Source organism: Engystomops pustulosus, chromosome 2 (assembly GCF_040894005.1).
Source record: "Engystomops pustulosus chromosome 2, aEngPut4.maternal, whole genome shotgun sequence".
Taxonomy (NCBI): domain Eukaryota; kingdom Metazoa; phylum Chordata; class Amphibia; order Anura; family Leptodactylidae; genus Engystomops; species Engystomops pustulosus.
This window is the reverse complement of record NC_092412.1, coordinates 251,038,836-251,183,014: the sequence shown is the minus strand read 5'-3', so window position 1 is coordinate 251,183,014 and position 144,179 is coordinate 251,038,836. Positions and strand designations below refer to the sequence as shown.

The window sequence follows — 144,179 nt, the reverse complement described above, 5'->3', positions numbered from 1 at the left end:
GTGACAAATGGGGGGGGCTATCCTGGTCAGGGTGGGAAACATCACCTAACACAGAGCCGAGGATTGCTACTGTGTCCTACTGGACCCCCAAGAGAAAGCAACATTACAAGCTGAGGGTCACCAGACTATGAACACCAACCAGGCCAGAAGAGTCCAGACCTCCTCCAACGCAATGACCAGGCCTAAGTGACCTCACAGATATAAATGTGCATCATATCTGTGAATTCGGAAGAGAGACACATTTCGTGACATGATGTTTCTTGTAAAGAGCGCCCTCCTGTGGAGAAACACCTGTACAAGGTCTAAATTGAGGTGTTTTTGTGTCTCCTAACTTTTTGCCTCCGTCCACATTACCCCAAAACCGGACTTCAAAAAGGACTCAGACGTCAGACGTCACACAGAGCACATCCTCACATAATTACGCTAATAGACACCAGACCTAAATATTAATTCAGATACCCAAATTAAATTCAGATTTGGGTCCACCCCTCCCCCCTTCCGCCTTAGTAAATTGAGTTTCTAAATTTATATAAACCCAAGACGAAAAACCCAAATTCTGGCCATTTACCATAACCTTTTATCCATATTGTACCAGGGGTGGGATTCATTTATGCGCCATTTTCTGGCGCACGGCAAAGTTCGGCACTTAGTGGTTCTGAGCCCCTGCGCCTTATCTGACATAGTGAGTGCGTCCAATACAGATGTTTGCTCGGGATCTATCACTAATTTGCGCCTAAAAAGATGCAAAAAAAAGGCGCAAAAATGCCCCTACTCTGAGCAGCTGCACTTCCAAAAAACTTCCCTTTTCATTACTAAAAACATAAATTTTAGGTTCCCAAATGAAGAATTCCCTCCATGCAACATGGAAAATACTTCGGAGCAGTTTTAAAATGTAAAATTTCTCCAGTAACGACTTCATCATTGTCTATGGGATCATCTCTGGGAGTGATTATTGTCTATGGGATCATCTCTGGGAGTGATTATTGTCTTATTGTACAGATCGGAGAATATTATCGGACTCCATTTACTGTACATTATAATAAAAATTTCAGCAAGAATTTTTTTATTTTTTTTTCCATCTCTGTAACTTTTAGTCCCTGCAGTTACATCACAATGATCGGTTTTGTGCAGAGATGACGCCCTGAACGTTCTGTCACATTTTCTCAGTCTCCTTTCATTATTGCTCACAAATGAGATCAAACAATTTGAGACAAATTTGGCGCTAATTTAGGCGCAAATGAATCGGACATGAGACAATTCCAAAGTGCATTTACTAAGGCAGAACCAGATCCATCATAGATCAGGAGCCAAAAAGAAGAGCAAACCAGGCGCAAAAACAGGCGAACATGAGACCCCCTATGATTAATGTCCCCCATAAACCATAATTCCATCTTGATATTATGTTACGGTTATGATCTTATAGCCTAGAATTTAAAATCTAGGTAAATTATATACTGCCCGCCCAAATCCTCCTCTCCCATAACTTGCCCCAAATATGAGGGTTTAAAGGAAACCTACCACCACGGGTCTACCTATTAAGGTAGATCCGGTGGTAGGTGCATCTAACGTATGTAAGGATAGCGCTTTTTAGGGCTATTCCTTTCCTCCCCTCTAACTTTTTTAATCTTTAATCAGGGCAATATGCAAATTTTCTAAAGAGGCTACTGGGGCGTGGAGTAGGCGGAGCTGAGGCTAAACAGCACGGCAACTCCCCGCCCCAGTAGCCTCTTTGATCCTCCTATGCAGACATCTTCAGTGCGCAGCTACAAGGAGCTTACTTACAACCAACTTACTTATAAAATTAACCCATGCTCAGTGCATAAATACAGCACCAGAACCAAGCTTAATTGCACAGGCAGACTTCCTCAAAAGGACAGAACAGTCGCCCAAGAAATAATAGGGAAACCTCTACTTCCTTTTAAGGCTGTCCGGCAAATCAGATGCCTTCAGAAATTTAAGGAAATATACCGGACATCCGTTGCATAGCGCTATTCTACACCAACGGAACAACAGAAGTAATCAATATCTCCAGGTGCCAGACTACAAGATATCACAGGTGATTAATTCCTAAAATAAATAAATTATACAACAAGATGGCCAAAACAGAGCCCTGAACCGGTACACCCCCCCCCCCCCCCCCACACACACATCCTTACACCTCCGGTTCATACTTGTACCTAACACACGCTGGGGCTCATTTACTTACCCGGTCCATTCGCAATCCCGCGGTGCGTTTTCCGACGCTGATTCGGAGCTTGCCGGGATTCACTAAGGTCGTGCGCCCGATATCCAGCAGGTGCCGCTGCTGCACCGACGTCCGCCAAAGTTCACCTTCTTCGTCCCGCTGTATGTGAGTGTTATTCTTGCGACACAATTTTTAAAAAAAAATCTGCTTTTTTTTCCGAATCCGTCGGGTTTTCCCTGTTGCGTGAAAGCTGGAGCAATTGCACCAAAATACGATTGCGTGCGCCAAAATCCCAGCAGCATTCGGCGCAAAATGGAAAAATTTGGGAAACCTGGCGAAAGTGCGGCGTTCGGACTCTTAATAAATGAGTCCCATTGTTCTAGTCATTTATTTTCTGTGTTAATAATTTGCCTGGAGTCATGATGATGTACAAACAATTTCCCACCGGAATTAATAAAGTTTTATTCTATTCTATAGTAGGTCATAAATACAGCACCAGAAACAGACTCAGTGGGGCAGATTTACTTACCCGGTCCATTCGCGATCCAGTTCTATGTTCTCTGCGGTGGATTTGGGTCCGGCCGGGATTCATTAAGGTAGATCCTCCGCCGTCCACCAGGTAGCGCTGCTGCGCTGAAAAGCATCGGAACGCACTGGAGTTCACCGAGCCGGGCTGAGTGAAGGTAAGCGCAAGCTCCGCGAATCCATCGGGTTTTCGTTCGGCTACGCCCCCCGATTTCCGTCGCGTGCAAATAGGAAATATTCGGGTAACACGTCGGGAAAACGCAAATCGGGCCCTTAGTAAATGACCTTCAGTATGTAAATACAATGCCTGAACTAGGTTCAGTACCTAAATACAACAACAGAACCAGGTTCAGTACATAAATACACCAACAGAACCAGGTTCAGTACATAAATACAGTCCTGGAACCAAGCTCAGTACAATATACAGCAGAAGAACCAGGCTCAGTATATAAATATAGTCCAGTGTAATGCTGCTGGTTGGGAACGGATTTTAAGATTTTATAAACAATCAGAAAGCAGGATTCTTTCATTTTAGATTGGAATCATATTGAGACACAACTATTTTCTATTCGAGAGGACCTATATCACCAAGTGTCCGGAACCGCCATGGGGGAACGTTGTGCGCCTTCCTACGCAAACCCCTTTCTAAGGTGTGGGAAAGAGACACATGCACCCATCTTAAAGATTCTAAGAAGAAATAGTATTGTATTTTAGACAACATTGTTTCTCTGACAAGGCCCAGAAAGAGAATGGATGGACCTTAGGGAACTGTACACCAGTACCTTTTTTTTTAAAAGAATTTATTTTTGCAATTTTGAAATTTTATACAATTAAAATAAACAAAATCGAAGAACAAGATTGTCTGTCACATATTTCTTTCCCCCCATTACAGGATTATTAAGCAACAACCATGGTAACAATCAGGTTCTTACTGCGTTTCAAAACTAACCGAGGGATATTACAGTAAATGACAGCAGGATACTACAGCCAGACATCCTGATACAACACAAATAACTATTGACACATAGACAATCAGTCACACACACACACACACACACCAGCACGCTCAGTCTCCTTCATCATGGAGAGGAGTATATATCACACGTGATTATAAGGCAGTATGGGGAGTCGCGCACCATCTGGACCAGATGCGATCAAACTTCTGGGGACACTTCCTGTTGGTATACAGGGACCGGTAGTGGGGAATGACGCTGTTAATAAGTAGTATCCATCTTTTTAATGGAGGGGGCTCCTGGTCCTTCCAGGTCATCACCACCACTTTTCGGGCGTAGTATAATACAAACCTAAAGAAAATTTTGTCATAGTGGCCATTGATAACTTCATTTATGATACCGAGGAGACACACAGAGGGAGACAGTAATCGTGGGAAATCAAAGTGTACATTTAGGAACTCCAGCACTTCGGACCAGAAGACATGGACCCTAGGGCAGGACCAGACACAATGCAGGAAGGATCCGACTTCAGCCTGACAGCGAAAGCAAAGATCATTGGGCATTGCTCCCATGCGGAATAGTCTAGCAGGGGTGAAGTATACTCGATGGAGGAATTTAGATTGGATCAGGAAGTCCCTCGCGCTCACTACAGATGTGAAGTAGGACAGTTCGACCTCCCTCCAGTCATCATCTGACAGGTCAGGGATATCCTGTCTCCAGCGTTCACGGGCTCTATCAAATGGTCTGGACTTTTGCTCTTGCAGGAGAGCATAGCACTGAGTGAGTGGCTTAGGGAGGTCCGGGGTACTCATCAGAGTCTCTAGTTTGGAGAATTTCACTGTCAGGCTGAAGGAGCCGAATTGGGCTTTGAATGCATGTCGCAGTTGCGTGTAATGGAAGCTGGCCGTAGTGGGTACAGTATGTCTCTCCCTTATTTCGTTAAAGCTGAGTAATTCTGCTTCCGGAGATAATAGCTGGCCTACAAATTTCACCCCCGCCGCCCCCCACATTGTCCAGCCCGGGAGGGAGAGGAAGTGAGAAAGCCACGGATTGAGCCACAATGGAGTCCTGGGCGAGAGAGGGGGAGAGCTGCTCGGTTCTACCAGGGATTGCGCCCTACGCCAGCACACCGCTACCGTACGTAGGGGAAGTGGGGTATCAGATGGGGACTTGTATCTGTACAGCAAGTTTGTAAGGGCCTCGTAGGAACCTACCAGGGCACCAGCCAGTGCAGTAGCTGCATTACCCATGTCTATATCTATCCACCACTGGGCATATACTAGCTGGGAAGCCAGGTAATAAAGATACAGATCCGGGGCAGCCAGTCCACCCCTAGACTTGGGAGCCTGAAGCAGCGCTAAACTGAATCGTGGGGCACTACACTGCCAGTAAAAGGACCTGAGAATGCCGTCTATGCGTTTAAACAGGCTCTTTGGAAGCAGTATAGGACAGGCGTGAAAAAGGTATAAGAATTTTGGAAGAAAAATCATTTTAAATATGTTAATACGCCCGTACAGAGACAAGGGGAGAGTGGACCAGGCTTTTAGACGCGATTCAGTTGCAGTTATCAGGGGTGTAATGTTTAACTCTGTAAATGCCTGGACCTTGCGTGACACCTGGACTCCCAGATATTTAAAGGTGGACACCACCTGGACTGGGACGGGGAGGGAGTGTACCCCTACATCAGATAAGGGAAAGAGGGCTGATTTGTCCCAGTTAACCTGAAGGCCTGAGAACCCCCCATAGCGTTCTATCAAGGACAGAAGGGATTCCAGAGAGGGGCCCACATCCCCAAGATATACAAGTGTATCATCAGCATAGAGAGATACCTTCTCAATAATAGTACCTCTAGTTATGCCCTTAATGCCCTCAGAGTGGCGGATCGCCACAGCAAGGGGTTCAATGGCGAGTGCGAAGAGGAGGGGAGATAGTGGGCAACCCTGTCTAGTGCCCCTGGCCATAGGGAGAGTAGGTGAGATGTTAAGATTAGTCCGTACCCTAGCCTTGGGATCATTATACAGTAGTTTAACTAATGCTGTAAATCGAGGGCCAAAACCCATTCTAGGCAGGAGGGTCCATAAATATGTCCACTCTACTGAGTCAAACGCCTTACAATTGTCTAAGGATAATATAAACCCAGGGTCTGGATGATAATGATAATATTACTTTGTTAAGCCTTGTCGCCAGAATTTTTGCTAGTATCTTAACATCTGAGTTTAGGAGGGAAATTGGACGGTATGAGTCGGGAAGCAGAGGGTCCTTGCCAGGCTTGGGAAGAACTACAATAAGGGCCTCTCGCATGGAGTCGGGGAGGGAACCGCTGTCAAACGCATCGGAGTACAGGCTAAGGAGAAGGGGGACCAGAGTCTCACAGTTATCCCTATACCACTCACCTCCCAGCCCATCAAGTCCAGGAGTCTTACCGGGGGGCAACGATTGGATGGCCAGTTCCACCTCCTCCGCCGAGAGCGGGGCATCAAGCTCCGAAGACTGTGCCGGTGTGAGCCTCCATAGTGGAAGACTGTCAAGGAATCTGGAAATCTCGACGGAAGAGGCGGACAATCTGGAGCTGTAAAGAGAGGAATAGAATTCATAAAATACCATGTTAATGGCCCGGGGTTCTGTAATCAAGGCTCCGTTACCATCAATAATAGAGGGAACGGAAGCACAAGGACGTTCAGCCCGCGAGAGATACGCAAGCAGCTTCCCGTTTTTATCTCCGAATTCAAAGATGGACGCTTCCCTGGCTTGCAGGCGCTTGCTGGTGCGCTCCTTCGCTACAGCTAAATGGTTCCTCTGCGCCTGAGCCCAAGTCTTTTTATTCCCTGGAGTAGGTTTATCTAGATATTCCTTTTCTGCGGTCACCAGTGCAGCGGTCAACCTCTCCTCCTGCGCATTTAAGGACTTCCTATGGCCAGCTACCCCCGACATGAATGCTCCCCGCACCGAGGACTTGTACGAGTCCCAGACTAGAAGAGGATCAGGATGAGTTGAGTGTACGTCCCAGAACTCGCTGTGCGCTGCCCTAACAGTACTCTGGACCGCTGGGGATAGGAGCCAAGCCGGGTGCAGGCGCCATAAGCGGGAGTCGCTGGGGGGGCCTATAAGGAGACTGATGAACAAGGCGGAGTGGTCTGATGCACTGCGCGGGCAATAGGATACCTGATCAACGTGCGGCAACATATCTGGGGAAACAAAGGCCAGATCAATCCGAGAGAAGCTCTTATGAACAGAGGAATAAAATGAATATTCTCTCTCTTGAGGGTGTTTACTACGCCAAACATCGGCGAGGTCTAGAGAAGTGAGCCACTCATTCAGACGGACCGAGCCTGTGTCCAGACCACTTGTACGATCTAAGGAGGGATTAGGGACAGCATTGAAGTCACCAATGCAGAGTATCGGACTTGGAGGCATAGCAGCAAGTTTACTGGATATTAGGTGCAATACAGCTGGATCAAAGGGAGGTGGGACATAAATAGACGCTACAGTAAAGGTAAAGCCCCACAAGGCACAATGTACGATCACAAAACGGCCAAAGTGATCCGGTGCTACCTGTATGACTTCTATGGGAAGCGCTTTGGATATGAGTATGGATACTCCCCTGGCGTAGACAGAGTAAGAGGAATGATAACCTCTAGCCACCCATGCCCGCTTCAGGGAGAGGACCTTCTGACCCGTAAGGTGTGTCTCTTGGATACATACAATATGGGGGGCCTGACGCTTAATGACATCTAACATCAGAGCCCTCTTGAATTTGGAGTTAAGTCCCCTCACATTCCAGCTCATTACCTTAAGTGAAGACATCTTAGCGGAAGGGAAAGGGGTGTGGGGAAGGAGACGTGAGCAACCAAGCATTCATCCTTTCATACCACAGAGACATAGACAGACAGACAACAGTGAGCATAACAAATATAACCAGAACTGTACTAACAATCCCAAGAATATAAACCCCCTGTCTAACACCCTAACAGCAGTAGTGTAGACCTAGACCCACTAACAGTCAAATAGCAGAACAGTGGTCCCTAACTTAAGACAAACCTACACCATTTGTCCCGGGACCTTCAACCCTTAATGTATATGTGATCAGGAGGTTATTAGGCAGCCATATTTTGCGAGAACCAAAGAGGAGATAGGGGAGGGGGGAGAGAAAGGAGGGAGACGTAGGGAGGTAGTGGTAACAGGAAAGGGGGGGAGGAGGGAGAGGGAGGAGGGCGGAGGGAGAGGAGGAGGGAGAGGGAAAAGTGCCATGTGTGGCGCACTGGTCGATATGACCAAAAAATAGAACGCAATCAGTCACAGGGTACATTTTGTGAGGCACGTAGTATGTAAACAGATAGTAAAAACCTATAATAGTGATCTGGGACCCCTAGATATCTAATCAGGACTAAGTCCAGCATTGTCATTGCATATCAGATAAAAGGATATGTGAGTCCAGTCACTCAGGAGGTGCGGGCCTTCCAGCTGGGGCCCGTGGAGCTGCATCAGCCCAGTGAAGTGCTTCGGTTGGGCAGGTGAAGAAACGAGTCTTCGGTCCGTCCACAATTCGGAGCTTGGAAGGATACATCATGGAGTATTTATACCCCTTGTCACGGAGACGGGCACGGACCTCAGTAAATTGTGCTCGCTGTTTCCTGACGGATGCAGAGAAATCAGGGTAGAAGGACACTCTGCTGTTGGCATAGAGGATTTCTCCCTTGGTACGGACAGCCCTGAGGATAGAGTCCCTGTCCCTAAAGTGCAGCAGCCGGGCCAGGAAGGGTCTTGGATTGCCCCCTGGAGGGCCAGGGCGGGATGGCACACGATGGGCCCTCTCCACTGTGAAGAACGGGGAAAAGGTATCTGCAGGCAGCATATTTTTGAGCCAATTTTCAAAAAAGGATACCGGGTCAGACCCCTCCACTTTTTCGGGGAGGCCAACCACTCTGACGTTGTTCCGTCGCAGGCGGTTTTCGAGGTCGTCAGCTCTGTCGATGGATGCAGACATTTGGCGCTGAAGCTCTCTGATCTGTGTCGGCATAGGCCTCTGGACATCCTCCACCTCAGATATTCTGCGTTCAGTTTCGGTGATTCGCTCTTTGGCTTTGTGGACATCGTGTCTTAAAAGAACAAAATCCTGTCGCAGCTCATCCACCTTGGTAACCAGTTTGGATTGGCATCCGTTAATGGCCGCCAGCACCTCTGCAAATTTTCGATCCAGCTCCGTGGCCGCGTCAGGCGGATCATCGCCCTCTTCATAACTTACAAGCTGCGGCGGGCTCTGGGAGCCTTCAAAGAGGGAGGGAGAGGAGTTTGGGGACCCCTGAGGAGAGCAGGGCTGTGTGCGGGAGAATCTCCCCAACTTTTTAGCAGCATTCGACTGTATCTGCGCAAGAACTGCTTGGGATGTGGAGCAATCCTGCGCGTCCAGGGGTTCCAGGGACTGGAATGGAGGATCTTCATGGACGGATTCATCATCCGATGGAGGCGCAGACGCTGCTTTGAGCATTTTAGCCGTTCTCCTCCGGTTACCCATGGCGTCTGGGCAGGGGGGGGCCAGTGATAAACAATCGCGGAGCCTAGCGTCCAGTAATTAGCAGAGATACAGTACAAACCCACGTGGAGTATTGCAGCGGCACTGCGAGGGTTAATATAAAGCAGAACCCAGGAGCAGGGGATCACTGGGAGTATGGAGGACTCAGTGCTGGGCTGCACAACTAGGGGTCCCCAGGGCAGAGGTGGGCAGCAACAGGGGAATTACTTCCCTACCTGGTCCCGGCTCAGTCTGGCAGTGTCAGGGTTAACCCTGCGCGCCTAGGCCTCAGGCAGCGCAGGGGAGTCCCACAAGATGGCGCCTCCAGCAGGATGCAGTGCTGGCTGGAGCTGTCACGGTGCCTCCGGTGGTGGGAGCGTTGTTCCGGGCTGCAGGGGAGGAGGATGATATCCCCGGTGATCAGCAGCGCTGTGTACCTGCCGCGGGACCGGGCGGCTAGGATCGGGCCGCCGCGCTGGTCACGTGGCCGGCTGCAGGGGAATGCCGGGGAGCGGTGCGGAGTCCACAGCCGCCTCAAGATCGGTGCCGGTGGACAGCGGCAGGTGCGCGGGGCACAGCGGAGCAGGAGAGAGGTGGCACAGGTGAGGGATGGCTGCCTGGGAAGGGAGATAGGGTGTCGGGTCCCGGGAGCTCCGCGGCGCACGTCCGCTCAGTCCGGCATCAGGCCACGCCCCCAACTCTGTACACCAGTACCTTAAACAATACACCCACAACAAAGGCAAGGAAATAGCAACTGACAATTTGCTACATTTAAAGAAAGGAATAGGATATGGACATTTCTTTAGGTTATAAAAGAGACTGCAGTAATCCATAGGTGTTCACGATGGGCAAGAGATAACACAAGAAAACGATTTCCAGAGAATATATGAGAGTCAAAGAATAAAATGGAATAGATGTTACTAAAACCTATGCCTAAAATCCAAAACAAACTAGCAGGGGGGGGGGGGGGGGGGGTAGTGAGTAAAGAAACTATGGGGCAGATTTACTTACCCGGTCCATTCGCGATCCAGCGGTGCGTTCTCTGCGGTGGATTCGGGTCCGGCCGGGATTCACTAAGGCAGTTCCTCCAACGTCCACCAGATGTCGCTGCTGCGCTGAAGAGCATCGGCACGCACTGGAGTTCACCGAGCCATCCTGGATGAAGGTAAGCGCGTGTCGAGTGACACTTTTTTTAAAAAAATGCGGCGGGTTTTCCGAATCTGTCGGTTTTTTTTATGGCCACGCCCCCCAATTTCCGTCGCGTGCATGCCGGCGCCGATGCGCCACAATCCGATCCCGAGGCAATACAGGGAAAATCGGCGCAGAACGGAAAAATTCGGGTAACCCGTCGCAAAAACGCGAATCGGGCCCTTAGTAAATGACCCCCTATCTGTCCATCACAGATAGCTTAACCGTCTGCAGCACAGACAAAGTCAACAGGTAATAGATAGAGATGAGCGAGCACTAAAATGCTCGGGTGCTCGTTATTCGTGACAAACTTTTCCCGATGCTCGAGTGCTCGTCTCGAATAACGAGCCCCATTGAAGTCAATGGGAGACCTGAGCATTTTTTGCTAAAACAGAACAGTAAAAGAACACAGTGCTTAATAAAATATTCCAGATGTTTCCTGATGTTTTGCTTGTTAGAACACATTGAAATAACACTATTCCTCACTTTGCAGGTGTGCGCGCGTGTCTCCGAACCTATCAGAAGACACACGCGCACATCTGCAAAGTGAAGAATAGAATTAAAACATTAAAAACAGTGACTACAGGAGCATTTAAGTGCAGAACACATTGAAAGAACACTATTCTTCACATTCCAGATGTTCCGAACATCTCCGAACCTAGCGGGAGACACGCGCGCACACCTGCAAAGTGAGGAATAGTGTTATTTCAATGTGTTCTTACAAGCAAAACATCAGGAAACATCTGGAATATTTTATTAAACAATAAAAATACTGTTCTTCACTTAATTTAATGCTCGATCTCGAGCAGGGGAAATACTCGTCCGAGTAACGAGCCGGTCCGAGTATGCTAATACTCCACCCAGCAGTATACTCGGACAAGTATACTCGCTCATCTCTAGTAATAGATGAAATAAGGAATGAAATAAGGTAGTGTTCGGAGTAGTGCAGTACAGAATGCAAATTATGTACAAAATTACAGTCAGCAGTTGATCTTGTGCTGTATTTTACAGGTAGAGTATGATGCTGAAGGCTAAACAGTTGTTACATTTAACTTAATTTTGGTGCTTCTGATTGATTAATAATAGAATCATAAATTATTGTGTACTGTGGCTGTAGCTCCATGTATGGCTGTGTACTGTGGCTGTAGCTCCATGTATGGCTGTGTACGGTGGCTGTAGCTCCATGTATGGCTGTGTACTGCGGCTGTAGCTCCCTGTATTACTGTGTACTGTGGCTGTATCTCCATGTATGGCTGTGTACTGTGGCTGTATCTCCATGTATGGCTGTGTACTGTGGCTGTAGCTCCATGTATGGCTGTGTACTGCGGCTGTAGCTCCATGTATGGCTGTGTACTGTGGCTGTAGCTCCATGTATGGCTGTGTACTGTGGCTGTAGCTCCATGTATGGCTGTGTACTGCCCCTGTAGCTCCATGTATGGCTGTGTACTGTGGCTGTAGCTCCATGTATGGCTGTGTACTGTGGCTGTAGCTCCATGTATGGCTGTGTACTGTGGCTGTAGCTCCATGTATGGCTGTGTACTGTGGCTGTATCTCCATGTATGGCTGTGTACTGTGGCTGTAGCTACATGTATGGCTGTGTACTGTGGCTGTAGCTCCATGTATGGCTGTGTACTGTGGCTGTAGCTCCATGTATGGCTGTGTACTGTGGCAGTAGCTCCATGTATGGCTGTGTACTGTGGCTGTAACTCCATGTATGGCTGTGTACTGTGGCTGTAGCACCATGTATGGCTGTGTACTGCGGCTGTAGCTCCATATATGACTGTGTACTGTGGCTGTAGCACCATGTATGGCTGTGTACTGTGGCTGTAACTCCATGTATGGCTGTGTACTGTGGCTGTAGCTCCATGTTTGGCTGTGTACTGCGTCTGTAGCTCCATGTTTGGCTGTGTACTGTGGCTGTAGCTCCATGTATGGCGGTGTACTGTGGCTGTAGCTCCATGTATGGCGGTGTACTGCGGCTGTAGCTCCATGTATGGCTGTGTACTGCATCTGTAACTCAATGTATGGCTGTGTACTGCAGCTGTAGCTCCATGTATGGCTGTGTACTGCATCTGTAGCTCCATGTATGGCTGTGTACTGTGTCTGTAGCTCCATGTATGGCTGTGTACTGCGCCTGTAGCTCCATGTGTGGCTGTGTACTGGAGCTGTAGCTCCATGTATGGCTGTGTACTGTGCCTGTAGCTCCATGTATGGCTGTGTACTGCAGCTGTAGCTCCATGTATGGCTGTGTACTGTGTCTGTAGCTCCATGTGTGGCTGTGTACTGCAGCTGTAGCTCCATGTATGGCTGTGTACTGTGGCTGTAGCTCCATGTATGGCTGTGTACTGTGCCTGTAGCTCCATGTATGGCTGTGTACTGTGCCTGTAGCTCCATGTATGGCTGTGTACTGCGGCTGTAGCTCCATGTATGGCTGTGTACTGTGGCTGTAGCTCCATGTGTGGCTGTGTACTGTGGCTGTAGCTCCATGTATGGCTGTGTACTGTGGCTGTAGCTCCATGTATAGCTGTGTACTGGAGCTGTAGCTCCATGTATGGCTCTGTATTGCGGCTGTAGCACCATGTATGGCTGTGTACTGCGGCTGTAGCTCCATGTATGGCTGTGTACTGTGGCTCTAGCTACATGTATGGCTGTGTACTGCGGCTGTAGCTCCATGTATGACTTTGTACTGCGGCTGTAGCTCCATGTATGGCTGTGTACTGTGGCTGTAGCTCTATGTATGGCTGTGTACTGCGTCTGTAGCTCCATGTATGGTTGTTTACTGTGGCAGTAGCTCCATGTACAGCTGTGTACTGCAGCTGTAGCTACATGTATGGCTGTGTACTGCGGCTGTAGCTACATGTATGACTGTGTACTGCAGCTGTAGCTCCATGAATGGCTGTGTATTATGGCTGTAGCTTCATGAATGGCTGTACACTGCTGCTGTAGCTCCATGCATGCCATCTTGAAACGGAGAGATTTTCTTTAATTTTCTTCTCCATCTGGCCCAGGCCATCATCTTTTCTCAACTACAACACGCCTCAGCAAATGTAACATATAAATATTTTAAGGTCCTTGATTGATCATTATCTCCATCTCCAGTGTCAGGCTTCGAGGTTGTGGATCCTGTGGACCACTGCGGATGATGACACAAGCCACAAGCCACAACCGGAGTCTAAGTGGTACCCAGTTTTCACCAGAGTCCGCCACAAAGCAGGATGGTCTTGCTGCGGCGTGGTACCACCAGGTCGTTCCACAGGCGTGACTTATCCGCAATGGCAGCCAAGGTCGAGGTACAGAAACGGCAGGAAATACCGTAGTCGGGGACAGGCAGGAGGTCAGGACAGGCAGCACAGGATCGGAGTCAGAGACGTAGGACAAAGGAGCAAAGTCAAAGGCAGAACCAGGGTCACAACAGAAATACACAGAAACAGCACACGGCATAAACAAAGCTTTCTCTAGGGTTCTAGGCACAAAGATCCGGCAGGGATCACAGGAAGAGGCAGGATTAAATAGATTTACCTGGAATGTCCAGCGCCAATTAGTGGTGCACTGTCGCTTTAAATCTGCAGAAGCCGGTGCGCGCGCGCCCTAGGAGTTGGGGACGCGCGCGCATGGCCGAAGACGATGGAGCAGCCGCGGCGGGGACCGCAGAAGCCAGGGCAGGAGCCGGGACCAGTGAGTCGCACTTGCGGAGCGCTGGCGAGGGGCGAGAGGCACGGGACCACCCGTGACAGCCCCCCCCCCCCCTTCGGCCTCCCCCTCTTCCTGGGCTGAAGGAATCTCTGCAAGAGGTCCTGGTCCAGGATATTATCCTCGGGTTCACAAGATCTCTCCTCCAGCCCGGACCCCTTCCAGTCAACCAAGAAGAACCAAGGGTCGGCCACAGGAGCAGGAGGGGAGAGTTGTCGGGAGAAGCGGTTCAAGATGACAGGCTTAAGAAGGGAAACATGGAAGGAGTTTGGGATGCAAATGGTGGGAGGAAGGCGCAGCTTGTAGGAGACTAGATTGATGCAATTCCTCACCTCGAAGGGACCCAGGAAACAAGGACCAAGCTTGTAGCCAGGAATCTTAAGTCGGACATACTTGGAGGACAACCAGACCTTGTCACCAGGGTTGAAGACAGGGGGAGGTCTGCGTCTTTTATCGGCCTGAGGCTTGGTTCGAGCCGAAGCCTGTAGTAAGGAAAGACAAGTCTGTTTCCAAATGGTCTTAAAGTCCCGTACCAATTCCTCAATAGCAGGGACTTCCGATGGCACGGGCATGGGTAGAGGAGGGCGGGGATGCAATCCATAATTAACAAAAAATGGGGCGGAACCCGCGGATGTAGAGTCCAAGGAGTTATAAGAGAACTCTTCCCATGGTAACAGAGTGGACCAATCGTCTTGACGGGCAAAAACAAAATGGCGTAGATAGCAGCCCAGGGACTGATTAACTCTTTCCACTTGTCCATTAGACTGGGGTTGATAAGCGAAAGAGAAGTCCAATTTCACCTGAAGTTGGTGGCAGAGAGAACACCAGAATTTAGAGACGAACTGAACCCCACGGTCCGAGACGATGTGCTGGGGAAGTCCATGGAGTCTGAAGATGTGATGGAAGAACTGGCTGGCAAGACGTGGAGCAGATGGTAAACCGGGCAGGGGGACAAAATGGGACATCTTCAAAAAATAGTCAGTCACCACCCAGATGACAGTATTGCCCGATGAAGGCAGTAGGTCTGTAATGAAGTCCATAGCAATATGAGTCCAAGGACAGCTGGATATCGGCAACGGCAGAAGAAGACCAGCAGGCTTGAGATGTGACGGCTTATTCCGGGCACAGGAAGCACAGGAACCCACAAAGTCCTGAACGTCCTTGGCCAGATCTGGCCACCAGTAGAACCGGGAAATGAGGGCGACAGAACGCTGCACCCCAGGATGCCCAGCTACACGTGAGCAATGTCCCCAAGACAGAATCCTCCTCCGTAGAGCAGGTTGTACGTATGTCTTGCCATGAGGTAGTTGACAAAGATCCACAGGTGCAGCCAGTACCAGTTGGTCAGGAGGAATGACATGCCGAGGAGCCGGTTCCTCCCCAATGACATCCGAGGCACGAGAAAGGGCGTCAGCCGGAAACCGAGCTCCCTCCAGGAGGTAACGCCACTCTTCTAAGGCGAACTTAATCGCCAACAGTTCTCTGTCTCCTACAGAATAATTCCTCTCTGCGGAGGAGAAAGTTTTGGAAAAAAATCCACAGGTGACAGTTTGACCTTTGGAACCCTTCTGCGTGAGCACAGCACTGGCCCCTACCGAGGAGGCATCTACTTCCAGATGGATAGGCCTCTCTGTGTCGGAACGTACCAGTACTGGGGCTGAAGCGAACTTGGACTTTTTTGGTCAGCCTCTTCAGCTGACGAAGGCCAGAGTCGGGGGTTAGCACCCTTCTTGGTGAGTGCCACAATAGGAGACACCAGCGAGGAGAAGTGTGGGATGAACTGCTGGTAGTAATTCGCGAAGCTCAGAAACTGCTGTATAGCGTGTAGTCCTACTGGACGGGGCCACTGAAGAACCGAAGACAGCTTTGCAGGATCCATCTGGAGGCCCCTGTCAGAGATGATATAACCAAGAAATGGAATACTCTGCTGATGGAATTGACACTTTTCAAGTTTGGCGTAGAGGCGATTGGCCCTTAAACGACTGAGGACTTGCCGTATGTCTACCTGGTGGGTCTCAAGGTCCGGAGAGAATACCAGGATATCGTCCAAATAGACCACAACACAGACATAAAGCAAGTCTCTAAAAATGTCGTTAACGAATTCCTGGAAGACGGCCGGTGCATTACAAAGTCCAAACGGCATTACCAGATACTTAAAGTGTCCATCACGGGTATTAAAAGCGGTCTTCCACTCATCCCCCTGGGGCATGCGAATGAGACTGTAGGCCCCTTGAAGTTCCAATTTGGAGAAGATCTTGGCTCCATGAAAACGGTCAAACAACTCCGTGATCAGCGGTAATGGATAGCGGTTCTTAACTGTGACCTTGTTAAGACCGCGATAGTCTATGCATGGATGGAGTGACCCGTCTTTCTTGGACTTGCATATGAATCCCTTCTGCAAGTTTTCCTTGATATAGTCAGACATGGCTGCAGTTTCAGGTACCGAGAGCGGGTACACAGAAGAAGAAACCAGGACTGGTACATGACGAGACATCTTCATACAGCAAGACTGACAATCAGGTCCCCACCGAAGGATCTCCCCCGTCTTCCAGTCAAGAACGGGTGCGTGAAGCTGCAACCATGGTAGACCCAACAGGATGAAGGACGTGGACCGCGGAAGTACATAAAAAGACAAACTTTCCCTGTGCAGCACACCGACTTGTATGGACAGAGGCTTGGTGCAGTACTGGACCGGGTCAGAGAGGATTTGGCCACTGACAGACGGGATGACCAAAGGTTTTTCAAGACGATCCACGGAGATGTGATGCTGGGAGACCAGGGCGGCATCCATGAAGTTCCCTCCAAGCTGAAACCTGGATCTGGGTGCAGGTACCAACACTGAGAAGAACAGGAATCATCAGACGTGGAGGAGGTTTGCTTACACCTAGGGACTAGAGATGAGCGAGCACTAAAATGCTCGAGTGCTCGTTATTCGAGACAAACTTTTCCCGATGTTAGAGTGTTCGTCTTTAATATCGAGCCCCACTGAAGTCAATGGGAGACTCAAGCATTTTTCACTGAAAGAACAGATTGAACGAACACTAAAGAAGAACACATTGCAGATGTTTGCAGATGTTTTCACTCAAAGAACACATTGAAAGAACACAGTGAAGAACACATTGCAGGTGTTACGTACATCTGCTAACTGATCGGAAGACACGCGTGCAGAACGATGTTCTTCACAATAGTATATGAAGAACAATATGTGTGAAGAACACATTGCAGATGTTTCCATACATCTGCAATGTGTTCTGCACACATATTGTTCTTCACATACTATTGTGAAGAACACCCTTGGCACGCGTGTCTTCCAATAAGTTAGCAGATGTTCGGAACATCTGCAATCTGTTCTTCACTATGTTCTTTCTGTGCTGTTGGTCCTGCTCCAGCCCCGCTCCGCTCCAGCCTCCGCTTCAGCCCTCACTCCGATCCTCCATGCCCGCTCCAGCCCCGCTCCGCCTGCTCTGCTCCGTGATGCCTGCTCCTCCATGCCCGCTCCGATCCTCCATGCCCGCTCCTGCCCCGCTCTGCTCCTCCATGCCCACTCCAGCCCCGCTTCGATCCTTCATGCCCGCTCCATGCCCGCTCCGATCCTCCATGCCCGCTCCAGCCACCGCTCGGTGATGCCCGCTCCGCTCCTCCTTGCCCGCTCCAGCCCAGCTCCGCTCCACTTCAGCCTCCGCTCCTGCATGCCTGATCCAGCGTCGGCGCTCGTGTCTTCGGCTAAGTGAGCAGATGTTCGGAACATCTGCAATGTGTTCTTCACTGTGTTCTTCACTGTGTTCTTCACTTAAATGATCCTGTGTTCACTGTGTTCACTGTTTTAATTGTATTCTTCACTGTTCTTCACTGTCTTTTCTTAATTAAATGCTCGATCTCGAGCAGGGGAAATACTCGTCCGAGCAACGAGCCCGGACGAGTATACTCGCTCATCTCTACTAGGGATGCTTCTCCCAAGAACCCTAGACGGTGGGGACGGATGGGACAAGCCCCAAGGAAGTGCTCAGGGCTGGCACAATACAGGCAGAGGTTGCCCTGACGTCTTCTAATACGTTCCTGAGAAGAGAGTCTGGCCCTGTCCACTTCCATGAGCTCCTCTGCAGATGGTGTTATAGGAGGCTGGAGCGGCCTGTGGAAAGTAGGTGCCAGGCCGGGAAGACGTCGTGGGCGGACTTGGGGTTGTTCGAGACGTAACTCTTCGGCACGCTCCCTAAATCGCACATCAATTCGGGTGGCCAAGGTGATGAGACCACTCAGGGTAGGCGGCAGATCCCAAGCGGCCAGAGCGTCCTTAACGTGAGAGGAGAGTCCCTTTTTAAAATCTGCGGACAGGGCCGCATCATTCCAGGAAAGTTCCGAAACCAGGGTACGGAACTGGATAGCGTATTCTCCCACGGAAGAGTTCCCCTGGCGTAGATTCAACAGTGCCGTCTCAGCAGAAGAGGCCCGTGCTGGTTCTTCAAAGACGGACCGGAACTCCGCCAGAAATCAGATCAGCCGTGACCGGGTCGTCTCTGTCCCAAAGATGGGTAGCCCAGGCCAAGGCTTTCCCGGAGAGGAGGCTGATGAAGAATGCCACCTTGGATCGCTCTGTGATGAATTGAGATGGCATGAATTTTATGTGCAGGGAGCACTGGGTTATAAAGCTCCTGCACATCTTAGGATCGCCATCATACTTGCCAGGCATAGACAACCGTAGCCTGGGTTCAACAGCGGGAAGGCTAGCCAGGGTAGCGGAAGCCACGGGAGCAGCCACAGGAACCTGTTGTTGTTGCAACCTTACCGCCGTGTGCTGGAGAGGAGGAGGAGGTGGCCCCTCCTCCCTCCATAGAGAATAGCGGCGCACGGCCGCACACACGGCAAAAGATAGAGCATGCTCTATCTTTTTGCGGTGTGCGGCCCGGATCGGTGACGGCCATGTGAATGAGCCCTAATTCTGCACAGTATCCTCCTCAAACACCAGTGTGATCATCCTGCTAAACGGGGGACACTTCAATGTAGTATCTGAAAAATCCTGCAAACTTCTCTCCTCTCCTGCTCTGAGCTGAGGCTTCTGCGGATTGTTTAGTAAATAGAAGGTCATGAACTGTAAAGAGAGGCTGCAGTGTCTGTATTATCTGTACTAGTGTCTGCTGAGCTCTGCTGCTGAGTGTTGCTTCTCAGTTTACGTCACCTTCGGGCTGGAGTGTTTTTGCGCCCGTTTTTTTGCGCCTGAATGAAAAGCCGCAAATGATGAATATCATTAGGAGCAGCAAAACATGTGGATTGGCATGATAAATGAGGGAAACATGGTTATTTTTGTCGTGCAGCTAGTTTGGTGTTTAGTCACAAAAATGGTGTAAAAACAACAGAAAAAAACGAGTTATACATCTGGCCCCTTGTTTCTAGAAAATCCAAGAAGGCAAATGTGTTTATACAGCAACAGTAGCTGGAAGCACAATTTGCAAATTTACAAACAACGACCATAAGCCGTGGCGGCCATCTTGGTGTAGGGAAAACGTAGTTACTTATTATACTTATTACTAGAGATGAGCGAGCACTAAAATGCTCGGGTGCTCGTTATTCGAGAAGAACTTTTCCCGATGCTCGAGTGCTCGTCTCGAATAACGAGCCCCATTGAAGTCAATGGGAGACTCGAGCATTTTTCAAGGGGACCGAAAAATCCGACAGATGGGCCGAGTTCCATTATGTATCTGTTGAAACACCTGAAAATTCTGCCTGACACAGCTCGTTTGATAAGGGGATGATGTGCTGCATATCCTCTCGTGCTCCAGCGTCTGGGGTATAGAAAGTTGAAATGAGACATTGGTGGACGCTGTGGAGGATCGTGGAGGCGAAATGGACAGGAAACAGCAGGGGCAGCATGCATGGATGCCTCTGAGGCTGCCTAATCTTGGGATGGAGCTGGCGGTCCGCTGCCAGGCGAACTTTCGCCTGTCCAAGCCCCTGTCTCTCGGCTCCTCCCCACCCAAAATGGGCCTGGGGCCAGAAGCGTTTACTTTGAAAAAATTATTATTTTCAAAGCAGGCGGGGGCTACAAACAGCACTTCTAAGAACCTTTTGTATAAGATCAAGTGTAGTAGTGTTCTTATAAGTAATTGGCTTGGTTATGGCGGGTGAGGGGAATGTAAACAGATGCGCAAGAAGCGCTGAAATAATATCGGTAAATGATAAAAGTTTGGCAGTATATTTTGTGGATAACACAGCAGGGTGGCGAGTTAACAAGTTTGATGTGGAAGCCATGAAAACAACCCAAAATTCTGCCTGACACAGCTCGTTTGCTAAGGGGACGATGTATAGAGGCAGCTATATGGACGACTTTGGGAGGCAGCTATGGAGATGATGTGTGGAGGTAGCAATGGAGACAACGTGTGGAGGCAGCTATGGAGACAATTAAATTTGGATAGTGCCTGTATGTGGCAGTCCAAAAAAGTTTTCAAACCAGAGGAGCAGGTAGGTGGTCCTCCAGAAAAATTAAATAGATTGAGGGCCTGTATGTGGCACTCCCAAAAATTGTTTAAAACAGAGGACCGGGTAGGTGGCCCTCCAGAAAAATTAAAAACATAGAGTACTATAGCTAGAGCCAGTTGGCCCTGGCAAAAAATAGCCAGTTTCCTCTGCTTTAGTGTACAAAGAGGAGGAGAAGGAGGAAAATGAGGAGGAGGAGTGCATACATTATTCAGGTTGAGCTTCTTTCACCTGGTGGAGAATGGAAATCCTGAGAAATCCAGGCTTTATTCATCTTGATAAGCGTCAGCCTGTCAGCGCTGTCAGTCGACAGGCGTGTACACTTATTGGTGATGATGCCACCAGCTGCACTGAAAACCCGCTAGTTGTAGGGAGCTGTGTGATCATTTAGGACGATGGTATGGTCAGCTACGTACTCCCTCACCATCTTTCTGTAAAGATCAGCCCTACTCTGCTGAGACTGGGGACAGGTGACAGTGTCTTGCTGGGGTGACATAAAGCTGGCAAAGGCCTTGTAAAGCGTACCCTTGCCAGTGCTGGACAAGCTGCCTGCTCGCCTACTCTCCCTTGCTACTTGTCCCGCAGAAGTACGCCCTCTGCCGCTAGCGCTGTCAGAAGGGAAATACTGTTTCAGCTTGTGCACCAGGGCCTGCTGGTATTCATGCATTCTCACACTCCTTTCCTCTGCAGGGATGAGAGTGGAAAGATTTTGCTTGTACCGTGGGTCCAGGAGAGTGAATACCCAGTAATCGGTGCTGGAATAAATTCTTTGAACGCGAGGGTGACGGGATAGGCAGCCTAGCATGAAATCTGCCATATGCGCCAGAGTCCCAACGCGTAAGAATTCACTCCCCTCACTGGCCTGACTGTCCATTTCCTCCTCCTCCAACTCCTCCAACTCCTCTTCTTCTGCCCATACACGCTGAACAGTGAAGGACTGAACAATGGTCCCCTCTTCTGTCTCGCCAACATTCTCCTCCTCTTCCTCCTCATCCTCCTCCACCTCCTCCGATATGCGCTGAGAAACAGACCTAAGGGTGCTTTGGCTATCAACAAGGGAATTTTCTTCCCCCGTCTCTTGTGACGAGCGCAAAGCTTCCGACTTCATGCTGATCAGAGAGTTTTTCAACAGGCCAAGCAGCGGGATGGTGAGGCTGATGATGGCGGCATCGCCACTGACCATCTGTGTTGACTCCTCAAAGTTACTCAGCACCTGACAGATATCAGACATCCACGTCCACTCCTCATTGTAGACTTGAGGAAGCTGACTGACCTGACTACCAGTTCTGGTGGAAGTTGACATCTGGCAGTCTACAATCGCTCTGCGCTGCTGGTAAACTCTGGATAACATGGTCAGTGTTGAATTCCACCTCGTGGGCACGTCGCACAACAGTCGGTGAGCGGGCAGTTGGAGGCGGCGCTGCGCTGCCCTGAGAGTGGCAGCATCTGTGCTGGACTTCCTGAAATGCGCACAGATGCGGCGCACCTTCGTGAGCAAATCAGACAGATTGGGGTATGTCTTGAGGAAACGCTGAACTATGAGATTTAACACATGGGCCAGGCATGGCACATGTGTCAGTCTGCCGAGTTGCAGAGCCGCCACCAGGTTATGACCGTTGTCACACATAACCATGCCTGGCTTCAGGTTCAGCGGTGCCAGCCACAGATCAGTCTGCACCGTGATGCCCTGTAATAGCTCTTGGGCGGTGTGCCTTTTATCGCCTAGGCTCAGCAGTTTGAGCACCGCCTGCTGTCGCTTAGCGATGGCACTGCTGCTGTGCCTAGAGCTAGCGACTGATGGCGCCATGCCCACGGATGGTAATTTGAGGGAGGAGGTGGAGGAGGGGTGGGAGGAGGAGGAGGCATAGTAGGCCTTAGAGACTTGGACCGAGGTAGGCCCCGCAATCCTCGGCGTCGGCAGTATATGAGCAGCCCCAGGGACAGACTCGGTCCCAGCCTCCACCAAGATAACCCAATGTGCCGTCAGCGATATATAGTGGCCCTGCCCGGCAGCACTCGTCCACGTGTCCGTGGTCAGGTGGACCTTGTCAGAAACGGCGTTGGTCAGGGCACGGGTGATGTTGTCTGACACGTCCTGGTGCAGGGCTGGGACGGCACATCGGGAAAAGTAGTGGCGGCTGGGAACCGAATACTGAGGGGCGGCCGCCGCCATGAGGTTGCGAAAGGCGTTGGTCTCTACCAGCCTATAGGGCAGCATCTCCAGGCTGAGTAATTTGGAGATGTGGACGTTAAAGGCTTGGGCGTGTGGGTGGGTTGCACTGTACTTCCTCTTGCGCTCCAGCGTCTGGGGTATGGAGAGCTGGACGCTGCGCAAGGAGACATTGGTGGATGCTGTGGAGGATCGTGGAGGCGAAGATGTGATTTTCGCCCGGGAGGTGTTTGGGCTGGGGTCCTGGGCAGAAGACACAGGGGAAGGAGCAGTGGTGGACCCGGCCGGAGGTGAACAGCCTTGGTTCCTTTGAGTGGGGTGTTTAGCATTCATATGCCTGCGCATACTGGTGGTAGTTAAGCTAGTAGTGGTGGAACCCCTGCTCATCCTGGTGTGGCACAGGTTGCACACCACAGTCCTTCGGTCATCCGGTGTTTCTTTAAAGAACCTCCAGACTTCAGAAAATCTAGCCCTTGCCACGGGAGCTTGACTACGTGAAACATTTGGCGCTGGTGCACCAGCTCTGGCCTTGCCTCTCCATCTGGCCCCACCACTGCCTCTTCCAACCTGTTCTGGTCGAGGACTCTCCTCCGTCTCAGAAGCACTGTGTTCACCCGGCCTATCAACCCAGCTTGGGTCTGTCACCTCATCATCCTCCGATCCCTCAGTCTGCTCCCCCCTCGGACTTCCTGCCCTGACAACAACTTCACCACTTTCTGACAACCGTGTCTCCTCATCATCCGACACCTCTTTACACACTTCTTCCACTACGTCAAGAAGGTCATCATCACCCACAGACTGCGACTAGTGGAAAACCTGGGCATCGGGAAAGAGCTCAGCAGCAACCGGACAAGTGGTTTGTGACTGTGGGAAGGGTCCAGAAAACAGTTCCTCAGAGTATGCCGGTTCAAATGCCAAATTTTCCTGGGAGGGGGCAGACTGGGGGGAAGGAGGTTGAGGTGGAGGAGCTTGAAGAGTGCTCACTTGGGTAACATGGGTGGACTGCGTGGAAGACTGACTGGTGGACAAATGGCTAGAAGCATTGTCCGCAATCCACGACATCACCTGTTCGCACTGTTCTGGCCTCAACAGTGCTCTACCACGAGTCCCAGTAACTTGAGACATGAAGCTAGGGAGTGTAGCTCTGCGGCGTTCCCCTGCTCCCTCATCAGCAGGTGGTGTCTCACCCCGCCCAGGACCACGGCCTCTGACCCCTGCAGTAGTTGGACGCCCACGTCCTCGTCCTCTACCCCTAGCCCTCGGGTTCAACAATTTCAAAATTAAAGTCTATTATATAGACAAAACAGAAATATAAACTGTAAATTTTTATTTATTTTTTTTTTTTTTGTGTTTTTTTGTGTTTTTTAATTTTTTTATAGAACAAATTGTGCAGAAGAAATCACACAGCAACCACAGAAGATGGTTAGGTGTTTGAGATGGAAATGTGTGTCACTAAGAGCTATACAGAACGTTCGCAAGACTCCCTGCAAATTCCTCACAATATGGTACTAGCTGCACTACTATTGGCAGCAAGGCCAGCCACAAGCAAAGAAAAAAAAAATATATAGAATGCTATTGTAGGCCTAAGAAGGGCTGTTGGGTTCTTGGAGAATCACTCCTGCCTAACAGTAAGCTAATAGAACACCCTAACGCTTTCCCTGACCAGCAGCAGCTCTCTCCCTAGCGGCATCCAGACACAGAATGATCCGAGCAGCGCGGGCAGCGGCTAGTCTATCCCAGGGTCACCTGATCTGGCCAGCCAACCACTGCTATCGACGTGTAAGGGTACCACGTCATGCTGGGTGGAGTGCAGAGTCTCCTGGCTTGTGATTGGCTCTGTTTCTGGCCGCCAAAAATCTAAACGCCGCGAGATGCCATTTTCTCGAGCTGGCGAAATACTCGTCCGAGCAACGAGCAGTTGCGAGTATGCTAATACTCGAATGAGCAGCAAGCTCGGACGAGTATGTTCGCTCATCTCTAAAGGTAAAGGTAAATTTGTGTCACACGCGACCCTTTTATGTTGCGGCTGCACTATTCTTCATGTGACACAAATTAGGGGGCGTTCCGGTGCTCAGTCGGACCATGCTCCATATTTATCATGCAAAGTCCAACAGAAGGTGCACCAGAAAATGAAAGCGGTACACTCTGTTGGTGCAGTGCACGTGGCGCCAAATTCCTTAAGAATGGGGGCGCCAGACATCATGAATCTGTTGCCCCCTGCATTATACACAGGCAAACTGCATTTAGTGTAGTTTGTACCACTTATAGTAAATGCACCATAGATCTCCAGAACTGAACCAATTGAAAGATCATATTTTCCCAGAATCCCCCTACGGACTACATAGTGACCTTAAATGGCAGTCACCGTAAGGACAACTCTTACTTCCCGACCCTAGTCACAAGCCTCTCACTGAGCAAAACCAGTTCCCTACGCTGTACTAAGGAGACCCAATCAGGTCGAAACATTTCACAGCGCTGTCTACAGTTGGGAGTCTGTTCCTTCCAGAATAGATCTACTGGTTTTATTTTAATCCAGCATCATTTCATAAGGCTTCCTGAAAGTCATGCTTGATGTCAAGGGAGCTGCCTTACAAGGAGCTTAAAGAGGTGTGGCTTTCCTTATCCCATCCTCCAAAACTTTGCATATTTTCCCAATTGAAAGAAGCAGAGCACCAAAATATCTGATGGACACAGCAGAATAAAACGGGACACGTGTATAAAGAAGGGGTGCTGCTACGATGACTCCAAACCTGGTTTCATCTCATGTTTTACCTCCTGTAAGTTGTAAAATGCCCTGTTTGCAATTATATCCAGTCCTGCATTATAAAATCTCTGTCTCATATCCAATAGTAATTTATATTTTGTATCTATACCTGAAGCTCAGTTCTTCTGACCTCTAGCAGTATAATATTAGCTGCCTCCAGCCACCAGTAGGGGGAGCTCTATGCATAAGATTTTATAAATGTGTGTACAGTGATCTCCACCTAGTGGTGGGTGAAAGAAGGCACTAAGACAGTGTTATTAAGTCAAGGAGAAGGCTACCTCCCACCATGGACTGCACAGTAGACTTTGGTAGGTACACCAGGACTATCACTGTACAATAAGTTTGCTTTTCTCTTTTAAAGCCCCAAAGTGTAACCCAGGCGAACCCAAATCCAGAGTAGACTGCAGTATCGATGTAATCTCAGAGAATTCCGAGAAGGAATGCACAGACAGAGGATGCTGCTTTGACACAAGCGTTCCCAATGTCCCATTGTGTTATCATCCCGGAATAATAGCAGGTAACGCATATCTCCAGTCTGTTAAACTTTTACACGTGGAACACTGGTGCACATTTCCTTTAGAACTCTCCAATTTTCAGAATATGGAAAACTATAAGGAGGGGCTTAGCCAGGGGGTGGAGCTTAGGGCTTCTGTTCTCCAAATGCTGACAGATCTGGGGGTTTCCCACTGCAGTCAGGTGTCAGACAGACATTTTAGAGAGAAAGGTGGAAAAATGTATAGTATCCAAAAATAAAAGAGCCAACATGAGCAAAAAGGGAACCTGTTACCTGCTTTTATATCCCACTAAACTAGCAACCCCCTCAGGTAGGGTATGAAATGTCTATAGCACCTAGAAATAAGGTATTGGTATCATTCTAAAGATAAGAATCTCTTCTTTCAGATGGTTCTATGAGCAACAGATACGGAGATACAGGCAGTTATAGAAATAGGTGGGAATTTTATCTGCAGCTCATGTCTTTACATGTCTGTTTACCAGTCTCTTCACTCGCAGAACCACAACAAAGATGAGGCCAGCACCACATTTCTAGGTACTATAGAACAAAGAATAGATAGAGGGATAGAGTAAGTTGCAAGTTCCCTTTAAATTATCATCAGTTTATTATAACTTTTATTGTTTTTTTCTGTTGACGTGTGGAGCAAATGTACTTTATCGCCATTATTATTACTCCCTCTTAGTATATTCCATGTCCCGGAGGGTTTAGGCCTCGATGACCACAATGTAGGATCTCGCAGATATGTATTATTTGTGTGGTGATAGGTATTAAAGAGTAACCGTCATTTCAGATGATTTTTGTGTTATACAGGATTGTAGATGGGTCTCTTTCTCTTCTTGTTTGTTACACAGCTGTGAGTGTTAACCCTTTCTGTTCTTTCTTCCTGGCTGTAGTATGCTATGTGCACTGTATACAAAAATCAAGCTGAAAGTAAAGGGGGTTATTCCTCCCTTCTCACAGCTGTTTAACCAAACACACACATGGAGATTAGATGTAAGATGATGCAGTATCCTTAGATATACACTACACAGGCTGGAATACACATCTCTATGGGAGGGAGGAGCTTGAATTTATTTTCCAAACTAAGCAGAATATGTCCATGGACACAATATAAAACCTTACCTTAAATGAAGGCTACACTTCAAAGGGGAAACTCTATAGTTCATTTAGTTTTCTCTTTCAGTGAAAAATTCCTGCTGGACCATTGACCCCAAGAAGAGGGTAAGCTGCGGACCCCCGTACGTGGCTAAGGAGAAATGCATGTCTGGATGCTGCTACGACAACACAAAGCAAGGGGCTCCCTTCTGCTTCATGACTCAGGATATGATGGGTAGCCGCTCCTCTTCACACTATTTACAAGATTTCTTTTAAATTTTTATTGAACAGTAAGCATGCTTGTGTACAACGCAATCTTGAGGATAGCAACAATGGGGCATAGTTATCACGGCCCCTGCACCACGTCAGTGTCCTAGAGGCCCTGAAACAATCGCTTATCGCTAGCACTTGCGATTATTTTGCCTTCTCCGCCACTTTCACGCCTGTGGGGTATGAGGGGGGGAGTCATGCGGCCGGCCGTGCGTTACAGTCCCCGCGCCGGCGCACTCACTGCTGCTGGAGAATTTTCACATATGGCTGTGGTTTTTTCTAAGAAAGGCCCTGACGCTGCGCAGCCGCCTGCCCCGATACATAAAGAGGCCTCTCGAAGTATGCCACTGCGAAAATGTAGCGGTGGGGCAATCATATACTAGCGCATGAGCGCCAGCGCATGATAAATATGATAAATATGCACATCCTCTTGTAGTATATAGTGCAGTGCAGTATTACTAACAAAATCAAGGAGTCAAATTTCAGGCCACAAGTCCCATGGAGAAAGGCATTCTGGGTCTTAGCCGGTTGACTCTGTATGGAAACAAAATCGGTCCACTACAACCTCCCCACAGGACCCCAGATAAACCATGCAACAAATAAACACCAAAGACATTCAGAATAATAATAATTCTTTATTTATATAGCGCACACAGATTACGCAGCGCTGCACAGAGCACAAATCGGCCCCTGTCCCCAATGTTGCTCACCACTTAAACAACCTACCAGTATGTTTTGGAGTGTGGGAGGAAACCGGAGGACCCGGAGAAACCCGCGCAAACGTGGAGAGAACATACAAACTCTTTGCAGATGTTGACCTGGATGGGACTTGAACCCAGGACTCCAACTCTGCAAGGCTGTAGTGCTGACCACTGAAGATCAGACAATAAAACAAGATGGAACACGGGAGGGAGGGAACAGGAAAAAAAACAAGGGACAGGGGATCCCACCATCTCCCATAATCAAATGAAGGAGGTCTGGGTAACAGCTAAGGAGAATATGGATGCAAAATGGTGGAAACGCTTATTAAACAGAGTAGACCATAATTAGACTATAGTCTCATAGTACTGGTACTCATAGGCGCTCACTTACTAAGGATCCGAACCGCGGGTTTCCCGATGATTTCCGATTTGCGCCGAATTGCCCTGGGATTTTGGCGCACGCAATCAGATTTTGGCACATCGGCGCCGGCTTTCACGCAACAGAAATCAGGGGGTGTGGCCGTCGGACAACCCGACGGATTCAGAAAAAACGTGGAATTTAAAAATAATTGTGTCGCAAGATCAGCACTTACATGCACTGGGACGAAGAAGGTGAACTCCGGCAGACTTTGGGGCAGCAGCGACACCTGCTGGATATCGGACGCACGACCTTAGTGAATTCTGCCAGACCCGAATCCTCGTCAGAGAGCGCGCCGCTGGGTCGCGACTGGACCGGGTAAGTAAATATGCCCCACAGTCTCTTTAACGGCTCACAATTCAACAAGGCAGCATATAAGAGGCTGTAACATTCCGGTGGCATTGGTTGGCTGTGGATCCAAAGTTTAGAAGTAAACCTCAGCCCTGGTCCAGCACTTAGGAGCTGGTTAGTAGAAGGGCTCAGCTCATGACTAAGGACTCCACAATTTAGTCCGAAACGCGTAGATCGTGTATCAGTGGTCACACTGGATATGGCTGCACGCTTTTAATATGAAGAATAAAATGCTATGATTTTAGAAGACATGGAGTGCTGGAATATTTCGCTATCCTTCTACAGAAGGGCTCAGCTGCTTGGCCTGAAATCTTGATGCAGTTTGCGGTATTAGCTCACAGGTATGCTGAGCTGAGACAACCAATAGGCGCTTGGGAACTGCAAAAACAATTACAAAAATTGCAACATTCCATAACAACATCACAGATATTAACCCTCTAGTTCACAGGCAAAGGATATTGCAGGTGTAATACCATACTACGACATTAGGTGGCAGAAAAAGATAGCAAATCAAGGGCAGTGTTACAGAGGTATGTTTCCTAAAGCCTAGAAAGAGGAATCTGGCTACACTTCCTCCAAACAACTAGAAAAGTCGTGCCCACTGCATGGCACCACCCCATCCCCACCCAACGGGCAAAGAGGGGGAGAAGTCACCGAGAATTGTGACCAAATCGTAATTTGTGATGATAGGTGATAAATGTGGTCAAAAGTCTCTTCCCCTGAACAAAGGGATTAAGGAATCATCAAGTCTTGTGGGAGACCTAACAATGTTTATGGGGGAATCTTAGGTTACCTTTTGGTAGTCAAATGCTTTCTTAACGATCTGGTACCTGATTACGGCGTCTGATGTTGAAGCCATATTGTCTGTTCCCATGTGAATAGGGAAGCCCAACTATAATGAATGTCCCTTTTCTGCAAACAATGAAGAAAGGCCATGAGTTTCTTGAGTCTGATAATAGTCCCCGGTGCTATATAGGAAAAACATCTCCACCTCATGTCCAGGTATTTTAAGTGGAAAGGACCGGATCTGTCTTTGGCCATCTTCATCACGCTTTCCGTAGTGGAATAAAAATGGGGCTTTGCCGCTATATATCACAAGGTGGATAATCCTCAATGTCAGGAACCAGGGTTTTAATTAGGTCCGTTACCACCTAGGGGGTGTCCACTAGAGATTCATGGTCAGAGTTTTGGCTCACCCTGTATATTATTGTAGCAAACTTCTGTTCCAGAGAGTCCAACCTTCTGCTGATTCTAAAATTTAGCAAAGTAGTGATGTTAGTGGATGTCTAAGACAGCTCAGATGTCAGTAGTTCTCTAAAGCGTAAGACTGTGTCCGGAGAATTTGGGTTAACTTGAAGGGACAGTTGTTCAGGCGATGGAGCTGACTGGCTGAATTATACTGCAGAAGAGGAGTCATCTTCTGTCAAAGATTGGAGGTCTGTGAGGCTGGAGGTAAGTGTTTGGGGTCCATAGAGCTTGGCATCGCGTGGCCGCCGTCATGAACTGCACTTCTGTTCCCCCCCCCCCCCTTTACAGGATTTCTTTTTGATTAATCTGATTAAAAATATATTTACATGAAGACCACATCCATATGCAAATTTAAAGGGGATGCTAAAAATTACATAAACATGGATTGCAAGATTCCTTTAGCGGCCTATCTTTGTACTACAACTCCCAGCAAGCCACTTGTTAGATGATATGATATCTATTCCCTCCTACAGATATGTTCCAGTGTGTTGTGCCAGCCAAACAGAGAAGGACTTGTGGCTACGAAGGCATCAGCTCGAAAATATGCAACAGAATTGGGTGTTGCTATGACTCTAGTGAACCTGACAGTCCATTCTGTTTCTCCCCTTCCCTCACTGAATGTAATTATTATGTTATGTAGATGAAATTCCCCTTTTAGAAATTGGAAGGGGGGGGGAGTGCTGGGAAGGATGTTGTGGAACTATTTTATATACATTATAATGTAAATTTGCTTCATTAGTCGATATTGGTAGTGGATATGCAGCAGATGGGAGTAATAGTGGAGTAAAACTGCGGGGAATGACTATTTCTTACATGATAATAACACATCTTTGTCTCTTATTACCAGAAATCATCATTGAGTAAGAAGATTTTGCACAGTCACTGCTGACCCCCTGGACTCCACCTCGGATAATGTTCTCCATTCTGTATCAGCAGTGCAGTGTGTACATCTCTCATAAACAATACAATACAATTCTGAGTTTTTTTGGTTTTCTTTATTTTTTTCCTACCGTATTATGAAATAATAGGTAATATATCAGTAGATATGACCCACATTGCTTTCAGCTCTCACATATTTCTGAAAAAGTTATGAGAAATTGCTGTAAAATGGAACCAGAAGCCTGGGAGTATTGTAGTGCCTGCACCAAAGTGCGCTTGTACTCCCTCTAGTACTCATACTCTTGAATCCAGCAGGGTCGGCAGACAAGTGCTGTTGAGTATCTGTAAAACTCGAGTGTCAGTAGCGGCTCATGTGGGCAAGGCTGTCCAGAGGCATGGACAAGCTGTCCTCAGAGGGAGGTGTCTCCTCCTCATGCTCCAAAACACTTTTCCGTGGCTGGACAGTGCAGTAACAGACCACCGATCTGGGAACCCACCCTGTAAGCCTTGTGTGGACTGGTCCGGCTCTTGTCCCTCCTCTTCTTCCTTGTCTTCATTATGTGGCAAATGGTGATGAAAGAAGGAGAATATAAATACTTGGAACATAGCTGAACTTTCAAAATTTTAAAATGTTACAAATAGTAATAGTTGATTAAAGAACAAACTGTTTTTAGTGTTTCCTTCTTTCCATTTATCGCTGTAATTCTGCAGACAGATAAGGAGAAGTAGCTGAAGTTCACAATGCCTTAACTACTTACAGACCAAGATGACATTTAAAAAGTTATATGCTTACAGAGCAGAATCATCCAGTGAAATATCATCCAGGTTTGTAAGAAGTTAAATTCTTAGAACCTTTAGTCCCTGCTCTTTGTGTATGGACTTCACCTGACTGTGTGCAGGTACAAGGCGACCTGCACACAGAGGTCTGTCCGTGCCACGTCACATCAGCCTTCGCAGGCGTCTTCTTCATCCTCCTCTTCTGAGCTTCAGTCACAAGCTTCATATATATCACTGCCAATAAAGCCAACAGAGCGTAGATATAAGGAGATCCCAACACTGCAAGAGAGAAGAGCAATGGGACGTCTCACCGTCTGCTGGGTGGTCGCCATCCTCATGCTGGGGGCAGACGCCTACTTACCTGTCAACTGTAAGTGTCACCTATACATAAAGGGCAGAAAACATTAACCAATAAGATTTTATGTGCAGAGATTGATTTGACATAATCTCAGTGTAAATTGTGTAATACCTTATGTGTCCTCTAGGGGCGCAGCTAGAACATTTCTGAACTGCTGCCCAGTTACTCTGCACAATACATCTGATGCCTGGGGGGTCGTGCAGTGTGACCCCATGTTATATATGTGTAGCCTGAGAGCATCGGAAATGTGTATAATGTGATGTATAACAAGGTTCTTCCTCTCCTTTAACACAGATAAATGTGGGGTGCAGCCCAAATACAGGAAAGATTGTGGGTTCAAAGGAATTACGAGAGACGAGTGTGTGAAGAAGGGCTGCTGCTATGATGACTTGAAACCTGACAGCATCAGGTGTTACACTCCATGGAAATTTGATGGTGATGTATTATCTATCTATCTCATATCTATCTATCTATCTATCTATCTATCTATCTATCTATCTATCTATCTCATATCTATCTATCTATCTATCTATCTATCTATCTCATATCTATCTATCTATCTATCTATCTATCTATCTATCTATCTATCTATCTCATATCTATCAATCTCATATCTATCTATCTATCTATCTCATATCTATCTATCTATCTATCTATCTATCTATCTATCTATCTCATATCTATCTCATATCTATCTATCTATCTATCTATCTATCTATCTATCTATCTATCTATCTCATATCTATCTATCTCATATCTATCTATCTTATATCTATCTATCTATCTATCTATCTATCTCATATCTATCTCATATCTATCTATCTATCTATCTCATATCTATCTATCTATCTATCTATCTATCCATCTATCTATCTATCTATCTATCTATCTATCTCATATCTATCTATCTATCTATCTATCTATCTATCTATCTATCTATCTCATATCTATCTATCTATCTCCTATCTATCTATCTATCTATCTATCTATCTATCTATCTATCTATCTCCTATCTATCTATCTATCTATCTATCTATCTATCTATATATCTCATATCTATCTATCTATCTCATATCTATGTATCAAATCTATCTATGTCTATTAAAAAAATGTATCACTCGTTTTTTCTATTGTTTTTGCGCCTTTTCGTACTGGCGCACCATTTTTTTGTGATTAAACGCCAAACTAGCCGCACAGCAAAAATAACCAGGTTTCCCTCATTTATCTTACCAATCCAGATGTTTTGTTGCACCTGATAATATTCATCATTTGGGACTTTTCATTCAGGCGCAAAAACAGGCGTAAAAACACTCCAGCCCGAAGGTGGCGTTAACTGAGAAGTAAGCACTGAGCCCCTGTGCAGAGCAGCTCAGCCCAGCAGCAGAGCTCAGCCAGACACTAGATAACAGATAACATAGACATTGCAGACACTAGAACATATAATACAGACATTACATACACTGCAGACACTAGTACAGATAATACAGACATTATATACACTGCAGACACTAGTACAGATAATACAGACACTACATACACTGCAGACACTAGTACAGATAATACAGACATTACATACACTGCAGACACTAGAACAGATAATACAGACATTACATACACTGCAGACACTAGTACAGATAATACAGACATTACATACACTGCAGACACTAGTATAGATCATACAGACATTACATACACTGCAGACACTAGTACAGATAATACAGACATTACATACACTGCAGACACTAGTACAGATAATACAGACATTACATACACTGCAGACACTAGTACAGATAATACAGACATTACATACACTGCAGACACTAGTACAGATACTACAGACATTACATACACTGCAGACACTAGTACAGATAATACAGACATTACATACACTGCAGACACTAGTACAGATAATACAGACACTACATACACTGCAGACACTAGTACAGATAATACAGACATTACAGACACTGCAGACACTAGTTCAGATCATACAGACATTACATACACTGCAGACACTAGTACAGATAATACAGACATTACAGACACTGCAGACACTAGTTCAGATCATACAGACATTACATACACTGCAGACACTAGTACAGATAATACAGACACTACATACACTGCATACACTAGTTCAGATCATACAGACATTATATACACTGCAGACACTAGTACAGATAATACAGACATTACATACACTGCAGACACTAGTACAGATAATACAGACACTACATACACTGCAGACACTAGTACAGATAATACAGACATTACATACACTGCAGACACTAGTACAGATAATACAGACATTACATACACTGCAGACACTAGTATAGATCATACAGACATTACATACACTGCAGACACTAGTACATATAATACAGGCATTACATACACTGCAGACACTAGTACATATAATACAGACATTACACACACTGCAGACACTAGTACAGATAATACAGACATTACATACACTGCAGACACTAGTACAGATAATACACACACTACATACACTGCAGACACTAGTACAGATAATACAGACATTACATACACTGCAGACACTAGTACAGATAGTACAGACATTACATACACTTCAGACACTAGTAAAGATAATACAGACATTACATACACTGCAGACACTAGTACAGATAATACAGACATTACATACACTGCAGACACTAGTACATATAATACAGACATTACATACACTGCAGACACTGGTACAGATAATACAGACACTACATACACTGCAGACACTAGTACAGATAATACAGACACTACATACACTGCAGACACTAGTACAGATAATAGATACATTACATACACTGCAGACACTAGTACAGATAATACAGACATTACATACACTGCAGGCACTAGTACAGATAATACAGACATTACATACTCTGCAGACACTAGTACAGATAATACAGACATTACAGACACTGCAGACACTAGTACAGATAATACAGACATTACACACACTGCAGACACTAGTACAGATAATACAGACATTACATACACTGCAGACACTAGTATAGATACTACACACAACAGACACTACAGAGACTAGTACAGATAATACAGACACTGAGCCCCTGTGCAGAGCAGCTCATCCCTAGCAGCAGAGCTCAGCAGACACTGGTACAGAAATTACACACAGACACTACAGACAGGAGCTGCAGACTCTATTTACAGGTCATCACCTTCTATTTACAAAACAATCTGCAAAATCCTGAGCTCAGAGCAGTTTGCAGAATTTTGCAGATACTACAGAGAAGTGTCCCCAGTGTAGAAGGATGACCACACTGGTGTCTGAGGGAAATACTGTGCAGAATTACAGGGGTGCAGCAGGAGACCAGCACTGGGGGATCTCCTCCAGGAGAAGCCACTGCTGAGGAGGTCACTGGGTGCTGGGTGTCACACACCTGGGTGCTGCTGAGGAGGTCACTGGGTGCTGGGTGTCACACACCTGGGTGCTGCTGTCAGTGTTAACTTGATTCTGGGCTGTGGGAGAAGCAGAGAGGAGCTTGTAGCAGGATCACATGTAACTGCCTGAATCTAAGGGCACATTCACATGGCCGTCTGCGGGGACGTACATGCGGCCGCAAATTTGCGGCCGCATGTACGTCCCCATAGACGGCAATAGTGGCGCGGCGCAGATGCGGTGCCACACATGTGTGGCACCGATCCGGCCCGCACACCGCAAAAAGATAGAGCATGCTCTATCTTTTGGCGTGTGTGCGGCCGTGCGCCGCTATTCTCTATGGAGGGAGGAGGGGCTGCCTCCTCCTCCTCTCCAGCACACGGCGGTATGCCCGCACGGCGGGCATACCGCTGTGTGAATGTACCCTAACATTGCGCCTAAACTGTGTTAAAATAAAGTGATTAATAAGGGGCAGGAACTTAACTTATGGTTGTAGCTTGTGCTAATTCTGGCGCAACAATGCGCCAGAATATATCCTGTTAAAGGATTAAATTGCTGCCCATCTATCGATGTCTTCCTCACTCAGTGTCAGCCCGGTGATGTGTACTGCACTGCTATTAGTAAATTATATATTATATCTGTCCTTGAGGTTTATCAGACTTCTAGCGGTATAATATTAGTTACCTGCAGTCACCAGCAGGGGGAGCTCACTGCATATGTAATTATAAATGTGTATACATTGAGCTCCACCTTGTGGTGCTATGATGGTGTTATGAGGTCTATGAAGAGGAAACCTTCCACCGTGAACCTACGGTAGGTACCCCAGCACTGGGATTATACACTTACCTTGCGTTTCTCTTATCAAAGCCCCGAAGTGTAATCCAGACAACCCTAAAGCCAGAGTAGACTGCGGTTATTACGGAATGACACAGAAGGAGTGCACAAACAGAGGATGCTGCTATGACTCAAGTGCTCCCCAGGGCCCTTGGTGTTATCACCCCGGAATACCAGCAGGTAAGTCCAGCAGTAACATACAGATCCCAGGAACTACAGCTCCGCAGCCACTTTATGAAGCCGTGCACCCGGATATCTGATAATGATAATATGTAGGGATCTGATCACTTCTTCGTGAATTTGAGAGAAGCTTCTGCCTCTCCCCTTCCGCAGATAAGTGCACGGTACAGTTCAGGGACACTTGTGGATACAAAGGAATTCCAAGAGACGAGTGTATAACAAAGGGGTGCTGCTTCGACAACTCCAAATCCGGCTCCTCCTCCTGGTGTTTTTTCCCATGTAAGTTTATATAGAGTAATATCCAGTCCATTGTTCTAAATTATAATCTCCATCTAATTTATATCTATGAAAAATCATTCAATGTAAAATCTTTCTATCATCTATCTATCCATCTTTGTATATCTGTATAATATCAATCTACCAAACAGTAATTTATGTCTTTTATCTGTACATGGAGTTCAGTTCTCCTGACATTTTTCAGTAAATTCTTAGCAGTTTGCAGCCACCAGTAGGGGGAGCTCTTTGCATATGCTTTTATAAATGTGTATACAGAGAGCTCCACCTAGTGGAGACAGTGTTATTGGGTCTAGGAGATGGCCTACAGCAGGACTAGGAATGTACACTAAGTATATATTTTTCTCTTAGCCTTCAAATGTAACCCAGCCGAACCCAAAGCCAGAGTAGACTGCGGTTATATAGGAATTTCGGAGATGGAATGCATAGACAGAGGATGTTGCTTCAACTCAAGTGCTCCCGAGGTCCCGTGGTGTTATCATCCTGGAATACAAGCAGGTAACACTTACCCCCCATGTGTATTACTCTTATACAGAGAAGACGGAAGTCGATTTCCTCTAGAACCCTCCCATTTTTATAAGAGGCGGGGCATCTCTAGTGGGTGGAGCTTAGCACTTCTGATCTACTATGACTGACAGATCTGTGGGGGAGAGCTCCTGATGCAGTCAGGTGCCAGACAAGAAAAAACTGACGGGGACGTGTTCACATTTCTTTATATCATCCAAAAAAAAACAAAATTCTGACAATAAGGGTCTCAACTTGAGTGATTGTTTACAATTTCTTACCTATTATTGTAGATTTAGGCCTCAGTGACCACTATGTAGGTGCACACAGCGATGTATTACTGAGCTGATGAGAGGAATTAAAGGACATCTACCATCAGGATTAGGTATTGTAAAGCAAACACACTTACATGCAGGTTTGCGCCCCCTATGGTAGGATCCACTTTGTTTTAGATTTTTTTTTTGCCCTAGATTTTACAAAAATAGTCTTTAAAATTATGCAAATGAGCCTGAGGGGCTCTAAGCTCAATAGCTGTTAACTGAGTCCGGAGCCCCTAAGGCCTATTTGCATAATTTGTAAAGCAATTTTTTTGTAAAAACAAGGGCATAAGGAGCTGAAAGAAGAGCAGATCCTGTGGGAGGGGACACACACCAGTATGTCAGTGTGCTTGGTTTACAATCCGTCATCCTGGTGGTAGATTTCCTTTAAAGGGGTGAACTCTAGAGTTAATATCGTTTTCCGTTTCAGTGCAAAATGAATGTGGCGGCATAGACCCCAAGACAAGAACCTCTTGCGGACCGTCCGGGGTAACTCCAGAGCAGTGTAGACAGAATGGATGCTGCTTCGACAACAGTGTGATCCGGGTGCCCTGGTGCTTCAAGTCTCTTATTAGGAAAGGTACCGGCTCCTCCATGTTTTACTGGATTTTTTCAAATTATCAAAATTTTATGGAAATCTCCCATCAAAATCCATCAGGATAAACCAGGGACCGTGACTGTGGGAATCGTCATATATTTGTCATTCAGGGCCTCCATCCTTCTATAAATTAACTTTAAAAATTATGCTAAAGAGCCACAAGGGCTCTGAGGGTGTTTTATCAGAGCCCATCTGTCCTGTAGCTTCACAGACTATTACACTGTGCAGAAGCACTTCTCCCCTCCCACTGTATCAGAATACATCAGACAGAGGTGGCTGAGGGTGCAGAGTCAGTGTAACAGCCAGTGAATCTATAGTAAGATGGGCTCTGGTAACACCCCCAGAGTCCTTGTGGCTTATTAGTATATTTTTCTAAGTTGGTTTTAGAAGGAAGGAGGCCATGGAAACCAAATATAAGAAGATTGTCACTAGACAGAGTACCTGGATATGGTAAGTGTTCCTGGGTCATCATGATGGATTTTGATGGTAGATTTCCTTTAAATAAGATGGTTATTATTAGATTGCAGTCTGATCAAACTCACATTGTACTACAACTCCCAGCAAGTCACTAGTTACATGACATGATATCCCTTCCCTCTTAAAGAGACCATCCAGTGCGCTGTGATGTCTACACGGAGAGTGGACTGTGGGTTCTTTGGCATCAACAAAGAACAATGTTACCTGAAGGGCTGCTGCTATGATTCTAGTTACCCAAATGCCCCCTGGTGTTTCTACCCGGACATTACTGAGGGTAATTTATATATTTTATTCTGTTGAAGGAATTCTCCTTAAAGAGATTGGGAAGGAGCAATGCCGACAGGGATGTTATGTCACTTTATATATATTACAATAGTCATGGGCTGCAAAAAAACTAGGTTAATGGGAGTGGATTTGCAGCAGATGAGAATTAAAGTGGAGTAAAACTGCAGGGAATGACTATTTCTTACCTGATTATAACACATCTTTCTCTCTTTTTACCAGTGACCATCATTGAGTAACAAGATTTGGTGCAGTCACTGCTAACCCCATGACTGACCCCGGACTCCACCTCTGACAATGTTCTCCATTCTGTATCAGCAGTGCAGTGTATATATCTCTCATACACAATACAAGTCACATTCAGTCTGCTGCGTTGTCTTGTGTTTTTATTTTTATTTTCTTCATGTAATGAAATCAAAGGTATCAGCAGGTGTAACCCTACAGACTGCAGCCAGTGCTATGTATTGTCCTTGTAGAGACGTGTATTCAGACCAGTGTGGATGTTGTGAGTAGCAGCCGTGTAATTTTTGGCATAATGGGTCATGATTAGCCCTGATTAGTATTCTGGTTGGTTATAGGGGTCTGACCAGCGCTCCCATGCCACCTGTAAACTACTGTCACCTTTTAGGTATGTATTCCATCCTTCTTGCCATTAGGGAATTCATTTAATATTTATTTAACATTGAAACACTTGTTATCTCCCAGCAGAAGCCCAAGCTGTGATTGGTTTGCAGCTCTTGGAATGAGCCCTGCAAGAATCTATAAATAGGAGCTCATTCCAAGGTTCTGGGTTCTTTGTTCTTGTATTTGTCATTGTGATGGTCATTGTCTTAGGACAATTGGATTTCCTACATCTCTGTTACTGCTACAGAGATAGCTTTGGTGCTGCTGATGCAGCAGAGCCCACCTGGCTCCCCTGAATATAACTGTCAGTCTCATGAACACTGGCTTAAGGCTGAAATACTCTCAAATTCCTGTGAATCATCTCCACCGCCAACCAATCCACCTCCTTGTGTGCCTGCAGTCATCAGCCTGTTAGTTGCTGCTGTTACACCAGTAGTATATAGCCAGCCAGCTCCCAGTAGTATACAGCCAGCCACCTTTAGTATATAGCCTGCCAGCCCCTGTAGTATATAGCCAGTCAGCCCTCTTTAATATATAGCCTTCCCCCTGTAGTATACATCCAGCCCCATTTCATATACAGCTACCCCCAGTAGTATATAGCCAGCCCCCTGCAGTATATAGCCAGCCCCATGCCGTATACAGCCAGCCTCCTGAATATAACTGTCAGTCTTATGAACACTGGCTTAAGGCTGAAATACTCTCAAATTCCTGTGAATCATCTCCACAGCCAACCAATCCACCTCCTTGTGTGCCTGCAGTCATCAGCCTGTTAGTTGCTGCTGTTACACCAATACCAATAGATATATAACACAAGACATAGAATCAGCCAGATAGCAAAAGTAAATGTCCTCTCAGTATTTCACTGCTGAAAGACATGAGATTGAGTGTGTGTAAACCCAAACAGGGAGAGAGGTGAGTATCAGCTGTTTATTATTTTTTAAAGCCCCCCCTGCCATATATGAAACTTGAAATATACCTGACCAACCCTTTAAGTCGGGGACTGCCTGTATATTGTTTTAAAATTGTGGGGACATCTAGATGTTAAATCCTTTTCGACATTGGACGAAACATTCTTGGAACCGCTTGGTGAACGGTGTAAAAACAAAACCTGAAATGTTTGTCAAAAATGTACATTTTTCATAATATCCATTCACAAAAATGTTCCAAAAAGTGATCAAAAAAAGTTATGTGCGCCAAAATGGTAGCAGTGAAAAGGTCAACTCAACACGTAAAAAATAAGGCCTAAACGAGCTCTGTCAACCAAAAGATGGCGATACGAAAATAAATTAGATTTTCCCTATATTAGGTTTTCTTCAGTAAAATTGTAAAAATATATTAAAAAACTATATAAATGAGGTATCACTGTAATCATAGTAATTCATGGAATAAAGATAATACGTTCTTTTTATGGCCCCCAAAAAATACAAGAAGAAAGGAAACCAGAATTTACAATTTTCTTACCCTACATACAGTTAATAAAGAGTTAATAAAATCTCATCAATAAGCTAATAACCAACTAAAATGAAGTATTTCTGAATTGCATCTCATGTTGCTACAAATACCATATGCTCGTGTATAAGCCGACCCGAGTATAAGCCAAGGCCCTTTATTTTACCACCAAAAACTGGGAAAATTTATTAACTCTAGTATAATCCGAGGGTGGGAAATGCATTGCTCACAGCCCCCCCTCCAGTTTATAGCCAGCAAGCCCCCAGTAGTATATAGCCAGCCAGCTCCCAGTAGTATACAGCCAGCCACCTTTAGTATATAGCCTGCCAGCCCCTGTAGTATATAGCCAGTCAGCCCTCTTTAATATATAGCCTCCCCCTGTAGTATACATCCAGCCCCATTTCATATACAGCTACCCCCAGTAGTATATAGCCAGCCCCCTGCAGTATATAGCCAGCCCCATGCCGTATACAGCCAGCCTCCTGTAGTATACAGACAGCCTCCTGTAGTATACAGCCAGCCTGCCCTGAGTAATATACAGCCAGCCCCATTTAGTATACAGCCAGCCTGCCCCATGTAGTATACAACCAGCCCCATGTAGTATACAGCAAGCCTTCCCCCTGTAGTATACAGCCAGCCTGCACCCTGTAGTACACAGCCAGCCTACCCCCATTTACTATACAGACAACCAGCCCCCATGTAGTATACAGCCTGCCAGCCCTCATGTACTATACAGATACACAGCCTCCTGTAGTATACAGCCAGCCAGTCCCCATGTAGTATACAGCCGGCCCCATGTAGCGTACGTCCTCCCAGCCCCCATGTACTATACAGCCAGCCTGCTCCCTGTAGTACAAAGCCAGCCTGCCCCCAGTAGTATACAGCCAGCCTGCCCCCAGTAGTATACAGCCAGCCTGCCCCATGTAGTATACAGCCAGCCCCCTGTAGTATACAGCCAGCCATCCCCCAGTAGTATGCAGCCAGCCCCATGTAGTATACAGCCAGCCGCATGTAGTATACAGCCAGCCCCATGTAGCGTACGTCCTTCCAGCCCCCATGTACTATACAGCCAGCCTGCTCCCTGTAGTACAAAGCCAGCCTGCCCCATGTAGTATACAGCCAGCCATCCCCCTGTAGTATACAGCCAGCCCACCCAGCAATTAAAAAAAATAAACTTCCATACTCACCATACATACTCTTCTATCTTCTCTGGAATGCTCCGGCACCTGCAGCTCCTCTTCTTTTTTCTTTCTTCTGTAACAGCCGGCATAGACACGGCAATGTTATCTGCAGGTTGGTGCATTTTATGATGACATGATGGCATTTTTTGTGCTGAAAAACTTGGCTTATACACGAGTATATATACGGTAAGCCCTTATTTGTCCAAATTGCCCAAAAAATAAAGATTGTATAGCCATTAAAAAGGGACGATGCATAATCTGCTCTAAATGGCGCAACTTCCCTTCAATGCCCTGGCGTGTGCCCATACAGCAGGTTACCACCACATATGGGGTATTGTTACACTCAGGAGAAATTGGGGATCAAACTTTGTGAAGCATTTTGGTATTTTATCCACTCAGAATCTGTGCGTGTTCATTTAGCCCAAAAAAAATTAAAATTTCAAAACTGCACACGATTTTGTTTTATCCCTAGTAAAACAATTAAAGGGTTAACAAACTTCATGAAAGTTGTTTTACATACATTAAGGGATGTAGTTTCTATAATGGGGTAATTTATGGGGTTTTACTATAATTTAGGCCTCTTAAAATGATTTGAAACCTGAGCAGGTCCCTCCTGATTTTGTGTTTTTTATGAAAAATGTGAAAAATCGCACCTAAAGTTCAAAGCCCCATAACCTCCTGCAAAAATGAGAGAATGCATAAAAAACCATGGATACATAAAGCAGACAGTGGGGCAGATTTACTTACCCGGTCCATTCGCGATCCAGCGGCGCGTTCTCTGCGGTGGATTCGGGTCCGGCCTGGATTCACTAAGGTAGTTCCTCCGCCGTCCACCAGGTGGCGCTGCTGCGCTGAAGTTCCCCGAGGCGCGCTGGAATGGCCTGAAATTCACCGGCCTATACCTGGTGAAGGTAAGTGTAATTTTCACGACACATATTTTTAAAAAAATGCGGCGGTTTTACCGAATCCGTCGGGTTTTTCGTTTGGCCACGCCCCCTGATTTCCGTCACGTGCAAAATCCGATCGCGTGCGCCAAAATCCCGGGGCAATACAGGGAAAATTTGCGCAAAACGGAAAAATAGTCGGGAAACGCGAATCGGGCCCTTTGTAAATGACCCCCATTCAGTTAATGTTAGTTATCAAGTTTTTTTGCTGTTATGACTCATGTGTGGAAAAAGTAGAACATTTTGATTTTTGAAAATCGAGAATTTTTCAAAATTTTCACCAAAAATTTTCACCAAAAAACATACCAAAAAAATGTTCCAACTAACATGAAGTACAAAGTGTCACGAGAAAACAATTTCAAAATCACTTGGATATGTTAAAGCTTCCGAAGTTAGAACCACTTATAGTGACACAGGGCAGATTTGAAAAAAATGGGCCGTGTCAGGAAGGTGAAAAGTGGCCTCGGCGCTAAGGGGTTAATATAACCAACAAAAATAAGGACCGGATGGAGTCAGAGGCAGGGGATCATTCTACACACAGCTCACAGATATGAAGTATCTGAGTGTTATATCTATATGAAGTTTGGAAGATCACAGTGGCTCAGTGGTCATCAAGGTGTACGTCTGCAAAGACTTTGCATGTTCTCTCCGGGTTTGTGTGAGTTTCCCCTGGGTCCTCCGGTTTCCTCCCACACTCCAAAACATACTGGTAGGTTGTTTAGATTGTGAGCCCCATTGGGGACAGGGACTGATGTGACAAGCTCTGTGCAGCGCTGCGTCATCTGTGTGCGCTATATACATAAAGGAATTATTACTATTATAAATAAAGGAATTATTAAACTGCAAACTTTCCAAACTTTCTCTGTGTCTGTTTACAGAGGTTGCATAATGGGAACAGCTCTCTTCTGTTTGGATGGGGGTGTAAGGAATACAGAGGGGAGTGGTGAAAGCTATTGTGCAGTCCCTACAAAGTAGATAAGAAGCAGAAGCTAAAGCTTAACTCCTTACACACCTAGATATTTCATCAGATCAGCTCTGGATATAACTTGTTAGATTTAGTCCCTGGATAAACGTCACAAGAAATTTAGTTAACTTCTTATCTAACGGCTTCCTATGTGAGTTTGGAGGGAAAGCTGATTCATACACAAGGCTAAGGATGAAAATTTCAAAGTTTTCTAATTTGCACTATTTGACTGAAAAGTGGAGCAGACACAGGACAGAAGATGGCCGCTGGTCACATGTCCACATTACACGTCCTGCACCTGGCTGGGAAGGTCATGTGATCACCGCTATGTTTGGTTGTAGTCGTTGGTTGCAGGGCACCCAGTATGGCCAGTGTTGTGGTGAGGTGTCAGTTGCATATCTGCAACATCCCCCACTAGGGCCTAGCCTTTTCTTGGGGCCTGGAGGCAGCCAGGGCCCAGAATACTGGAGTGGCTGGCGGTTGCGGCCTAGGCACGGTGATGTCATGGTGCTTTGTATGGGGACCGGAGGGCTGTCCTACAGCCTGGCGGGTCTCCAGCAGGTGGTGTGTGCAAGAAGTTAGATGAGGGAGAGGCTGATGAACTGGTTCTCCCTGGGGCAACCCCTGAGTGTCTGTAATATATGTCCCTGGGTAATGGATGGGGGAGCCCGTGGTGGTAACAGCCATATCCAGGGATCAGACGGAGGCAAACGTTGTGCAAATCAACTCACGGTTCTTTATTGAACAACAGGTAGCAGGAAATGGACCTAAACGGTCAACAGCAGATTCTGGTACTGGAGTGGTCGTGGAGAGAGTCCTCAGGCACCAGGCTGGTAGTAGATGCAGGCTGGGAGAATTTGGATGGAGCTGTGTCCAAAAGCTGCAGCTCTGGATTAGAGTCTCCTGACTCTGGTCCTGGGATTGGGTTTTGTGTCAGTACTGAAGGTGCGCTGTGCACTGTTTCTCTCTTCACTCAGTCCATATGCTGAGAGGCCCGGTGGTAAAGAGCATGTGCTCACAAGACCAGCTAGGACTGGAATCAGGTCATGTGCTCCCCCTGCACAGGGGTTTTATACTCCCCCTTGTCAGGTGGTAGCACCTCTCCAATCACACTCCAGTTTACAATACAGCCAAATTATTGGATAACATTTTACACCAATTTAACTATTGCCTGTTCAGGCAGAGGCTACAGCTGCAATTACATAATGACCAGTGCTAGAAACTTACTAGAGGGTTCATGACTCCCTCTGACAGCTCCTAACCTGGAGAGGGCGCTATTTGCAACTACCAGCCTGCCTATGTGTTGGCAGGGGTGTTGCATACCCTCAAGGTAATTGAAAGAGCTGCCCACGGCTCGGCAGTGGACCGGATGGGAAGGAAAACCAAAGCTGGCCAGCAGCGTATGGCCTCCAGATGGTCCAGGCACAATACAGCATGTAGGGGTGCAAGTAGTAAAGGGCACTTTAGAGTAAATTCTGGCTATGTGCAGTGTAGGGGAGACAAACCGCCCTTGGTTCTGGATACAGGCACTGGGGTTGGTGTCGGACTGGGTACATGAAAATGAGGACTGCACAGTTGGTAGCTAATGGGAAAGGTGTGGTGTCATGTCATGTCCTGTAATCCATTCTTTGCTCCAAGGAAAGTCCGAAGACACACCTCCTAGGTTGGCATCATCACTAACATAAATGGTACGTATAGTACATACAGTATACCTTCCTATGTGTTGGCAGGGGTGTTGCACATCATTACTATGGTAACAGAGTAAGAAAGTCTGTTAGATCATCACTGGGAGCAGAGAATAAGAGGGAGGAGCTGTTACTGAGAACTAAAGGATCATGGGACTTGTAGTTTCCAGTGGCGAACATCTTGGTGATAACCCCGCTTACTTTACAGAAGCCATAAAATGTTGTGAATCATAAAATCAAACTATTTAAGCTCCATTTTGTGACTAATGACATTGTTTTGTTGTATTAATTTATTTATAGAATTATGGGTTTTTGTATCAAACGTTCATATTCCGGAACACCCCTTTAAGGATGGACAGATCCATGTGACGAGGACACAGAGACCTGTACATGGGGACACACAATACAGCGGAGTCTCAGAGTCCTAAATCTAAGGGACTGACGCCTCATCTACAGGAACTAATACTGGTCATAAGAGAGGGGCTAATACTGGTCATAAGGGAGGAGCTAATACTGGTCAAAAGGGAGGGGTGAATACTGGTCATAAGGGAGGGGCTAATACTGGTCATAAGGGAGGAGCTAATACTAGTCAAAAGGGAGGGGCTAATACTGGTCAAAAGGGAGGGGCTAATACTGATCAAAAGGGAGGGGCTAATACTGGTCATAAGGGAGGGGCTAATACTGGTCATAAGGGAGGGGCTAATACTGGTCATAAGGGAGGGGCTAATACTGGTCATAAGGGAGGGGCAGGAGAAAAATAAGAATAGACACGGTTTAACCCCAAAAAGAAGAACCTTTGTCAATAATTGTATCCCCTGGGAAATATAACAGTGTCACATCAGCACATTATTACCTCTAATTTAATTGTACACATATTTTTGGGTCCGTCCCTGGTGGTAGCAGTTATGTCTATCGGTGTTTCCAGACACAGGGAGATAATTCCAGCAGATATTAGTCGGATGTGTCTCATCTCTAGGAAAGTACAAGGCGACCTGCACACAGAGGTCTGTCCGTGCCACGTCACATCAGCCTTCGCAGGCGTCTTCTTCATCCTCCTCTTCTGAGCTTCAGTCACAAGCTTCATATATATCACTGCCAATAAAGCCAACAGAGCGTAGATATAAGGAGATCCCAACACTGCAAGAGAGAAGAGCAATGGGAGGTTTCACCGTCTGCTGGGTGGTCTCCATCCTCATCCTGGGGGCAGACGCCTACTTACCTGTCAGCTGTAAGTGTCACATATACATAGAAGGCAGAAAACATTTACCAATAAGAAGAAAGGGGTCGGTTACATGTTATGTTTGTTCTCTTCGTGTTTGCGTGGGTTTCCTCCGGGTACTCCGGTTTCCTCCCACACTCTAAAGTATACCGTTAGGTTGTTTAGATTGTGAGCCCCATGAGAACAGAGATCAAATTGTCAAGCTTTGTGCAGCGCTGCGTAATCTGTAGGAGCTATATAAATAAAGAATTATTATTATTATGTGCAGAGATTGATCGGAGATATAATTTCAATGTAAATTGTGTAATACTTTATGTGTCCTCTTGGGGCGCTGCTAGAACATTTCTGATCCACTGCTAAGACACTCTGCAAATTCCATCTGATGCCTGGGGGGGTCGTGCAGTGTGACCCCATGTTATATATGTGTAGCCTGAGAGTAATGGAAATGTGTATAATCTATAAGAAGGTTCTTCCTCTTCTCCAACACAGATAAATGTGGGGTGCAGCCCAAATACAGGAAAGATTGTGGATACATCGGAATAACAAGAGAACAGTGTGTGAGGAGGGGCTGCTGCTTTGATGATTTGAAACCTGACAGCTTTAATTGTTACACTCCATGGAAATTTGATGGTGATGTATCTATCTATCTATCTATCTATCTATCTATCTATCTATCTATCTCATATCTATCTATCTATCTATCTCCTATCTATCTATCTCATATCTATCTATCTCCTATCTATCTATCTATCTATCTCATATCTATCTATCTCCTATCTATCTATCTATCTATCTCATATCTATCTATCTATCTATCTATCTATCTATCTATCTATCTATCTCATATCTATCTATCTCCTATCTATCTATCTATCTCCTATCTATCTATCTATCTATCTATCTATCTATCTATCTCATATCTATCTATCTATCTATCTATCTATCTATCTATCTATCTATCTATCTATCTCATATCTATCTTCTATCTATCTATCTATCTATCTATCTATCTATCTATCTCATATCTATCTATCTATCTATCTATCTATCTATCTATCTATATATCTCCTATCTATCTATCTATCTATCTCCTATCTATCTATCTATCTATCTATCTATCTCATATCTATCTATCTATCTATCTATCTCATATCTATCTATCTATCTATCTATCTATCTATCTATCTATCTCATATCTATCTATCTATCTATCTCATATCTATCTATCTATCTATCTATCTATCTATATCCTATCTATCTATCTATCTATCTATCTATCTATCTCATATTTATCTCATATTTATCTCATATCTATCTAATATCTATCTATCTATCTATCTATCTCCTATCTATCTATCTATCTCATATCTATCTATCTATCTATCTATCTATCTATCTATCTATCTATCTATCTATCTATCTATCATCTATCTATCTATCTATCTATCTATCTATCTCATATCTATCTATCTATCTATCTATCTCATATCTATCTATCTATCATCTATCCTACTCAAGTCAAATCTTTCTATGTCTATTAAAACAAATAGTTTTAGTTTTATTTAAAGGATTGAAATGCTGCACATCTATCCATGTCTTCCTCGGGGATGTGTACTGTATCTGTCCTTGGAGTTTATCAGACTTCTAGCTGTATAATTTTAGTTGCCTTCAGCCACCAGTAGGGGGAGCTCACTACATATGTAATTATACATGTGTATACATTGTATACGTTGAGCTCCACCTGGTGTTACGAGGTCTTTGAAGAGGCAACCTTCCACCATGGACCACATAGTAGACTACGGTAGGTACACCAGCACTGTGATTATACACTTACCTTGCTTTTCTCTTATCAAAGCCCCGAAGTGTAATCCAGACAACCCTAAAGCCAGAGTAGACTGCGGTTATTACAGAATCACACAGAAGGAGTGCACAGACAGAGGATGCTGCTATGACTCAAGTGCTCCCGAGGGCCCTTGGTGTTATCACCCCGGAATACCAGCAGGTAAGTGCAGCAGTAACATACAGATCCCAGGAACTACAGCTCCGCAGCCACTTTATGAAGCCGTGCACCCGGATATCTGATAATGATATTATGTGGGGATCTGATCACTTCCTGGTGAATTTGAGAGAAGCTTCTGCCTCTCCCCTTGTACAGATAAGTGCGCGGTACAGTTCAGGGATACTTGTGGATACAACGGAATTCCAAGAGACGAGTGTATAACGAAGGGGTGCTGCTTCGACAACTCCAAACCCGGCTCCTCCTCCTGGTGTTTTTATCCAAGTAAGTTTTAAGATGCCATATAGAGAGTAATATCCAGTCCTTAGTCACTAAGATATAATATCTATCTGTAACCCATTGAAAACAGGAGTATTATCATTAGAGATGGGCAAATTTTCCAAAAATTAGATTTGTCGAGTTCACAGAATTTTCGGTTGAAATTTGATTTGTCCCAAATTAAGTTAAAAAACAGGTATTTCCTGGCTGCAGAGCGCCTGTAGGGTGTTGTAGAAGGTTGTGTTATGATTAAATATGCATAGGGAGCGTGGTTTGGTCTTTAAACAATGCTGTGTTTTAGTGTGACACGCACATGACAGCCGCGGCTCTTAGAATCGCTTCACTCTTCACTTCCATGGAAAGCCCCCAAAAAGATGTCGGCAGTAATTTTGCATTGACGTCACTGATCCTTTTTCCTTCTTTTCATGTGTCAGTGTCCTCTTTCAATCGGTCAATAATCCATCAGTATTGCTAAAGCCAAAAACAAACAGGAGTGGATCCAAAACAAAGATGAGCAGCAAATGGGATACTTGCATGTCCTCTGTGTTCTGTATCCACTCCTGCTTTTGACTATCAATCCTGAAGCTTTTCATCCTTCTGACAGATGAAATGAAGGGGAAAACCAAACATAGTGGCAATGTCATGGAGTGGTGGAGGGTGAAAACAGCATTATGGAAATCACAGGGTGTTCCAGGGAGACAGCGGTCAGTTGGCAGCAGCATGAGTAGGCCGCAGAGTGGCACAATGACAAACTACGTGTGGAGGTGGCGGCAGCAGCATCATGAGGTCATAGAGTGGCACAATAACAAATTCTGGAGCTGGCAGCAACATGGTAGGCCACAGTGTGGCACAATGACAGTGTATGGAGGCGGTGGCAGTAGCATGAGGTCAAAGAGTGGCACAATAACAAATTCTGGAGCTGGCAGCAACATGGTAGGCCACAGTGTGGCACAATGACAGTGTATGGAGGCGGTGGCAGTAGCATGAGGTCAAAGAGTGGCACAATAACAAATTCTGGAGCTGGCAGCAACATGGTAGGCCACAGTGTGGCACAATGACAGTGTATGGAGGTGGTGGCAGTAGCATGAGGTCAGAGAGTGGCACAATGACAAATTCTGGACCTGGCAGCAACATGGTAGGCTACAGTGTGGCACAATGACAGAGTGTGGAGGTGGCGGCAGCAGGAGGTCAGAGAGTGGCACAATCACAGTGTGTGTAGGTGGGTGGTAGCAGTAGCAGCAGCCTGAGGCCAGAGCACAATGACAAATTCTTGTTGTTTCAGCAACATGGCAGGCCGCAGTGTGGCACAATGACAGAGTGTGGAGGTGCCGGCAGGCGTCATGGCTGATCTAATCTGATGCATTAGGCATTGGTGAGTTGAAATCCTGGCCGATCCAAGCCTGATTCATCTTGACAAAGGTAAGCCTCTCCAGATTACGGGTTGACAAGCGGGTTCTCCTTGGGGTAACAATGGCCCCCGCCACACTGAACACCCGCTCTGATGCCACAACTTTGGCCGGGCAGGACAGCTTCTCTACTGCAAGTTGCGGCCAGTTCATGCGATCCTCTACCTGAGGTGGTAAAGTGCTGTCCAAGTAGGCCACCACCTGCTGGTGCAGGATCTGCTCCATGTCCTGCTGCTGCTAGTGGAGGCTACCCTCCTCACTAGGCGGGGGCAGGAAGCTCAAAAAGGAATCCAGACTTAAGCTGCTGCTGATGGAGCTGCTAATGCTCCTACCCCCCATCTCCCCACAGCAGCCGTGGCAGTAGTACATGAGCAATGACTGGCAGGAATCCCCCGGTCAGACCTGACAGAGGATGGACAATGGCGCACATAGGCAGCGGCCAACTGTCTGCACAGTATTTCTCTATAGTCGCTAGTTGTTCCTCCCTTGATATCTTGATATCTACTTTCTTGATATCTACTTTAGTAACAAAAAATAATTGAAATTTGGGGAATACAGAACCTCAAAGACGGACACCCTGGACTTTGAGCAAAAATCACTCCATCACCTACTGAGTACAAGCAGTCGGACCCTAGAGACAGCACATGCAGTGTGAAATGACGGGATTGCTTGTGGCCGCCTGTTTTTATAGGGCTGTGACATCACATAAGCCTGCCGGTCCCTGATTGGCTTACAGGTCTGCACATGTGATTGGGGGTGTTCCTTCCTTCTTCCCAGAGTTCTCTGCTCCATGTAACACAAAAATAAATACGTTCCCATGAATCAACATAAACTTCGGATTCGTGCCGAACCGAAGTTTTCCTGAAATTCGAAACGAATTCCACTTTGTTAGTATCAATTCGCCCATCTCTAATTATAATATCTAAATCCCTGCTTCACAAACACTACTAAAGTGTGCTCATACACATGTTCACACTACAACACAGCAGCTATAGAGGTAAGTGACCAGAGCTGCTGCACTCAGTGACATCACACTATAGTACAGCAGCTATAGAGGTAAGTGACCAGAGCTGCTGCACTCAGTGACATCACACTACAGCACAGCAGTTATAGAGGTAAGTACCCAGAGCTGCTGCACTCAGTGACATCACACTACAACACAGCAGCTATAGAGGTGAGTACCCAGAGCTGCTGCACTCAGTGACATCACACTACAGCACAGCAGCTATAGAGGTAAGTACCCAGAGCTGCTGTACTCAGTGACATCACACTACAACACAGCAGCTATAGAGGTAAGTACCCAGAGCTGCTGCACTCAGTGACATCACACTATAGTACAGCAGCTATAGAGGTAAGTACCCAGAGCTGCTGCACTCAGTGACATCACACTACAGCACAGCAGCTATAGAGGTAAGTACCCAGAGCTGCTGTACTCAGTGACATCACACTACAACACAGCAGCTATAGAGGTAAGTACCCAGAGCTGCTGCACTCAGTGACATCACACTACAGCACAGCAGCTATAGAGGTAAGTGACCAGAGCTGCTGCACTCAGTGACATCACACTACAACACAGCAGCTATAGAGGTAAGTGACCAGAGCTGCTGCACTCAGTGACATCGCACTACAACACAGCAGCTATAGAGGTAAGTACCCAGAGCTGCTGCACTCAGTGACATCACACTACAGCACAGCAGCTATAGAGGTAAGTACCCAGAGCTGCTGCACTCAGTGACATCACCTTAGACCAGTACAGACCAGGTCCAGTGTCTGAGTTGTGCAGCAGAAAACACTAGTGATGGGAATACCGGCTCTTCTTAGTGAGCTGGATCATTAGGCTTCACTCACTAAGATGAGCCGGCTCTTCTGTCTCCTGAACGACTCCCAATTAAACATATAACAGGGAGCCGCAGGCCAGTTAGATGCCCTACACCAATCCACTATTAACCCGATATTATCGGGTTAAAGTGGGTGTGGTGATCTGGCTAGGGGCGGGGTTTAGTGAGCCAGCTCACGCTGTTCACGGGTTTGCATTGCTGAGAATAAACCGTTCATAGAGACTGTGGAATATGTGATATCTATCTGGGCCTTATATCCCGTAACTACACACCCTGAGTATCCTAAAAGAACTCGCCCCTGCTGGCCCAGCGTGGTCTGCCGTGTGGGGCTGTTACATATCTCGTAACTATCTAAGTAAAATCAGTCAATGTAAAATCTTTCTATCATCTATCTACATATTTACCTCTGTATATCTATAAAATATCAAAATCTCTCAAATCTAACAGTAGTTTATATATTATTTCTGTACATGGAGTTCAGTTCTCCTGACAAGTAAAATCTTAGCCATTTGCAGCCACCAGTAGGGGGAGCTCTCTGTATATACTTTTATAAATGTGCATACAGAGAGCTCCACCTAGTGGAGACAGTGTTATTAGGTGTAGGAGCAGAACTGCAGAGCAGCCTACAGTCGTTACACCAGGACTAGGACTGTACACTAAATTTGTTTTTCTCTTAGCCTCAAATTGTAACCCAGCCGAACCCCAAGCCAGAGTAGACTGCGGTTTTATAGGAATTTCGAGGAAGGAATGCGCAGACAGAGGATGCTGCTTCAGCTCAAGTGCTCCTGGAGCCCCACAGTGTTATCACCCCGGAATACAAGCAGGTAACACTTACCCCCCCATGTGTATTACTCTTATACAGAGGAGACGGAAGTCAATTTCCTCTAGCACCCTCCCATTTTTAGAAGAGGCGGGGCATTGGAAATGGGTGGAGCTTAGCACTTCTAAACTCCTATGACTGACTGATATTTGCGGGGGAGCTCCTGATGCAGACAGGTGCCAGACAGAAGTTTCAGAGAAAAGGGTAGAAAAAAACTGTCTGGGACGTGTTCACACTTATATCATCTAAAAAAAGGCAACACAATCCGGACAGTAAAGGTCTCACTTTAACACCACAAAGGGGGTGTCCCCATTTCATCAAATTAATGTCATTTTTTGGATTATAAAATGTTATTACGTTTCCTATATAACTTCTGTATCAATTCCTTAATATTTCCTTCCAGTGGACAAAAATCTGAGCATGGTCAGACAGGTGCATGGCTCGTTATATCACACAGGTGCACGGCACTTTATATCACACAGGTGCACGGCTCGTTGTTAAATAATATACTAATCTTTAAAATACTAATCATATAGATTGAGTGAAAGATCAGGACCATATATGGCCAGTACTTGAGTTGTATGAACATTCTTGATGTATACAATGGAAGGAAACAACCCCCAACCACATCCATATGACAAGTTAGCCTTTACCATATAAGGGTCTCTGTAGGTCCACTGGTCTTAGAGTAAGGGTCCTAGGAATGTTACCATATATGGTTGTGAACAAGGCCAATGGATGAATTTGACTTACAATGCAAGTCTATGGGAGTTTAGGGTTTAAAAAGGGTCCTATTCAAGGGGTCTGGGGGGAGCTTTACCTTGCACACACTGAGCTCTCTTCACACATCACACACACATTTTTGTATTTTGGGAAACTATTTTATTTTGCTTTTGAATTTTCTTATTGTCTCTTATTTTTGCTGTGTTATTTTATCCCTTTAAATACTTTGTAATATTTTTTTCTCTTTTGGTGCTAATTAAATCATTTTTATTCAACTTAAACTCTTATATTTTATCTGAGCTCACTCTCTGCATTTCTTGTCAAATCAAGAATTGCTAAGGACATTCAACACTCGTTATATCACACAGGTGCACGGCTCATTATATCACACAGATTCACAACTCGTTATATCACACAGGTGCACGGCTCATTATATCACACAGGTGCACGACTTGTTATATCACACAGCTGCACGGCTCGTTATATCACACTGGTGCACAGCTTGTTATATAACACAGTTGCGCGGCTCGTTATATCACACAGGTGCACGGCTCATTATATCACACAGTTGCATGGCTCGTTATATCACACAGTTGCATGGCTCGTTATATCACACAGGTGCACGGCTCGTTATATCACACAGGTGCACGGCTCGTTATATCACACTGGTGCGCGGCTCGTTATATCACACAGGTGCACGGCTCGTTATATCACACAGGTGCACGGCTCGTTATATCACACAGGTGCGCGGCTCGTTATATCACACTGGTGCACGGATTGTTATATCACACAGGTGCACGGCTTGTTATATCACACAGTTGCGCGGCTCGTTATATAACACAGGTGCACGGCTCGTTATATCACACAGGTGCACGGCTCGTTATATCACACAGGTGCACGGCTCGTTATATCACACAGGTGCACAACTTGTTATATCACACAGCTGCATGGCACGTTATATCACACAGGTGCACCTGTGTGACCATGGACAGATTGGAGCACATTTACTTACCAGTCCCTGGCGCGTTCCCTGATCCGGAATGTCCTACTGGAATGCATTGTGCGGAGATTGTGCGCCCGATATCCTGCATGTGTCCCTTCCCCGCTCAGGTCCCTGGAGTTCACCTTCTTCTTCCTGGTGCATGTAAGTGCATTGTCCGTGTATAATGCGCTGTGCAGGGAGTCACTAAGATCGTGCGCCCGATATCCTGCATGTGTCACTTCCTCGCTCAGGTCACGGAGTTCACCTTCTTCTTCCTGGTGCATGTAAGTGCTTGGCTAGCAACTCAATTTGAAACTTAAATCCCGCGCTCAGTCCGAATCCGTCGGATCGTCCTAGGGTCACCTCCCCTGATTTCTGTTGCATGGAAGCAGCGCCTATGCGCCACAATCTGATCGCGTGCGAAACAATCCCCTGCTAAATCCCTCTCCCAGCCATGCGAAACCCAATAAGCGGGACCTTAATAAATAAGCCCCATTCTGTCCACTGGAAGAATGACAGCAAGCAGAGATCTACAGAACAGTGAGGAATCGATACAGAAAGTATATTGGAAAATTGTATATGTTTTTATAATGCAACAATAATATTAATTTGATGAAATTGGAATATCCCTTTAAGTTTACAATTTATTATAATTTTTGTTCTATTTCCTATCAGGGGATGGACCAGATCTACCTATTATCCTAGATACAGGCCTCAGTGACCAGCATGTAGGTGCACACAGCGATGTATTACTGAGCGCTAGAGTAAATTTTGTTTTCCGTTTCAGTGCGAAATGATTGTGACAGCGTTTACCCCTTGTCAAGACCCCATTGTGGACCCCCCGGAGTGACCGCAGACCAGTGCAAACAGATTGGATGCTGCTTCGACAACACTGTAGAGCGGATGCCCTGGTGCTTCCAGCCTCTCATTAGGAAAGGTACCGGCTCCTCCTCACACGAGTTACTGGATTTCTATATAAATCTGATTAACGATATCTATTTCCAAGGAGACCACACCCACTTGTCCTATTGCTTATCCAATTTGGTAAACGAGAAAAAAATTTAATGGAAATCTCCCCATGATAAACCAGGGGCACTTACTCATTTATCCAGCACCAGGACTGTGGTATCAGCTTATATTTCTTATCCATGGCCTCCGCCCCTTCTAAAATCAACTTAATGAATTGTACTAATGAGCCACAAGGGCCCATCCATCCTGTAGCTTCACAGACTATTACACTGTGCAGGAGCACTTCTCCCCTCCCACTGTATGAGAATACATCAGACAGAAGTGACTGAGTCAGTGTAACAGCCAGTGAAGCTATAGTAAGATGGGCTCTGGTAACACCCCCAGAGTCCGTGTGGCTTATTAGTATCATTTTCTAAGTTGGTTCTAGAAGGAATTATGCCATGGAAACCAAATATAAGAAGATTGTCACTAGACAGAGTACCTGGATATGGTAAGTGTTCCTGGGTTACCATAATGGATTTTTGATGGTAGATTTCCTTTAAATAAGATGGTTATTATTAGATTGCAGTCTGATCCGCCTCACATTGTACTACAACTCCCAGCAAGTCACTTGCTCCATGACATGATATCCCTTCCCTCTTACAGAGACCATCCAGTGCGCTGTGATGTCTACACGGAGAGTGGACTGTGGGTTCTTTGGCATCAACAAAGAGCAATGTTACCTGAAGGGCTGCTGCTACGACTCTAGTTACCCAAATGCCCCCTGGTGTTTCTACCCGGACATTACTGATGGTAATTTATATATTTTATTTTGTTGAAGCAATTCTCCTTAAAGAGATTGGGAAGGAGCAATGCCGACACCGATGTTAAGTCACTTTCACTATATCACAATAGTCCTGGGGCCACATTTATCACTTGTTTTTTCTGTTGTTTTTGCGCCTTTTCGTTTAGGCGCACCGTTTTTGCGCCATTTTTGCGATTAAACGTCAAATTAGCCGCGCAGCTAAAATAACCACCTTTCCCTCATCTATCGTTCAATTCCAGATGTTTTGCTGCGCCTAATGATATTCATCACGTGCGACTTTTGCATTTAGGCACAAAAACGGGTGCAAAAACACTCCAGCCCGAAGGTGGCGTTATCTGAGAAGAAAGCACTGAGCCCCTTTGCAGAAGAGCTCATTTCTAGCAGCAGAGCTCAGCCAGACACTGGAATATATAATAGATACATTACAGACACTGCAGACACTGGAACATATAATAGATACATTACAGACACTGCAGACACTGGAACATATAATAGATACATTAAATACACTGCAGACACTGGAACATATAATAGATACATTAGATACATTAGATACACTGCAGACACTAGAACATATAATAGATACATTAGATACATTACAGACACTGGAACATATAATAGATACATGAGATACTCTGCAGACACTGGAACATATAATAGATACATTAGATACATTACAGACACTGGAACATATAATAGATACATTAGATACATTACAGACAGGAGCTGCAGCCTCTATTTACAGTTCATCACCTTCTATTTACAAAACATTCTGCAAAACCTGAGCTCACAGCAAGAGCAAGAGAAGTTTGCACAAGTTTGCAGATACTACAGACAAGTGTCCCCCATGTAATTCTGCACAGTGTCTGAGGGGGATACTGTGCAGAATTACAGGGGGGCAGCAGGAGACCAGCACTGGGGGATCCCCTCCAGGAGAAGCCCCTGCTGAGGAGGTCACTGGGTGCTGGGTGTCACACACCTGGGTGCTGCTGAGGAGGTCACTGGGTGCAGGGTGTCACACACCTGGGTGCTGCTGTGAGTGTTATCTTCATTCTGGGCTGTGGGAGAAGCAGAGAGGAGCTTGTAGCAGGATCACATGTAAGTGCCCGAATCTAACATTGCGCCTAAACTGTGTTAAAGTAAAGTGATTAATAAGAGGCAGAAAATATACTTATCACAGATGGTTGTAGCTTGTGATAATTCTGGCAAAACAGTGCGCCCGAATTTAGGCGCAACTACTACACTTAGGCGCACAGAAGTGATAAATGTGGCCCCTGGGCTGCAAAAAAACCAAGATGATGGGAGTGGATTTGCAGCATTTGGGAGTAATAGAGGATGATGGGAGTGGATATATAGAAGATGGAAGTAGTAGTGGATGAATGAAGTGGAGCAGTTGGGATTTGTAGTGGAGTAAAACTGCTGGGAATGACTATTTTTTACCTGATTAGAACACATCTTTCTCTCTTGTTACCAGTGACCATTCTGTAAGAAGATTTGGCGCAGTCACTGTTGACCCCATGACTGACCCCGGACTCCACCTCTGATAATGTTCTCCATTCTGTATTTACAGTGGAGTGTGTATATCCCTCATAAATAATGCAATAAATAATAAATAGTAAACAATACAATATACATTCAGTCTGTAGTATTGTCTTGATTTTTTTAAACATTTTATGAAATCAAAGTTGTCAGCAGGTGTGACCATAGAGACTGCAGCAAGTGTTACCGTTTGTGTTATCCCTGGAGATGTGTACTCAGACCTGTATGGATGTTGTGAGTAGCAGCCGTGTAATTTCCGGCATAATGGGTCATTACTAAATTCAGCCCTGATTAGTATTCTGGTTGGTTATAGGGGCCTGACCAGCGCTCCCATGCCACCTGTAAACTACTGTCACCTTTTACACATGTATTCCATCCTGTCTGTCACTAGGGAATTAATTTAACCCGTTAAGGCCCTTTCCCGTTTTTTCATTTCCATTTTTCACTCCCCACCTTCAAAAATCTATAACTTTTTTATTTTTACACGTAAAAAGCTATGTGACGGCTCGTTTTTTGCGTAATAAATTGCACTTCATAGTGATCGCATTGAATATTCCATGCCATGTACTGGGAAGCAGGAAAAAAATTCCAAATGCAGTGAAAATGGTGAAAAAACGCATTTGTGTCGTATTCTTGTGGGCTTGGATATTACGTCTTTCACTTCACGCCACAAATGACATGTCTAATTTATTCTTTGGGTCAGTACGATTACAGGGATACCAAATTTGTATAGGTTTTATAATGTTTTCATACGTTTACAAAAATTAAAACCTCATGAACAAAATTTTTTTTTTATTTTGCCGTCTTCTTGTGCTTATAACTTTTCCATACTTCGTTGTATGGAGTTGAGGGTGGTGTCATCTTTTGCGACTTTTGATGATGTTTTCAATGATATTATTTTTAGGACTTTGCGACCTTTTGATCACTTTTTATAGAATTTTTTATTTTTTTTTAAATGGCAAAAAAGTGCCAGTTTTGACTTTGGACGCGATTTTCCGTTACGGGATTAAACGCAGTGAAAAACCGTTATTATATTTTGATAGATCGGGCATTTTCGGACGCGGCAATACCTAATGTGTTTATGATTTTTACTGTTTATTTATATTTATATCAGTTCTAGGGAAAGGGGGGTGATTTGAATTTTTAGGTTTTTTTATTATATTTTTTTTATTTTTATTTTTACTATTTTTCAGACTCCCTAGGGTACTTTAACCCTAGGTTGTCTGATCGATCCTACTATATACTGCCATACTACAGTATGGCAGTATATGGGGATTTTACTCCTCATACATTACAATGTGCTGATAGCACATTGTAATGAATGGGTTAACCCGAAGTAGCTTCGGGTCTTCGTGAGACCCGAAGCTACTATGGCGACGGATCGCCGCTCTCCGATGACGTCACGGGGAGCAGCGATCCTCGGAAAGCTTTGCCGGCGGCGATCAGCAAGAAAACACCCGTGATCGGTGCCGGCACCAATCGCGGGTGTTACCGGTAAGCCTTTGCTGCAATATGCAGCAGAGACTTACTGGCTATGGAGAGGGCTCGGCCCGCGATACACGGCTGGCGGTTGTGAACCGGTTAATATTTATTTTACGTTGAAACACTTGTTATCTCCCAGCAGAAGCCCAAGCTGTGATTTGTTTGCAGCTCTTGGAATGAGCCCTGCAAGAATCTTTAAATAGGAGCTCATTCCAACTTTCTGGGTTTTTGGTTTGTCTTGGATCGCAGGCACACCCGTGTCCCTCCGTGTGCCCCTGCAGCTGCCGGAGATCAGGACTCACCTGTCCCGCCTTCTGCTCTCCTCAGACTGCGCGCACCGGCTGTCAGAAATTTAAAGGGACAGCTCCACCTCTAATAATCAGCACCTTCCTTCCCCGACAGATCTTTGTGCTTGCACCATTGAGAAAGCTTCCTTGCCACATTCCTGAGTATTCCTGTGTTCCAGTAAGTTCCTGCTCCTAATTCCTGTGTTGCCGTGCTCCTTTGTTGCCATGTTCCCGTGTCCTGTGTTCCTGTATCCCATGTGCCTGTGTTCCCGTTCCCATCTGCCTGGACATCACGTTGCTGACTCCGGATTGGATTGACCTTGCATCTCTGCCGCCTGCCCTGACCCTGTGCCTGACCGCGAGACTGTCTTCTGCTAAGGTACCTCGACCTCGGCTGCCACCGCGGGCTCTGTTGAAGACCAGGTGCCACTCAGATTCCAGTCCCAGGTGTCCGCTAGTACCACCTCCCGCAGTGGTCCAGAGGTTCCACTCATCCAGAATCCTGACATGGTTTTTGTATTTGTCATTGTGATGGTCATTGATTTCCTACATCTCTGTTACTGCTACAGAGATTGCTCTGGTGCTGCTAATGCAGCAGAGCCTACCTGGCTCCCCTGAATATAACTGGTTTAAGGCTGAAATACTTGCAAATTCCTGTGAATCATCTCCACCGCCAACCAATCCAACGCTTTGTGTGTCTGCCTGCAGTCATCAGCCTCTAAGTTACCACTGTTACACCAATACCAATAGATATATAACACAAGACATAGAATCAGCCAGATAGGAAAAGTAAATGTCCTCTCAGTATTTCACTGCTGAAAGACATACATGAGATTGAGTGTGTTTAAACCCAAATGGGAGCAGGGAGAGAGGTAAGTATCAGCTGTCTATTATATTTAATTCCTCCCTGCCATATGAAACTGGAAATGTAGCAGTTATGTCTATCGGTGTTTCCAGACACAGGGAGATAATTCCAGCAGATATTAGTCGGATGTGTCTCATCTCTAGGAAAGTACAAGGCGACCTGCACACAGAGGTCTGTCCGTGCCACGTCACATCAGCCTTCGCAGGCGTCTTCTTCATCCTCCTCTTCTGAGCTTCAGTCACAAGCTTCATATATATCACTGCCAATAAAGCCAACAGAGCGCAGATATAAGGAGATCCCAACACTGCAAGAGAGAAGAGCAATGGGACGTTACACTGTCTGCTGGGTGGTCTCCATCCTCATCCTGGGGGCAGACGCCGCCTACTTACCTGTCAACTGTAAGTGTCACAAATACGTAGAAGTATGTGCAGGGATTAACAACAGAAATAATTGTAATGTACATTGTGTAATAGTTTATTTACCTTGTTAGAAATGTTCTTCTGCTCAGTCACATTGCAAAATCCATCTGATGCCTGGGGGGTCGTGCAGTGTGACCCCATGTTATATATGTGTGGCCTGAGAGTAATGTGTATAATGTGATGTACAAGAAGGTCCTGTCTCTCCTGTGACACAGATAGTTGTGCGGTGCAGCCTGGTTTAAGAAATGAATGTGGATACAAAGGAATCACAGCAGACGAGTGCGTGAAGAAGAAGAACTGCTGCTTCGATAATTCGGAACCGGACAGCATCAGGTGTTACGCTCCATGGGCACCTAAAGGTGACGTATAATCTCATATCTATGTGTAGTGATATCTGGGAAAAGCTGGAGCTTATGTTAGACTGAGCGCTAGGATGGATAGAAGGAGAATAGAGGGAGAGAAGGGGCTGAGAAACAAGTGGAGCCTAGAGGTCACAAGGCATCGAGGTCATGGGGCGGCTTCTCTCTAGAGTCCAATGTCGTAGTGACCACGATTGAACGATGAAACAATTGTTCCAAAATCTTTTGATCTCTCCGTCACTCAGAGCCTGGTCATGTGCACTGCACCTGTAATAGTAGTTTCTATATTATATGTGTACATGGAGCGCAGTTCTTCCTCCCACCGTGGAGAACATAGTAATATCCTGTAGATAAGACAGGACTGGGATTTACTTGTTCCCATTAAAGTGAAATCCAGCCCAACCCAAAGCCAGATCGGACTCTGCTCTACAGAAATTAGTATCTTATGTCTGTACATGGAGCTCAGTTCTTCTGACCTCTAGTAGTATAAGATGAGCCTGCAGCCACCAGTAGGCTTTAACAGGCTGTTACACTGTACAGGAGCACATTTACCCTCCCCCTCTGCTGCCTCAGCACCTGCACCTCCCATTGTGTGAAATGACAAGAGGCAGAGGAAGTGCTGAGGGAGCAGAGAGGGTGGGGAGACAGTGTACAATCATGTGAAGCTACAGCATGGGCTCTAGTAACACCCCCCAGAGCCCTCCTGGCACACTAAAAGAATTTTAAAAATTGAAGGAGGTCATAGATAGCAAATAGTCACAGTGCCTGGATCCATGAGTAATGTCCCTGGTTTATCATGATGGATTTTGGTTGTAAATTTCCTGGGAGATGTTTATTATTAGATAAACATAAATGATAAGATTGTAGTCTGAGCAGCCTCACATTGTACTACCACTCCCAGCTAATTCCATTTCTTCCTACAGTGAAACTCCAGTGCCTTGTGCTGTCTCCACGGAGAGTGAGCTGTGGGATCAGCAAGGCCCAATGCAACCTGAGGGGCTGCTGCTACAACCGTAGTTACCCAACACCACCCTGGTGTTTCTACCCTGAACCTATTAATGGTAATTTATTTATTGTGTTCTGTGGATAGAGCTCCCCTTTAAGAGATTGGGAGTGGAGGGGCAGTGCTGAGAGTGATATTATTGTGCTATTTATATATTACAAAAGTCATATGCTACAAAAGTACTGGATGATGGGAGTGGATATACAGCAGGTAGAAGTAAGAGAGGATGATGGGAGTGGATATACAGCAGGTGGGAGTAATAGAAGTAGATGGGAGAGGCTATATAAACAATGGCAGTAGTAGTGGATGATGGGAGTGGATATATAAACAATGGCAGTAGTACTGGATGATGGGAGTGGATATGCAGCTGACACGAGTTGCAGTTAAGTAAAGCTGCTGGGAATGACTATTTCTTACCTGATTATAACACATCTTTCTCTCTTATTACCAGAGCAGTGATGTTTCTGTGGTGAGAAGATTTGGCGCAGTCACCGCTGACCTCATGACTGACCCCGGACTCCACTTCTGATAATATTCTCCATTCTGTATCCAGCAGTGCAGTGTGAACATCTCTTATTCACAATATAATTCATATTCAGTCTGCAACGTTGTCTTGCATTTTTTTTTAATTTTCTTCATTTAATGAAATCAAAGGTATCATCCGGTGAGACCATAGAGACTGCAGCCAGTGCTATGTATTGTCTGGGCAAAAAAGTGTGTTCAGACCCATGTGTAAGTTTTTAGTAGCAGCAGGACTGTGATATATGGATTTATATTCCAGGATTCTACTGGGTTCATGCGATTTTATTCATTTTGATTAGTTCATTAATGTATTCTAGGGCAACGAATGGGATTTAAATCTTTCATCTTTAAAATTTTTGGCATTCTTAAAATTTATTTTCAATTTTTACTACTTTTTCATGCTCTCTAGGGTGTTTTATACAATATACTGGTATACATCTGTAAGGTAATGTACAGGCAGTCCCCAGGTTACGTATAAAATAGGTTCTTTAGGTTTGTTCTTAAGTTAAATTTGTATGTAAGACGGAACTGTATATTTTAGAATTGTAACCCAAGCCAAAATTTTGGTTGCCATAAGAACCAGGATTAACAATAAATCTTAATTGCAGAAACTATTGGTACCCGATACAGCCGATTAATGTAGCCTGGGACTAAAGTAGAGTAAATTATCGACTCCTCAGTCACACATGTGTACTGCAAGGTCCAATCCCCAAAAGGGGAGAATAAAACAACTTGACCCTATTGGTTATAAGCACCAGGTGGATGGGAAAATCAAGCAACATATAATACACCAATAGTCGCCCGGCTGGCGACCAAAAAACTCTTTAACCACCAGGGCTAAAGTGAATGGTTAAAATGTAACCTTTATTATATATTCCTCATTAGGAACAGCTACACTGAAAATTTAAAAACACAGACAGACAGTGACTGAAATTGTAGTTGAAACATCCCCCACCGGGGCCTAGCCTTTTCTTGGGGCCTGGAGACAGCCGGGGCCCAGAATACAGGAGTGGCTGGCAGTTGCGGCCTAGGCACGCTAGTGTCACGGTGCTTGGTATGGGGAACCGGAGGGCTGTCCTACAGCCTGGCAGGTCTCCAGCAGGGTGGTGTGTGCAAGAAATTGTAGAGAGGGAGAGGCTGATGTACTGAATCTTCCTGGGGCAACCCCTTAGTGTCCGTAGTATGAATCCCTGGGTAATGGATGGGGAGCCTGTGGTGGTACAGCTGTATTCAGGGACCAGACCAAGGCAACATTGTGCAAAAGTAACTCACTGTTCTTTATTAGAACAACTGCAGGCAACGGGCCAACCGATTTCAGAACAGATGCCGGATTACTGGATGGATTCCGGATTACTGGAGTGGTCATGGAGAGAGGTCCTCAGGAGTAGTTCACCAGCCTGGTAGTAGGTGCAGGCTGGGAGGTAGCTGTGTCCAGTTATGGAAGCTGCAGCTTTGTCCTGGGATTAGCTTTGTGTCTGTGCTAGAGGTGCACTGACACTGTGTCTCTGGTCACTCAGTGTGTGTCCTGGAGGATGAGCTGAGGCCTAGGAGGTATGTATCAAGAGCACGTGTTCAAAGTTTTTTCTGGAACTCAAGAGCGGTTGCCCCTTCCTGTCCAGGGGTTTTATCATTCCCTGGTCAGGTGGTGCTCACTCTCCAATCACACTCCAGCTTACAGTTTGGAACATCATTAGATAACAAACATTACATAGTTGTAACCCTTGCCTGCCCAGGCAGAAACTACTGCTGCTAATTGCCTTTACAGAACTGTATTACCCTAAAAGTGAGTTGATCAGACTCCTACAGAGGGATACTACAGATAGAGGGCCTCATTCGCAAGCACTCCCTTGCCTACACATTGGCAGAGGTGTTGCATACCCCCAGAGCAATTGAAAGAGCCACCCACGGCTCGGCTATGAACCAGATGGGGAAAATGGACAGCCAAAGCTGGCCGGCAGTGTATGGCCTCCAGGGGGTCCATGCACGTAACAGCTGGTAGGGGTGTAGATGGTACAGGTTGCACTTACTGGAAATTTTGGCTATGTGCAGTGTAGGGGAAAAACCGCCCATGGTCCTGGCTACGGGCATCTATGTTGGTGTCGGACTGGGTACACAAAATACAATGAATATATGTGACAGTTAACACCCTTAAACCAACTGTTATGAGGAAATGGTGTGGTGTCATGTCCTGTAATCCGCTCCTTGCAGTAAAGTCTGACTATTTGTTTGAAAACTCTTCATCCCTGGCAAAAAATATAATACACATTTAGGTACATACAATACATACAGTACAGTGTTACCTGCTGTCTGACGGTCTTACCCTGGGTGTATGGCATCTAGGTGCTACTGGATGAACACCCCCGGTCCCCTAAGGACCCTCAGTTTACAGATACCATACAGTATGGAGCTCCAATTCTAGGTGTAAGCCTGCGGTCAGGATTTACATACAAAGAAAGTCCGACACAGCCATTCTACAGACCCTCAAAGCCTATGAAATGGTAAAGTGCAAACTCACAATAAAAGACAGTAGTGCAAACATCATGTAAAATGCAGATTGGCTTTAGCAGCCCAATGGGTAGATTACAAACATTACATGGGAATGGCTACTCAGGGTAGCAAGATAAATAATGTCTCTTTTCCTGTGGAGGAAAAGGCATTGGATATGCAAACAAAATGTCCATTCCTGAAAAAGAAAGGCATGCAGTGCAAAACATTGGAATAGCAACTTTTCCTCTATGGTAGTTGGCTAAGAGTATCAGAAGGCTGCAAGGAAAAGTCCATCTTCTGGGCACAGCCCTTGATGCGGGGAAAAGTACAGCAAACAAAGGGTCTCCTCTGGATATGGAGGGACAGAATACTTTGTAGATATGGTGGCTTTGTGCCAGCAGAGGTTGATGCTAACATAGCTTATATAAATGGTTGATAGTTCAAGGAAAGTCTCTTGACTTGTAATAAATAGGGGAAGAGTCTCAGGATAGTCTGATATAGGGTTTACAGGGCACAGCCCAACTAGGGTTAGCAGCAAAAACATATTTACAATAGCAAAGCACAGTACCTGTTAAGGGCTACAGCCCATCAGGGATTACTCTGTATCAGAGTTGTCTGAAGTAGCAGTGAGTACCTCAGGATCAGAGAAGCCGACATTCTTCAGCTTCCGACCTTTGTGGTGGGACAGCTGGTACTCTTGCAGGTACGCAGGAGCTTTCTCTTTTGTCTCCCGCTGAGATCTCCGGAGCTCCTGTTGGGAGAAAATCACCATTTCCCTGTCATCGTCTCCGGACTCAGGCACTGGAGCTGGAGTCACAGGCGCATCATCCGCCACAGGCAGCAGTATTGGAGACTGCAGCGGGGATGGTGACCTCTCCGGAGTAACACTCACTAGGGTAGAGACTACCGCACAGAATTGAGGCATAGTCACAAGTTCAAGAAAACTGGGGGTAGATGAACACAAAGAGTCTCTTGGAGTTGGAAACAGACATCTTGACACAGTGTTGAAGGGATGCAGGCATCTCTTCAGCCGGTTCCTGTGTACCCGTAGTGGTTGACAGTCTCCTCTTGAAATCTTGTAGACTTCAGGGGAGAGACTGTCCCTAACTAGGTATGGCTCATGCCCATCTAGCTTACTGGTGGGATGGTTGTTTCGCAGCCACACTTGTTCTCCGGAGGCAAGAGGTTCAGCGCAGGCATTGCGGTCAAAGTCTCTTTTTTGCTTGTCTCGGGCCTCCTCCACCCGAAGATCCACAATTTCTCATGTCCATGGATTCCATGTCCAAGGCCATATCGGCATTAGATAGTAGGGAGCAATTGGTGGCATTATTATACAGGTACATTAGTTCTGGTAAAAGTTTCGTCCAGTCAGCCCTTTTCGCAGGGGTCAGGGTCCACAGCATATTGATGAGAGTGTAGTTCATCTTTTAACAGAGTCCATTGCCCTGTGGATGGTAGGCTGTGGTTCTCAGCTTCTTGCAGCCTTAGAGGGTACACAGCTCCTGGAACACATGTGACTCACATGCGGTTCCCTGGTCTCCCGTAAGGGAGGATGAAACTCTTCCACAGGTCCACTGCGGTGGTCCTTGCGGAGAGGTCTCTGGTACGGCGACCACTAATTTAGTGTAATGGTTTATGATGGTCATGGCGTATGTGTGACCGGACCTGCTGGGTTCCAACTTCACATGATCCAGAGCCAAGATCTCCAGAGGATGTTGGCTCACAATGGGATATAGAGGGGCCCTTTGATTGTGTCGCTCTCATTGAGCAATTAGGAAGGCTGGGCATTCCCGGCACCAGGCCTCGATGTCGGGCTTCATGTTCACCCAGTAGAAGCGCCTTCGGAGGGTGGCTTCAGTCTTCTGAGTGCCAAAGTGTCCGGACTGGTCTTGGTACATATCCAGCACTATCTTGGCGTCCCTCCAGAGGCTCACAATCTGGTACAGCCGGTCATAGGTAATAGGATCCAGAGTTCTCCTTTTCAGCAGGCCCTGATGCATACTCAGAGTCTTCCTCTGGTGCCACAATTGGGACAATTCTTCTCCAACGAATCCCAGTTGTGGAGATCCTTCAGCACTTCAGGATAGCAGTTGCGGAGGACATTGGTACCTAGTACAAGGGAGAAGTTACCGTCTTCGGGCACTGATGTCATTACAACGCCCTGTCTGGTTAACACTGTGTCTCCAATTGTTAGTGTGGGTTCCTAGTAGCCGCAGATGGGTACAGTTTTCCCATTGGTAGCGATAATGTTAAAATAAGCCTTGGGAGGCTGTGTCAAGGAAGCTCCTCTTCGGTATCTCTCAAAGGTAGCACTGCGGAGGGTGATCACTTGAGAGCCGGTTTCAATTAAGGCCGGTAGGGTTACTCCGTTGATGGTCATATGAATCATGGGGCGAGTTCCCACAAACCTTGGCATCCAGTTGGAATCTCGGGGACATAGAGGTCCTTCCCTTGGAGAGCAGTTCTGTTGCAAGGCTAACACCTCTAACTGTTCCAGACGTTCTAGATGTTGTAATGTTGTAGTCAAGCAGGACACTTGATCCGCTAGTGTGGCAACTTCCTTATGCATCAGAGATTGGGAGGCCTGTTGTGCCGAACGGACAGCTGCGCAGATTCTTCGCCAATCAAGGATGCTGATTTCTCTTGTATTTAGGATGAAAGTTGTTCCTCAAGTACATCAATGGCCATCTCCTTAAATTCTAGGAAGGAAGAGTTAGGATGATGAAGGGCTAACATTTTCAGCTGACATTTGTGATGGTAAGAAATGCCATGAAGAAGTTGCTCTCTCAGGGTTTGGTCGGAATTCTCAGTCTCTTTGGGATCAAGGCGGATGATAGCCTTCCAGGTCTCCTGTAGGGAGAGGTCAAAGTCTCTGAGGGATTCTTGGGGCTTCTCTCTTTTTCCAAAGAACTGCTGCTTCAGCTCAGAGGCAGTACATTTTTCAAAGGTAGTGCGCAGCCTATTAAGGATTTGGGCCACATTTTGGCACTCTTCACGGGGCCAGAACTTGACTTCCCGAAAAACGGGTCCCTTTAACTGCCCGGTTAGAATGCCGACTTTCTGTTCTTCAGAGTGAAGGTAGCTAGCATCTTGGCTCTAAATTCGGAGAGAGTGTTTAATTTTCCTTTATAGTGGGGTAACCAGGGAGCCCCAAGATAGTAGGGCATAGTCAGGGACATAATGGTGGTGGCACTGGCTGCAATAGGTCAGGACAAGCTCTCTATTGAGGGTTTAGCATGCTCCGATACCCTGTGGAAGGCACGGGAGACAGGAGTTGCTCCAGTTCAGTGTCTTCATCTTGGGCTGACATGATTGGGCTGGTTTAGCGTTGGAAACAATCTCTACCCCCCTTTAACTTCCCCAGTGGTACTCACTCAGGATCACCCACAGTGATGGGACAGCTCCAGTGCAAGATGAATTCCGTTCCCGATGTCCGGCAGGCAGAAGGGGCACGGCAGTGATCAGCGGTGCTTTCTCCCGGTGGCAGGACACATACGTCGGCACTCCAGCTGATGCGCACCCGGTAAGCAGGTTCAGGCGCAGCCTGCGCTGAAATCCAAGAAGGCCAATTAACCCTCTTCGTTGCCGGGTGGTGATCGCCCCAGCTCCTCCAGAGTACTTTGCGCCACACGCGCAGTGGGCAGGCTTGGTGAGTCACCTAGATTTCCCGCCAGTAAAGGTTTTGGCGGGCTGGAGCTGAGCCACAAGCTTCCAGAGGTTATACTTTGGGTGCTGCAGCGCCTGATGTAGCAGGGCTGACAAAGTCTGGTTACAGGGCATTAACCTCCTGAGTCCTGGAGCGATGCTCGACAGCATGTGGGAAGCCAGAAAACACAGTCTATGTTGAATAGCACAAAAATACTGTCTATGGTGCCAGTTTTAGGCACAGAAGTCTAGATCCTGTTCGTGACGCCACTTGCAGCATCCCCCACTGGGACCTAGCCTTTTCTTGGGGCCTGGAGGCAGCCGGGGCCCAGAATACCGGAGTGGTTGGCGGTTGCGGCCTAGGCACATTGTGGTCATGGTGCTTGGTATGGGGACCGGAGGGCTGTCCTACAGCCTGGCAGGTCTCCAGCAGGCTGTGTATGCAAGAAATTAAATGAGGGAGAGGCTGATGTACTGAATGTCCCTGAGACAACCCTTTAGTGCCCGTAGTATATGTCTCTGGGTAATGGATGGAGGAGCCTTTAATGGTACAGCCGTATTCAGGGACCAGAGGCAACGTTGTGCAAAAGTAACTCACGGTTCTTTATTGGAACAACTGCAGGCAACGGGCCGACTGATTTCAGAACAGATGCCGGATTACTGGAGGGTTTCCGGATTACTATCATCATAGTATCATAGTATCATAGTATATAAGGCTGGAAGGAGACGCAAGTCCATCAAGTCCAACCTTCAAGAATTGAATAAATGTTTTATCCCCATAACCCGTGATATTTTTGCTCTGCAGAAGGTCATCCAGGCCTCTCTTGAACATGTACATAGAGTCCGCCATAACAACCTCCTGCGGCAGAGAGTTCCACAGTCTCGCTGCTCTTACAGTAAAGAACCTTTGTCTATGGTGATGGTAGAATCGCCTCTCCTCTAGGCGTAGAGGATGCCCCCTTGTTCTGGTCACAGGCCTAGGTATAAAAAGATCTTTGGAGAGATCCTTGTACTGTCCGTTCAGGTATTTGTACATTGTAATGAGGTCTCCCCTCAGTCGTCTTTTTTCTAAACTGAATAATCCCAAATTTTGTAATCTGTCATTGTATTCTAGTCCCCCCATTCCCCTAATAATCCTGGTTGCTCTCCTCTGCACCCGTTCCAGCTCTACTATATCCTTTTTATACACTGGTGCCCAAAACTGTACACAATATTCCATGTGTGGTCTGACCAGGGATTTGTATAAGGGCAGAACTATGTCTTTATCATGAGAATCTATTCCTCTCTTGATATATCCCATTATTTTATTTGCTTTAGCAGCAGCCGCCTGGCTCTGGTCACTAAAATTAAGTTTACCATCCACCAATACGCCCAAGTCCTTTTCAGCTTCAGTTTTACTAAGTAATTGACCGTTTAGAACATAATTATACTTTTTGTTTCCATGGCCCAAGTGCATAACTTTACATTTATCTACATTAAACCTCATCAACCATTTCTCTGCCCATCCCTCAAGCTTCCACAAATCCCTCTGTAATGCTAAACTATCAACCTCAGTATTTATTACTTTACACAGCTTAGTATCATCTGCAAATATTGAAACTTGACTGTGTAAACCCACTACAAGGTCATTAATAAAAATATTAAAAAGAAGTGGCCCCAATACTGACCCCTGTGGCACTCCACTGGTAACATCAACCCAATCTGAGAATGTGCCATTAATGACCACCCTCTGTTTTCTATCACTAAGCCAATTACTTACCCAAATACACAGATTTTCTCCTATTCCCAGCAGTCTCATTTTATATACCAACCTTTTATGTGGCACGGTGTCAAATGCCTTTGAAAAGTCCAGATATACAACATCCACAGCGTCCCCCAGATCCAGTCTTGAACTTACCTCCTCGTAGAAACCAATCAGATTAGTCTGACAGGACCGATCTCTCATAAACCCATGCTGACGCTGGGTTATAAGGTTGTGCACAGTGAGATACTCCAGGATAGCATCTCTAATAAACCCCTCAAATATTTTCCCCACCACAGTGGTCATGGAGAGTGATCCTCAGAAGTAGATTCACCAGTCTGGTAGTATGTTTTGGCTGGGATGTAGCCGTGTCCAAGTATGGAAGCTGCAGCTTTGTTCTGTGTGTCTGTACTAGTGGTGCACTGACACTGTGGGGCAGATTTACTTACGATTTTACTTATGATCTCACAGTGATTTGTCCAATGAGGATTCGGGTCCAGCGCCATTCACTAAGAACGTGCGTCCGAGTTCCTGCATGTGTCGCTGCTGCGCTGAGGTCCGCCGGAGTTCACCTTCTTCTTCCCGGTTTATGTGAGTGCTCGTTCTTGTGACACATTTCCTTTTTTAAATTCTGCGGTTTGTCTGAATCCGTCGGGTTGTCCGACGGCCACGCCCCCCTTCTGTCGCGTGAAAGCCGGCGCAGATGCGCCACAATCCTATCGCGTGCGCCAAAAACACATTTTGAGAGTAATGTGTATAATGTGATGTATAAGAAGTTCTGTCTCTCCTCTGACACAGATAAATGTGCGGTGCAGCCTGGTTTGAGAAAAGATTGTGGACACAAAGGAATAACGAGAGACGAGTGCGAGGAGAAGGGCTGCTGCTTCGATGACTTGAAACCTGACAGCATCTGGTGTTACGCTCCGTGGCCACCTGAAGGTGACGTATAATCTCATATCTATGTGTAGTGATATCCGGGAAAAGCTGGAGCTCATGTTATACTCAGGATGAATAGAAGGAGAATAGAAGGAGAGAAGGGGCTGAGAAACAAGTGGAGCCTAGAGGTCACAAGGTATCGAGGTCATGGGGCGGACTCTCTTCAGAGTCGGAGTCTGGTCATGGTCTTATATTGTATGTATATTATATGTATATTATATGTGTACATGGAGCTCAGTTCTCCCTCCCACCATGGAGCACATATTAGTCTCCAGTAGATACGACAGGAATGTGATTAAACATTACATTTTGTTATATCTTATTAAAGCCCCAAAGTGTTATGCAGCCCAATCCAAAGCCAAAGTGGACTCTGTTCCACAATAATTACCATTAGATAATTAATTAGCAGTATAAGATGAGCCTCCAGCCACCAGTAGGGGGAGCTCTCTGTATAGGCTTTCATAAATGTGTATACACTGAGCTCCACCTGGTGGTGGGTGTAAGAAGGTCTTCTCTTAGCCTTCAAATATAATCCAGCTGAACCCAAAGCCAGAGTAGACTGCGGTTATCCAAGAATTGCAGAGACAAAGCATGCGGCTTCAGCAGGCTGTTACACTGTACAGGAGCACATCTTACCCTCCCCCTCTGCTCCTTCAGCACCTGCACCTCCCACTGTGTGAAATGACAAGAAGTAAAGTAAGGGGGAAGTCCTGAGGTAACAGAGAGGGTGGGGAGACAGTGTAAAATCATGTGAAGCTACAGCATGGGCTCTAGTAACACCCCCAGAGCCCTCCTGGCTTACCAAAAGAATTTAAAAATTTGATTTTAGAAGGAAGGAGGCCATGGATAACAAATAGTCACAGCGCCTGGAGCTATGAGTAATGTCCCTGGTTTATCATGATGGGTTTTTGTTGTAAATTTCCTGGGAGATGTTTATTATTAGATAAACATAAATGATAAGATTGTAGTCTGAGCAGCCTCACATTGTACTACAACTCCCAGCTAATTCCTTGTTACATGACATTGTATCCATTTCTTCCTACAGTGAAAAGACAGTTGAATTCAATTCAGTTGAAGACAGATTTGAATTCAAATGATATGAATTTAAAATTCACTCATTACTTTGGAGGAGACAGGATTGATTATTTGGATGTCACACTAAGGGGACAGGACAATGAGGTGGTGGTATCTCCCTTTCGTAAACAAGTATCAGGCAACACTATTTTATTGTCCACGTCGTGCCACCCTAAGCATGTCGTGGACAATATCCCATTTGGTGAACTTATACGCATTCGCAGAAACAGTTCTACAGACACTATTTTTAAAAAACAGATGATAGATTGGGAGAACAGATTAAAAGAGAGAAAATACAGACCTAATACTCTGTCCTCCGCTAAGAAAAGAATATCCAATATGGAGAGATCTACTTTATTGAGAGATAAGCAAAATGATAAACATAAGAAGGAGGAGAAAGGGGCTCCTTTATCCTTCATCACCACCTATAGTAACCAATTCCAACAGATTAAAAAGGTGGTCAATAAATATCTCCCCATTTTGGAACAAAATAACGATTTAAAAATCTGCCTCAAACAGGGAGTACGTTATATCTCCAGAAAAGCACCAACAATTGGGTCCTTAATATCCCCGAGTTTATTTGAATATACAGACAAAAAGGAGAAAAATTATTCCTGGTTAAGCCATTTAGGAAACTACAAATGTGGCCATACGCGATGTATAGCATGTAGTTTTTTGTCAACAACGAATACATTCTTCTCGTGTTCCACCAACATTATGTATGAGGTACAAACATATATCAACTGCAATACTGCATACACAGTGTATCTCATCACATGTACCTCATGCAACATGCAATATGTAGGTTGCACGACCAACTCACTAAAAGTGAGAATCAGAAAACATCTTTCAGACATAAAAAACACTAATCTGACAAATATATCGGCAGTGTCTAAACATTTTCGAGAAATACATCGGGGGGACACGAGTTCCTTTAAATGGATGGGAATAGAAAAGGTAAAGAAACCGCCCAGGGGGGGGGACCATAAGAAAAAATTGATGGACAGGGAAACATATTGGATGTTTATATTAAAAACTACACAACCAACAGGGTTGAATCTAAGACAGGATTTAATCCTGTGTTACTACTGATGATATGGACATATTACATCTGGCCCTTTTCTCTATGGTATTTCATTTAATATACATATATCTGGATTTACAGCTAACAGACCAACGAGGCACTCTCTGGAAGTCTAAATCTACATGAGATGAGACTTTTCCATATTCTATTTGTTGTCTCTGGAACATAACCTTAGTGTTGGATAACTATGCATTGTGCATAACATATGGGATAGGTATATATTATGCATCTAGTATGTGTTACAGCTATATATCTGTATTTAATATGTTGGACAGATACAAACAGTACATCAGACATAACCTTTGTGCTGGTAGCGTTTATATTCTATTTCAATATTTTGGTACTATACGTATGATGCACTTATTGTTTCTATCAATTTGACACACTCTGTTACCTTTAATAGGTGAATTTATTCTTTCCTGTTATACGTTTGCTAGATACTTCGTATCGGCTATAGTATTAGACAATCTATTATCATATTATAATTTTGTATCAATCTTTACACGCTTACCAGCCATGGGGATTTATAATGATCTGTTTTGAACAAACAATTATTGATACTAGGTATAACATACATTCCCTTTATAATCTATACAAGTTCAAATAGAAGTTCGCATTTATAATACACTTACATGCACATGCATAGTTGCCCCCCTCTCTACCAACTCAAGTCCTTTTCAGGTTGTTTTTATTGATGTTATTATGTTTTTACTTACAAACTAGTTGCGTCTTTGTTGGGAGGTGTGTTCGTCCCGATCATGTGACTCGTCACGTGTTCGTGACGTCACACGCCCCGGCAAGGCGCACTATTTAAATAGAATTGCAAATCCCCTGTGAATGTATCCATGATTAAGCTTCTTTAAGCGAAACGCGTTGGATTTACCCCGTTATCCTATTGTTGTGCACTATCTGCCTTGATTCAAGTTTTTAAGAGGAATGAATAAAGAATATCTACTACTTTTATACCTTACGTGTTTCCCGAAGCGCTGGTCCTTTCCACATTTCCAGTGAAAAGACAGTGCACTGTGCTGTCTGCACAGAGAGTGAAATGTGGGATCCCTTTCATCACCATGGTCCAATGCATCCTGAAGGGCTGCTGCTACGACCCTAGTTACCCAAGGAACCCCTGGTGTTTCTACCCTGTACCTACAAGAGGTCATTTATATATTATGCTCTGTAGATAGAACTCCCCTTTAAGAGATTTGGGAGGGGCAGTGCTAATATTATGGTCCTTTCAAAATATCACAATAGTCATGTACTGTAAAAGTACTGGATGATGGAAGTGAATATACAGCAGGCTGGAGAAATAGTGGATGATGGGAGTGGATATATATACAAGATGGCAGTAATAGTGGATATACCCGTGGCTGAGGGGGGGGGGCCTGGCTAACCTCTGGGACAGCAGGACGCACATTTGAGTAGCTCCGGAATTATTGGGGCAATCCGTTGCCATCCATCCCTCTGAGCAACCCCCCGCAGCTTGCCTACACCACCAGGTCCTTCAAGTGTCTGGGCTAACACCCATACCAGGCACCCTGGGATTTTGTCGCTGTTATCGGGCCCCCCAAGGTCGGCACCCTTACTAGCCTCCACATCTACCCATTATTTCCCAGGGCAATAGAAAAAGAGTCACAATCTGACAGCTCACCCGATCATTTTGGGGGCTTCTGAAAGCCTATTTCAGCCCCATCCAGCTGAGGCCTACTTCCGAGCCAAATCACTGGCCTCAAGTTAATTATCCACCCGACGAGGGCGCTCCACCTGCTGACCAGAAAGAGACCTTCATCCCAATTGTCCTCAGAGACCTGAGAGGACCCTCCTAATGCTTTGCCCAACCTCCGACCACCCCCAAGAACCCTCCTGGACCCAGGCATGTGACCCACGGGGCCCGAGAAGTCCTAACATAAGTGCAGCACTAACATACTGGTGGCACAGGGCGGCATTTTGGAGAGGATCTTCACTGCTAACGACTTCATTGTGAGCATCGACCCTCCCCAAAATGTGGATATGGTTAATTTAAATGTCATTGGAGGCACAAATCGTGGGTGTTACTGATTTGGTCTCAGAAACTAGACTTTTTAAAATTAGGATTCAGCTGAACTTTGCAAAGTCAGAATTTCAACGGGTAATTCTCATCACGGGCCAGTCAGGAATGGTCACTGGCTTGTCCTGACGCCTCTGCTTTGTTATTTTTATTGTGTGCTTAGGGTCTATGTTAAAGGTGAACCTTCGGGTGTCACACAGGTGCACACAGGCTCGTTATATCCCTGGTCATGTGATGTCACACGGGTGCACAGCTCATTATATCCCTGGTGTTCTGATGTCACAAATGTGCAGGGCTCATTATATCCCTGGTCATGTGATGTCACACAGGTGCACGGCTCATTATATCCCTGGTCATGTGATGTCACACAGGTGCGCGGCTCGTTATATCCCTGGTCATGTGATGTCACTCAGGGCACGGCTCATTATATCCCTTTTCATGTGATGTCACACAGGTGCACGGCTCGTTATATCCCTGGTCATGTGATGTCACGCAGGTGCTCGGCTCGTTATATACCTGGTCATGTGATGTCACACAGGTGCACGTTTCGTTATATCATTGGTCATGTGATGTCACACAGGTGCATGGCTAATTACATTCCTGGTCATGTGATGTCATACAGGTGCACGGCTCATTATATTCCTGGTCATGTCATGGCCTGAATATTTCTGACCCCAGCAGCCACAGCAGCACTAACCATGAGTCTCGGTCTGTTGGTTTAGGAAGCCTCTGCCTTGAAACTGTTCTTGTTTCCTGTAAATATATTCCAAAATCCAAGATAGCGGCAAAATCAAGGTAAGGTATAATGAGATAAGTAAAATCACTAAGGTGTAGTGTAACTCAGCAGATATATAAAGGAGTTTCCAGATGCCGCCCCCAGCAGCTGACTGGACCGACCGTCCATCACTAAAGTTAACCTGTTGATGGACAGAGCTGAGATTCAGATGACCTGGGCGTAGTGCAATCAGTCCTAATACAGCAGCAACACCCACAAAACCCAGAGCAAAATAAATGAGATAAAGGGAGAGTGGTGAAAGCTATTGTGAAGTCCCTACACAGTAGATAGAAAAGACGCTAAAGCTTAACTCCTTACACACCTCAATAATATTTCAGTTGATAGTTTAGCTCTGGATATAACTGGAGTCATTGGATCAACAAGTCACAAGAAACTTTTTCACCTTCTCCTTATCTATCTGCTGTCTATGTGGGAGGGAAAGCTGATTCATACACACTGCTAAAGAAAAGAAATGAGGTAAGTTAATCCGTATGAGTGGGAATGGGATGAATACCCATAGAGCGCTGTGTGGCTGTGCAGAAAGCTAAAACTTCAGAGCCTACAGGGGTGTGGTATAGCCTTCCCCCTCGCGCTCGGCAAGGCTACTCCACGCCCCAGTAGCCCCTGGGGTTCATTAGCATACAGAAAAGATAAAGGTTTTATTTGGTTATTATTTACAAAATAAATTATTTAGCTAAAGGCAGTGTAGAGCTTAGAAAAGGAATCTTCCATCAGGAATACCTCAGTCAGTGAATTCCTAAAGGTAGGTTTCCTTTAACTATTTACATTTAAAGGACATCTACCACCAGGATGAAGGACTGTAAACCAAGCACACTGACATACTGGTGTACGCCCCCTCTGGCAGGATCTGATCTTCTTTAAGCTTCTTATGCTCTTGTTTTTAAAAATAAAAGACTTTAAAAAATATGCAAATGAGCCTGAGGGGCTCCAACTTCCATTAAATCCTATGGAGCCCAGAGCTCCTGAGGTGCATATGCATAATTTTGAATTCCTTTTTTCTTGTAAAAAGTGGGGAATAAGAAGAACTTAATCCGGGTGGTAGTTGTCCTTTAACTCCTTAACGCTCTGCGCCGTAGCTCTACGGCGCAGAGGTATAAGGGAAGTATGAAGAGGGCTCACGGGCTGAGTCCTCTTCATACAGAGGTGGGGGTTTTTGCATTTTGCAAAAAACCCCCACCGCTAATAACCGCGGTCGGTGCTTGCACCGATCGCGGCTATTAACCCTCTAAACGCCGCCCGCAAAGTCGCGGGCGGCGTTTAAAAGACGGCGGCGCGCGGGCGCCGCCATCTTTTTTTCGATCGCCACGCCCCCGAACGTCATCGGGGGGCGGCGATCGGTTACCATGGTAGCCTCGGGTCTTCTCTTGACACGAGGCTACATGGTTTATGCAGGTTCGTTACAATGAGCCAGTGGCTCATTGTAATGTAAGACCTGCAAAAACGCCATATATTGCAATACTGTAGTATTGTAGTATATGGTAGGAGCGATCTGATCATCTAGGGTTATTGTACCCTAGATGGTCTAAAAAATAGTGAAAAAAAAAAGAAAAAAAAAAGTTTAAAAAATAAAAAAAATTAATAAAATATTAAAAGTTCAAATCACCCCCCTTTCCCTAGAACGGATATAAAACATAACAAACAGTAAAAATCACAGACATATTAGGTATCGCCGCGTCCCAAAATGCCCGATCTATCAAAATATAAAAACGGTTACGGCCGGCGGTGACCTCCGAGGCGGGAAATGGCGCCCAAATGTCCGAAATGCGACTTTTACACCTTTTTACATAACATAAAAAATGAAATAAAAAATGATCAAAATGTCGCACAGACCTCAAAATGGTAGCAATGAAAACGTCGCCTCATTTCGCAAAAAATGACCCCTCACACATTTCCGTGCGCCAAAGTATGAAAAAGTTATTAGCGTCAGAAGATGGCAAAAATTTTTTTTTCTTTTTTGTACACATTCGTTTAATTTTTGAAAATGTATTAAAACACAATAAAACCTATATAAATTTGGTATCACCGCGATCGCACCGAACCAAAGAATAAAGTAGGCGTGTTATTTGGAGCGAAGAGTGAAAGTCGTAAAAACTGAGCCCACGTGCGGTTTTTTTTCAATTTTTCCACATTTGGAATTTTTTTTCAGCTTCGCAGTACACGGCATGTTAAAATAAATAACATTACGGGAAAGTAAAATTTGTTACGCACAAAATAAGCCCTCACACAGGTCTGTACACGGAAAAATGAAAAAGTTATGGATTTTTGAAGTTGGAGAGCGAGAAATGAGCCGGAAAACCCTCCGTCCTTAAGGGGTTAAGTTAGCTCCTTACAGAGCAGAATCATCCAGTGAAATCATCCAGGTTTGTAAGGAGTTAAGTCCTTAGAAGCTTTAGTTCCTGCTCCCTGTGTTTGGGCTGCATGATTGTCTTCATGGAGATTCTCTTGATTTTCGTGGAGTAGCCGGAGCTGAGGCTACAAGTTGCTGCTTCTCCACGCCCCAGTAGCCTCTTTGTTCCTCCTACCCTGAGATCTTCGGTGCAGCTCCTCATAGCTGCGTGCCCTCATCCGAGAAGCCGGAGTTCTGCACATGCGCAGTAGCTTTGGCTTTGGAGCAGTGGCCGCACAGCCGCGGGCCTGCATTCTGCGCATGCACAGAACACCGGCTTCTCGGATAAGGGCGCGCAGCTATGAGGAGCTGCACCGAAGATCTCAGGGTAGGAGGAACAAAGAGGCTACTGGGGCGTGGAGAATCAGTGACTTGTAGCCTCAGCTCCAGCTACTCCACGCCCCAGTAGCCACTTTACAAAACTTACATATTAGGGCAATAAAGATTTTAATAAGCTAGCGGAGATGTGAGGATTAGCTCTAAAAAGGGCTGTCCTCACGTCCCATACATGCACCTACCACCCGATCTACCTTTATAGGCAGAATCGTGGAGGTAGGTTACCTTTAAGGATAAAAGGGATGGAGACAGGACAGATACATGTGATGATAACACGGGGACCTGTACATGGGGACACACAATACAGCGGAGTCTCAGAGTCCTGTATCTCAGGGACTGACGCCTCATCTACAGGAGCTAATACTGGTCATAAGGGAGGGGCTAATACTGGTCATAAGGGAAGGGCTAATACTGGTCATAAGGAAGGAGCTAATACTGGTCATAAGGGAGGCGCTAATACTGGTCATAAGGGAGGGGCTAATACTGGTCATAAGGGAGGGGCTAATACTGGTCATAAGGGAGGGGCTAATACTGGTCATAAGGGAGGGGCTAATACTGGTCATAAGGGAGGGGCTATTACTGGTCATAAGGGAGGGGCTAATACTGGTTATAAGGGAGGGGCTAATACTGGTCATAAGTGAGGGGCTAATACTGGTCATAAGGGAGGGGCAGGAGAAAAAAAAAGAATAGACACGGTTTAACCCCTAAAAACAGAAACTTTGGCAATAATTGTATCCTCTGCAAAAAAAAAATTTTGCATCAGCACCAGGTACCTCATAGTGAGAGGAGGAATGGGGGGCACTAGTATCAGAGACCCCAATGCCAAATTGATGGGAAAATTCACTAAATTGTACACATATTTTTGGGTCCGTCCCTGGTGGTAGCAGTTATGTCTATCAGTGTTTCCAGACACAGGGAGATAATTCCAGCAGATATTAGTCGGATGTGTCTCATCTCTAGGAAAGTACAAGGCGACCTGCACACAGAGGTCTGTCCGTGCCACGTCACATCAGCCTTCGCAGGCGTCTTCTTCATCCTCCTCTTCTGAGCTTCAGTCACAAGCTTCATATATATCACTGCCAATAAAGCCAACAGAGCGCAGATATAAGGAGATCCCAACACTGCAGGAGGGAAGAGCAATGGGACGTCTCACCGTCTGCTGGGTGGTCGCCATCCTCATCCTGGGGGCAGACGCCTACTTACCTGTCGAATGTAAGTGTCACATATACATAGAAGGCAAAAAACATTAACCAATAAGAATAAGGGGATCAGCTAGAGATTGATTGGTGTCGCTGTTATAATTTCAATGTAAATTATGTTATACTTTATCTACTGTGTTCGAAAATTTCGGATCTGCTACAAAATCCATCTGATGCCTGGGGGGTCGTGCAGTGCGACCCCATGTTATATATGTGTAGCCTGAGAGTAATGTGTATAATGTGATGTATAAGAAGGTTCTGTCTCTAGATGTGCAGATTATAAAGCTTGTGGATATAAATTAGGAGAGAGGATTGTGAACAGAAGGGCTGATACTTCAAAGACTTGGAACCAACATCTGGGATCTCATATCTATCTGTAGTGATATCCGGGAAAAGCTGGGTGATTATGTTATACTCAATACCCGGATGGACAGAAGGAGAATACAGGGAGAGAAGGGGCTGAGAATCTAGTGCAGCCTCGGGGGTCACAAGGTATCGAGGTCATGGGTCAGACTCTCACCTTGTATACAGTGATAATGGGGCACATCAGACTCGATGGGACCACGATGGAGCGATACATTGCCCTAGGGTCACAATTATTCAAAAATGATCTATTGATCTCTCCCTCACTCATGGCTAAGTGCACCTAGTAGTTTATATAGTTTATGTGTACATGGAGCTGAGTTCTTCCTCCCGCCATGGAGCACATTGTACCCTACGGTAGATACACCAGGACTATAACTGGACATAAAGTTTGTTTTTCTCTTAGCCTTACAATGTAACAAAGCCAAACCCAAAGCCAGAGAAAACTGCGGTTATCCAGAAACCCAGGAACTGCACAGACAGAGGATGCAGCTTCAACAGGCTGTTACACTGTACAGGTGCTCCCCCTCCCACTGTAACAACCCCAGAGTCCTCCTGGCTCATTAGCATAGTTGTAAAAGTTAAATGTAGAAGGAAGGAGGCCATGGATAACAAATATAAGAAGATACCACAGTCCCGGTGCCTGGATCTATGAGTAATGTCCCGGGTTTATCAGAATGGTAGATTTTCTGGGAAATGTGTATTATTAGATTAGGATGGTTTTTGCAGTCTGGGCAGCCTCACGCTGTACTACAACCCCCATTTGTTACATGACATGATATCCATTGCTTCCTACAGTGAACGTCTGGTGCAAAGAAACTGTAGAGAGAGTGAAGTGTGGGTTCCCCGGCATCATCAAAGAACAATGCAAGCGTCTGGCCTGCTGCTACGAAAGTTACCCAAACGCCTCCTTGTGTTTCTACCCTGAATTTCATCACCCGGTGTTTGTAACCTGACATTATGGTAATTTATGTATATGCTCTATAGGTTTAACTCCTCTTTAAGTGATGGAGAGGGGCAGTGCTGCTGTACTGCAAAAGTACTGGATGATTGGGGTAGATATACAGCAGGTGGGGGTTATAGTGGATGATGGGAGTGGCTATACAGCAGGTGGGGGTAATAGTGGATGATGGGAGTGGCCATACAGCAGGTGGGGGTAATAGTGGATGATGGGAGTGGCTATACAGCAGGTGGGGGTAATAGTGGATGATGGGAGTGGCTATACAGTAGGTTTGGGTAATAGTGGATGATGGGAGTGGCTATACAGCAGGTGGGGGTAATAGTGGATGATAGGGTGGCTATACAGGAGGTGGGGGTAATAGTGGATGATTGGAGTGGCTATACAGCAGGTGGGGGTAATAGTGGATGATGGGAGTGGCTATACAGCAGGTGGGGGTAATAGTGGATGATGGGAGTGGCTATGCAGCAGGTGGGGGTAATAGTGGATGATGGGAGTGGCTATACAGCAGGTGGGGGTAATAGTGGATGATGGGAGTGGCTATACAGCAGGTGGGGGTAATAGTGGATGATTTGAGTAGATAAACAGCAGGTGGGGGTAATAGTGGATGATTGGAGTGGATATACAGCAGGTGGGGGTTATAGTGGATGATGGGAGTGGCTATACAGCAGGTGGGAGTACAATTGGATGATGGGAGTGGATATACAATAGGTGGGAGTAGTAATGGATGATGGGAGTGGATATACATCAGGTGGGAGTAGTAGTGGATGATGGGAGTGGATATACAGCAGGTGGGAGTAGTAGTTGATGATGGGAATGGTTATACAGCAGGTGGGAGTAGTAATGGATTATGGGAGGGGATATACAGAAGGTGGGAGTAGTAGTTGATGATGGGAGTGGTTATACAGCAGGTGGGAGTAGTAGTGGATGATGGGAGTGGATATACAGCAAGTAGGAGTAGTAATGGATGATGGGAGTGGATATACAGCAGGTGGGAGTAATAGAGGATGATGGGAGTGGATATATAGAAGATAAATAGAAGTAGTAGTAGATATGCAGTAGATGGTAATTGTAGTGCAGTAAAGCTGCAGGGAATGACTATTTCTTACCTGATTATAACACATCTCTCTCTCTTATTACCAGTGAAGTTTGGGAACTAAGAAGATTTGGCGCAGTCACTGCTGACCCCATGACTGACCCCGGACTCCACCTCTGATAATATTCTCCATCTTGTATCAGCAGTGCAGTGTGTATATCTCTCATACACAATACAAGTCACATTCAGTCTGCTGCGTTGTCTTGTGTTTTTTTACATTTTTTTTCTGTTCTGAAATCAAAGGTATAACAAGCCCCAAAGCAAATAGCGAAGGGGCTGAGGACTGTAGGGGGTGGTTTCAAGCCTTCTGGTAGGCTGGTGGGGCTTGCCCCTTTACTCCTCCTGTGTGAGGTCACAGGAGGCGGTGTTTGGGGGCGGGTAAGGACCCGCCCGGTGGTTTTATAAAGTCCGAGAGCACGTGGGGGGGCCTCTTTCCTTCTGCCCCCTGGACCGAAGAGGCGAGAAGTCAGAGACCCCTCTGCAAATACCCAGCATGGCTTCCCTAGAAGATCTAGTAATCCAGCAAGTGGCCCTGGATGGTTCAGCCATGCTGGATACCCTCCTGCAGCGCCCTGCTGCGGGGTCGGTTCAAGAAGCGGTCGTCCCTGAAGAGGACACCCATCTCCCTGGATCGAAACCCGCTGCAGTGGCTTACACCCTGGAGGGTACAGCCACCACCCCCGCCCGGCGGCCTGCCACCCTGTCACCACCACCCACCCAGTGCTCCTTACCTCCTCCACGGGAGCAGCTGGATGAAGATAGAAGACGTCCCGTGAGGAAGATCAGGCCTCCTGTACGCCTGAGCCCAGGATCTCCAGCACCAGCCAGGAAGCGCGGCCCGGGCCAGAAGAAGATGGCGTCGCCTGGACCACGTGGGACACCGACTGCACTGGAGGATCGTCGTGGGATCCCTGCTGTGAAGGGCACAAGGGGTAAGCGCTTTCCATCCCCTGCCTGCTCCCCTGCCCTCCATCCCAGCGCTGCTGCCCTCTCCTCTGCTCTGCACCCCAGCGCTGCGGCCCTCTCCTCTGCTCTGCACTCCAGCGCTGCGGCCCTCTCCTCTGCTCTGCACCCCAGCGCTGCGGCCCGCTCATCCTCCCACCCTGCCAGTATGTCGCGACAGCGCTCCCTCCCCCGCTCCCCCCCCTGCTTCTAGCTCCGGTCTCCTCACCCCCAGGCCAGGCCCCGGCCTGTAATTTCACCCAGCGCCTATGTGCGGCCTTCGGAGCATCCGGCCTGCATAGCGACCCCCACACACACCTCGCGGCTCTCGCCCTCCCCCATCCCCCCCCCTCCGCGCTCACCTCTCCTCCGGTGCCAATTGGAGCCTGCGGCCTACGCATCCGGCCACGCTCCGGTTCGGGCCTACGATGAGCCCAGGCGCCCTCCCCGGCAGCGATCCTCCTCCCCATCCCCTCTCTCGCGGTCCGGCCTCCCACAGTCCTTCCGGCTCCCCCAGGGACCCTCCCCCGCCGCGCGGCAGGCTTCGGGCCTACTCGCCATCCAGGCCCGGGCCTTCCGGTAAGCCTAGGGCCTACACTCCATCCAGCCCTGGGCCTGCTACCAGGCCTCAGGCCTACTCACAGCCGGCTGAGGGCCTACTCTCATGCCAGCCCCAGGGCTCGGGCCTACTCTCCTGCCAGGGCCAGGGCCTACTCCCCGGGCAGCCCCAGCCCCCCCCCCTCTCACCAGCTTGGGTCCTGGCGCCCTCCCTCCCCCCTTCCCCACCATGCCCCCCGGCCCAGCCAACACCACAGCCCTGGATCCCTGGGCAGCTCCACTTCCCTCCTCCTCTCCTATTCTCCCGAGTCCTCTCTGCATGCCCTTTATGCAGTAGAGACCTCTAGGCCCACGGTGCACCACAGACACAGGAGCCACAGATCACCGTCCTACAAGCAGCAACGTCACAGCAGAATGGACTCCCAGAGGCCATACCGCAGGCAGGCTGCCGATACTGGCTCTGTGCTCCGCTCACCAGGCCGCAGCCGCCATCATCATCATCACGGAGGACGTCGCAGACACTACAGCAGCCCATCGTCACCGGGTTCCAGTGGCCACGAGGTGGCGCACTCACACACCCGCACCCGTCACCGAGACTCCCCTCACCGCCTGACCAAGCGCTCCAGGCGGACATCAGAGCATCCAACAACTCGCCAGGAATCCGAAAACAGATCCTCAGCTCATCTACAGCCACTGCAGTCCCAGAGGTCATCCCGTCATGGCAGCCAAGGCTCTCAAGCTCCACCTCGCAGCTCTGACATCATCAAGCAACCACCTCAACGCATCACTTCAGCTTCCGAACATCACCAACCATCTGAACAGGACAAAGCACGGTCTTCTCATCAGGACAAGTCAGCTCCACCAGCGAAGACTTTATCCGGTGAGTTCAGTGGCCTCCCCTCGTGGTCGGCCATTACCTCCTCACACAAGAACACGGAGTTCATCATATCCATTACCTCATCACACGAGAACACAGAGGTCATCACACAAGAGCACAGAGGTCATCACGTCCATTATCTCATCACACAAGAACACAGAGGTCATCACACAAGGACACAGAGGTCATCACGTCCATTAGATCACTACTCACACAATTACAAGCCAGTCAGGATACACCTGTGGGCTTAGGGAATTTAGCTAACGCAGGACAGGGTAACACATTTAGGGATCGCAGCCCCGGGAATGCCAGTGCCCGGGGCTGTGCGATCCTCCTTCCAGGAGCCGGGTCCGTGCATGCGCAGTGTAATATATCGGTATTACACTGTGTGTGGTGAACAATAGCTTTAACAAGCGATCAGTGGGTCGCCTGATCAGGCTTATCTGTAAAAGTGATAAGAGTAATACATTTCATAAAACCTATTTAAAAAAAAAAAAAAAAAAAAAAATCGAGCGCCAAAATGGTATCAATTGAAAAGAACAACTCAACACGTAAAAATAAGCCCTAAACTCGCTCTGTCAACAAAAAATATTAAAGTTACGTCTCCGAAAAGTTGGCGATGCAAAAACAAATGAGATTTCCTCTATTTTAGTTTTTTCAGTAAAAATTTTAAAAATAAAAAACTATATACATGAGGTATCAACGTAATCGTAGTGACCTATAGAATAAAGATAATATAGTATTTTTAGTGTACGGTGTACAACCTCCAAAAAATACAAAAAGAAAGGGAACCAAAATTGACAATTTTTCTTTCACCCATACATTCAACAGTTAATAAAATGTCATCAATAAGCTACAGACCCACTAAAATGAAGTATTTGTAAAGTGCATCTCATGACGCAAAAAATAAGCTAAAACACGTTCATTTACTCAAAAAAAAAAAAAAAAAAAAAAAAGTACTTTCAATTGCATCCGTTTTTGTTTTAACCCCTGTAAAACAGTTGAAGGGTTAACAAACTTCACAAAAGTTGTTTCACATACATTGAGGGGTGTCCTTTCTATAATGGGGTAATTTATGGGGTTTTCTTTTATTTAGACCTCTCAAATTGACCTGAAACTGAGCAGGTCCCTCAATAGCAGGTTTTTGCGTTTTTTATGAAAATTTGGAAAATCGCATGTAACATTCAAAGCCCCATAACATCCTGTAAAAAATTTAAATATGCATAAAGCATCACGTCCACATAAATTAGTCATTCGGTGAATGTTAGTTATTACATTTTTAGCGGTTATGACTATGTATGGGATGAAGTGGAACATTTTGAAGTCCGGTAATCGAGAATTTTTCAAAATTTTCACCAAATATCTGAATTTCTCCTAAATAAATGCAAAACATACCACCAAAATTTTGTAACTAACATGAAGTACAAAGTGTCACGAGAAAACAATTGTAAAATCACTTGGATATTTTAACGCTTTCCGAAGTTATAACCATTTATAGTGACTCAGGGCAGATTTCAAAAAATGGCCCGTGTCAGGAAGGTAAAAAGTGGCTTCGGCGTTAAGGGGTTAATGTCAGTGAAGGATAATCCTGGGCAGCACAAAAGGCACTTCTCACCCCATCCACTGCATCAGGTTAGCCACCAGCCCATCGCAATGTTGGTTAAATGCGGTAGTTTACTTTCGTTCAATCCAGTATTAGCACTAGAGAAGGTCGGGAATGAGGTTTCCCCGGGTAGGATGGCCGGTCCCCTTATAGAACCGCCAGGCTTAGGTTTCCCCGGGTAGGATGGCCGGTCCCTTATAGAACCGCCAGGCTTACTTCCCAAAAGGAGCCCGGGAAGTTCAGATTAATTGCTCATCTGTCTTTTTCCAAAGGTCCCTCGGTCAATAGCGCTTTATAAAAGGAGGTTGTGGCGGTTACGTACGTCTCTTTTGATAGGGCGGGTGTCTTAGTGCAGAGAAAGATGGAAGTGTCCAAAGCTTTCCATAACTAGTTGCGAGCTTTTGCGGTTTCGGTCCCTGGTTTTGGGTAAATGCAGCAACTTAAAGTCGGTAAAGGATAATCCTGGGTTGCGTAAAAAGGCACATCTCACCCCGGATAACTAGTCCCTTGAGGGAAGTCTTGTGGGTTTTGCAGGCATGTCTTCGGGTAGTTAATGGGTCAGGCATCCTGGAAAGTCCTGATTATCACAATACATGATGTCCCTGGGAGGAGTGGCGTATAGGCATGAGAATCTGCAGGGTATAACCGCAATCTCTTATTATGCGACGGGGTCCATCTCAATTGTATTGAGGTGAATATTTTCCTTCCCGGCCTGCAGGGGCAGGCTGAGATGTCCATGGCCTTGGTCCGTGTGGGGGGTCGCAGCCGGTGTTAGGAGGGAGGAGGCTGCTCCGTGGCGGAAGTTACACAGGCCCTAAGGCGCTGGAAGATGCCCTCATGCCGGCTGCAGGGACGCAGCCGCCATTTCGGGCGAAGTTGGTTCTCAAGATTTTGAAGATGCCAAGCGGGCCTAGCAAGTTGGGAAATGTTTTAATTTATAACGTTATTTAATAATTTATCTTAGTTGTTAATAAACGCTGTGGCCTTCCCACATTACCCAAACATTTAGTTTCCCGGTCTGTTTATGGGTGGTTAGTCTAGGTACACGGTCAAGTACCAGACGGTTGGGTGGTTAGTCTAGGTACACGGTCAAGTACCAGACGGTTGGGTAGTTAGTCTAGGTACACGGTCAAGTACCAGACGGTTGGGTGGTTAGTCTAGGTACACGGTCAAGTACCAGACGGTTGGGTGGTTAGTCTAGGTACACGGTCAAGTACCAGACGGTTGGATGGTTAGTCTAGGTACACGGTCAAGTACCAGACGGTTGGATGATTTCTCAAACTACAAGGTCAAGTACCAGACGGATGGAAGGTTTATCAAAGTACAAGGTCAAGTACCAGACGGTTGGATGGTTGATCAAGGTACAGGGTCAAGTACCAAACGGTTGGATGGTTGATCAAGGTACGAGGTCAAGTACCAAACGGTTGGATGGTTGATCAAGGTACAAGGTCAAGTACCAAACGGTTGGATGGTTGATCAAGGTACGAGGTCAAGTACCAAACGGTTGGATGGTTTATCAAGGTCAAGTACCAAACGGTTTGATGGTTTATCAAGGAACAGGGGCAAGTACCAAATTTAAGGTTTGGGTTTGTTAATCCCTACAGTCTAACAAGCCCCAAAGCAAATAGCGAAGGGGCTGAGGACTGTAGGGGGTGGTTTCAAGCCTTCTGGTAGGCTGGTGGGGCTTGCCCCTTTACTCCTCCTGTGTGAGGTCACAGGAGGCGGTGTTTGGGGGCGGGTAAGGACCCGCCCGGTGGTTTTATAAAGTCCGAGAGCACGTGGGGGGGCCTCTTTCCTTCTGCCCCCTGGACCGAAGAGGCGAGAAGTCACCCTCCCACCCTGCCCTCAGAATTATTTCTTTTCAGCTCTTCTTTCCTCGGTTCTGGCTGTTTCCTTCTGTTTTCCTACAGACGTCACAGCGAAGGCGGAAGTTACACAGGCCCTAAGGCGCTGGAAGATGCCCTCATGCCGGCTGCAGGGACGCAGCCGCCATTTCGGGCGAAGTTGGTTCTCAAGATTTTGAAGATGCCAAGCGGGCCTAGCAAGTTGGGAAATGTTTTAATTTATAACGTTATTTAATAATTTATCTTAGTTGTTAATAAACGCTGTGGCCTTCCCACATTGCCCAAACATTTAGTTTCCCGGTCTGTTTATGGGTGGTTAGTCTAGGTACACGGTCAAGTACCAGACGGTTGGGTGGTTAGTCTAGGTACACGGTCAAGTACCAGACGGTTGGGTGGTTAGTCTAGGTACACGGTCAAGTACCAGACGGTTGGGTGGTTAGTCTAGGTACACGGTCAAGTACCAGACGGTTGGATGATTTCTCAAACTACAAGGTCAAGTACCAGACGGATGGAAGGTTTATCAAAGTACAAGGTCAAGTACCAGACGGTTGGATGGTTGATCAAGGTACAGGGTCAAGTACCAAACGGTTGGATGGTTGATCAAGGTACGAGGTCAAGTACCAAACGGTTGGATGGTTGATCAAGGTACAAGGTCAAGTACCAAACGGTTGGATGGTTGATCAAGGTACGAGGTCAAGTACCAAACGGTTGGATGGTTTATCAAGGTCAAGTACCAAACGGTTTGATGGTTTATCAAGGAACAGGGGCAAGTACCAAATTTAAGGTTTGGGTTTGTTAATCCCTACAGTCTCAGCGGGTGAGACCATAGAGACTGCGGCCAGTGCTATGTATTGTCCCAGCAGATATGTGTAATCAGACCTTTGTGTATGTTGTTTGTAGCAGCCGTGTAATGTCCTGCAAAATGGGTCATTACCAAATACAGCCCCTGGTCGGGTGGAGATGGTCTGGCCAGTGCTCCCATACCACCTTAAAGGGAACCTGTCACCAGGAGACCCATTTTTAGCCCTCCCCCAGTCCCCACAGAGCTTAGTACATACACTGCCAAAGTGTTTTTGTATTAAAAATAGGTTTTACAGAAAAAAGATATGTTATATTGTACCTTTCATTAGCATCTGCTGTGTGACTAGGCAGTTGCCTATTGGGAGGGGCTGGAAAGGAGCAGCTCCCCCCACCCTTGGGGAACATGTGACCTTTTCAAATATATGAATAACTCCCAACACTTGGGATTGGCTGTAGAGGAGCAGGGGGCGTCGCTAAGCCAAGTGATGGGTGTTTTCATATATTTGCAATGGTCACATGGAGGAGCTGTTCCCCAAGGGTCTGGGGGAACTGTTCCTTTCCAGCTCCTCCCAAAAGGCACCTGCGTAGTCACACAGCAGATGCTAATGAAAGGTACAATATAACAGATCTTTTACACAGCAATTAGAGATATCATACAGAAATATTGGCCATACTATTACAGGACCCAATCCTAATAAAAGAATTGCCATCGTTACCCAAAATCACATATCGCAAAGCTAGATCGATAAAAAACATTCTAGCACCAAGCAAGATCCAAACATGCAGAAAAGAAAGTGCAGCAAACAAAGCAGAAAAAACACAACAAATGTGTTTTTAAATCCGCCAGTACAGGGGAAACATTCAACTGTAAATACCACATAACGTGTGATTCTGTATTTGTGGTTGATTTGATAACCTGCAGTTGTGGCTTGTCATATGTGGGACGGACGTCCCAGTCTCTCCGTATGAGAGTAAATGGCCATCGGTTTAAAACAAAAACAGGGTTTCTCAAACAGAGTCTTTCAAGACACCTCACTATATCACATAAAAAATTTTTCATGATATCAAAATTATGGGCATTGAACAGATCCCAGAAAATGCAACAAACAGACAGGAACAACTAAATAAACGTGAATCCTTCTGGATCTATAAACTCAAGTGCCTTCAACCAGACGGCTTGAACGAAATAATAGAATTTGTTTGACAGTGAGAAGATCCCTTATACATACCATACAACCGGGCCGTCCTCGGTCCCTCATCATAACACCCACTGTATTTAAAGTCCCGAAACGACTCAGCGAGAACTGCGTGAAATCATGTGAGCTAAATAACACATGACAGTTGCCTAGCTACCGTAAACAAACCTCCGAGCCCACCAACACATGCTATTCAACAGAAACGAGACCGCAACAAGAGTATATGTAAAGTTTCACCCCTATAACTGAATACAATTCTACAGGATTTAAGTGTTTTAACATGTAATTTTAGGAAGCAATTAGAGATGAGCGAACATACTCGTCCGAGCTTGATGCTGGTTGGAGCATTAGCGTACTCGAAACTGCTCGTTGCTCGGACGAATACTTCGCCCACTCGAGAAAATGGCATCTCCCGCCGTTTAGGTTATTGGCGGCCAGAAACAGAGCCAATCACAAGCCAGGAGACTCTGCACTCCACCCAGCATGACGTGGTACCCTTACACGTCGATAGCAGTGGTTGGCTGGCCAGATCAGAGCCGCAGAGCTACACTCCCTAGGTTCATGTCTCAAGTTACTGGGACTCGTGGTAGAGCACTGTTGAGGCCAGAACAGTGCGAACAGGTGATGTCGTGGATTGCTGACAATGCTTCGAGCAATTTGTCCACCAGTCAGTCTTCCACGCAGTCCACCCATGTCACCGAAATCGGCACTCCTCCAGCTCCTGCACCTCAGCCTCCTCCCCCCCAGTCTGCCCCCTCCCAGGAAAATTTGCCATTTGAACTGGCATACTCTGAGGAACTGTTTTCTGGACCCTTCCCACAGTCACAAACCACTTGTCCGGTTGCTGCTGAGCAATTTTCCGATGCCCAGGTTTTCCACCAGTCGCAGTCTGTGGGTGATGATGACCTTCTTGACGTAGTGGAAGAAGTGTGTAAAGAGGTGTCCGACGATGAGGAGACACGGTTGTCAGACAGTGGGGAAGTTGTTGTCAGGGCAGGAAGTCTGAGGGGGGAGCAGACTGAGGGATCGGAGGATGATGAGGTGACAGACCCAAGCTGGGTTGATAGGCCGGGTGTACACAGTGCTTCTGAGACGGAGGAGAGTCCTCGACCAGAACAGGTTGGAAGAGGCAGTGGTGGGGCCAGACGGAGAGGCAGGGCCAGAGCAGGTGCATCAGCGCCAAATGTGTCAACTAGTGAAGCTCCCGTGGCGAGGGCTCCTGCGACGAGGGCTAGATTTTCAGAAGTCTGGAGGTTCTTTAAGGAAACACCGGATGACCGACGGACTGTGGTGTGCAACATTTGCCAAACCAGGATCAGCAGGGGTTCCACCACTAATAGCTTAACTACCACCAGTATGCGCAGGCATATGAATGCTAAACACCCCACTCAGTGGCAACAAGCTCGTTCACCTCCGGCCGTGCACACCACTGCTCCTTCCCCTGTGTCAGCTGATAGTCAGCCCCCTGCCCAGGACCCTGCCACAAAAACCCCATCGTCGCCTCCACGATCCTCCACAGCATCCACCAACGTTCAGCTCTCCATACCCCAGACGCTGGAGCGGAAACGCAAATATAGTGCAACCCACCCGCACGCCCAAGCCCTTAATGTCCACATCTCCAGATTGATTAGCCTGGAGATGCTGCCCTATAGGCTAGTAGAGACCGAGGCCTTTCGCAACCTCATGGCGGCGGCCGCCCCTCGGTATTCGGTCCCCAGCCGCCACTACTTTTTCGATGTGCCGTCCCAGCCCTGCACCAGCATGTGTCAGACAACATCATCCGTGCCCTGACCAACGCCGTTTCTGACAAGGTCCACCTGACCACGGACACGTGGACGAGTGCTGCCGGGCAGGGCCACTATATATCGCTGACGGCACATTGGGTTAACTTGGTGGAGGCTGGGACCGAGTCTGACCCTGCGGCTGGTCATATACTGCCGACGCCGAGGATTGCGGGGCCTACCTCGGTCCAGGTGTTTCAGGCCTTCTATGCCTCCTCCTCCTCCCACCCCTCCTCCACCTCCTCCTCCGAACTACCATCCGTGGGCATGGCGCCATCAGTCGGTAGCTCTAGGCACAGCAGCAGTACCGTCGCAAAGCGACAGCAGGCGGTGCTCAAACTGCTGAGCCTAGGCGATAAAAGGCACACCGCCCAAGAACTATTACAGGGCATCACGGCGCAGACTGATCTGTGGCTGGCACCGCTGAACCTGAAGCCAGGCATGGTTGTGTGTGACAACGGCCGTAACCTGGTGGCGGCTCTGCAACTCGGCAGACTGACACATGTGCCATGCCTGGCCCATGTGTTAAATCTCATAGTTCAGCGTTTCCTCAAGACATACCCCAATCTGTCTGATTTGCTCACAAAGGTGCGCCGCATCTGTGCGCATTTCAGGAAGTCCAGCACAGATGCTGCCACTCTCAGGGCAGCGCAGCGCCGCCTCCAACTGCCCGCTCACCGACTGTTGTGCGACGTGCCCACGAGGTGGAATTCAACACTGACCATGTTATCCAGAGTTTACCAGCAGCGCCGAGCCATTGTAGACTGCCAGATGTCAACTTCCACCAGAACTGGTAGTCAGGTCAGTCAGCTTCCTCAAGTCTACAATGAGGAGTGGACGTGGATGTCTGATATCTGTCAGGTGCTGAGTAACTTTGAGGAGTCAACACAGATGGTCAGTGGCGATGCCGCCATCATCAGCCTCACCATCCCGCTGCTTGGCCTGTTGAAAAACTCTCTGATCAGCATGAAGTCGGAAGCTTTGCGCTCGTCACAAGAGACGGGGGAAGAAGATTCCCTTGTTGATAGCCAAAGCACCCTTAGGTCTGTTTCTCAGCGCATATCGGAGGAGGTGGAGGTGGAGGAGGATGAGGAGGAAGAGGAGGAGAATGTTGGCGAGACACAAGAGGGGACCATTGTTGAGTCCTTCACTGTTCAGCGTGTATGGGCAGAAGAAGAGGAGTTGGAGGAGTTGGAGGAGGAGGAAATGGACAGTCAGGCCAGTGAGGGGAGTGAATTCTTGCGCGTTGGTACTCTGGCGCATATGGCAGATTTCATGCTAGGCTGCCTATCCCGTGACCCTCGCGTTCAAAGAATTTATTCCAGCACCGATTACTGGGTATTCACTCTCCTGGACCCACGGTACAAGCAAAATCTTCCCACTCTCATCCCTGGAGAGGAAAGGAGTGTGAGAAGGCATGAATACCAGCAGGCCCTGGTTCACAAGCTGAAACAGTATTTCCCTTCTGACAGCGCTAGCGGCAGAGTGCGTAGTTCTGCGGGACAAGTAGCGAGGGAGAGTAGGCGAGCAGGCAGCTTGTCCAGCACTGGCACGGGTACGCTTTACAAGGCCTTTGCCAGTTTTATGTCACCCCAGCAAGACACTGTCACCTGTCCCCAGTCTCGGCAGAGTAGGGCTGATCTTTACAGAAAGATGGTGAGGGAGTACGTAGCTGACCATACCATCGTCCTAAATGATCACACAGCTCCCTACAACTACTGGGTTTCAAAGCTGGACATGTGGCACGAACTGGCGCTGTACGCCTTGGAGGTTCTTGCCTGCCCTGCCGCTAGCGTCTTGTCCGAGCGGGTTTTCAGTGCAGCTGGTGGCATCATCACCGATAAGCGTACACGCCTGTCGACTGACAGCGCTGACAGGCTGACGCTTATTAAGATGAATAAAGCCTGGATTTCTCATAATTTCCAATCTCCACCAGGTGAAGGAAGCTCAACCTGAATAATTTATCCACTCCTCCTCCTCCTCATTTTCCTCCTTCTTCTCCTCTTTGTACACTAAAGCAGAGGAAACTGGCTATTTTTTGACAGGGCCCACTGGCTCTAGCTATAGTACTTTATGCATTTAATTTTTCTGGAGGGCCACCGACCCGGTCCTCTGTTTTAAACAATTTTTGGGAGTGCCACATACAGGCACTCAATCTATTCAATTTTTCTGGAGGGCCACCTACCTGCTCCTCTGGTTTGAAAACTTTTTTGGACTGCCACATACAGGCACTCAATCTATTTCATTTTTCTGGAGGGCCACCTACCTGCTCCTCTGGTTTGAAAACTTTTTTGGACTGCCACATACAGGCACTCAATCTATTCCATTTTTCTGGAGGGCCACCTACCTGCTCCTCTGGTTTGAAAACTTTTTTGGAATGCCACATACAGGCACTCAATCTATTCCATTTTTCTGGAGGGCCACCTACCTGCTCCTCTGGTTTGAAAACTTTTTTGGACTGCCACATACAGGCACTCAATCTATTCCATTTTTCTGGAGGGCCACCTACCTGCTCCTCTGGTTTGAAAACTTTTTTGGACTGCCACATACAGGCACTCAATCTATTCCATTTTTCTGGAGGGCCACCTACCTGCTCCTCTGGTTTGAAAACTTTTTGGGACTGCCACATACAGGCACTCAATCTATTCCATTTTTCTGGAGGGCCACCTACCTGCTCCTCTGGTTTGAAAACTTTTTTGGACTGCCACATACAGGCACTCAATCTATTCCATTTTTCTGGAGGGCCACCTACCTGCTCCTCTGGTTTGAAAACTTTTTTGGACTGCCACATACAGGCACTCAATCTATTTAATTTTTCTGGAGGGCCACCTACCTGCTCCTCTGGTTTGAAAACTTTTTTGGACTGCCACATACAGGCACTATCCAAATTAAATTGTCTCCATAGCAGCCTCCACACGTTGTCTCCATTGCTACCTCCAAAAGTCGTCCATATAGCTGCCTCCATACATCGTCCCTTTATCAAACGAGGTGTGTCAGGCAGAAATTTGGGTTGTTTTCATGGATTCCACATCAAAGTTGTTAACTTTGTCGCCACCCTGCTGTGTAATCCACAAAATATACTGGCAAACTTTTATCATTTACCGATATTATTTCAGCGCTTCTTGCGCATCTGTTTACATTCCCCTCACCCGCCATATCCCAAACTTATAAGAACGCTACTACACTTGATTTTATACAAAAGGTTCTTAGAAGTGCTGTTTGGGGAGTAGCCTAGAGACACGGGCTTGGATTGGCGAAAGCTCGCCTGGCAGCGGAGCGCCAGCTCCATGCCAAGATCCAACTAACATAGTTTTAACTGCAGCACCTTTAATCTTCTACTAGTTCACTGCCTCCATACATGGTCCCCTTATCAAACGAGCTGTGTCAGGCAGAATTTTGGGTTGTTTTCATGGCTTCCATGTTAACTTTGTCGCCACCCTGCTGTGTAATCCACAAAATATACTGGCAAACTTTTACCCTGTACCGATATTATTTGAGCGCTTCTTGCTCACCTCCTTTGGTTCCTCTCTGCCACCCATTGGTTTGAAGCCTGAGTCCATTTAGGGTATGTCGCCATGACACTCTCTAGCCTGCCGCTGCTGCCTCTGCATGCCGTCCCCTATAGTGTCAGGGTCAATTATTGGATGTTTTAGATGCTATCTAGCTTCATTCTGTCACTCTGTCATGGCCATGCTGTTGCCCATAATTTTGGCATAATGGTGCGATTATGCAGCCTCAGAGGCATCCATGCATGCTGCCCCTGCTGTTTCCTGTCCATTTCCGTGGTGTTTCCATCCTTTTCTGAGGTTCCCAGGTGTTTGGCCAAGCTTCCCTGTGCAGAGCCTTGGTCCCCTTGAAAAATGCTCGAGTCTCCCATTGACTTCAATGGGGCTCGTTATTCGAGACGAGCACTCGAGCATCGGGAAAAGTTCGTCTCGAATAACGAGTACCCGAGCATTTTAGTGCTCGCTCATCTCTAGAAGCAATGTTTTTATGTAATTTTATGTATAGAAACTCCCCCAGTTTTTTTCCTTTATTGTCTTTTTTGTGATGTCACTTCCGCTGTACGTCATCAGACGTCAGCCGACATTTATTGTATATATTTATGTGTGAATACATGCATAAAAGTATATGTATTTTACACCTGAGGAAGGCTCCGGACCGGGGCCGAAACGTGTAGTGATCCAATAAAATTGTAAAAGTTTACCTCGAGTTTTGCAAGTGGCTTTTGGATGTCGCAGCGCGGCTACTGACGGGATCCTCCATTCCACGTGCATTGTAATGGTGTTTGTGGTGAAATGTAGAGTATCAGAGGAGAGTGGAGAGTGATGGAACAGAGTGGAATGTGTTAAGATTGTAGATCCAGCACGTTTACTTACTTGTCCGACGAAGCTCCCCGAGAGTGCATTGTCCAACGATCAAGCACTTTACCGCGATTCATGTAGATTGTGCTCCTGATATCCTGCATGTGTCGCTTCCCCGCTCAGGTCCCCCGGGGTTCACCTTCTTCTTCCTGGTGCATGTAAGTGCATTGTATGGGACACAAATTGAATGTTAAATTCTGCGCACAGTCCAAATCAGTCGGATCGTCCAATGGCCCGGCCCCCGATTTGTGTCGCACAAAAGCCAGCGCCGCTGCGCGTGCGAACCCTTAGTAAATAAGCCCCATTATATAATAGTGCCACATGCTCTTGGTTAATTCGGTCAGTTTTCAGGATGTGACACACTACCATTTTTTCTTGGTACTTTGCTTCATGTTGTTGTGATACAATTGTGGCGCCGCACAAACTCCGACTAAGCACCATCACGCCCCTTCCGGTGCACAGTTTTATAAAGTGTCGGACAAAATGCAACTGCAATGCAAAAGTGGCGCAAACACCTCATAAATACATGTGCAACTTCCAAAGACACTTTTTTGTGCAAACTTAAACAAAAAACTGGCCCGGCACCTTAATATATCTGGGCCAGTGTCTACGTATAAACATGATACTTACCTTGGATGCCTAGGGTGCTCTTCAGCTTGGAGATTAGCGGGTATTTGCCCTGGTTACAGAAACTACCAGTGGTCGATTGAATAAATCATGGCCGCAGCAAAGTAGTTCTTCATCTGCCATTCACTAGTGTAGGAACCCACTAAAATGAGGTCACCATGAAGATGTTAGTGGCTCATGGAATGTGATCGAAAGAACCCCGAAAGATTCAGTTTTGTTCATGTAGCCTCGCCGCGATAGATCATTGTATAATGCGTGGATGTGAGGTTCTGGTTTTCCCCTTTTTTACATTTTTCATTTTTGTACTTACCTTTATTTGGAAACTCCTCTGATTGTCGTATCCCACCCAGTAACTCCCCTCGTAGGCATAGGGGGCATTTTCCACAGAAGACCAGGTATCAGCTGCTCCATTCTGTAGGAAGGTACAAATCTACAGAAACAAAGAAATTGTATCTGGGATTGTAGCAAATTCTTTAATAGGTCACATAGATGTCTGCTCCGGGGGAAGTCTTGTTATTGCTCTTCTTAGTCTACAAATCATTAAAGGGAACCTGTCACCAGGTTTTACCCCATTAGACTAACAACCCCTCAGGTAGGGAAAGAAATGTCCTTTCTAGAAATTTCTCCGGTCGCATGCGTGCCGACAATGACATGCCATTATGGGGATGAGAGTTATCTCCTTACACAGCAGAATTATTGAGTGAAATGTCATCATGGTTTGTAAGGAGATAAGTCCTTGGAAGCTTTAGTCCCTGCTCCCTGTGTTTGGGCTTCCTGATTGTCTTCATGGGAGATTCTCTTGATGTTCTTGTTCTATGTTATAATCCTTTAATTACACGGGTGACAGGTTCCCTTTACAATCTTGTTGGAATGTAATAATTTTGCATTAACATTGAAGAACAATTTGGAAACTCTACAAGCAAAGGTCTAGGGGTGAAAACTCAGTAAATCAGTTAAGGATAAAAGGGATGGAGACAGGACAGATACATGTGACGAGGACACGGAGACCTGTACATGGGGACACACAATACAGCGGAGCCTCCGAGTCCTATATCTAAGGGACTGACACCTCATCTGCAGGAGGTAATACTGGTCGTGAGGGAGGGGCTAATACTGGTCATAAAGGAGGGGCTAATACTGGTCATAAGGGAGGGGCTAATACTGGTCATAAAGGAGGGGCTAATACTGGTCATAAGGGAGGGGCTAATACTGGTCATAAAGGAGGGGCTAATACTGGTCATAAGGGAGAGGCTAATACTGGTCATAAGGGAGGGGCTAATACTGGTCATAAGGGAGGGGATAATACTGGTCATAAGGGAGGGGCAGGAGGAAAATTAAGAATAGAAGTGGTTTAACCCCAAGAGAAACCTTGGCAGAAATCAGTACCAGGCATCAGCACCGGAGGAGGAATGGGGGGCACTAGTATCTGAGATCCCAGTGCCAAATACATGGGAAAAGTTACTAAATTGTACACATATTTTTGGGTCCGTCCCTGGTGGTAGCAGTTATGTCTATCGGTGTTTCCAGACACAGGGAGATAATTCCAGCAGATATTAGTCGGATGTGTCTCATCTCTAGGAAAGTACAAGGCGACCTGCACACAGAGGTCTGTCCGTGCCACGTCACATCAGCCTTCGCAGGCGTCTTCTTCATCCTCCTCTTCTGAGCTTCAGTCACAAGCTTCATATATATCACTGCCAATAAAGCCAACAGAGCGCAGATATAAGGAGATCCCAACACTGCAAGAGAGAAGAGCAATGGGAGGTTTCACCGTCTGCTGGGTGGTCTCCATCCTCATCCTGGGGGCAGAAGCCTACTACTTACCTCCCAGCTGTAAGTGTCACCTATACATAAAAGGCAGAAAAATTTAACCAATAAGAAGAAAGGGTTCGGTTAGATGTTATGTGCAGAGATTGATTGGTGTCATAATTTCAGTGTAAATTGTGGGGTATCTGCCACAAAATCCATCTGATGCCTGGGGGGTCGTGCAGTGTGACCCCATGTTATAAATGTGTAGCCTGAGAGTAATGGAAATGTGTATAATGTGATGTATAAGAAGGTCCTGTCTCTCCTGTGACACAGATAGATGTGCGCTGCAGCCCTATTACAGAAAGGCTTGTGGACACAATGGAATCACAGCAGACGAGTGCGTGAAGAGGGGCTGCTGCTTCGATAACTGGAGACCTGACAGCATCTGGTGTTATATTCCATGGACACCCCAAGGTGACGTATTATTCATCTCATATCTATCTGTAGTGGAAAGCTGGAGCTTATGTTATACTAAGTGCAGCCTGGGGGGTTACAAGGCATCGAGGTCATAGGGCGGACTCTCACATGGTATAAAGTGATAATAGGGCACATCAGACTTGAGTCGATGTGACCACAATGAAGCTGTACCTTCTCCCAGGGACACGACTATTCTTCTAATATATATATATACACTCACCGGCCACTTTATTAGGTACACCATGCTAGTAACGGGTTGGACCCCCTTTTGCCTTCAGAACTGCCTCAATTCTTCGTGGCATAGATACAACAAGGTGCTGGAAGCTCCTCAGAGATTTTGGTCCATATTGACATGATGGCATCACACAGTTGCCGCAGATTTGTCGGCTGCACATCCATGATGCGAATCTCCCGTTCCACCACATCCCAAAGATGCTCTATTGGATTGAGATCTGGTGACTGTGGAGGCCATTTGTGTCCAGTGACCTCATTGTCATGTTCAAGAAACCAGTCTGAGATGATTCCAGCTTTATGACATGGCGCATTATCCTGCTGAAAGTAGCCATCAGATGTTACAGGGTACATTGTGCTCATAAAGGGATGGACATGGTCAGCAACAATACTCAGGTAGGCTGTGGCGTTGTACCAAGGGGCCCAAAGACACCATGACACCACCACCACCAGCCTGACCCGCTGATACAAGGCAGGATGGATCCATGCTTTCCTGTTGTTGACACCAAATTCTGACCCTACCATCCGAATGTCGCAGCAGAAATCGAGACTCATCAGACCAGGCAACGTTTTTCCAATCTTCTACTGTCCAATTTCGATGAGCTTGTGCAAATTGTAGCCTCAGTTTCCTGTTCTTAGCTGAAAGGAGTGGCACCCGGTGTGGTCTTCTGCTGCTGTAGCCCATCTGCCTCAAAGTTGGACGTACTGTGCGTTCAGAGATGCTCTTCTGCCTACCTTGGTTGTAACGGGTGGCGATTTGAGTCACTGTTGCCTTTCTATCAGCTCGAACCAGTCTGCCCATTCTCCTCTGACCTCTGGCATCAACAAGGCATTTCCGCCCACAGAACTGCCGCTCACTGGATGTTTTTTCTTTTTCGGACCATTCTCTGTAAACCCTAGAGATGGTTGTGCGTGAAAATCCCAGTAGATCAGCAGTTTCTGAAATACTCAGACCAGCCCTTCTGGCACCAACAACCATGCCACGTTCAAAGGCCACAAATCACCTTTCTTCCCCATACTGATGCTCGGGAGAACTGCAGGAGATTGTCTTGACCATGTCTACATGCCTAAATGCACTGAGTTGCCGCCATGTGATTGGCTGATTAGAAATTAAGTGTTAACGAGCAGTTGGACAAGTGTACCTAATAAAGTGGCCGGTGAGTGTATATGGTAGTCTACAGTAGGTAGCCTCAAATATAATTCAGCCAAATGCAAAGCCAGAGTAGACTGCGGTTATCCAGGAACCCAGGACCTGCAGAGACAGAGGATGCAGCTTCAACAGGCTGTTACACCGTACAGAAGCACATCTCACCCTGCCCCTGCTCCCTCAGCACATCCTGCCTCCAACTATACCTGGATCTATGAGTAAGTGTCTCTGATGGATTTTAATTGTAGAGATCTATTATTGGATAAGCATTGATTTCAAGATTGCAGCCTCACATTGTACTACAACCCCCAGCAGGCTCCTTGTCACATGATATCCATTCCTTCCTACAGTCATCATCCGATGCAAAGAATATGCACCGAGAGTGGACTGTGGGTTCCCCGGCATCACAAAAGATCAATGCAACTAGAAGGGCTGCTGCTACGACTCTAGTGATCCCAAAGCGCTTCGGTGTTTCTACCCGGACATTATGGTAATTTCTATATGATATTCTGATGATGGAATTGCCCTTTAATAGATTGGGAGGGGCAGTGCTGCCAGGGTAGTAATGGCGCTTTCAGTATATCACTATAGTCTTGTACTGCTATACTGGATATACAGCTGGTACGAGAAATAGAGGATGGCGGGAGTGATACAGACGGTCCCCTACTTAAGAACACCCGACTTACAGACGACCCCTAGTTACATACGGACCTCTGGATGTTGGTAATTTACTGTACTTTAGCCTTAGGCTACAATAATCAGCTATAACAGTTATCACAGGCGTCTGTAATTAAGTTTTAGTGTTAATCCTGGTTCTTATGAGAATCCAACATTTTTAAAATCCAATTGTCAAATGGACCAAAAATTCATTTTGCTGGGGCTTCAATCGACTTACATACAAATTGGATATAATAGAAGATTGAAGTAGTAGAGGATGATTGGAGTGGATATATATATATAGAAGATGGAAGTAGAAGTGGATTATGGGAGTGGATATATAGAAGATTGCAGTGAAGCTGCTGGGAATGACTATTTCTTACCTGATTTTAACACATCTTTCTCTCTTTTTACCAGTGATTGTCATTGAAAACAAAGATTTTGCGCCGTCACTGCTGACCAAAATACTGACTTCGGACACCACCTGTATCAGCAGTGCAGTGTGCACATCTCACATAAACAATCTCTCATAAACATCTGCAGCGTTGTCTTGTCTTCTTAAAAAATGTTTTCTTCCTTTATGAAATAAAAGGTATCAGCAGGTGAGACCATCCAGACTGCAGCCAGTGTTATGTACTGGAGAGATGTGTCATCAGAGCTTTGTGTATGTAGCTTGTAGTAATAGCAGAGCTGTGATACATGGAATAATAGTCCAGTATTATACTGGGGCGTGTCCTCACACTGCTGTGCTCTGCTCTCTAAGCAATGAGCTGCTTACTACTTCTTCATGGTCTCTAGGGTGTTATAATGTATACAATATACTGGCAGACTTCACCATGGCTATATATTGAGAATATACCTTTCTGTTATTATAGGCTCCAATCTGTCAGTGCAACTGGTTGACACCTTGATGATAACACAGTAGGGGGCGCCCTTCAGGGCAAATATGCCATCTCCTATGTTCCACAGGTGTTTAGCTGCCATGATTGGTTTTATATCCAAAGGACACTTGTCTATGAAAATTTTGGGCAGCACAGTGGCTCAGTGGTTAGCACTATAGCCTTGCAGTGCTGGGGTCCTGGGTTCAAATCCCATCTAGTTCAACATCTACAGTTTTTGAATGTTCTCTCCGTGTTTGTGTGGGTTTCCTCTGGGTCCTCCGGTTTCCTCCCACACTCCAAAACATACTGGTAGGAAGATTAGATTGTGAGCCCTATTAGGGACAGGGACTGATGTGACAAGCTCTGTGTGCGTTATATAAGTAAAGTATTATTATGAAAATGTTGAGGAATTGGTTGGAATAAATCCTAACATCTAATGGTTACTTATGTTTGCCAACTCTATTACATGCCTGTGGGATCATTTCCCCGATATACAGCAGACCACAAGGACATTTTTAGTCAAATAAATGACATTTGTAGATTCACACATAAAACAGCCATTTACCTTAAAAGAAACCTACCATGTGATGTGATACAGTATGAAGCAAACATACCTTAAGAATGCTGTAGCTACACTGATGCAGGACCATATCTTGGCTACTCCCTGAGCTGATAAAACAGATATAATATTATGATAATGAAGCTCCGCCCCTTCTATGGCTGCTTCAGCGCTTGTCCTAGCACGTGAGTTTTTCTCTGCAGGAGATGATGATGCAATCACTTTTCTCCCTGCCAGACAGAATAATCAATTGCTGCACCGTCCCCCCCAGCTGCTGTGTATGAGTGATCCAGCTCCAGTTGATTAGTTATCCTTGACTAACCTCCATTTGCAATTCCAAGCTCTGTGTAATGTGTCAGCCAGCCTGTCCCAGCTTTCCCAAGGTCCTGCATGTTATAATTGTTTGTTCAGCAAAACCACTCAGCTCAAGGATTAAACAAGATATGTACCTGCATCAGTGTAGCTACAGCATTCTCAAGGTATGTTTGCTTCATAATGCATAAAAGCAAATAGTAAGTTTCCTTTAAAGGAAAGGTTTCAGGAGCCTAATAAAACCAGCAAGGTGTAATGGAAATGGCCAGATATATAATGGAGCTCCTGGACACCGCCCCCAGCAGCTGATGGACCGGCCATCCAGCACTTAAGTTAACGTGTTGCTGGACAGGACTAAGCTGCAGAGGAACTGGCTATAGTTAAATAGTTCAAGTACAGCAGCAAACTTAGCCACAGTTCACAAACAAAACGCACAAATGGAAATCAATGCCTTATAAGCCGCTTTCTGTAGACAGAAGATGATGCTGGGACAGATGATACAGTGTACAGGGTTAAAGATAAGGTGTCAGGTATTTTAAGTCCCCTAAACGTCACTTCCAAAGATTTCTCTGTATATGTTTTCAGAGATAGCCCAATGTAACAGCTCTCTTCTGTTTGGATGGGTAAGTAAGGGATATAGAGAGGAGCGGTGAAAGCTATTGTGCAGTCCCTACACAGCAGATAGATGAGGCAGAAGCTAAAGCTTAACTCCTTACACGCCTAGATATTATTTCACTTGATAGATCTGCTCAGCATGTAACTTGATTGAGTCATTGGATGAATTAAAAACTAACCTTTCACCAGGTGTGCAATTTTTAGCTGGTGACAGGTTCCAATCGCCTATTCTATGCAGATGTGAAAAATGTCTTTGTCAGCATTCGGACACAGCATTTGTCACCACCCCCCTCCTCTGCTTTTTGGCTGCACATGGCAGGAAGTGGGGGGGGGGGGGGGAGGGAGCTGGAATACACTGGAGCAGAGGAGAATGACACAGGCACATGCAGCATGCAGCCCCCCCCCTCTTCTGGGAATTAAACTTATATGAACTACTGAAATAATTCTGGATCCTGTCACCAGCTAAAAATTACATTGCTGCTGACAGATTGATTTTAAGTCTCAAGAAACTTTGTCAGCTTCTCCTTATTTATTGGCTGTTTATGTGAGTTGGGAGGGAAAGCAGAATTATATACACTGCCAAGTGCAAATATATATATATATACATATAAAAAAATTGACTATTTTGACAGATACTGATGATATATGAGATTAACTATTCACTAAGCTGAAGTTACACTTTAAGTTTTAAAGATGAAAATTGTCTTCAGTTACTTTAAATTGAGGTGAAAGAGCAAGAATGTAAATTCTTGTAGTCATAGATGATACCAAGCTTGGAACATACCTCAACTTCCAAAATAATTTTATAAATGTTAAAAATAGTAATAATTATATATTTGATTAAAGAATAAACAGTTTTTCCTTCCTTCCACTCATCTCTGTAATCCTGCAGGCAAATAAGGAGAAATCGCTAAAGTTGCCTATGCCTTAACTACTTACAGACCGAGATAATATTTAAAAAGTTATCTGTTAACAGAGCGGAATCATCTAATGAAATATCATCCCGGTATGTAAGAAGTTAAATCCCTAGAAGCTTTATAGTCCCTGCTCTCCGTGTATGAGCTTCATCATTGCCTTCATGGGAGATTCTCTTGATTTTCATGTTCTTTGTATTAACTCTTACACAAGTGACAGGTTCCCTTTAAGATGTCGTTGGCATTTAATAACTCCGCACAAATATTGAAGAACAATCTGGAAACTCAACAAGCAAAGATCAGAAACTCTGTAAATCAGTTAAGGATAAAAGGGATGGAGACAGGACAGATACATGTGACGAGGACACGGAGACCTGTACATGGGGACACACAATACATAGGGACTGACGCCTCATCTACAGGAGCTAATACTGGTCATAAGGGAAGGGCTAGTACTGGTTATAAGGGCGGGGCTAATACTGGTCATAATTGAGGGGGTAATACTGGTCATAAGGGAGGGGCTAATACTGGTCATAAGGGAGGGGCTAATACTGGTCATAAGGGAGGGGCTAATACTGGTCATAAGGAAGGGGCTAATACTGGTCATAAGGGAGGGGCTAATACTGGTCATAAGGAAGGGGCTAATACTGGTCATAAGGGAGGGGCTTATACTGGTCATAAGGGAGGGGCTATTACTGGTCATAAGGGAGGGGGGCTTTTTTAACCCAAAAAAGGAGAAACCGTTGTCAATAATTGTATCCCCCTGGGAAATATAACAGCGTCACATCAGCACCAGGCACATTTTTACCTCTAAGGCTACATTCACACTGCCGTTGCCCGCCCGTACCATACCGTAGCGGGCAACGGCAGTGCATGGGAGAGGAGGAGGAGGTGAGCGCAGCTCACCCCGCCCCTCTCCATAGAGATACATTGCGCACGTGTGCTGCACCGTACCGCTCCCGTAGGGCGTCGTGTGCCCATTGCCGTCTATATTGGCTGTATATACGTCCCCCATACGGTAGTGTGAATGTAGCCTCAGTAAGAGCAGGAATGGGGGCACTAGTATCAGAGACCCCAATGCCAAATTCATGGGAAAAGTTACTAAATTGTACACATATTTTTGGGTCCGTCCCTGGTGGTAGCAGTTATGTCTATCGGTGTCTCCAGACACAGGGAGATAATTCCAGCAGATATTAGTCGGATGTGTCTCATCTCTAGGAAAGTACAAGGCGACCTGTACACAGAGGTCTGTCCGTGCCACGTCACATCAGCCTTCGCAGGCGTCTTCTTCATCCTCCTCTTCTGAGCTTCAGTCACAAGCTTCATATATATCACTGCCAATAAAGCCAACAGAGCGCAGATATAAGGAGATCCCAACACTGCAGGAGGGAAGAGCAATGGGACGTCTCACCGTCTGCTGGGTGGTCTCCATCCTCATCCTGGGGGCAGACGCCTACTTACCTGTCGAATGTAAGTGTCACATATACATAGAAGGCACAAAACATTAACCAATAAGGAGGAAGGGGTCAGTTAGATGTTATGTGCAGAGATTGATTGGTGACACAAATTGTGTAATACTTTATCTACCCTGTGGGGGCGCTGCTAGAAAGTTTAATACCTTCTACAAAAATGTCATATCTATACATGATATACTGATGCCCGGGGGGTCGTGCAGTGTGACCCCATGTTATATATGTGTGGCCTGAGAGTAATGTGTATAATGTGATGTATAAGAAGGTCCTGTCTCTCCTCTGATACAGATATGTGCGATGTGCAGCCTGATATCAGAAATGAATGTGGATACAAAGGAATAACGAGAGACGAGTGCATGAAGAAGAAGAACTGCTGCTACGATAACTCGATACCGGACAGCATCTGGTGTTACTCTCCATGGACACCTAAAGGTGACGTATAATCTCATATCTATGTGTAGTGATATCCGGGAAAAGCTGGAGCTTATGTTATACTCAGGATGGATAGAAGGAGAATAGAGGGAGAGAAGGGGCTGAGAAACAAGTGGAGCCTAGAGGTCACAAGGTATCGAGGTCATGGGGCGGACTCTCACCTTGTAAAATGGTGGATCTTCATATAGGTGATATGCGCGGGCTCCTCGGCTTCCCAGGGGCCCACAACCGCCCATACATGGGCCCTATATGGACATCCCTGCGGTTTCATGTTAAAAACCCCCATTATACTTACCTCCAACTTCTTCTCCCAGCCACTTTTTTTTTTTTTTTTTACAAGGAGCTCTTATGTGGAAATTTCTGTAAAGGGGGAGGGGGGGAGCCCTGCTGTAGACATTTCATTTATGGGGGGCTGTTTCTGCTGTGGCCATTTCAATAAAAGGGGGCTCTGCTGTGAGCATTTCTGTAAAGGGGGGCTCTGCTGTAGACATTTCTGTACAGGGGGCTCTGCTGTAGATATTTCTGTACAGGGGGCTCTGCTGTAGACATTTCTGTACAGGGGGGCTCTGCTGTAGACATTTCTGTACAGGGGGGCTCTGCTGTAGACATTTCTGTAAAGGGGGGCTCTGCTGTAGACATTTCTGTACAGGGGGGCTCTGCTGTAGACATTTCTGTACAGGGGGGCTCTGCTGTAGACATTTCTGTACAGGGGGCTCTGCTGTAGACATTTCTGTAAAGGGGGGCTCTGCTGTAGACATTTCTGTACAGGGGGGCTCTGCTGTAGACATTTCTGTACAGGGGGGCTCTGCTGTAGACATTTCTGTAAAGGGGGGCTCTGATGTAGACATTTCTGTACAGGGGGGCTCTGCTGTAGACATTTCTGTACAGGGGGGCTCTGCTGTAGACATTTCTGTAAAGGGGGGCTCTGCTGTAGACATTTCTGTACAGGGGGGCTCTGCTGTAGACATTTCTGTACAGGGGGCTCTGCTGTAGACATTTCTGTACAGGGGGGCTCTGCTATAGACATTTCTGTAAATGAGGCTCTGCTGTAGACATTTCTGTACAGGGGGGCTCTGCTGTAGACATTTCTGTAAAGGGGGGCTCTGCGGTAGACATTTCTGTACAGGGGGGCTCTGCTGTAGACATTTCTGTAAAGGGGGGCTCTGCTGTAGACATTTCTGTTAAGGGGGCTCTGCTGTAGACATTTCTGTACAGGGGGGCTCTGCTATAGACATTTCTGTACAGGGGGGCTCTGCTGTAGACATTTCTGTACAGGGGGGCTCTGCTGTAGACATTTCTGTAAATGGGGCTCTGCTGTAGACATTTCTGTAAAGGGGGGCTCTGCTGTAGACATTTCTGTACAGGGGGGCTCTGCTGTAGACATTTCTGTAAAGGGGGGCTCTGCTGTAGACATTTCTGTAAAGGGGGCTCTGCTGTAGACATTTCTGTAAAGGGGGCTCTGCTGTAGACATTTCTGTACAGGGGGGCTCTGCTGTAGACGTTTCTGTAAAGGGGGCCTCTGCTGTAGACATTTCTGTTAAGGGGGGCTCTGCTGTAGACATTTCTGTTAAGGGGGCTCTTCTGTAGTCATTTCTGTAAAGGGGGCCTCTGCTATAGACGTTCCTGTAAAGGGGGGCTCTGCTGTAGACATTTCTGTTAAGGGGGCTCTGCTGTAGACATTTCTGTAAAGGGGGGCTCTGCTGTAGACATTTCTGTTAAGGGGGCTCTTCTGTAGTCATTTCTGTAAAGGGGGCCTCTGTTATAGACGTTCCTGTAAAGGGGGGCTCTGCTGTAGACATTTCTGTTAAGGGGGCTCTGCTGTAGACATTTCTGTAAAGGGGGGCTCTGCTGTAGACATTTCTGTACAGGGGGGCTCTGCTATAGACATTTCTGTAAATGGGGCTTAGATGTAGACATTTCTGTAAAGGGGGCTCTGCTGTAGACATTTCTGTAAAGGGGGCTCTGCTGTAGACATTTCTGTACAGGGGGGCTCTGCTGTAGACATTTCTGTACAAGGGGGCTCTGCTATAGACATTTCTGTACAGGGGGGCTCTGCTATAGACATTTCTGTAAAGGGGGCTCTGCTGTAGACATTTCTGTAAAGGGGGCTCTGCTGTAGACGTTTCTGTAAAGGGGGCCTCTGCTGTAGACATTTCTGTTAAGGGGGGCTCTGCTGTAGACATTTCTGTACAGGGGGGCTCTGCTGTAGACATTTCTGTAAAGGGGGCCTCTGCTATAGACTTTCCTGTAAAGGGGGGCTCTTCTGTAGACATTTCTGTAAAGGGGGCCTCTGCTATAGACGTTCCTGTAAAGGGGGGCTCTGCTGTAGACATTTCTGTTAAGGGGGCTCTGCTGTAGACATTTCTGTACAGGGGGTTCTGCTATAGACATTTCTGTACAGGGGGGCTCTGCTATAGACATTTCTGTAAATGGGGCTCTGCTGTAGACATTTCTGTAAAGGGGGGCTCTGCTGTAGACATTTCTGTACAGGGAGGCTCTGCTGTAGACATTTCTGTAAAGGGGGGCTCTGCTGTAGACATTTCTGTAAAGGGGGCTCTGCTGTAGACATTTCTGTAAAGGGGGCTCTGCTGTAGACGTTTCTGTAAAGGGGGCTCTGCTGTAGACATTTCTGTTAAGGGGGCTCTGCTGTAGACATTTCTGTACAGGGGGGCTCTTCTGTAGACATTTCTGTAAAGGGGGCCTCTGCTATAGACGTTCCTGTAAAGGGGGGCTCTGCTGTAGACATTTCTGTAAAGGGGGGCTGTCAGGATCCGAACCCAGAACCTCTTGTATCCCAGGCAGTAGCTCTTCCCACTGAGCTACTGGCCTTCTGGACAGCTCCAGTTCTGAATCAGTTCCACAGTTTTGTTCCTTGATCCATGCCTTGATTACCTAATTGACCAGAGCCTTGAACTGCCTATTTAGTGAAGCCTTGACACTCCCTCTTTGCCAGATTATTGTGCATCCAGCCATAGTCCAGCAACTCTCCTGAGCCTCCTGCAACTGCTATGTTTATCTGTGTACCAAACCTGGACTGCTATTGACTACGCTTCTGCCTTATCCTTTAAACTGCTCTGCTTATCTGTGTACCAAACCTGGACTGCTATTGACTACGCTTCTGCCTTATCCTTCAATCTGCTCTGCTTATCTGTGTACCGAACCTGGACTGCTTGTCCACGCTTGCTTCAGCTACGAGATTCTGCCGTATTGTCGGCCACTGGACTCCCACCTGCTTCCAGACCTTGGCGATTCCACATACAGGTGAGCAATCGTATTAATATCCTTACAGAATAATCTGGCCAAAATATGGAGTCCGCTGTCAATACTTTGAGGCAACAGGTTTCTGAACTGCAGGACTTTGGTGCCACCTATCAAGAAAAATTTTCTCAGTTACAAACTGTGGTACATAGCCAACAAAGAGAGATTATTGAATTAAAACGACAAGTGTTGGAGGTGCGCAACTCAGCTGGAGACCCTCGTATGCCATTGCCATCAAAGTTTGGTGGTGATCGTCATCATTTCCGAGGTTTTCTTAATCAGTGCAACATATATTTTGAAATGCAACCTACCCCATTTACTACTGAGAAGAAAAAAGTGCTGTTTATTATCAATCTGCTGACAGATGAAGCTCTTGCATGGGCCTCTCCATATGTAGAAAAGGAAAGTGATATTTTAAGCAATTTTGATGACTTTATTACTGCTATGAGTCAAGTTTTTGATGACCCCAATCGATGTTTCACAGCTGAAGCCAAACTGCATAATTTGAAGCAGGGAAAACGTTCGGTTGCTGAGTATACGGCAGAATTTCGTCGCTGGGTAGCTGATACTACATGGAATCCAGCAGCCCAGAAAAGTCAGTTTCGGCGAGGGCTTGCTGAACAAGTGAAAGATGAACTTGCCAGAGTGGAAAATCCAGTAGATTTGGAGAAATTTATTCAGCTGTGTATCAATATTGATCAGAGACTTACTGACAGAAGAAGGGAAAAATTGTGGGCATTGGAGAATAGACCTGCCTATTCCTTCAGTCAAACTACCCAGCGAAATACAGAATCAATACCTGAACCAATGCAAATTGATGTTATTCGAAAACCACTTTCTATGGCGGAAAAGGAGAGACGATTTTCAGAAAATCTTTGCCTTTATTGTGGAGGATCAGGGCATTATGCATTGAAATGTCCAAACAAATTCAACAGAACGATTGCTGTCACTGACATCCAAGAACAAATCAAGTCAGAAATCTCTAATCAATCAGACTCAGGAATAAATTCTATTTCTCCTTTAGCACTGAATGAGGACAAAATATTAATACCACAGTCTCATTTTATTGTGCCAATTCATATCTGTACGGAAACTCAAGAGATTTCTTGTTCTGCTTTGATAGACTCTGGGGCTGGTGGAAACTTTATGGACGTAACCTTTGCTCAAGATAATAATATTTCACTGTTAACAAAGTCAGCACCTGTAGACATGGAAACGGTTGATGGATCACCACTGTCGTCTGGACCTGTTACTCATGAGACTGTGCAACTTCAAGTTTTCTTCAAACCTGATCATCATGAAAGTATTCAATTTTCACTAATTGCTTCTCCAAAGTTTCCAGTGATTTTGGGTATCCCTTGGCTTTCTATTCATAATCCAACCATAGATTGGAAAACACACACTATACAGTTCCACTCAGAATTTTGTCAACTAAATTGTTTGCCTAAACCTAATTATTCATTGCCTGAAAACTCCTCAATATCTGAACTTTCCACTAAAGATTTGCTACCCCCATCATATAAAGAATTTCAAGATGTTTGTGATAAGAAAAATGCAGATAAGCTACCTCCACATCGTCCATACGACTGCCCAATAGAACTGTTACCTGGTGCTAAAATACCTTTTGGTCGTATCTACTCCCTTTCTGAACCAGAACTGAAGGCATTAAAGGAATACCTGGATGAAAATTTGGAAAAAGGATTTATTCGGCCATCCACGTCTCCAGCTGGGGCACCATTGTTCTTTGTGGAGAAGAAAGATTCCACCTTAAGACCCTGCATTGATTATAGGGAACTTAACAATGTCACAGTTAAAAACCGATATCCTCTGCCTTTAATCCCAGAATTACTTGAAAGGCTTCGTGCAGCTAAAATATTTACCAAGCTCGATCTAAGAGGGGCATATAACCTTGTTCGAATCCGTCCAGGAGATGAATGGAAAACTGCTTTCAGGACACGTTATGGACACTTCGAATATCTTGTAATGTCCTTTGGACTTTGTAATGCCCCAGCCACCTTCCAACACTTTATCAACGATGTTTTTAGAGACCTACTTGATCAATTTGTTATTGCTTACTTGGATGATATCTTAATATTCTCTGAAAATCTGGAGCAACATCGTAAACATGTCCGCGCTGTACTTCAACGACTTCGAGAACACTGCTTATATATCAAACTTGAGAAATGTGAATTTGAGCAGACGACCATTCAATTTCTGGGGTACATCATCTCACCAGAAGGTCTGAGTATGGATCCTGGCAAAGTCAAGGCTGTTGTTGATTGGCCAATTCCAAGGAATGAAAAAGAAGTTCAGAGATTCATTGGTTTTGCTAACTTTTACAGAAAATTCATCAGAAATTTTTCCAAGATCATTGCACCAATTACTGAACTCACAAAGAAAACAGTCCCCTTTTCTTGGACTCAAAAGGCCGATGATGCTTTCACACAATTAAAGACTCTCTTTATATCGGCACCAATATTAATTCACCCAAATCCAGACTTACCATTTACTGTTGAAGTTGATGCGTCTGATTCAGCAGTAGGAGCTATCCTGTCTCAGAGATCTGGAGATAAGATGTTGCTTCACCCCTGTGCTTATTTTTCTCGTCAAATGTCTTCAGCAGAAAGAAATTATGACATTGGAAATAAAGAACTTCTAGCAATCAAATGTGCATTTTCTGAGTGGAGACATCTATTGGAGGGATCTCCTAATCCTGTAACTGTATTTACTGATCATAGAAATCTGGAGTTTATCCGTGGGTCCAAAAGACTGTCCTCAAGACAAGCTAGATGGAGTTTATTCTTTTCTAGATTTAACTTCATTATTACTTACAGACCTGGATCAAAAAATGGTAAAGCTGATGCTTTATCCAGGATGTTCGCAGAGCCCACACAAGGAGATAAATGTGAAAGCACCATCTTACCTGAGAAGAACTTTGTTGGGGTTACACATTCTAAGGAGTTCCTGAATTTACTTAAGGATGGATATGCAAATGACGCAGTGCTTAGTCACCCTCCAAGGAATATTAACCTCTGCTTCACAAATGGATTCTGGAGAAAAGACCACCAGTTATACATACCAGAGAGTGCACGACTTGCTGTTTTAAGATTAGTTCATGATTCTAAGCTGGCTGGACATTTAGGCATCAAGAAAACTCGGGAACTTCTATCTCGTTCCTTTTGGTGGCCAACCTTTAGGAAAGATGTCAGGAAGTATGTTTCATCATGTTTAATTTGTGCTCAAAATAAAACTCCCCGTTCTTCTCCGTTAGGGTTGCTGCAACCACTTCCTGTACCCTCTCGTCCCTGGGGATCAATCTCTATGGATTTTGTGGTTGATCTACCTCCTTCCAAGGGAATGACCACCATCCTTGTTGTTGTCGACCGTCTTACAAAGATGGCCCATTTCATACCAGCTAAGGGAATACCTACTGCGGAACAAACTGCTGATCTTATGATTCGGGAAATATTCAGACTGCATGGAATCCCTGACAATGTGGTTTCTGATCGAGGTGTGCAATTTACCTCTAAATTTTGGAAAAGTTTTTGCTCTGCTCTAGGCATAGGAGTAAACTTGTCCTCTGCCTTTCATCCTCAATCAAATGGACAAACGGAAAGAACCAATCAAAGTCTTGAGCAATACCTTCGTTGCTTCATAACGTATCTTCAGGATGACTGGACTGATTATCTACCCACAGCTGAATTTGCATACAACAATTCTGAGCACAGTTCAACATTACAAAGTCCTTTTTATGCCAATACAGGGCTTCATCCAGTCTTCATTCCAGATTTACCAATTTCAACCACACTTCCAGCTGTAACCGAACGTCTAACTCTATTGCAGAAGGTTCAAGAAAAGATTGTTGAGAACTTGCATGATGCACAAAAACAATTTAAACAGGCTGCTGACAAACATCGAAAAACTACCCCTATTTTTCATGTGGGGGATAAAGTGTGGCTCTCTACAAAAAATTTAAAGCTGCAAGTTCCTTCTCCAAAACTTGGCCAGAAATATATTGGGCCATTTCAAATATCCGCTCAAATTAATGACGTCACCTTTCGATTAAAACTACCTGAATCTATGAAGGTCCATCCTGTCTTCCATTGTTCACTCTTTAAAGTTTATAATGAAAATACCTTTCCAGGTCGCGTTTTGCCTCCTCCACCATCAGTAACTGTGCAGGGTGAAGAAGAATATGTTGTTGAAAAGATCTTGGACTCGAGAATTCATCGAAATAAGCTTCAGTACCTAATCAAGTGGAAGGGATATGGCCCTGAGGAAAATTCTTGGGAACCAGTGGAAAATGTTCATGCTCCTAGACTTGCCAGAGAATTTCATCAAAGACACCCTGACAAACCAGACCCTAGGATGCCCAGAGGTCATCCTGGAAGAAGGGGAGTACTGTCAGGATCCGAACCCAGAACCTCTTGTATCCCAGGCAGTAGCTCTTCCCACTGAGCTACTGGCCTTCTGGACAGCTCCAGTTCTGAATCAGTTCCACAGTTTTGTTCCTTGATCCATGCCTTGATTACCTAATTGACCAGAGCCTTGAACTGCCTATTTAGTGAAGCCTTGACACTCCCTCTTTGCCAGATTATTGTGCATCCAGCCATAGTCCAGCAACTCTCCTGAGCCTCCTGCAACTGCTATGTTTATCTGTGTACCAAACCTGGACTGCTATTGACTACGCTTCTGCCTTATCCTTTAAACTGCTCTGCTTATCTGTGTACCAAACCTGGACTGCTATTGACTACGCTTCTGCCTTATCCTTCAATCTGCTCTGCTTATCTGTGTACCGAACCTGGACTGCTTGTCCACGCTTGCTTCAGCTACGAGATTCTGCCGTATTGTCGGCCACTGGACTCCCACCTGCTTCCAGACCTTGGCGATTCCACATACAGGTGAGCAATCGTATTAATATCCTTACAGGGGCTCTGCTGTAGACATTTCTGTAAAGGGGGCTCTGCTGTAGACATTTCTGTAAAGGGGGCTCTGCTGTAGACATTTCTGTAAAGGGGGCTCTGCTGTAGACATTTCTGTACAGGGGGGCTCTGCTGTAGACGTTTCTGTAAAGGGGGCCTCTGCTATAGACGTTCCTGTAAAGGGGGGCTCTGCTGTAGACATTTCTGTTAAGGGGGCTCTGCTGTAGACATTTCTGTAAAGGGGGGCTCTGCTGTAGACATTTCTGTACAGGGCGGCTCTGCTGTAGACATTTCTGTACAAGGGGGCTCTGCTATAGACATTTCTGTACAGGGGGGCTCTGCTATAGACATTTCTGTAAATGGGGCTTAGATGTAGACATTTCTGTAAAGGGGGCTCTGCTGTAGACATTTCTGTAAAGGGGGCTCTGCTGTAGACATTTCTGTAAAGGGGGGCTCTGCTGTAGACATTTCTGTAAAGGGGGCTCTGCTGTAGACATTTCTGTAAAGGGGGCTCTGCTGTAGACGTTTCTGTAAATGGGGCTCTGCTGTAGACATTTCTGTTAAGGGGGCTCTGCTGTAGACGTTTCTGTAAATGGGGCTCTGCTGTAGACATTTCTGTAAAGGGGGCCTCTGCTATAGACGTTCCTGTAAAGGGGGGCTCTGCTGTAGACATTTCTGTAAAGGGGGGCTCTGCTGTAGACATTTCTGTAAAGGGGGCTCTGCTGTAGACATTTCTGTAAAGGGGGCTCTGCTGTAGACGTTTCTGTACAGGGGGGCTCTGCTATAGACATTTCTGTACAGGGGGGCTCTGCTGTAGACATTTCTGTACAGGGGGGCTCTGCTGTAGACATTTCTGTACAGGGGGGCTCTGCTGTAGACATTTCTGTACAGGGGGGCTCTGCTGTAGACATTTCTGTACAGGGGGGCTCTGCTGTAGACATTTCTGTACAGGGGGGCTCTGCTGTAGACATTTCTGTACAGGGGGCTCTGCTGTAGACATTTCTGTAGGGGGGCTCTGCTGTAGACATTTCTGTACAGGGGGGTTCTGCTGTAGAAATATCTGTACAGGGGGGCTCTGCAGTGGACATTTCTGTAAAGGGGGGCCCTGCTGTAGAAATTTCGGTAAAGGGGGCTCTGCTATAGACATTTCTGTACAGGGGGGCTCTGCTGTAGACATTTCTGTACAGGGGGGCTCTGCTATAGACATTTCTGTAAAGGGGGGCTCTGCTGCAGACATTTCATTAAAGTGGGTCCAGTATGGCCTTCGGTGGTGTCGTTGGGCGGAGGAGATTAGTCCTCAGGGCTCAAGGTTGGTTTGGATGCTGGGGGGCCCTAGTCGTGTCAACCGCCCAAAGCCCAAATCCGACACGGACCTTGTATATAGTGATAATGCGGCGCAGTCAATGTAGCCATGATGGAGCGATATGTTGTTCTAGGGACACAATTATTCCAAGATTTTCTATTGATCTCATCCTTGTCGCTCGTGGTCATGTGCACCTCTAAAAGTAGTTTAAATATTATACAGGGTGATAAAAATGGTTGTGCGAATATCTAGCAAAATACACGTCGGATTGAAAAACTAAACTAATATCTAATAAATAAAGCTGAGTGTATGTCTCTATGTATGTATAGATGTATGTATCTATGTGTGTATCTATGTATATATGTATGTGTGTATCTATGTGTGTATGTATCTATGTGTGTATGTATGTGTGGATCTATGTGTGTATGTATATGTGTATGTATGTATCTATGTGTGTATGTGTGTGTGGATCTATGTGTGTATGTATCTATGTGTGTATGTATATGTGTATGTATGTATCTATGTGTGTATGTGTGTGTGGATCTATGTGTGTATGTATCTATGTGTGTATGTATGTATCTATGTGTGTATGTGTGTGTGGATCTATGTGTGTATGTATCTATGTGTGTATGTATGTATCTATGTGTGTATGTATCTATGTGTGTATGTGTGTGTGTATGTATGTATCTATGTGTGTATGTATGTGTGTATGTATCTATGTGTGTGTGTATATGTGTGTATGTATGTGTGTATGTGTATGTATGTGTTTATTTATTGTATGTGAGTGTGCATTTACAATCACCAAATTTTGCACAGCTGCTCTCGGCGACTCGGCGAATGTCATAGACTCGGTTTTGAGCCAAATTTTTTACCCTGCGCTTTCCAAAATCCACTTATTACCCCCCATATACAGGAGCTATTGTCTGCTGCTGCTGTGGCAGTTGGAAGCTGAGCTGTGATTGGTTGCTGTTCTGCCACAGGTCATTAATATGAGCTCTGAGCTGTGATTGGCTACTAGAGGCAATAAGTAGAAGACGCCTATGTGTGAGGTAAGATGTGAAGTAATATGTGAGGTTATATGATAACCAGCATATACAGGAGCCATTGTCTGCTGTGGCAATAAGCGACGAATCACAGCTCAGCTTCTATTTTGCCACAGGTCTTTAATATGAGCTCTTAGCTTTGATATGTTACTATAGGCAGTGAGTATAATACAGCTCAGGCTGCGTTCACACGTTGCGTTCTGTTTGCGTTAATGCATACATTTACAAACGCATCACAACAGCTGAGAAGAGGAGATTTGTCTTACATTGTTGTCAACATTGCATTTACAAAATGCAAGCATTAACGATTCCATTGAAAAAGTGTTAAAAATTAATATATTAATGCATTCCTTAACATTCTATTAACACACACGTTTTGCAAACGCAATGTTGACAGCAATATAATTATGCAAATCTCCTCTTCTCAGCTGTTGTGATGCATATGCGTTAACCAGGGCCGCATCTGCCATGAGGCGAGATGAAAATCTCGCCTCAGACGGCAGATGTCTGAGCTGTAGGGGGCGCGGCGGCAGCAAACAGGTGAGTCCCCAGCGGTGCTGCCAGCAGCCCAATGGTGACATTGCACTCACTGTTAGCGTGCGCCTACGTGGGATCACCCGCGCCCATCCATACTTCCTGTCAGCTGCGGAAGTGGTGTGAAATGGGAGCGGAGAGGAGCTGTGCAGTGGGTACTGGAGAGGATCGGAGAGGAGCTGTAAAGAAATGAGCGGTGGAGCTAAGGCGGAAGAGGTCCGGAGCAGTGAGAAATGAGGAAGAACGCAGCAGAGAGTAGCAGAGTGGAGAAAGGAGGAACAGAGCAGAGAGGAGGAGTGCTGCAGAGAGGAGCAGAGTGGAGAAAGGAGGAACAGAGCAGAGAGGAGGAGTGCTGCAGAGAGGAGCAGAGTGGAGAAAGGAGGAACAGAGCAGAGAGGAGGAGTGCTGCAGAGAGGAGCAGAGTGGAGAAAGGAGGAACAGAGCAGAGAGGAGGAGTGCTGCAGAGAGGAGCAGAGTGGAGAGAGGAGGAACAGAGCAGAGAGGAGCAGAGTGGAGAAAGGAGGAACAGAGCAGAGAGGAGAAGAGGAGCGCTGCAGAGAGTAGCAGAGTGGAGAAAGGAGGAACAGAGCCGAGAGGAGAAGAGGAGCGCTGCAGAGAGGAGCAGAGTGGAGAAAGGAGGAACAGAGCCGAGAGGAGAAGAGGAGCGCTGCAGAGAGGAGCAGAGTGGAGAGAGGAGGAACAGAGCAGAGAGGAGAAGAGGAGCGCTGCAGAGAGGAGCAGAGTGGAGAGAGGAGGAACAGAGCAGAGAGGAGGAGTGCTGCAGAGAGGAGCAGAGTGGAGAAAGGAGGAACAGAGCAGAGAGGAGGAGTGCTGCAGAGAGGAGCAGAGTGGAGAGAGGAGGAACAGAGCAGAGAGGAGGAGTGCTGCAGAGAGGAGCAGAGTGGAGAAAGGAGGAACAGAGCAGAGAGGAGAAGAGGAGCGCTGCAGAGAGGAGCAGAGTGGAGAAAGGAGGAACATAGCAAAGAGGAGGAGTGCTGCAGAGAGGAGCAGAGTGGAGAAAGGAGGAACAGAGCCGAGAGGAGAAGAGGAGCGCTGCAGAGAGTAGCAGAGTGGAGAAAGGAGGAACAGAGCCGAGAGGAGAAGAGGAGCGCTGCAGAGAGGAGCAGAGTGGAGAAAGGAGGAACAGAGCCGAGAGGAGAAGAGGAGCGCTGCAGAGAGGAGCAGAGTGGAGAGAGGAGGAACAGAGCAGAGAGGAGAAGAGGAGCGCTGCAGAGAGGAGCAGAGTGGAGAGAGGAGGAACAGAGCAGAGAGGAGAAGAGGAGCGCTGCAGAGAGAAGCAGAGTGGAGAGAGGAGGAACAGAGCAGAGAGGAGAAGAGGAGCGCTGCAGAGAGGAGCAGAGTGGAGAGAGGAGGAACAGAGCAGAGAGGAGAAGAGGAGCGCTGCAGAGAGGAGCAGAGTGGAGAAAGGAGGAACAGAGCCGAGAGGAGAAGAGGAGCGCTGCAGAGTGGAGCAGAGTGGGGAAAGGAGGAACAGAGCAGAGAGGAGAAGAGGAGCGCTGCAGAGAGGAGAAGAGTGGAGAGAGGAGTAACGAAGCAGAGGAGCAGAGCAGAGTGAAGTAGAACGGAGCAGAGGAGTAGAGTGCAGCCGCACAGAGAGGACTGCAGACGAGCTCTGCAGATAGGAGCAGAGAGGAGCGAGTCATAAGTGTGATAAGGTACTTCAGCCAAGTCCATCTATCTGCACCCCAATATACAAGCATCAGGGCAAGTACACCAACAAGTGAGCTGTGCCCTGGTGTTCTAAGGGTTAACAAAGCAGGCACCTTCAGTGGGGCAGACACAGCCCCTGCTGCTTTGTTAACCGTTAGAATGCTAGAGCAGAGATTGTAATAATGCCTCTGCATACTCTATGAAAAAAGTCTCACACCTAGACTTTTCCCAACCCAGGAGGAGCACTGTGCCCCAATTACAGAGCAGTCCTGCTGCTGCAGGATAGACATGTCCAGAGTGACTGGCGCTCTATGAGCCTCACTAGTGTTGTAGTGATGTGCAGGGTCCTAGCTCCTGCTCTCTGACTCCTATCTGTGGGGGCAGGGTGCACAGAGCGGGGTCTGGTACTCACTGCAGTCTGCCTCTGCCAGCCGACTCCATGTCATGAAGGACGAGGCTGCAGGGAGGGGGAGGTGAGCACCAGAGACCTGTGACACCACGGAGCAGAGGTTAGCAGCTGTCACTGAAGACCCTTACATAGACACAGAGCCCAGTACACACTGTGCTGATCATTTCTCCTGGATGGCTGTAATCTGTCTGAATATAACTTCTTCCAGTTTTCTGTACATCTGACATTACCTATAGCACGTTGATCAATAACATGTACTGGGATACCTCATAGCTATCAAAGGTGACAGCAGTGGGCATGTATAAGAGGTGCTGCAGGTGCCTATGAGGGATATAGTATATATAAGAAATATAAGGCTGCATTCACACGTGGCGTTACGGTAAATCTCAGTGGGCGTTACTTGACCCAACCACATGCGTTTCCATTCTAGCGCATGCGATCAGTTACGAGCACCTGCTGTTCTTTTATTATTTAAGTTGAAGACACTGGGTGCTGGCGGCCATTTTATCTAGCGTCTTTTCTATGTGACATTATACTGTAAGTGACTGTGGTGTTTTTAGCGATGCAGGACGCATTTAAATTTTCGCCTCAGGCAGCAAAAAGGCCAGAATCGGCCCTGGCGTTAACGCTAACGAAATGTAATATGTGAACGCAATCTTACGTGTGAGGTAAAATGTGAGGTAATATGATAACCACCAATAAGCAACCAATCACAGTTTAGCTTCTATTTTGCCACAGGTCACGCTCTGAGCTCTGATTGGTTACTATAGGCAATGAGTATAATACAGCTTATGTGCGAGGTAAGGCTACATTCACACGAACGTATGGGGGACGTATACACGGCCGACGTATATACGGCCGATATACGTCCCCCATACACTCCTATGGGCGCACGGCACCCTACGGGAGCGGTACGGTGCAGCACACGTGCGGCACCGTACCGTTCCGTACCCGGGAAAAAGATAGGACCTGTCCTATCTTTTCCCGTAATACGGGGCCGTGCGCCATAGGTTGCTATGGAGAGGGGCGGGGGTGAGCTGCGCTCACCTCCTCCTCCTCTCCCCGTACAATGCCGTTGCCCGCTACGGTACAGTACGGGCGGGCAACGGCAGTGTGAATATAGCCTAAGATGTATAGGGATAGAGACAGTCAGGTACAGAGACAGGGAGAGTGAGTGACAGAGAGACAGACAGGGAGAGTAAGTGACAGAGAGACAGGCGGGGAGAGTGAGTGACAGAGAGACAGACAGGGAGAGTAAGTGACAGAGAGACAGACAGGGAGAGTGAGTGACAGAGAGACAGACAGGGAGAGTGAGTGAGATAGAGACAGGCGGGGAGAGTGGGTGACAGAGACAGGCAGAAATAGTGAGTGACAGAGAGACAGACAGGGAGAGTGAGTGAGTGAGATAGAGACAGGCAGGGAGAGTGGGTGACAGAGACAGGCAGAAATAGTGAGTGACAGAGAGACAGCCAGTGAGTGTGAGTGAGAGACAGTTGGGGAGAGTGAGTGTCAGTGACACAGCCAGTGAGTGTGAGTGAGAGACAGGCAGGGAGAGTGAGTGACAGAGAGACAGCCAGTGAGTGTGAGTGAGAGACAGTTGGGGAGAGTGAGTGTCAGCGACACAGCCAGTGAGTGTGAGTGAGAGACAGGTTGGGAGAGTGAGTGACAGAGAGACAGACAGGGAGTGTGAGTGCGAGACAGACAGGGAGAGTGAGTGACCAAGAGACATAGATAAATATATAATAATTTTTTGTTATAGCTAAGAGCAGTTATTTACTATCCCGGGCCGGGAGCTACAGCAAGTATATAATGTTTTTCAAAAATCTATCCAAACTCAGCCCCTATCCCCAATTTTGTGGAGGGGGTGGGGGAGATGGAACAACTGTAACATCTTAAATGGCAACCACCATTTTTTTAATTGCAGATTTGGATAAGCCAGGTAAAAATTACATTGATCCTTTAATTTTGGTGATAGATGACAGGCGACAGGCACTGTACTCAGGTAAATTTCAATTCATACACGTCTAATCCAAAATTTGAAAAAAAACATAAGAGTGTGAGAGGAGGGGACTCACATTACACCAGCCCCCGATGTGTGAGAGGTGGGGACTCACATTACACCAGCCCCCGATGTGTGAGAGGCGGGGACTCACATTACACCCACCCCCGATGTGTGAGAGGAGGGGACTCACATTACACCAGCCCCCGACGTGTGAGAGGCGGGGACTCACATTACACCGGCCCCCGATGTGTGAGAGGAGGGGACTCACATTACACCAGCCCCCGTGTGTGAGAGGTGGGGACTCACATTACACCAGCCCCCAATGTGTGAGAGGCGGGGACTCACATTACACCCACCCCCGATGTGTGAGAGGAGGGGACTCACATTACACCGGCCCCCGATGTGTGAGAGGTGGGGACTCACATTACACCAGCCCCCGACGTGTGAGAGGTGGGGACTCACATTACACCAGCCCCCGATGTGTGAGAGGTGGGGACTCACATTACACCAGCCCCCGATGTGTGAGAGGCGGAGATACACATTACGCCAGCCCCCGATGTGTGAGAGGCCGGAACTTACATTACACCAGCCCCCGATGTGTGAGAGGCGGGGACTCACATTACACCAGCCCCCGATGTGTGAGAGGCGGGGACTCACATTACACCAGCCCCCGATGTGTGAGAGGTGGGGACTCACATTACACCAGCCCCCGATGTGTGAGAGGTGGGGACTCACATTACACCAGCCCCCGATGTGTGAGAGGTGGGGACTCACATTACACCAGCCCCCGATGTGTGAGAGGCGGGGACTCACATTACACCAGCCCCCGATGTGTGAGAGGTGGGGACTCACATTACACCAGCCCCAGATGTGTGAGATACAGGGACTCACATTACACCAGCCCCAGATGTGTGAGAGGTGGGGACTCACATTACACCAGCCCCCGATGTGTGAGAGGCAGGGAGTTACATTACACCAGCCCCCGATGTGTGAGAGGTGGGGACTCACATTACACCAGCCCCCGATGTGTGATAGGCGGGGACTCACATTACACCAGCCCCCGATGTGTGAGAGGCGGGGACTCACATTACACCAGCCCCCGATGTGTGAGAGGCGGGGACTCACATTACACCAGCCCCCGATGTGTGAGAGGCGGGGACTCACATTACACCAGCCCCCGATGTGTGAGAGGCGGGGACTCACATTACACCAGCCCCCGATGTGTGAGAGGCGGGGACTCACATTACACCAGCCCCCGATGTGTGAGAGGCGGGGACTCACATTACACCAGCCCCCGATGTGTGAGAGGCAGGAACTCACATTACACCAGCCCCCAATGTGTGATAGGCGGGGACTCACATTACACAAGCCCCCTATGTGTGAGAGGCGGGGACTCACATAACACCAGCCCCCAATGTGTGATAGGCGGGGACTCACATTACACAAGCCCCCTATGTGTGAGAGGCGGGGACTCACATAACACCAGCCCCCAATGTGTGATAGGCGGGGACTCACATTACACAAGCCCCCTATGTGTGAGAGGCGGGGACTCACATAACACCGGCCCCCGATTAATTAACCTTTTTTTATTAAAAATAATCAAAGTTAAACTCACCTTGGACGCCACCATTTCCCATATACATCTAATAACGTACAAAAAACTCCCGTACTGAAGGTCTCCTGAACACTGCCTCTCTCCTTACTCGGACTCTGCAGTCTGACCAACCAGCTAAGACCATGTGCTCCCCTGCACAGGGGTTTTATACTCCCCCTGGTCAGGTGGTAGCTCCTCTCCAATCACACTCCAGCTAACAATACAGCCATATCATTGGATAATTAATTACCCCAATTTAACTGTTGCCTTTCCAGACAGTTTCTACAGCTGCGATTACATCATACTCAGATTCCCGAACCTCCCTAGAGAGGTGATCAATCTTTCTAACAGATCCTGACCTGACACATAGGGGCTCATTTACTAAGGGTCCGCGGAGCGCATTTCCGTTTTGCGCCGCATTTAACAGGAGATTGTGTCGCACGTGATCGGACTTTAGCGCATCGGCACCGGCTTGCATGCGACACAAATCAGGGGGTGGCCGTCGGACAGCCCGACGGTTTCGGACTATGCACATGATTTAACATTTAGAATTGTGTCGCAAGACACGCACTTCCAAGCACTGGTAAGAAGAAGGTGAACTCCGGCGGACCTTGGCGGGGAAGAGACGGATGCAGCAACTCCGGCGCACGAGCTTCATCTTCGTCAGACCATCCGAACTTGATTTTCTGGATGATGCCTCCAGACTGGGTCATGAAAGAAACATGGAAGGTGTTAACCTGCTTTACAACATACTGGTAATGGTTAATTAGGTCAATTTCTGATGACAGGTTCCCTTTAAGGGGTGAAGACTAGAAGTATAATGGGGCAGATGTATCTTTAGTTCTGCATTTTGCACTTGCTTTTTTAGTTTGAGCGCTCCTGTTCTCTATCACCAGGGTCATTTCTTCTAGAAAAATTGTGCTTCTTTTGTCCACATTTTTGAGATTTACACAATTTTTGGTACAACCTCTACAATACAGCTGCCTTCGCCTAGTGGGGCCTGGATTGTATTTGCACATTTTTTCTGCAAATCAGTGATACAACCTGCAGCAACATCTGCCGGCGCCCAAAGTTCTACAATGGATTCTGAACCAAGTAGAAAAACAGTGCGCAGCGAAATTCAGAGAAATTCAGAGAACCACTGTGCTGTCTTGAACTTTAAACATTCTATCTATCTCACATCTAGCTCATATTTGACAGTATATTTATTTGTTTTATATATACTTATATCCTATATCTGTACATGGAGCTCAGTTCTTCTGATCTCTGATATAAGGTGAGCCTGCAGCCACCAGTAGGGGGAGCTCTCTGTATGCAATTTCATAAAGGTGCATACAGAGAGCTCCACCTGGTGGTGGGTGTAAGATGGTGTGATGACAGTGTTATTAGGTCTGGGAAAAGGTCACGTCCCACCATGGACCACATAGTAGTCTACAGTAGATACACCAGGACTATGGCTGTAAAGAGAGCTTGCTTTTCTCTTACCCTTCATATATAATCCAGTAGAATCCAAAGCCAAAGTAGGTTGTGGTTATCTCAGAATCCAGGACCTGCAGAGACAGAGGAAGCAGGTAGGGAGGGTAAGGCAGTATAACAGCCTATGAATCTGTAGCACGTGTATGCTCTGGTAACACCCAGATCGCCCTCTTGACTAATTAGCATAATTGTAAAAGTTGATTTTAGATGGAAGAAGGTCATGGATAGCCGATATAATAATATTCCTACAGTCCCAGTGCCTGGATCTGTGACTATTGTCCCTGGTTTATCAGGATGATGAGACATTTTCTTGGAGAGGTTTATTAGAAGATAAGCAATGATTAAATGATTGCAGTCTGAGCAGCCTCACATTGTACTACAACTCCCAGCAGGTCACTTGGTACATGACATGATATCCATTCCCTCCTACAGTGACCCGCTTTTGCAATGTGATGTCTAAAGAGAAGGTGGACTGTGGATTCCCCGGCATAAGCATAGAGGAGTGTTTCCAGAGGGACTGCTGCTATGGAATGTTTTTACCAAATTCCCCCTTGTGTTACTTCCCTGAAGGTAATTTATATTTTATGTTCTGTAGATGGAACTCCCCTTTAAGAGGCAGTGCTGGGTGAGATGATATTGCACCTTCTATATATCACAATAGTCATGTGCTACAGAAGTACTGGATTATGGGAGTGGTTATACAGCAGGTGGGAGTAGTAGTGGATGATGGGAGTGGTTATACAGCAGGTGGGAGTAGTAGTGGATGATGGGAGTGGATATACAGCTGGTGGGAGTAGTAGTGGATAATGGGAGTGGTTATACAGCTGGTGAGAGTAGTAATGGATTATGGGAGTGGATGTACAGCAGTTTGGAGTAACAATGGGTGATGGGAGTGGATATACAGCAGGTGGGAGTAGTAGTGGATGATGGGAGTGGATATACAGCTGGTGGGAGTAGTAGTGGATAATGGGAGTGGTTATACAGCTGGTGAGAGTAGTAATGGATTATGGGAGTGGATGTACAGCAGTTTGGAGTAACAATGGGTGATGGGAGTGGATATACAGCAGGTGGGAGTAACAGTGGGTGATGGGAGTGGCTATACAGCAGGTGGGAGTAACAGTGGGTGATGGGAGTGGCTATACAGCAGGTGGGAGTAACAGTGGGTGATGGGAGTGGCTATACAGCAGGTGGGAGTAACAGTGGGTGATGGGAGTGGATATACAGCAGGTGGGAGTAATAGTGGATGATGGGAGTGGATATATAGAAGATGGAAGTAGAAGTGGATAATGGAAGTGAATAAGCAAAAGATGAGAGCTGTAGTGGAGTAAAGCTGCTGGGAATGACTATTTCTTACCTGATTATAACACATCTCTCTCTCTTATTGCCAGTGAAGTTTGGGAACTAAGAAGATTTGGCGCAGTCACTGCTGATCCCATGACTGACCCCGGACTCCACCTCTGATAATATTCTCCATTCTGTATCCAGCAGTGCAGTGTGTACATCTCATACACAATACAAGTCACATTCAGTCTGCTGCGTTGTCCTGTCTTTTTTTACATTTACTTTCTGTTCTGAAACCAAAGGTATCAGCGAGTGAGACCATAGAGACTGCAGCCAGTGCTATGTATTGTCCCTGCAGAAATGTGTGATCAGACCCATGTGTATGTTGTTTGTAGCAGCAGGACTGTGATATATGGATTCATATATTTATATTCCAGGATTGTACTGGAGGTGTGTCCTCACACTGCTGCACAGGCCCTCCATTCTTAGAGATTGCTCTAAAATATCTTATTAATATATATATATATATATATATATATATATATATATATATCCTTTCCTTTTTTTTTTTTAGTTTTTTTTACTACTTTTTATGCTCTGAAGGGTGTTGTATACCACATACAATATACAGGTAGACATCTCTATGGCAGTATATTGAGTAAATATTGCTCTTCTATTATCGGCTCCAAGCAGTCAGTGGAACTGACTGGCACGCAATGACGTTACAGTAGGGGGCGCCACTCAGGGCAGCTGCCATGATTGGTTTTATATTGCAGCAGTACACGACAGGTGTTTGCTGTATAACCCAGGTGACCCCTGCCCTGTTTGCCCTCTGTGCCCTCACCATGCCACAATGAGGTATATACATTTAGACATGGAAATTAATTTGGGATTTTATTTTTATTAACCCCCTGTAGGAGCGAACAATGTAAAATTGCGTTAATGGTTGTATGGACAGAGCTTAGACTTAACCCTCTACACACAGGGAAGGTGTTTGCAGTATTTTACTGTTGATACCTGAAACATCCTCACACCGAGGCTTGACCGTTCAGTGTGAGGGCAGCTAGATACCCCTACGACCTGAGTGGCTGACTTTGGCGAGGCCCAGCTCTAGACTGGTCATGGGTAGCTTGGTCCAGGTGGAGCAAGCCTCTTCTATGTCAGGCAGGGCCAGCGAGGGGTATCAGCAGTGTTGGACTGGCCCACCAGAGTACCAGAGGATCCTCCGGTGGGCCCATGCTCAAAACCAGTACTGGACCCGAGAGGTACAGCAGAATACAACCTAATTTGGAGGCTACTAGAGTCTATTTTCTAGAAGCTGATGGAAGGTGGGCCCCAGCGTAATTTATCTGGTGGGCCCAAGGAACCGCAGTCCAACACTGGATGCAAGAAGAGGGGGAGGCAACAATAAAATGGAGGTTTCCCCCTGGAGCACTCCTGGTGTATGTGTGGTGAAGGGATCCCCGGGTAGATGCTTGAGGGGAGGCCCAAGATGTTAGCAACATCCAGGAGACAAGGTGAAACACATCAAATTTACTGTCTCCTTTTACCAAGACTCCAAACAGTGCAGTTACAGGCTTAGGTAGAGGTCCTATCTGCCAGGTCAGAGGTAGCTGGTTGGATTCAGTCTGGTAGTAAAAGCTTACAGCCCAGATCCAGGAACTTAGGGCGCTAGAGATATAAGCGGCTGGGCAGGCTCTGTAGAAAGGCTTAGCTGCAGGCCTGAGTTAGGGGATAGCCTCCTTGGGAGACAGCAGCAGCAGGCAGCTAGAATCTGTTGTCTCAGACTGTTCTGGAACTTCAACCAGAAGGAGTATAACTAAACATCCACTCCTGGAAGTCCTGGGGGGGGGGCAGCTGTAGCCTGTGTGTGCCTGTATCTCCTTGAGCATTTCCCCTCTAATCCACAGCATCCCTTTTCCTGCTTATTGCACATGACAGGAAGTTGGGATGGGGAGGGAGCTGCAGCTGCCCCACCCCCTCACCCCCACCCCAACTCCGGGAATTAAACTTAGGCAAACTACTGAAATTATTCAGAAAGCTGACAATGGTATTTTTAAAATCAGCATAGAATGGGCTACTGCTTATTGTGACTTAAAGGAAACCTGTCACCATGAATGTGCTTTTTAGCTGGGGACAGGTTTCCTTTAAGTCACAATACACTTTGTCAGCTTCTCCTTATCTATTTGTTGTCTTTGTGAGTTGGGAGGGAAAACTGATTTAAAGTGCAAGAGGAAAATAAAATAAATTACCAAGTTTACTATTATGACTAATTCTAAAGATATATTAGAGAGACTCTAATGTTTATAAATGTTACACTTTAAGCTTTAAAGGGAATAAGTTTCTTCAATATGTTATAAATGATGATGAAGTCATAGATGATGCCAAGCATAGAACATGGATCAACTTTCAGAAGTAGTAATAATTATATATTTGATTAAAGAATAAAATGTTTTTTTCATCTTTCAACTCATCGCTGTAATACTGCAGGCAAATAAGGAGAAGTAGCTAAAGTTCCCAAAGCCTTAACTACACAAAGACCGAGATAATATAAAAAAGTTATCTGCCTACAGAGTAGAATCTTAAATTGAAATATAATGCTGGTTTGTAGGAAGATAATTCCTTAGCAGCTTTAGTCCCTGCTCCCTGTGTATGGGCTTCATGATTGTCTTCATTAGACACTCTAATAATTTTCTTGTTTTATGTTTTAATCCTTTGCTTACACGAGTGACATGTTCCCTTTAAGATCTCGCTGAAATTTAACAAAACTGCACAAATATTGAAGAACAATTTGCAAACTCTACATGCAAAGGTCAAGAAGTGAAAACACCGTAAATCACTTAAAGATAAAAGGGATGGAGACAGGACAGATACATGTGACGAGGACACGGAGACCTGTACATGGGGACACACAATACAGCGGAGCCTCAGAGTCTTATATCTAAGGAACTGACGCCTCATGTACAGGAGCTAATACTGGTCATAAGGGAGGGGCTAATACTGGTCATAAGGGAGCGGCTAATACTGGTCATAAGGGAGGGGCTAATACTGGTCATAAGGGAGCGGCTAATACTGGTCATAAGGGAGGGGCTAATACTGGTCATAAGGGAGCGGCTAATACTGGTCATAAGGGAGGGGCTAATACTGGTCATAAGGGAGCGGCTAATACTGGTCATAAGGGAGGGGCTAATACTGGTCATAAGGGAGGGGCTAATAATGGTCATAAGGGAGGGGCTAATACTGGTCATAAAGCAGGGGCTAATACTGGTCATAAGGGAGGGGCTAATACTGGTCATAAGGGAGGAGCTAATACTGGTCATAAGGGAGCGGCTAATACTGGTCATAAGGGATGGGCAGGAGGAAAATTAACAATAGAAGTGGTTTAACCCCAGGAGAAGCCTTGACAAAAATCAGTGCCAGAGAAGGAATGGGGAGCACTAGTACCTGAGATCCCAAATTAATAGGAAAATTTACTAAATTGTCCCCGTATTTTTGGGTCCGTCCCTGGTGGTAGCAGTTATGTCTATCGGTGTTTCCAGACACAGGGAGATAATTCCAGCAGATATCAGTCGGATGTGTCTCATCTCTAGGAAAGTACAAGGCGACCTGCACACAGAGGTCTGTCCGTGCCACGTCACATCAGCCTTCGCAGGCGTCTTCTTCATCCTCCTCTTCTGAGCTTCAGTTTCATATATATCACTGCCAATAAAGCCAACAGAGCGCAGATATAAGGAGATCCCAACACTGAAAGGGTGGTCGCCGCCCTCATCCTGGGGGCAGATGCCGCCTACTTACCTCCCAACTGTAAGTGTTACATATACATAGAAGGCAGAAAATAAACATTAACCAAAAAGGAGAAAGGGTTTGGTTAGATGTTATGTGCAGAGATTCATTGATAACGCTGTCATAATTTCAGTGTAAATTTGGTTATACTTCTTCTACCCTGTGGGGGCGCTGCTAGAACATTTCCAATCTGCTGCAAAATATATCGGATTGGGGCCGGATTAAGGCTGGTGGTGGTGGTGGCCCTGGGGCGCAAACTGGTGGTAGCCCTTTCCATGTAAATGTTGCTGAGGGGAAATAATAATTCTTCTCCAGAGATTCCAGAATTGCCCTTAAACTCATGAACTCATTTACAAAGTGTTTAGACCAAAGCAAGACTAGTCTACAGTTTCTTCTCGCTCGCCTGGCAGTGGCACATAGCGCTGTCTAAAGTCTGGACTCCCACACCAGTAATCCATTTCTCACTTTCACAGATCACAGGTAGGGCAGGGGACAGCGGGGCAAGTAGTCTGTGAGCAAACATAACCAGGGCCAATTCCAACCTATTCCCTGCCTGAGGCAAAAAGTGAAACGACCCCCCCCCCCCCAATCCATCCTTGTCTACCTATATCTCCTGGTATATTCTTCTCATTGTCTAACGTATATGTAGCCCTGCAGTTTATCATATATAGATCCCCAATTTAATAATATATCCCCCAGATTAATTTGTGCTCCATATACAGATCCTCCTGATGTAATTGTGTACAGCCCTTATATAAATATATATATATATATATATATATATATATATATATATATATATGCAACACCCTCGCCGATGCAAGGCAGAGCTGTGTTTGCGAATACGTCCCACCATGTAGCTTGCAGCCTGTGTAGGGTCTAGTCAGCCCCACAGCATGTCACTACATCACACTACATAGTCCTTATAGGACACAGGGGAACATTGCAGTGGTAGATCCTGCCTGGTAAGGCAGGAGTTAATTGTTTTATGTGATGTCATATGTGTCAGCCAATCACATTTATTGCATCCTGTCTCTGTGAGCTGAGAGGTAATTGGAGGAGCAGCCACCACCTGACCAGTGGGAGTAATAAAACCCCTGGCCAGGAATGTTCTAGAGAAGACTCTTAGAGGAGTTCCAGTCAGACCAGAGAGTCTGAACAAGCCAGACAGAGAGAGAGAGGAAAGGGGTATCATCCTACCTTCAAGGGTGATACCTGAAGCAATCCAGGACAAGCTGAAGCTTCCTATTAGGACACAGCTACCTCCCAGCCTGCCCTCCGCATCCAGGCTGGTGATCTACATCCTGTGACTTCCTCCAAATACCTCTCCAGTACTCCACCATCTTGTTAAAGGCACGTTGCTGATGTTCCTGTCGGTTCCAATAAAGAACTGTAAGTGTTTCTGTTCAACCTCTGCCTCCGTCTGGTCCCTGCTACTCCGGGTGTCACCATCACGGGCACCCTATCCACCACACAGAGACTCATACTCTAGACACCAAAGGGTTGCCCCAGGGAGATCCGCTATAGCAGCCTCTCCCTCATCATTTCTTGCCAACACCACCCTGCTGGAGACCTGCCAGGCTGTAGGACAGCCCTCCGGTTCCCCATACCAAGCACCGTGACACAAGCGTGCTAAGGCCGCAACTGTCAGCCACTCAGGTACTGCGGGCCCCGGCTGACTCCAGGCCCCAAGAAAAGGCTAGGCCCCGGTGGGGGATGTTGCATATATATATAACTTATCAGAAGACATTCTTTTTCAATTAAATAACACATTCATTCCTGAACCATGGTCCCTTTGAAAAATGCTCGAGTCTCCCATTGACTTCAATGGGGCTCGTTATTCGAGACGAGCACTCGAGCATCTGGAAAAGTTTGTCTCGAATAACGAGCACCCGAGCATTTTAGTGCTCGTCATCACACATCACACACTGCCGGCGTCCCACAGAGGAAGCGGTCTTAAAGGGAGTAATGCTGATGGAAGGCACTCCCACTTGCGACTATGGCTGCCATTGGCCGCGGTGAATCATACACTGTGTATAGACAAATATACTCGGATATAATCAGCAACTCAGCTGACTGTCGAAACTGGTAGGGGCCCGTTCACAGGCAATGTGGTGAGGGCCCCAGGGTATGCACCCCAGGTACCCCGCCTATAATCTGGCCCTCCATCTGATACCTGGGGGGTCGTGCAGTGTGACCCCATGTTATATATGTGTAGCCTGAGAGTAACGGAAATGTGCATAATGTGATGTATAAGAAGCTTCTGTCTCTCCTCTGACACAGATAGTTGTGCGGTGCAGCCCGGTTTTAGATAAGATTGTGGACACAAAGGAATATCGAGAGATGAGTGCGTTAAGAAGGGCTGCTGCTTCGATGACGTGAAACACTCCATGGACATCCGAAGGTGACGTGTTATCCATCTCATATAAATCTGTTGTGATATCCAGGATGAGCTGGAGCTCGTATTATACTCAGAGCCCGGATGGATAGAAGGAGAATAGAAGGGGCTGAGTATCTAGTGGAGCCTAGAGGTTACAAGGTATCGAGGTCATGGGTCAGACTCTCACCTTGTGTATAGTGATAATGGGGCACATCAGACTCAAAGTCGATGTGCCCACTAATCATTCATTAGGAACTTTTTCATTTCAACGCAAAAACACTCCAGCCTGAAGTTGGCGTAAACTGAGAAGCAACAATGAGCTTTTGTGCAGAACAGTCTATCCCCTGTATAGTACAGTGGCAGGGCAGTGTACAGCTCTTGTACAGCTTGCAGACAGGACAGAGAAGTGTCCCATGTAGCAGTATAGAAGAGAAGTGCTTTGGAGCTGCAGATAGTAAAGAGAAGTGTCTCCATGTAGCAGGAGAGAAGAGAAGTGAGTGGGAGCTGCAGACAGGACAGAGAAGTGTCCCCTGTGTAGCAGGAGAGAAGAGAAGTGTGTGATAGCTGCAGACAGGACAGAGAAGTGTCCCGTGTAGCAGGATAGAAGAGAAGTGAGTGGGAGCTGCAGACAGGACAGAGAAGTGTCCCCTGTGTAGCAGGAGAGAAGAGAAGTGTGTAGGAGCTGCAGACAGAACAGAGAAGTGTCCCCTGTGTAGCAGGAGAGAAGAGAAGTGAGTAGGAGCTGCAGACAGGACAGAGAAGTGTCCCCCATGTAGCAGGAGAGAAGAGAAGTGTGTAGGAGCTGCAGACAGGACAGAGAAGTGTCCCCTGTGTAGCAGGATGACCACTCTGGTGTTGAAGGAGGATACTGGTCAGAATTACAGGGGCAGGAGACCAGCACTGGGGGATCCCCTCCAGGAGAAGCCACTGCTGAGGAGGTCACTGGGTGCTGGGTGTCACACACCTTGGCTCTGCTGTGAGGGTCATTCCCATGCTGGGGTGGGAGAAGCAGAGAGGAGCTTGTAGGAGGATCACATGTAAGAACCCGAATCTAACATTGCGCCTTAACTGCACCTAAAGTAAAGTGATTAATAAGAGGCAGGAACTCAACTCATCACTGATGGTTGTAACTTGTGACAATTCTGGCGCAACAATGCGGCACAATTTTACAACAAGAGCCCAGAACAGTGCTACATCTGGCCCATAGATCACAGGAACTACAGCCAGTGGTGAACCAAACCTGTCTGCTGCCTGAGGCGAGCCATAGAGAGAGGCCCCCCCCCCCTCCCTCATATATGTAATCAGGGAGTCTCAGGACCAGATCCATCATATTGGTTTGGTGTGAAAATAAAGCAATGCAAAATGCATACTGTGTGCCGCCATGTAGTATAAAATGCATACAGTGTGCCGCCATGTAGTATAAAATGCATACAGTGTGCCGCCATGTAGTATAAAATGCATACAGCGTGCCACCATGTAGTACAAAATGCATACAGCGTACCGTCATGTAGTATAAAATGCATACAGAGTACCGCCATGTAGTATAAAATGCATACAGTGTACCGCCATGTCGTACAAAATATAAGCCCTGATAAATATTACAAATGCTGCATATATATATACAGCATATACAAACAGTATATACAGCATATACACACACTGCACATACATACAGCAAATACACACACACACACACATATATATATATATATTTATATATACATACACACACACACACCATATACAGAATACACATAAACACTCATACAGGGGAGGAGGGGTGTGGGCCGGGAGCGGGGGGAGGGAGAGCTGGGAGCTGTGGCGGGGTGAGCCAGGAGCGGATGGGGGGGAAGAGCTGGGAGCAGGGGGGTTGATCCGGAAGCATGGAGGGGGAGAACAAGGAGGAGGGGGAGGAGCCAGGAGCAGGGGGTGGAAGTCCCAGGAGCAGGGGGGGGGGAGCCAGGAGCAGGTGGGGGGGGGGGGAGCCAGGAACAGGGGGGAGGGCAGGTGAGGGGGGTAGAGCCAGGAGGAGGAGGGGGGTGGGAGAGCCTGGGGCGGCAGAGAAGAAGTCACAAAAAGGTGCAAAAAGAAAAGAAAAAAACAAAAAAGAGATACATGTGTCCCAATATCTATAAAACTTAGAATTAAGTGTAACATCTTTCTTATATAGACATAATATCTATCTGTCTATTGATGAAGGCAGCAGGAGGGCAGATTTATCATGGTTTTTACGCCTAAAAACAGATGTACAAGCTGTAATTTAGGGGCAATATAAGATGCATAGCTGTGAATTGTGATTTCTTCACCCTCTCCACTGCTTGGACGGGGGTGGGGGTGGTGATGGACCATGCAGTGGGCCATCGTGGGGCATTCCTGTCCCACCCCTGAGCACTGCCCGTAGCTTGGACCTGTTCAGACGCAGGCTGGGGCAGGAACCTCCTGATAGATCCACTGGGGGAGGACCATCATGTGCCAAATAAATGTGCCTCCAGGTGTCCAGACACCACATGGGGTTTCGATGGGGTTCCACATACCTTAGTCGGACCCTTCATCACTCCTGAAGAGTAATAGAGCAGATGACCATTCTGCTACAATAATCTCAATGGAAATTGGCTGCTCTCGGCGATCTCCATCAGCTCCATTGAGATGTATGGAGCAGAACGGTCATGCATGGCTATCTGCTCCATTTCTCTCCGGTAGCAACGAGGGGTCCATCTGAGGTAACTGGGACCCCATCGGAACCCTTTAATAGCTATGATAGCCCTCGTTATAGACCTACTGGCTTTGCCCCCCTCGTTATTGGGTGCTATTCACTGTGAAGTCTTGAATTTTCCGGATCTCATATCTATTTATTTTTCTTCTACAGTAATTAGTATGGGGCTCAGTTCTTCTGACCTTTGGCAGTATAAGTTGAACCTGTAGTCACCAGTAGGGGGAGCTCTCTGTATATGATTTCATAAATGTGTACACAGTGAGGTCCACCTGTTGGTGGGTGTAAGATGGTGCGATAACAGTGTTATTAGGTCTGAGAAACGGTCTTTTTCCCACCATGGGCCACATAACAGCCAACAATAGGTACACCAGGACTATGACTGTATATTAAGTTTAATAATCTCTTCAAATACAATCCAGCCGAATGCAAAGCCAGAGTAGGCTGCAGTTATCCAGGAATCCAGGAACTGCAGAGACAAAGTATGTAGCTTCAACAGGCTGTTACACTGTGCAATAGAATATCTCAACACCCCCCCCCCCCCAGCCCATTCCCTAAGCACAGTGGGAGGGCGAGACATTGGGGCACATTTACGTACCCGGTCCGGAGGAGATCCCAAAAGTTCATTGTTCGCGATTCACTAAGATCGTGCGCCCAATTTCCTGTATGTGTCGATTTTTTGGGAGATGTTTATTATTGGATAAGCATCGATTAAATGATTGCAGTCTGAGCAGCTTCACATTGTACTACAACTCCCAGCAGGTCACTTGATATGACATGATATCCCTTCCTTCTTACAGTGAAGCTCCAGTGCTCTCTGCTGTCTAATCACAGAGTGGACTGTGGGTTCCCCGGCATAAGTAAGGAGCAATGTTACATGAAGGGCTGCTGCTACGAATCGGGAATCCCAATCTTCCCCTGGTGTTTCTACCCTCATGTTAGCATGGAGATAACTGTAAGTGGGCGGAATGCGGCCATGACAGGATGGGCTGGGAGGGCAGGAAAAGGTGGGTTTCTAGAGTTGGGGGTGGAACTGTAGGTGAGGTGATAGGTGGGCTAGTTTTGGGGGTGGAGATTTAGAGGGTTTATAAGGGGTGCCAGGAAGGGCACGCCATCTTTTGGCTGGAGAAAATTGTAGGGAGAGGTGGTGCCGGTCCGTTTTGCCTGTAATTTATCGGCGTTTTGCGTTTTTGTGGCGGTTTTGTTGGGGCCAGGACTGTGATGGCGGATTTGGAGGCCTTTTTGGCCCAGATGCGGGCTCAGGCGGAGGCTAGGGGGGCCGAATGGATGAGAGAGCAGGTGGCCAATTTTACTTCGGGCGAGGACGGCGGGACCCGGCGGTCGGCCAGGTCGTCCAGAGCTAGGCCCCCTGAAAGGTTGAGCCCTTCTGGGTCACCGGCGAGGGCCGTGAGGAGCGACAATGTGGACTCACCTGGAGGTTCGGGAGAGGCCGTGGTCCGTGGTTCCGGTAGGAAGAGGAGCCGGAGGATGTCGGTGGCGTCCTCAGAGGATGATATGGGGGCCGGAGTGCGGAGCTCGAGGTCCTCTGGAGGTGCGAGGCGGAAGATGGCGGCGACACGCGGTGGATCCAAGATGGCGGGCGGTCCTGCAGGAGGGCGGAGCGGTGGTGGCCGGAAGTCCGGAACCGGAAGTCGGGGGTCGACGGGAGCCGAGAGGAGGAGCCAGCACGGAAGGGACGCTCACCAGGATTCCAGGAGAGCGGTGAGTGTTCGCCGTCCGCCAGGCAGAGCGGCGGCGGCTAGCAGCAGCGGGGGAGCGGGGGCTGGGGAGGATGACGCCCCCAGCAGCCCAGGCAGCGTTGTAAGTGAGGGGGAGGAGGCCGCGGTCGGGGCGCTGGATGTGGCAGCGGCCGCGGCGGTAGCGGGTGGGGGGGGGTCGGGTCCCCCCTTCACCCAGGTCTAGTGGAGGGGCGCGTCGGCAGCATGGCGCAGCGGATGAAGGCGTGAATCCTCCATCCAGGAGTAGTGGAGGCGGCACCTGGGCCGGTGGGGCTGGCGATAGGCCTGCTGAGGGGAGGCAGCACTTCATGGGGCCTCCTGACAGCAGCATGGTCGGGGGGTTGGCGCAAGGAGCGCAGTGGTTAGGCGATGGTGGTTGTGTCCGTGGTGTTTCTTCTGTCTTTTTTCCTTACCAGATGCAGAGTGGCGCTGAGGCGGCTATGCTGGACACAGTGCGTCGCGCGCTAGGACTGGCCGCGACTGGAGGGGGTCCCGTGGTGTCGCCGTCAGCAGGACCAGCGGTTGCGGCGCCGTCCATGGCGCCAGGAGTGATCTCATCAGGAGGAGCAGGGCCATCGGGCCAGGGGGTCGTGGCAGGTCCAGGCGGAGCTGGGCAGACGCCAGGAGGCAGCGGCGTCACAATTACAGGTGCGATCACAGCTACACAAGCACATCTACCTACAAACACACATAACACTCCAGTGGGATTAGCCATTAATACACCTGATGCAGGGGCTGTTGCTAGAGTGGGGCCTCTTCAGGAGTTTATGCAGGGGATGCAGCAGTTAATGTCAGTTTTTGAGAGGGCTATGGGGTCACAGCATGGGGGGCCAATATCGGCATGGGGCGCTGGGGCGGCAGGGTCATCTAATACAGGGGTGACCGAGACGTCTAACGCGCTAGTGGCGGTGACGCCCGTTGTGACGGGGGTAGTTAGCGCGGGGGCAGGTGAGAATTCGGTGGGGTCGGTTAGAGCTGAGTCAGTGGCGGAACAGGGGTCAGAGAGTGCTGTGGTGGCAGTGAGTGGGGATAAGGTCCCGGCTGTTAAGTCAGCTGAGGCGTCCAAACTGTTGCCGGTGTCGGACGCGGCTTTGGGTAACCTGTACATTTGTTTTGACGGGCCCCTTGGGGGTCATCTAAAACAAGAAGTGAAGGATAAAATATGCAAAAGGGAGAATCTGGATATTTTTACGTTGTTGCCTTTGGATCGTTTTAGTGTCGAACGTTGGGAGAAGGGGAAGGAGCATCGTAAGGAGGAGGATGAGGAGAGACGCCGTTATCGGCTGATTCCTCGTAATTTTGGGAATTGGTTGCATGCTTTTTCCATTTTGGGTAGTGTAATTGGGGAAAAACAGCCCGAATGGTGCTCGGGGTTGTTTTGTCATCAGGAAACTATATGGGAAGCGTACAAGACATATGGGGGGATAGCGTGGCTTAGATATGACGAACAGTTTCGTCAGAGAATGGCCGTGAGACCTTCCCTGGAATGGGGGCATAGGGACATTGGGCTGTGGATGAGGTTGATGACGGCACCAAAGCCGGTGCCGAAGAGTTCATCCTTTGGTGGGGTGGCGGTGGCTGGTTCATCCTTTCAGCCGGGGCCCGACGGAGCCAGAACAGGGACCCCGTCGGGCGGTGGTAAGAAGGGAGTCTGTTGGAGGTATAACGAGGGCAACTGTACGTGGGGATCCTCCTGTACATTCAGGCACGAATGCTCTGGTTGCGGGGGTGTCAACCACCCATTGTCTCGTTACTTCAGGAGAAAAGGGCAAGGACAGCGGTCGGGTGATGGTGCTCAAAAAGGGGGTGACTCCGGTGAAGCTCGGCGTAATGATGCCGTGGCTCGGGAGATATCCAAATAAGGAGAAGGCTTGTTTGTTGATTCAGGGATTTCAAGAGGGGTTTCGGATCCCTTTTAAGGAGGGGGAGCCGGGTTGTTTTGCAAGGAACTTAAAATCTGCGGATGAATCCCCGGAGGTAGTTAGGGAGAAGTTGCGGAAGGAGGTCAAGTTGGGTCGTATGTTGGGACCCTTTGTTAATCCTCCGGTGGGAAATTTGCGGGTTTCACCATTGGGGGTAGTTCCTAAAAAGGAGGAAGGGAAGTTCCGCCTGATTCATCATTTATCTTACCCGCGGGGGGGTTCGGTGAATGATGCGATAGATCCAGCTATGAGTTCGGTTTGCTATACTTCATTTGATGAGGCGGTGAGCCTGGTGAGGACAGCTGGGAGTGGGGCTTTGATGGCAAAAGCGGACATTGAGGCTGCTTTTCGTCTGTTACCGGTGCATCCTGAATCGATGCATTTGTTGGGGTGTTATTTTGAAGGGGGTTACTACGTGGATGGCTGCCTGCCGATGGGGTGTTCTATTTCTTGTGCCTATTTTGAGGCGTTTAGTACGTTTCTGGAATGGGTGGTTAGGGAGTTGTCAGGTGGGGCTGGGGTCATTCACTATTTAGACGATTTTCTATGTGTAGGCCCAGCAGAGAGTTATAGGTGCCAGGTTTTGTTGTCCACGTTGTCCGAAACATTTGAGAGTTTTGGGGTGCCATTGGCGGTTGATAAGACGGAAGGCCCAACCACGAAGCTGTCTTTCTTGGGCATAGAATTGGATTCGATTGCCATGGAGTGTCGTTTGCCAGAGAAAAAGTTGGGGGAGTTGCGCTCTTGCGTTGGCGAGGCGCTAGTGAAGTCAAAGTTGACATTGCGGCAGGTGCAGTCATTGCTGGGGAGATTAAACTTTGCTTGTCGGATTATGCCCATGGGGCGGGTTTTCTGTCGGAGGTTGGCACAGGCGACGGCTGGGGTTAAGCGGCCGGAGCACTTTGTTAGGCTAAGAAAGGAGCACAGAGCGGATTTGCGAGTTTGGGACGAATTTTTGGTCACTTACAATGGGAGGACGTTGTGGCTGGCAGAGCCTGTTTCAAACATGGAGCTTCATTTGTTCACGGATGCTGCAGGCGCTATAGGTTATGGGGCGTTCTTTCAAGGGGAATGGAGCGTAGGGTCTTGGCCCGAGTGGTGGCAGGAGCAGAAGCTGACGGCTAACCTGTGCCTGCTGGAGTTATTTCCGATTGTGGTGTCTTTGGAATTGTGGGGTAGCCAGTTAGCGAACAGTAGCGTGGTTTTCCATTGTGACAACATGTCAGTGGTTAATGTGATTAATAAACAGACGTCGAGCTCTCCCCCAGTTATCGTGTTGTTGCGGCATCTGGTGTTGCTGTGCCTGCGTTTGAATGTGTATTTTAGGTCAGTACATGTTCCAGGAGTAGATAATGAAGTGGCGGATGCTCTGTCTCGATTGCAGCTGGTCAGGTTCCGGGAGTTGGTGCCGGGGGCGGCATTACGGCCGGTGCGGTGTCCGGAGCATTTGTGGGAGATGCTGCGTTGAATTTATTCCCTTGGGTTCAGTTGTCTTTGGCCCCTTCGACATGGGAATCTTACAAGAAGGTATGGCGTGATTGGTTCTTGTTGTTGGATGAGTGGTGTGCAGTCGGGGAGGTGCCTAGTAGAGAATCTGTCCTGTTTTGTCTGTTGATACGCTATTTTGAAAGGGGGGCTTCGGTGGCGGTGGTTCAGAGAACACTAGCGGCTTTAGCCTTTTTGATTAAGTTGATAGGTGGAGAGGATCCGACTCAGGGTTTTTTAGTGAAGCAAGCGGTGAAGGGTTACAAGAAGGGCCGTTATAGGGAGGACTGTAGGAGACCTGTATCTTTTGATCTGTTGAGGGACCTGGTAGGAAAGGTTCGGGAGGTATGCGTGTCGGATTACGAGGGTCGTTTGTTTACCTTGGCATACTCGTGGGCATTTTTTGGGGCGTTTAGGATTAGTGAATTGGTGAGTGGCAGCTGCTTGCGCAGCGGGGGTATTCAGATGCGGCACGTGCAGTGTGTGGATGGTGAGGTTAGAATTGTGTTGACAAATACTAAAACGGATAGATCGGGTCAGGGTTTTTTGGTGCGTTTACGGAAGGTGCGGGGGTTCGTGGGTTGTCCGGTGGAGTGCCTCGAGTCCTTTTTGTCGGTTCGGTCAGCAACAGGGGAGGCGTTATTGGTTCACCAGAATGGGAAGGCCTTGTCCAGATTTCAGTTTGTGGCAGTCTTCAGGAAGTGTTTGACTTTGTTGGGGTTGAATGCGAAGGAATATTGTTCACACTCTTTTCGCATTGGAGCTGCAACTGAGGCAGCTAGGTGGGGTCTGTCGGAGGCGGATATCAAGAAAATTGGGCAGTGGGAGTCTAGGAGGTTTCGTTCGTATGTTCGGCTTCATAGATTGGAAAATTGAAAGGTGAAGTGGGGTGAGTTGTTGGCTGTTACGATTGTTTATTTCTTGATAGGTATTAGAAGGTGTGTCATCTGGATTTTCGGACACTCCTTTATTCATTGGGCGGAAAAGAGGGCTCAGCTTCGTTTGGGTGGTAGGTTTCTTGGGCTCGATGGAAATTTGGTAAGTGTGCGTTGGCTTGGCTATAGGGGGCTTCAGTGGGAAGCGGTGCGTGCAAAGTTGCGAATGGCAATTGAAAGATGGGGTGCTCCGGATGTTTTGTTGATCCATGCTGGGGGCAACGACATCGGGAGTTTTCCTATGCGTCAATTGATTAAGGCGATGAAGAGAGATGTGTTGTGGATTATGAGTGAGTATCCGGATGTTTTGTTAATTTGGTCGGAGATGGTGAGAAGGGAGCGATGGAGGAACGCAGTTTCAGTGGCGGCACTGAATCGGTCTCGGGTGAAGATCAATAAGTGTTTTGGTAAATTCATCCGTTTGAATGGTGGTTTGGTTGTGCGACATGGTTTGTTGAAGGCTGATCGCAGCTACACGGGTAAGGATGGTGTGCACTTGACGGACCTTGGGTTGGATGTTTTTAATTACGGATTGTCTGAGGTGGTTGGTTTTGCTTGGAGGGTGTGGCGGTGCACGGCGTCTTGAGGGGTCAAGACGCTGTGCTGTGGCGGGTGCTTGGCAACAGATAATTTATATTTTGGTAAATTGATTGCATCATTTGGGATAAAGTCCGGGAATTTGGTGAATTGGATTGCAGTCTCCTTGAGAGTTTGACCTCAGGAGCTGGATTCATTTGATATTTGCCACATTCTGCCCTCGTCACTTGCCAGGTTGGTGTGCGGCTTGTGGATTGGTAGGTGTGGTTGTTTACACGCTGAGCGTGAGTTATGAGCAATTATATTTTACTTGATGGTTACACTGGACTTAGTTGGTTGTCTAAAAAGGGACAAACAAGTTTTCTGCTCTGTTGTCAAGTACTCGGCCACTAAGAAAATTGATGTTTAACGTATTTTTTATATTTTGCAATTGTTAATATATGTTTAATAAAGTTTATATTTTACAGATTTTCAAAGAATAAATAAAGCTGTGACCAGCACTTTTCCAACAACAAAATGTGTGTGTTTTATTTAGTTTGGTTAAGGAGGGTTCCTTTTTCTGCTCTGTGGGCTGTTCCGATGACTCAGCCCTATCCTGGTCATGGTAATTTAAATATTATGTTCTGTAGAAGGAATTGCCCTTTAAGAGATTAGGATGGGGCAGTGCTGACCGCGATATTATGGGACTATCAATATATCACAATAGTCATGTGCTACAGATAGGCTGGATGATGGGAGAGGATATGCAGCAGGGGGGAGTAGTAGAGGATGATGGGAGTGGATATACAGCAGGTGGGAGTAGTAATGGATGATGGGAGTGGACAACAGCAGGTGGGGGTAATAGTTGATGATGGGAGTGGTTATACAGCAGGTGGGAGTAGTAGTGGATGATGGGAGTGGATATACAGCAGGTGGGAGTAGTAGTGAATGATGGGAGTGGATATACAGCAGGTGGGAGTAGTAGTGGATGATGGGAGTGGACAACAGCAGGTGAGAGTAGTAGTGAATGATGGGAGTGGTTATACAGCAGGTGTGAGTAGTAATGAATGATGGGAGTGGATATACAGCAGGTGGGAGTAGTAGTGGCTGATGGGAGAGGATATGCCGCAGGAGGGAGTAGAAGTGGATGGTGGGAATGGATATACAGCAGCTGGGAGTAGTAGTGGCTGAAGGGAATGTATATACATCAGGTGGGAGTAGTAGTGGATAATGGAAGTGGATATGCAGCAGATGGGATGAGTAATGGAGTAAATCTGCTGGGAATGACTATTTACTACCTGGATATAACACATCTTTTTCTCTCTTATTACCAGTAAAGTATCTGGGGTAAGAATATTTGGAGCAGTCACTGCTAACCCCATGACTGACCCTGGACTCCACCTCTGATAATGTTCTCCATTCTGGATCAGCAGTGCAGTGTGTACATCTCTCATACACAATAAAATTCACATTCAGTCTGCAGCGTTGTCTTGTCTTTTTTTAATTTTATTCCTGTTGTGAAATCAAAGGTATCAGCAGGTGAGACCATAGAGACTGCAGCCAGTGCTATGTATTGTCCCTGCAGAGATGTGGGATCATGTTTAATAAACATTAAAAAAAATGCAAAAAAAAAAGGAAAATCAACTAAACCAATAAAATCATAAACATGTTCAGTATCTCCACATCCGACCTATCAAAA

At 46.7% G+C, this 144,179-nt stretch overlaps 2 protein-coding genes and 1 long non-coding RNA gene across 3 annotated transcripts; all 3 read left to right on the top strand.

Annotated features, from left to right (window-relative positions):
• The first annotated feature begins 27,211 nt into the window (after nucleotides 1–27,211).
• LOC140119613 (uncharacterized) lies at nucleotides 27,212–31,169 on the top strand. Its single transcript, XR_011853402.1, has 3 exons — nucleotides 27,212–27,296; nucleotides 30,523–30,669; nucleotides 30,897–31,169. It is a non-coding gene; the product is annotated as an uncharacterized lncRNA (long non-coding RNA).
• A 15,495-nt stretch (nucleotides 31,170–46,664) lies between these two features.
• On the top strand, nucleotides 46,665–63,377 carry LOC140117107 (uncharacterized). Its single transcript, XM_072133541.1, has 11 exons — nucleotides 46,665–47,048; nucleotides 47,529–47,669; nucleotides 48,895–49,041; nucleotides 49,195–49,320; nucleotides 53,236–53,382; nucleotides 55,871–56,020; nucleotides 56,698–56,844; nucleotides 61,135–61,428; nucleotides 61,665–61,808; nucleotides 62,732–62,869; nucleotides 63,263–63,377. The coding sequence occupies exons 1-11, from the start codon at nucleotides 46,976–46,978 to the stop codon at nucleotides 63,268–63,270; spliced, it is 1,515 nt and encodes a 504-aa protein (XP_071989642.1). The 5' UTR covers nucleotides 46,665–46,975; the 3' UTR covers nucleotides 63,271–63,377.
• A 17,347-nt stretch (nucleotides 63,378–80,724) lies between these two features.
• On the top strand, nucleotides 80,725–127,262 carry LOC140119612 (putative gastrointestinal growth factor xP4). The gene is made up of 5 exons (XM_072138834.1): nucleotides 80,725–81,058; nucleotides 107,065–107,083; nucleotides 107,374–107,517; nucleotides 126,162–126,299; nucleotides 127,118–127,262. The coding sequence occupies exons 1-5, from the start codon at nucleotides 81,002–81,004 to the stop codon at nucleotides 127,132–127,134; spliced, it is 375 nt and encodes a 124-aa protein (XP_071994935.1). The 5' UTR covers nucleotides 80,725–81,001; the 3' UTR covers nucleotides 127,135–127,262.
• Nucleotides 127,263–144,179: the final 16,917 nt, after the last annotated feature.

Coding starts and splice junctions, on each gene's coding strand:
- LOC140117107 (XM_072133541.1), top strand. CDS start 46,976: ATGGGAGGTTTCACCGTCTGCTGGGTGGTCTCCATCCTCATCCTGGGG. Junction 49,042..49,194: donor TCACCCCGGAATACCAGCAG/GTAAGTGCAGCA, acceptor CCCCTTGTACAG/ATAAGTGCGCGGTACAGTTC. Junction 61,809..62,731: donor CGCTCCATGGGCACCTAAAG/GTGACGTATAAT, acceptor TTCTTCCTACAG/TGAAACTCCAGTGCCTTGTG.
- LOC140119612 (XM_072138834.1), top strand. CDS start 81,002: ATGGGACGTCTCACCGTCTGCTGGGTGGTCGCCATCCTCATCCTGGGG. Junction 107,518..126,161: donor CTCTCCATGGACACCTAAAG/GTGACGTATAAT, acceptor TCCCTCCTACAG/TGACCCGCTTTTGCAATGTG.